The sequence below is a fragment of the Thermobia domestica genome, chromosome 4 (assembly GCF_964235325.1).
Source record: "Thermobia domestica chromosome 4, izTheDome1.hap1.1, whole genome shotgun sequence".
In the NCBI taxonomy this organism is placed as follows: Eukaryota; Metazoa; Arthropoda; class Insecta; order Zygentoma; family Lepismatidae; genus Thermobia; species Thermobia domestica.
Window position 1 is genome coordinate 46,105,759 of NC_137457.1, and position 144,179 is coordinate 46,249,937.

Sequence of the window (144,179 nt, forward strand, 5' to 3'; positions counted from 1 at the left end):
CAGATTTACGTTGTTGGGTATATATTCACACAAAATATATCCGTTTTTAGAAAAGTTTCTTAATTGTTCTCCCGTGTTTCAGTTTGTTTACATTGATATTTTATCTGATCAGTGCGAAGAACGGGCATAACCGCTAGTACGAAATGGTAAAGTGTTTGTTATGGATCAAATTACAATGAATTCAATTATATAGATAATTATTATAACTATAATTAATATTTATTTCCTTGTTGAATTATAGATACTTTTCAGTAGAAAAAGGAATAAAACTTGAAAGTCCCAAATCAACGTAAAGTAGACAAACGTAAAGGAAAAATGTATTAAATTTTCCATATAACTAAGCGTACCATACAAACTTAAAATTTCCATGTAATTAAGCTAAATTTCCATTTTTGTGTCTTTTTGTGCGCCTATTTCCTCGTTTTCAGCGTCACCGGAAGTGGGTTAATTTGACAAATATGACGGAACAAGCTAATGCTGTTCCTTTAGAAACGATTTCGAGGTCGTTACCTTTACATCGTCTTGTGCGTGTTTTCTTCCGTTTTGTAAGCCTATTTCCACGTTTTGTGAATCAATGGTAGTAGATCAAAATGGCATTCAATGTGGGAAGAAAGGTGACCCACTCTCCCACCACTATCGAATTTCGAGGTCGCTTTTTTCGCATTGTTTAATGCATGTTTTTACCGTTTCTGCGCATATTTTTAGCGCATAACAGCTAGTACGAAATGGTAAAGTGTTTGCTATGGACCAAGTAACAATAAATCCAATTATATATATAATTATTATAATTATAATAATATTTATTTCTTTGTTGTATTATAGATACTTTTCAGTAGAAAAAAGTATAAAATTTGAAAGTCCCAAATCAACGTAATGTAGATCAACGTAAAGTAAACTAACGTAAAAGAAAAATGTAGAAACTTTTCCATATAATTAAGCTTACAAACTTAAAATTTCCATTTTTGTGTCGTTTTGTGCGCCAATTTCCTCGTTTTCTGCACCAACGAAAGTGGGTCAAAGACGACCTACAAATATGGCAGAAAAAGACATATGCATTCCACTTTCAAGTTCCATTTTGACCCACTTCCACTGATGCACAAAGCTACACAATTATGCATAAAAATGTGAAGAAAACGACCTCGACATTCGATGGTGACAGAACAGCCTTAAGTTATTTCGCTACTTGTAGGCCATTTTGACCCATTTTCGTTGTCGCACTAAAGTGGAAATATAAGCACAAGACGGTACAAAGCAGGTACTATACCATGCGAAAAAAACGGCCTCCAAATTCGATAGTGGCGGATCAATGGCTCTTTCCTCACACCTTGATGGACCATTTTGACACATTTCTGGTGATGCTAAAAACGTGGAGGTAGGCGAATAAAACGGTACAAAATACACTCTAAACGAGGTGAAGGAAACGTCCTCCAAATTCGTTTGTGGCGGAACAGCATTAACTTGTTGCATTATATTCGTAGATTCATTTTGACCCACTTCCGGTAACGCACAAACCTTTCAAAACAGGGACTAAACGATGCGAAAGAACCAACCCCGAATTTCGATAGTGGCGGAACAGTGAGCCATTTAACTCCCACTTTAAAGGCCCGTTTGACTCACCTCGGGTGATGCACAAGACAAAAAATAGGTGCAGAAAACATTTTTAGAAAGGCAATAAACGATTCGAAAGTAACGATCTAAAAATTCGATAATGGCGGAACAGTGGGTCATTTTCGTCCCATTTTGGAAGCCCATTTTGACCCACTTCCGGTGTCACACAAAACGTGGAAATAAGGGCACGAAACGACACGAAAATTCACTAGTCCATGCAAAAGAAAGGACCTTGAAATTTGGTAGTGGCGGAGCAGTGGGTCATTTTCGTCCCACCTTTGAGGCCCATTTTGACCGTCTTTCAGTGACGCACAAAACGTCGAAATAGACGCACAAATGCATTCGCGATGTGAGATTAACGACCTCAAAATTCGATAGTAGCAGAACTCTTACACATTTCCGTCCCACTTTGGAAGCCCATTTTGACCCACTTCCGGTCATGCACAAAATGTGGGAATAGGCGCATAAAGCGACACAAAACACACACAAAAGATGCAAAACAAAGTATCCCGAAATCCGGTGGTGGCGGAAAAAGATAATGACGTCGTTAGCACCAATATAAGTATATACTATAGTTCTTACCAAGGGGCGCGGTGGCTCAGTGCTAGAGCGTTCACCTCCGGTCCTTGAGGTCTCTGGTTCGATCCCAGCTCGCGCTGTGTGGACTTCGTTGTGGACAAACACCGTGCTTGTGGGTTTTCTCGGGGATCTCCCGTTTCTTCCACTTTCTTCATTCCACCATTTCATTCATTTCCCATCACCACGGTCTCCTTTAGCATAACCGTGGGACGTAAAACTTAAGATTTCATTTCATCTTTTGTAGTTCTTACGATCAACGTTGAGAACTGCACGGTTCCATTTTTTTAGCCAAAGTATGATAGAAGCCCAACCGGGATAGTGATGTCAACCTGCTCGGCTCGGTTCAACTGAGCGTACAGCTTGATCTGGCTTGGTTTGGATGACCCATCGAGTGGGCTCAATTGAGCAAATTGCTTGAACCGGCTCGGTAGAGAGGAGTCATCGACTCGGCTCGATTAAAGCCAATGGCTCGAACCAGTCCATTGGTTCTAGTCAGTTCAACTGAGAAATGGCTCGAACCGGCTCAGTTGGGATGAGGAATCAGCTCGGTTCGCTTTGGCTCGTGTGAGAAATCGGCTCGAGCTGCCTCGGTTGGATGAGCTGTTGCCTCGGCCCACTTCTCGGTTCGGCTTGATAAGTGAATGAGCTTAGAGTGAGCCGCTTAAGTCGTTGATAACCCTAAACTCGGGTAGAGCAGTTTTGAACATGTTTGGCTGGAGTCCTATAACTTTTAACAATTTTTGGCTCGAGCCCGAACACTTGCTCGTCCTGAACCCAAATCTAGAAGCTCGTGACCGATGTCCTTTCCTCCTAAAGATTTCTTGACGGCCGAGATCGACAGTCAACTAATTTCTAGTAGTCAGATACAAACCGCATATATTCAATGTTTATACAGGTACACGGTGTTATAATAATAATTAGTTATAGTAGTAGTAGTATCATTGATAATTATATTGTCTATGTAGGATACTTGAAGATTGTAGTACTTGGAACTACACAAAGGATTTAACTCGAACTGGCTCAACGCGACTGGAAACTCGGTACGATTTCGAGTCGAATTGGGGGAAATTTTTCGAGCCGAGTTCTCGAGTCGAGCTCAAAGATGTCTGCTTCGAGTCGAGTCGAGTTTGAAAGAAAATTTCCTCGTACTCTCTCGTGCTTATTCCTATTGTATGCATGACGGGCATATAGACTTCCCTCGAGGGGATAGAACCATAAGCATAATACATTTTAAAAAAGTACTTAGTTTCACGGCTTTCTTCCCAGGGGGCGAAGGGACGGTAGTTATCTAGGATTTCTTGTAAGTACCTTATTTGAAATATGTAAAGTGGACAACACAATATACACACATCTCCTTACCTTCAGTTCTAATTGATGATTTCAATTGCAATTAACAATTAAATGTTTCAATTTTATCCTTTCCGATTGACAATTAACAATTAAAAGTTTCAATTGCCTGGTGAACAATTAACAATTGACAAAAATTTAATTCCAAATTTTATGATTGAATTCAAAAGCAATTAAAATTAATTGTCAATTAGAAATTGAAATCAATTGCAATGAATTTTCAGAGCAATTACTTTCAATTGATTGATCAATTGCAATTGATTTAAATTGATTTTGCCCAACACTCTCCACATGGAATAGTGAACATGTTTCGTTACGAAGTTTAAATATGTTCATTAACTTTTTTGCCTACACACATATTATTAAAGGTACTCATACTTACTGTTCATATATTACATTTGAGGACAAAAACAAAATAATGTAATTGTTATAAAATGCTTTGTAGAATATCATAGTACCATAAACTGGCTCAATTTTCGTATCTTAATTCCAAACGTTCATATCTTCGCTGCGACTAGAATAACCGGTATGTGTTAAAATGCAACTTTCCGGGAGAAGCAAAAAACATTCCACTCTTAAAATTTTGTAAAATGTACACGGGAACACTTGAAAATATAATAAAATTGATTCTCGGTATATTGCGCACTGGACATCGTTGTAGTTTGCTTCAATAATATTATATAAGTATTTTTCCTATTTACATAGTACATGTCGGTTTAACTTTTGTGTTTTTATAGGGGCACAGAAAACCAATAAGTACCTGGATAAAACTTGAAGCTTTTCTATTATTTTTTTTTCATTGTTGTGAAAAAAGAATGGAATATTCAATTATGACATTATGACACCGCTGCCTGGCTGTCTTGAGGCTTATTTGCACGGCATAACTCATTTTTAACACTAATGTAACATAGCGGTTTTTCGAGAGGCAGAGACGATATGACATACAAGTGTAATGCAAAAGTTTGTTCTGTTACCGTACCCATATTATGATTATCAACATTAAGTGAAACACATGGATTGTAAATATCTTCTAAGATTCCGAAACATATTTTCGCATTCGCTCTCGGAACCGGATTTTGTCTGAAAGCTTAAAATATGTTGACTACTAGCTCAAAACTAAATTTATACTGCTCGGGATGCAAATATTTAAATAGTAATTTGGAACTTGAAATATTGATTCCAGAATATTGGTTTCATTATCAACACTACTCGACCAAGAAATAAGAGAATGGCAAGAAATTTACACACTTTGACCCTGTTTCTTCGACGATTCACATCAAGAAATATGTGATTGTGATAGTATCATTGTTTGTCAATTATATATGTCAACAGTGACATTTATTACAGGAACCTAGTAGGTCTAATTCATAATGTTAAGATTCTATTGTTTGGAAAATGCTACTACCATGTTCTGTTTTGAAGATATAATGGTAGTTTATTAGATTCTACTTTAATATTACTATATGCTCAAAATATAGGAACTCACTTCACGCAAGTTAATAATTCAATTAAATGGATGAAATCAACATTTTTATGGAAAAAACATAGCTTATCTTTTTATCGTAGTTATTTTGTTATCAATGTATTCAAATATTATATATTTGACAACTTTCATGTCAGAAACAGCTGTACTAAGTGTACAATTTTCACAATTTCAGGTCGCAGACCAAGAGGAAAGTCAGGTAAGAATTGTTTAAGTACACTTTCTCTTGCATGAATATCATAACTGCACCATCAGAATATACGACGACAACTAACGCGACATTCCGTTCGACTGATAACCGTGTACTTTCAGGTAATAAAGATAACTAACAAAAAAAAACTTCTTCATGCTTCTGAAGTTCAAATGGTTACACAATTTGTTATTCTAGAAGAATGGTTATACAATTTGTTATTAATTTCAAAGTTCATTCCTTTGAGATATTCTTTTGATACATGTAATTCTTCTTTTATAATTTATTACACTAGTAGGGTATGTATGAAAGTTCTAGGACAGTTTTTCCCTCCCAATATTTTTTGAATAGCACACAGGAAAACACAAATCATTTTACAAAAGGGTCAAACTAACTATACATAGCGCAAATACTTCCATAACAACAATGCTAAAGTGAGATTGAATTGGCTTTTATGACATTTAAAAATCATAAAAACTTACAATCTAAAACTTATAACTTATAGTACTGTTTTTGATTGAAAAATTGTTTTTGTTTTATCCAAATCGATCCAAATCGGCTAAATGATGAGAAGTTAAAGTTAAGTATGCTGACTCGCTGATACATACATATATACACTTTCGCCTCACGCACACACATGCATTCAGTTAAAAGCAAGTTTCAGTTGAGAGAAAAGCAATAACATACATGTACATGAGATTTATGATCATTCTCTTTCTTTCTTTTTTTGAAGCGTGATTAACAATCCATTTTCATTTTTTTCTCCTCACGCCAACATACATATATACATTATCCTCTTCCTCTAACAGACCTTTTAGCTAGAAGCCGTGAGAGGACGCTGTATCAATGACGCAGTCTCCATGGTCAAAAGAACGAAATACAGAGACGTCTTTGAATCCATGACGAAATATCTCTTGGGTCTCTTTCTCTCTTTCCTTCCCATCAACTTTCAGTAATACTAGAATATTAGAATTAAATGCTAAGTTGTAAGACCATTTCTAAAAACATGGTTGGAAAATAATTCTTTTTAACAGGATTTTCCAGAATTGTTAAAATTACGAATTAAGGTTTGAAACTATTACCAATGAATTACCACCGAATAAGGTAAAAATGTTAACTTTTGAACACGAAAACCAGCCCTGTCATCAGTGGCGTATTGCGGGGTGCTATGTTTTAAAATTCTTATATTTCCGTTGTTTATTAACCGATTTTAAAAATTCAGTCAATAGAGAAATAAAATTAATATTTTTTGAATGTATTGCAGGTTCCATAACTCTAAAATGCTATTTTGAATTTTCTATATCTCCGTTGTTTATTAACCGATTTTCAAAATTCAAACGACAATCACTAGAGAAATAAACTTGCTATCTACTGAATGTATTGTAGTTTGCACATCTCTAAGGACGTTATTACTAAAACTCAAATAACACTCTTATTTATATACGGATCTTTAAAATTCAAATGGCACTGCGTTCTGTATATCTAATGGACTTAGTTTTATAGCTTTGTAACCATGAAACTCTTAAAACCAATTAACTATAATTTAAAACACTTACAATTACAAGTTTGGATACTGATAATGGAATCTTCTGCTAACTTCGTTCTCTATGAGAAACAATGATTTCTTAAACTCTGTCCACTGATCATAATTCAAGATGAATAGACAGCCATTAATATCAAAAACTACTTGGACTTCGGTTTGCACATTTTTCACAATTACATTGAAATTATTAGTAAGTATAAACTTATTATGGGAATCCATACTAACCGCTCCATTTTTTACTTTGGAAAAATTTAAATCATTTCTGTTACGTCTTAGATTCATTTTAAAGTAAAACTGATGTATTTTATAACCATTATCTAAATCTTTCAAACATTCATACTTAACAAACAGCTTATATTTTTTCATATCTTTCAATATTGACTCAGTATCATCATTATATCTTTGTGGTAATAACGTCTTACATTTCTCATCAAAATGTACTAAAACTCCTTGACCATAACGTTGTGTTTGAATCCATTTCCATAATGTTATCTCGTTCGGTTTAGCTTTTTCTAACTCATCTATGCGAAGGAATCTCAATGCTTTAACGTATTTTTTCTTATTCAAATAATTAGCAATAGCTTATTTGTTATAAAGAAAATGTTCGTTTTATGAAAATTTCATAAAACCGTTTCCCGTTCGAAATTCACGTACAGAACTCAACAATTGGATAATAATCTTTTAGGTATTTGATTTTTAATCCATCTTTAATGATCAATTTATCATTTTATCTGTTTGTAAGAGTTTTGTAAGGCTAGGTTGAAGAAAGACCTTAAACTCTTCGCATTCAACTAAAATGCTTTTTCCATACTTCCTTTTCCATTAGCTTTTCCATTTTCACAATCTTATATTCTGTATCTAATTCCAATTCTCTCAATCTAATAACTTTTTTGCTCAAGACTTCCAAGTTTATTTAAAGGCTCAATATGACTCGCCATCGTATTTATTATATAGAAAATCAATGACCACTCTTCAATTTTTATCTTTAGCAAAAAACGTTTTAGTCATTTTTGCTAATTTCGTTTACGGAAAACCTCCAAAAACATTACAAAAAATACATTTAGCTATCTAAAATTATTCTTTTACTTTCTCATTTTTAGGGTGATATGTAAAGTTATTTTGTGCAATTAAAATTGCATAACATATAGTATGATTAGCTACAGCTTCTGCAAAGTCTACTACAATCATTATGTTTGTTCTCTCATTTACCGATACATTCTTTCTCTTACTAGAATTAACCACATACATTGGTCTGTTATCTATAAACTCTTTAGGATCATAGTACGTTTCGGTATTGCCACATGTTATTCTCTACAATGCAGTCTAATCTTCATACATCTTAAAGTAATCTCTGTTAGCAATATCTAAGTTTCTTGATTCTTTTGGAAATATCTCATTCCTTCCATTCTTAAGATATACATTCTTTACCTTATAATGATCGAACTTACTTGTATCTGCTGTTTGTTTACCACTTCTATCAGCTTGGAACATTACAACTACGAAATCAGGCATATCAAATTTTTTAGAATTAAATTGAGTAGTAACATCGAACTCCAAGAAAGAACAAACAACAGTCTTCTGAATACACTGATAAGTATGGAATGAAAACATGATTTTAGATTCTCTAAGAATATTCAGCTTTAACTTGTTTTCGTAATTATATTCTCATTCAATAATAGGCATTCTTATCTGCATATTCTTTATTGATATTTCTCCATCATGAGGAGCTGTTGCACCTGCTCCTGTTCCAGCCCATTTGTACAAGACATCGTTATTGTTATTAGCTTTTGTAAATGTTGCTCTCAATCCACCTTTCCACATAACCTCTTTATAATCACTCAAAAAGCCTGGAATTAATAATAATGGGTACAAAACGCTAATGTTCTTCGTAGACCAAGTTTATAATCTGTTTGTAATCCTGCTTGTTTTAGATATTCATCTTCTGGTTTGGTAATCTTTAGTGTTCCGATAGCTGTAGGTGTTATTCCAGGTAGTTCAATCTTACCTATAACAACTCCATCTTTTCTAATCTCAATTTGAGAAAAGAAGAATGGTAAGAAGTTATCTACATGTTTTATAGTATCATTTGCACCAAATGTTCCTCCAGCTGATGCACCAACAACTTCAAAAGACATAAGACAATCTGCTTTGTGTGGATCTATAAACACATCCCCCACATAGAAATCAAACTAAATATCTTTGTTAGCTTCATTCAAATTGTTAAATATTCTTGTGTTAGGTTTAAAACTCTGTAACTCATAACTCTGAATACTATCCATTTATTATAATGAAAATCTTGAAACAACGCTTTTATGGGATGTACTCATAAAAGAATAAAACATAATAGCATTTAAAAACAAATAATCCACATCCTAACTTAACCTTAGCATTCATAGCAGTACCAACTCCAAAAGCAGGTAATCGTTCTCCAATTGATACATCACTTCTAAATGCTGTATTCTATGCTTTAGTTTCTAGTTCCTTATCTGCAATGTCTTAACTCTGTATCTTTATTGTCTTTATAGTATATATCGTGTTCTTTACAAGCCTCATCTAATTGGTGAATACCTTTATCGCCTCTTTCTAATCTATCTTGAAGCTTAGTGCCCGGACCACAGTACGAAAATCCTGGAATATGTGATTCGAATGAAAGTTTAGTAATCAAATCGTTTACTACTCCTTTTCGAAGCTTCTCATCATTCCAAAATCGTGGTGGTAATGTATTTAAGATCTTGATCAAATAACCTATACCTTTCGGATCATTAGGAATAAATTGCGAAAGCTTATTATTAATCATACTCACTATACCTACCTTCTCATTATAAAAATATTATTAGCAGCCTTTTCTTCTCCATCTATAACTATTAACCGATCAATTAACTTTCTCACATCGTCCATCCATATGTATTCTTTAGGTAATTCGTTGTATATTTTTATTCATTCCCCAGGCTTTGATGTTTTCTTTCTTGTTGGTGTTGGAGGTAATGGCTTAATATAATCATTCCAAATAGGTTTGATAATATTATCGTATATAGAACCTCTATTAGATGCTACTTTTTATCTTGATTATATTTTTGAAAGGCAGCATCTGATTCTATTATTATTTCCTTGTACTGTTCAAAATCATCATCATTATAATCTTCAATGGTTTTATTAGTATTCATCGTTAACAATTCCCATAGACCACCTGTTCCTTTTTAAGTTTTACCATTAATTATCAAATCATCACCACTCACTTTAACTTCAGAATTTCCTATCTTATTTATTATTTTTCCATCTTCTTCAACAGCTCTTATTCCAAATACACTATCATTTCTTCTACTATATAATTTTTTTGTTCCAATCTTACCAAATGATTGTGCTGTTGTTAAAGGTTCTACTCCTTCGACATTGTCTTTAATTTGTTTTCTCATTGTTTTATTTCTCCTGTTATAGGTGTATCACTACATCTTGGAGGACTATCATAAGTTATCTTTTTAGGTGTTTCTAGTACACCAGGATCTATTGAAACCGTCTTATGTAGAGCTGGAACAAGTTCAGTTATAAGATTTTTATTTTTTTCTGCTACTTCTTTGATCTCACTTACTAAATTTTGGATAGCATGAATTACATGTTGTTCTTGTGTCTTAAATTTATCGTATATACCTGCTCTTTCTTCCAAGATTTTAAGCCCTTTGTCAAGATCTCCTTTAACTTAATATTCTTATTTATTTCTTTCTCATCCATTTATTATATAGAAAACGAACAAACGTCAATAAACTTCAATAAACGTCAATAAACGTGAATAAAACGTCAAAAAACGAAAACCGTTAGAAGGTAAAAACGTGAAAAAAAGTCAAACGTTTAAGAGCTGTTTTATCTTGTTCCTATACTTACCATTGTTTACCTTCCTTGTCATATCAATTACTATAAAACCATAATCTTCTTGCCAACATTTTGAACATATATCTTTAAATTGATCATAAGACATATCTCCTCCAACAAACTTGTTATACACATGTTTAAGATTAGTATCATCTTGTCTAAATACGCATAGGAAATTAACGTTATCTCTTATAAGCTGTTTAGATACTTTTGAATATGTCTGTGTAAGACAGAAACAGTCTAAATGTCTATGCCTACCTCTCGTAAAGTAATTTCTAACAGTATCTTGGTTCTCCAAAATTTAATCATCAAATACAACAACAGAGTATTTTTGACATTCATCAATTGGTACAATACAGTCATTACTGCTTAAGAACGTTGCTATTTGCTTCTTGAACTTTAGTTCTGCTTTTTCAAATCGATCTTTTAATTGTTTATACTTTGGCTGATTCATGCTTTTAGAATACATGTAGATGTAATTATTGTTTAAGTAACCTGGCTGTAACAAGAAGTGAAATAACAGAAAAGTCTTACGACAACAAGATGGACCCACAATAAGACATCGAATATCACCAGGTATAAGTTTCCATTTCTTTTCTTAGCTGTTGTTTCTTTTATCATCTCTTTTAAATCCCAATTAATAGTTTTCTTACTCATTTATTATAAAGAAAATTTTGATTCAAACCCAATAAATCGCCGGATCCCTGGGTGTCAGCACCTTTTATGATCTTATATCTTTAAGTTGTTCTCTGATCTCTGCAACGTATCTTTTATATATTCTTCATCCATTTTGCCATTGAATGTTATTATCATCTCTAAGTGTTCTTTAAATGAGTTAATACAAGTGACAATGGTCATCTTTTCTTTTGGTTATGTTTAACTTAGAAGACAAACCTGTTATAATAGCACTTCCAGTTGCAGGAGGCGTCGTTAATATTAAGTAAATAGTTACAGGTATAAAAATATTAATAAACTCAGTTTTTGCAGAAAGTATAACCGATAACGTAATCAAAGTGTAGTATGCATATCTAACAATTCGTAGTTTTTTTTATTTCTTCTTTAAGCTGTATTCTAACTTTTGAATGATATCTTCTATTAACTTGATCACTTTCTCTCTTGGAATATCTCTAGGTAAATCAAACTCGTTCATTTATTATATAATAAATGGCTAAGGTATTTAAGTTAACTTCTGTTTTAAGGAAGAAACTCGATTACGAATTAGACAACAGTAACAACTATTTAAGTATAGGAATAGTTGGGTTTTACAGCACATATCTAACACCAAACATCACATAGAAAAATAATAAGTTAACAATTTGTAGTAACACTCCTGACTATCCTTAACTTACAAACCAACTTATAGTTCAAACTGGTCAATATAGTTTAAAAGAATTAGAAGAACATATTATATCAATTCTTCCATACACCGATGATTTTAGTCGCATTTTAAATATTAAATTCACCGAGGAGAAAAAAAAACAGAGTTAAAATATTTAGCAGATTGTATGAGATAACCTTAGATACCATTAACACTATATTAAGTTTTAGCGAAAGAAACTTGACCAAAAACTCAGAACATGTTGGAGATAAGCCGCCTAGGTTCCACCCATTTGATAGTATATATATTCACTGTGATTTAGCAGAAGGTATGTTTGTTAAAGATATGGAGTACACACATAGAGAAACAGGAATTATAGTGTAAAAAATATATAGTGTTAAAAACGACATACTAAAATGTTGAAAATTGAATGGATTTGTTTGATAAGTACCATTGAAAGCAGTATTAGTAAAAAAAACAATAATAATACGTTTAGGCACTAGGCTGAAAACAGATCTGGAAGTGTACTATCCATAATTCCTTGTGGCAGAGTTTCTGTCTTCACCTGCACTTTTGTTATATGATATTTTATTCTAAATTTAGGATTTTGTAATACTTTATTTTGTGCTATTTTAACTGCTGGTAATATATCAACCTTTTTCACAAGCAATGTTGCATCTGTAATTACAACTTTTCCATCAGCATCTGCGTCACTCATTAGACAAAATGTAGGTTTAGCCGGAATTATTTTAATACGCAGTTGTACACCATTCAGTAAAAATTTCTCCTGATTTAAAATATCAGCATGAATATAACCCAATAATTCAAATGACTGACTTAAAGTAGTGAGACGAAAACGTTGTTTAAATCCTACATTGCTATCGGCCACACTGTCCATATGCCCTGCAGTATCTTTAAACCACATTGATGTTTGAAGATGCGTTGATTTAGCATCAGCATTATAATTTAGTAGTTTTTCAATATACGATCGATATGGATAGGTGTCTGAAGAGTAGGAAATAAGTTGATTATTCAAACATAATTGCACTTCACTGAACATTGCATTGAGAAAATCATTTACAGGACCACTTTTCTTATCGGCAGAAGTTAAATTAGAACCATCTGATTTAGTAATTTTACCTTTAATAAATAACATTGTGTGCGGTAAGTCTATATAGTCATCCCCATGACCGGGGACAACAAATTATATTGGTGCATTATCAGATATCGAAGCCACAGGCTTATATGGAACTATTTTATTACCTACAATAGTGGTTTGAGTGGGTAAACCAGCAAATAAATCTAATTCTGATTTCATACACTCACACTGCATTTTTTTCTCTTTTTCTTACTATTAATATTCACACACGGGAAAATTTATAATACCGTATTACATCTACGAAAATGTAATTTTACACATACACTGCCATATTGGAAAGGAAGTGGATTACCTTTACTATCTCTTAAATCAATAATAATTTGATCAAATTGTTTACGTTGCACGGGCACATAATGAGGATTATCAAAAATATGTACATTATTAATACCATGCTCTGTAATATTTGTATTTATAATACGTAACAATGGAGCTATGGTGTCCCCTACCATTTGTGGTTCTATAATATTATTGTAAATATACATAAGTGTAGGTAGCGCTTTTTGTAAATCAGGTGGATAACGAGCATGATGAACAACATCTATATCTTCCTCCTGTATATGATCAAATCCTAGTATTCTGGCTAGTTCAGGAGATAGGCGTACTTCTATATGCTTCTCTTGATCTTTTATTACTCTATTAACCTCAATTCGTTTTACAGATGCTTTGGCTTTTCATTGTAAATTTAATATATCACTTTTATGATTAATTTGAGATAGAATATCATCAACATGTTATTAGTGGCCTGGTTAGATTTGAGTTAAGTTCCAGGTTTTGTATTCATGATACGGTAATAAATATTATTTGTATGTTTGGAAACATTCTGAAATGAACTTGTATAATGTACTTTAACAACAGCTGTTTCTCACACTCCCTTCTCCAGTACAATAGGATGATATAGTTTAGTAGTATAACAAGCAAGAGTATTTTGAGGAAAATATTCCATAGAACTATTGCTAGGAAGTGTGAGATAAAAACTATCACTTTTCTCCATAATCAATCAAAAATATCTTTGGATCATTTTATCCGCTTCACACCACAACCGTTAAAATGAACTTTCTTTCTTTTTCTTCGAGATCCTACCAACACCGGATTTAATTTATTTTGAGCTTTGTTTTTTTAAATTTGTTTTAGCTTCTTGCCACTGATCTTGTAAAGGCTCTTCAATAGGTCTATTATTATCTTGTACATCTCCTGCTATATTAATTCCTGTACGTATCAATTCTTTACCAACAGTTTTTGCACCTTGTTTTAATAAAGGAAATACAGTACTGAATAATCCTCCTAGAAAACTATCAATGCCATAACCTTCTTGATATGCTGCACTTTTATACAGGCTATAACAACCTCCTGCTTGATGCGTGTATTAATTAAAGTACGGATTATTCATCTATCTTTCTATATACTCAAAAATATCAATAAATTACAATAGAATATTAATATTATTGCTTATAAGTAAGCCATTTGAGTTTACGGGGTGGAGGACCATCCTCTTCGTTCTCATCATCATCCTCTTCGTCCTCTATTAGTTTTCTAATATAATCTATTCGTTGAGGATTACAAATGTACTCTAAGGGTATATTGGCTTTTGCTAATAATGTAGCAAAAGGTTTCCAACCGCCAACTGAAATATATTTCTTACGACATGTAACACAATCGGATATCAAATCCACTATGTTTGCACCTGGAATTAATTTATTATTAATATTCACATTTCCATTATCGTCCCATTGAATATTTGGACTTTGTTTCAATTTACGTAATAAAGGTCTTGCTTTACGTTTACAAATTTCAGGGAGAGTAGGTACTATTTTATCATCCTCTTCTTCTTGTTCTTCCTCCTCCTCTTTATCAATAGTAGTAAAGTAGTAGTTTGTGTTGTTGTAACTGCTGCCGGTTTTTAAATTATATTTAAATATTTTTGTAAGATTTCAACACTTGTAAGACTTCAACACAACAAAATTGTATCTTATCCATTTTTCTTCTGCATTTAAACTTTTATTATTTAAAATTTCTTCCATTTCATCATCAAGATTAAATATCGTTTGATAATAATGTAATTTTTCTGGTGAGATTAAAATAGGTTTTTGTGCGTTTTGCATAAATATTTAATTAAACTAGATAATATACCTCCTAAAATAGGTGCAAGCAATGCTGTAAGAAAACCACATTTTTGTATAATTATTCGTTTTTTCTTTTGTTTTAATGACGGACCTTTTTCACCAAATATCTCAGTTCCTTCTTATATTTTTTAAAATTTATTTATCTCTGTTTTATTTAATGGAACATTTTCCTGTAATACGTTATAGGAACATTCACAAATAGAGCGAATTAAATCAGGATCTGAATTTTGTAAACTTGCCTTACGTGCTTTCGGTTTTGAATTTGCTAAAAGTTTTAACAAATGCGCATTTTCCTTACTTATCATTTTTTACGCCTGCTGAAACACAAATAGTCATTAGAATATAAACCATATTGCAATTATTTTTTTACAGGCACATAAACATAATTAAAAGAATCTGTTGGAAAGATATTTGTTCGAACTCGTTGCTCATCAGGAGTATTTAGTTTCAAAACAAAAAGTAAATAACCATGTCCAATTCGTGTTGCATCTGGATATGCTTTTTGAATAAATTTTGTATTACCTGGATACAGTTGTCGTGAGAAATAATTAATTTGTGTTTGGTCTCTAGGATTTTTAAAACAAACAATATAATGGCAATTTAACAAAATATCCCGCAGTCTGAAACAGTATAATACAACGGCTGCCATTCACCATAACACCATACAATATTTTTAAATAACTGACTATAATGCCCAAGAAATGTTTTGACAAAATATGATTTTCCACAGCCTGTAGGACCTGCTACCATACATGTAAAAGGAATTTTCCATTCCATATTTTCTTTCTCGATATCTATTACAGATATATTACATTTATTTTAAATAGCGTTTTTAAATATTTTGCTTTCTTTTCTCCTTTACATAAAAACACAGCGTTTGTTGAAGAAAAAATGATTTAATATACTTTTTACTTGTGATACTGATAGACCTCGTGATGACGATGATGATGACAATTTAACTAAGCAACGAAAATTTACAGTGTTGCTAGAATTTAAAATATAAAATTCATCTTTTGAAATACTTGTGAGGACATGCTTCACCTATAAATTCTTAACTTTTCTTTTTTTACAATATAGTATGCTTTAAATCAATCCAAGAATTTTCACTTTTTGGCAGACCCAACCATTTCATATAGGCCTTATTATTTTTCTTTCGCAAAACTTTTTCAATTAAATAGGTTTTTGGAAATTTCGTTAATTGTAATTCGTGTCCGTAAAATCTACCTTCAATAGGTTTATTATTTGAGTCTGCTAAGTGATATGTTGGAGGATTAATGAAGAAAACTTTAGCAATTCGAAAAATTTCTGTACTCCAATTGCGTGTATAACCTTTATCAAAACTAGAACCTTTAAGTTTACTAATTCTTACATATTCACCTATCTTAAATTTACTTTTTCTTTTTATCACAGAAAACTTTTTGCAATAAATGCTTGTCAATAGATGTTTTTCATTTTCTTTTTTAATAGCGTCGATATGTTTCATTTTAATAGTAGAATGAATAGTATTATTATATTTATGTAGTAATTCCGGCAGAATGCCAATCCATTTATACTTTCCTTGCAGTGTAAATTGTCTCCACATTAAATTACGTAATGTTCTATTACATCTTTCAATAATACTTGCTTTCACATCACTGTACGTGGAATAATGTTTAATGTTATTTTGGTTCATCGCCTTCTGAAACTCTGAATTATAAAATTCTCGATCCTTGTCAGTTGGTAAAAATTTAGGATTTTGTTTGCTTTTCTCAGTACTGTTATAAATGCTTGTGTAATTTCTTTCCCAGTTTTATTTTTCACAGGAATAGCCCAAGCATATTTAGAGAATGTGTCTATCACAGTTAATAAATATTTGAAATTTCGATTAATGTTTGCTAGACCTTTCAATTTTCCATTATTCATTTCAACTAAATCAGCTTGCCATAAATCATAAATACCTTTCGTTATAACGGCGAGGAGAGTTTCGCCTTGCACCTTTATGTATTTCTGCAACTATTTGTTCTCGAACTCATCGTGACATATTTTTTTTTGTTTGTCAATACTATACATATATACAAAAATTAAAATATCATATTTATAATATACAAATCTCACATGTTAAATTTTTATTATGATACCCTCAAGGAACAGTATGTATATTACAATTTAAAATTTTTCTTAGTCATCATACGGATCTAGCGCTAATTTTGTTACCTGATTTTTTGTTAAATTGTGATATTTGCTTTCAAATTGTGTTTTATGAACAGTTTCGTTTTAAAATAGACATGATTTATAATCGTCAAACGTAATTCGTTCTTTAACAACATTTTTCTTGATCCCTTTACATTTTTTCAACTCTTTATTTTCATCAGTTTTTATTGCATAATTTTTTGCTCGTAAACCAACATATTCAACGATAGGAACTCCACTTAATTCATCTTTCATTTTACCCAAAACGTGTTCATTTTTGTGTTATGTAAAACATGATTTTCCGCATAATGAGAAGTATCAAAATACTCGTTCATGTCTTTTATATCTTTATAAATATCGTTGGTCTTAATGTAGTAAATGAAAGAGTCAGTATCCATGTAAGGAATACTAACCTTATCTCCATATCGAGGTTTCATTATATTGTAATGGAATTCATACATTGCTAACTTTGTTAATTCTAAAACTGTAGCTCCTACACAGATCGGTCTATTTAGAGTTACAAATTTTTTTTAACATATGGAATAATGCAAGATTATCTCCTAATTTTACCAAATTTTGAAACTGATCTTACGCTACAATTTTTTTACACATTTTCTATTATTAATTAATTTTATATCAATTCGTTTTCGTACATTCTCCATTGTCTTTCCGTACACAGAATTATTTAATAACTTATAGAAATCTTTTTCAAATTGAATTGTAACATTTGCGGGACGCTGAGTATTTTCTTGTATATAAGATGCAAGCCATTTACATTGACGAAACCATAATATTTTATGTACTTCTACCAATATTAAACCTTGTTTTACATACAATTGTGTTAATAGTTAAGTGTTAATAGTAATTTTGAGTATTTACCATTCGGTGGAACTTCATTTGTGGGAGCACACGGAAAATCAGAATGGTATTCGTGTAAATAATTTGGATACTCTAAGTCCACTTCTAGAAAAAAAACAATCTCTATCAGTGGGCCAATTGATAATTTTATTCTTGTCTTGCCAATTGTCAATTTTGTCTTCTCACCGAAAACCACCCTATTGTAAATTATCAATCATTGATAGTCCGTACAGATCGTTCATACAGTAAATAAGATTTTTCTTTCTCCGCATCAAAATCATGTATGTAGGGATTATTAGCTTTGGTATACCTAAATACAGCTTGTGTGACGCCTCCACGAATCAATTTTTATACAAACATATACATATTGATATCTGATAAAAGTTCAAGTTCAGTTTTTGTTTTATATAACATGGCTTGCCATGCCAAACCAGGTGCTGTGAAACAATTAATTGGATCAATACTAAAAGCATTTAAACACGTCTTTCGAAAATTTTCCAATACATCTGCTGTGAGAAGTACATCACATTTTAAATATAGATCATGGTAGTCCCCTAAATTTTGACACTTAAACACACGCCAAATCAGTTTTGCATATTCATAGTCGGTCTCGGAAATTTGTGTTCCATTCAATTTGCTATCAAATGCCTCTCTTTCAGGAAATTGAGTTTCTTTAAATATATCTAAATTTGTTATGTATTCATAAAAACAAATTCCCTTACGGAGAATAAAAGGAAACTTATCATCGAAAAAATATAGCTTTGTAAATACGAATTGCTCAGGTTTTAATTTTGACACCAAATTGTCGAGACTGTACGGAAAAAATTTATATAAGTCTACAAAACGTAACTCGATAGGTCTACAATTAAAATTAAAATGTTTGAAGAATGTGATGTATTTCTCAGTGCTTTCAGCAATTACAGATATATTGCCAGGTGTGCAACCTAGTTCTTTCACAAATAAATGTGCATCATAGGCAGATAAATTATGGAAGAATACAGGAATAAAATTAATCTGACGTTTAATTTGCAAATTGTAAATATTGCACACCGTGGCAATGTATGTTCCAGTTAAATGGTTATGATGTTTAACTTTTCTATTGTTACTCATATATTTACTATCGCAAACAGAGCATTCAGTGGATAGATTATACTTCTGTAACTAAGAACTATTTAATGGTATTATTGGTTTTTGTTGATCTAATATGTTTATTATTTTTCATAATTCATTCTCCATAGAAGACATAAACTTAATCGATACATTTTCCCCCCGATAAATAACTAGATCTGATTTCATATATTTGTTACTCAAACACACAATATAACCAAAACTGCATGGTATATGTTCATGAACTTGTATCGTATTAGATCCAATTTGTTTATTTATACGTTTTAATAAACTTTCGAAATCTGCAATTATTATGACATCATTCTGTAATAACAATTTCAGATTTCGAAATTTTAATACATCTCCTTGTTTCGGCATGTTAATTTTGGTTGGAGTGTGTTCTTTACATAATTTCTCATCCTCATCTAATTTTGATTTGTTATAAAAAGATACTAAACATCGTCTACAAATAAATATTTGATGAGTAGCTAATAGATGTCTAACTAAACCATTTAAATTTGTAATTAAACAATAGTGAGAGTTTAAATATAATGAATCTATATGGTTACATACAGCTGTGTTTTCGCTTATACGTAATGGAAAAAATATTTCATTATCATAATTAATCCCATATATATTAATAGAAATTTGTTCCTTAGTAAGTACGGAATTATACATATGTTCAAATTTGCTTATGTGTGCTACTTCAACAGGGAATTTTATATTCGTTTTTTCAAATAACGGTAATAAAGTATTAATGTATGTAATTATTAACACGATGTGGATTATCTTTTGCGGGATGCAATGCAGCTATAATGCAATACATAAAACATCTACTATCGTTGTTTTCTATATTTAGAACACATTTCTTTTTAGATAAAATGCATTGAGGTAATTTTACACAAGTTTTCTTTTTTTTTGACTTTTCAATAAGGCATTGAGATTTTTAAAAGACAATAATGACTATTGTAATTTTCTTCACAATACAGTAAATCTATATGTTTAAATACAGATGTGTTTTCGTTTATACGTAACGGAAAAATTGTTTCATTATCATAATCAATGCCGTATATATTAAGGGAAATTTGTTCCTTAGTAAAGACGGAATTATACATATGTTCAAACTTGTTTATGTGTGATACTTCAACAGGGAATTTTATATTCGTTTTTTCAAATAACCTTAATAAAGTATTAATATATTGTATGTAATTATTTACACGCAGTGGATTACCTTTTGCGGGATGTAATGCAGCTATAATGCAATACATAAACATTTATTATTGTTATTTTGAATATTTAAAACACTTTTTTAGATAAAATCCATTGAGGCAATTTTATAAAAGATGATGCGATCAGGAGATCATGTTTACTAATTTTAATTTCTAAGAGATGGTTTGATTCAGAACATCACACCCTGATTTCTTAATTGCTCCCGTTTTCTTGTTCAACTAAAATTTTATTAAAACTTTTTCAATTATAGCATGCACATCTGTACTCGGTAAAATAATTTCGTTACCACTATTTACAAAGAATCTACATGTTTCTAAATATATTGGTTTTCAAAAGTTATAGCCAAAGAAAAATTTACTTTAAAAGATGTATTTTGTTGTTCCTGTTTTACTATATCGAAACAGTCTTTTCTTTTATTATTTAAAAAGCATCCATTATCCTCATTTAAAACAGTATCACATTTTAAAATGATTTTTTTTTTCAAATTTTTATTAAATAGAGTATCAGTTGGTAAATCGATAGTATTTGGTTTAACCTTTTTCCTTGCCGTTTTTTTAAATAACGCAATGTTAGTATAATAATTCAAAAGTGAGTTTTTAAAATATGGTATTATTGTTATAAGATGTCTAACCTATAGACAACTAAAAAACAAAACCACACTAATATAAACACAAAAAACAGAACTTTACACCTGAAACACCAACAAGGAACTGAAAAAAGAAATACTCGATCAGTCTTTAATACCTTTGTAATTTGCATTGCGCAGTATTGCGCAATAGGGATGATGTCACCGAGTCACGGTCAAGTTTTAAATGACAAGACAAATCGCGAGCGATCAACATATACCTGTGTGATTGCATTCCGTAATATTGCGCATTAGAGATGATATCATCAAGTCACGGTCGGGGATTCCCCCTTTCTTTAATCCTATCGTTGAATGACAAGTTCAATTACCTCAATGTTTTTAAAATTCGGATGAATGACGTAATGAGAATTATCCACATATGGCGGAAGTTATTATGTAACTGATAACAAAACACGGAAGTTTGCATTCCTTTGCAATCTTTAAGTAATCTCTGCTATGTTCAAATAGAGGTTAGAACAAGTTCACTCCTAAAATGACTATATTTGCTATAGCGGTTGAAACGAGTACACCCCCTAAAATATGCTCATAAAAGAGAACGAGTTCACCACTAAAAATGTACTATGCTCAAATAGGCTAACTGCTATGTTACATTGGAACGAGTACATCCTTGCTATTTCTGTTATGTTAAAATAGGGGTTGGAAAAGGGAACGAGTCTAAATCTATGCTATGTTCAATTAGGGGTGGAAACGAATACATCCCTGCTATAGTAAACTAAGGGTGATCCGCTCTGCTGTGTGTTCGTAATTAAAAAAGGGGGTGAAAAATATGCTCATAAAAGGGAACGAGTTCACCACTAAAAATGTACTATGCTCAAATAAGCCAACTGCTATGTTACATTGGAACGAGTACACCCATGCTATTTCTGCTATGTTAAAATAAGGGTTGAAAAAGGGAACAAGTCTAAATCTATGTTATGTTCAATTAGGGGTGGAAATGAATACACCCTTTAATCTTCACTATGTTTCGTAGTCTCTTTGAAAAACAAGTCATACAGTCTGATGTTTTGCTATGTGTTCGTAATTAAAATAGGGGTTGGAAAATATGCTCATAAAAAGGAACTAGTACACCCTCATTATTGTCTTAGTAGTCTTTGCTATGTAAGATGTTAAAATAGGGGTGGAACGAATACATCCCTGCTATGTTAAATAGTTGTGTGTTCGTACCCCTTTGCTATGTTCATTGTCTGCTATGTTGAAATAGGGGTTGGAAAATATGCTCATAAAAGGAAACGAGTACACCCCTGTAATGTTTCGTAGTCTTAAGTATTATCTTCTATGTGTTCGTAATTTCTGCTATGTTGAAATAAGGGTTGGAAAATATGCTCATAAAAGGGAACGAGTTCACCCCTAAAATATGCTCATAAAAGAGAACGAGTACACCCCCTAAAAAGTGTTCATAAAAGGGAATAAATTCACCCGTAATATGGAGGTCGTAAAAGACCGTGGGTTCACGGTGTAAGGTGTTGAATTTCCCAGGGGCTTCTGAGTGGGGCGATATTGGCCCAGATCGATCCATTTTCTACTACTGACACATTTTCCGTTTTGAAAGCGGCGTAAGAGGAAAGAACGCAGGTGTAACTTAACATATGTATTGTCGAGTATATTAGTTAAAAATTGAATCGTATAGTTTATTCAATGTACGTGGACCGATGTTTTGTCTTTCAATACTGTTAACGTTCTACTACTAAAGTGAGAAGCATTTTCATCCTTATGCATTTCTCTTAAATATATCCACATGCATTGTTGGGCAAATTTCAATTGAATTAGCAATTAACAATTAATCTGTAAACGTAATTGTTAATTGCAATTAACAATTGAAGTAAGTAATGGTTAATTGTTAATTGCACTTGGCCATTAATGATGGGGAATCAATTGCAATTAATAAATTTATTGAAAGTAATTTCAGTGGAAAGTAATTGCAATTGAATTCAGTCATTCAATTGCAATTGAAATTAATTGACAATTAATTCAATTGCAATTGATTTCCATAGCAATTATTTTCAACTGATTGATCAATTACAATTAATTTTCACTGATTAATTTTCAACACTGTAGTTCAGAGAGGGCGTGGGGCAATGAAAACTTAAACCACGACCAATTGACTCACCACCCGTCGTGATCCACGACCCACCGTGACCCACTATGATCCATCACCCACCATAAACCACTCTCATCCACTTTGACCCACAGACCCACCAAAACCCATTGCCATCAACTCTGACCCATGATTCACGCCCTCTTCTCTACTTAAAAAAGAGTTTAAACTTGTAATAAAAAAAGCCTATGAAATTATCACTCATCGAAGTTTGAATTTCTACAATCCATCGCTCAAGCACCATTCTATTAAAATAACGATGGATCTGACCTTTCTAATATAAATAAAATAAAGAGTTTGTTCGTGTGTCTGTCTGTCTGCCTTTGTGCGGCTTCTGGACCAGACGAGTGGACCGAAACTTTTCAAAATTTGGTCACGAGTAGCTTGGTCTAGGTCCCAGATCAAGACGAAAAGCTTTTTTTTTTAATTTCGAACTAGGGGGTTCATGTGGACGTTTACCGGGACCGGCCTGGGGACCAGACAACTTGACCGAGAGTTACGAAATTTTGGTCAAAGATACCTTGGTCTAGATCCCACATCAAGGCAAAGCGTTTTTGACAAAATTCGAACCAGGGTGTCTCAGGAGGTGTTTTCCGGGACATGTAAAAGTAGTGGAAAATGACCGATATCAGTGTCGATCTTATAGTTTTCGCGGTCGCTCAGATCAATGGTGAAACTCCGATCGCATTAACTTCCAAATACACCCTAATTGGCTGTAGGCCGTGCGTAAACGGGGGGGGGGATACCGAAACGTAAAAGTAATCCAAAATGACCGATCTTAGTGTCAAATCCATAGTTTTCGCGCTTGTTTATATCAATGATGACACTACCATTAGCAATGATTTTCAAGATCATCCATCGTTGTACGCGGGCCTTGGGTCACCAGAGGGGTTAATTCCGAGACATGTAAAAATAATCGAAAATGTCCGACATTAATGTCAAATCCATAGTTTTCGGGGTCGATGAGCTCAATAGTGAAACTCAAGACCGCGTTTACTTTCACATTTAGCCCCATCAGCTAAAGAACGGGAGCATTATAAAGGGGATCACGAAGCATGTAAAAATAAACCAAATGACCGGTGTCATATCCGTAGTTTTCACGGTCGCTGAGATCAATGGTTATATTTTCGTTAACGATAATTTTCGAATTTAGCCACGATTGTATGCGGGCCGGGAATCACCGGGGGTAGGGAATTACGAGACATGTAAAAATATTACAAAATGACCGATATTACTGTCAAATACATAGTTTTCGCTGTCGCTGAGATGAATGGTGATACATCCACAGGCGTTGACTTCCAAATACAGCCCCCATCTGCTGCGGGCCAGAGGCGTTGTTTTTTTCAAAATTGGAACCAGAGGATCATAGGGGCTTTTACCGGGATAGTTAAAAAGTATTACAAAATGGCAGATGTTAGTGTCACATTCATAGTTTTCGCGGTATTGGTTGGGGGTCAGGGGATATTTTCTTCATAATTCGAAACAAGGGGGTCTGAGGGGGCGTTCACCGGAACATGTAAAAGTAGTAGAAAATGACCAATATTTGTGTCGAATCCATATTTATCGGAGTTGCTCAGATGTATAGTGACATTTCCAATAGTATTTACGTTCAAATGAAGCCCTATCGGCCTTCCCAATGAAACAGATTTACGTTGTTGGGTATATATTCACAAAAAATATATCCGTTTTTAGAAAAGTTTCTTAATTGTTCTCCCGTGTTTCAGTTTGTTTACATTGATATTTTAGCTGATCAGTGCGAAGAACGGGCATAACCGCTAGTACGAAATGGTAAAGTGTTTGTTATGGATCAAATTACAATGAATTCAATTATATAGATAATTATTATAACTATAATTAATATTTATTTCCTTGTTGAATTATAGATACTTTTCAGTAGAAAAAGGAATAAAACTTGAAAGTCCCAAATCAACGTAAAGTAAATCAACGTAAAGTAGACAAACGTAAAGGAAAAATGTATAAAATTTTCCTTGTAATTAAGCGTACCGTAGAAACTTAAAATTTCCATGTAACTAAGCTTGATTTCCATTTTTGTGTCGTTTTGTGCGCCTATTTCCTCGTTTTCAGCGTCACCGGAAGTGGGTCAATGAGACAAATATGACGGAACAAGCTAGTGCTGCTCCGTTAGAAACGATTTCGAGGTCGTTTCCTTCACATCGTCTTGTGCGTGTTCTCTTCCGTTTTGTAAGCCTATTTCCACGTTTTGTGAATCAATGGTAGTAGATCAAAATGGGCATTCAATGTGGGAAGAAAGGTGACCCACTCTCCCACCACTGTCGAATTTCGAGGTCGCTTTTTTCGCATTGTTTAATACATGTTTTTACCGTTTCTGCGCATATTTTTAGCGCATAACAGCTAGTACGAAATGGTAAATTGTTTGTTATGGACCAAGTTACAATAAATTCAATTATATATATAATTATTATAATTATAATAATATTTATTTCTTTGTTGTATTATAGATACTTTTCAGTAGAAAAAAGAATAAAATTTGAAAGTCCCAAATCAACGTAAAGTAGATCAACATAAAGTAGACTATCGTAAAAGAAAAATGTAGAAAATTTTCCATATAATTAAGCTTACAAACTTAAAATTTCCATTTTTGTGTCGTTTTGTGCGCCAATTTCCTCGTTTACTGCACCAACGAAAGTGGGTGAAAGACGACCTACAAATATGGCAGAAAAAGACATATGCATTCCACTTTCAAGGTCAATTTTGACCCACTTCCACTAATGCACAAAGCTACACAAATAATGCATAAAAATGTGAAAAAAACGACCTCGACATTCGATGGTGACAGAACAGCCTTAAGTTATTTCGCTACTTGTAGGCCATTTTGACCCATTTTCGTTGCCGCACTAAAGTGGAAATAGGAGCACAAGACGGTACAAAGCAAGTACTTTACGATGCGAAAAAACGGCCTCCAAATTCGATAGTGGCGGATCAATGGCTCTTTCCTCACACCTTGATGGAACATTTTGACGCATTTCTGGTGATGCTCAAAACGTGGAAGTAGGCGAATAAAACGGTACAAAATACACTCTAAACGAGGTGAAGGAAACGTCCTCCAAATTCGTTTGTTGCGGAACAGCATTAACTTGTTTCATTATATTCGTAGGTTCATTTTGACCCACTTCCGGTAACGCACAAACCTTTCAAAACAGGGACTAAACGATGCGAAAGAACCAACCCCGAATTTCGATAGTGGCGGAACAGTGAGCCATTTAACTCCCACTTTAAAGGCCCGTTTGACTCACCTCGCGTGATGCACAAGACAAGAAATAGGTGCAGAAAACATTTTTAGAAAGGCAATAAACGATTCGAAAGTAACGATCTAAAAATTCGATAATGGCGGAACAGTGGGTCATTTTCGTCCCATTTTGGAAGCCCATTTTGACCCACTTCCGGTGTCACACAAAACGTGGAAATAGGGGCACGAAACGACACGAAAATTCACTAGTCGATGCAAAAGGAAGGACCTTGAAATTTGGTAGTGGCGGAGCAGTGGGTCATTTTCGTCCCACTTTTGAGGCCCATTTTGACCGTCTTTCAGTGACGCACAAAACGTCGAAATAGACGCACAAATGCATTCGCGATGTGAGATTAACGACCTCAAAATTCGATAGTAGCAGAACTCTTACACATTTCCGTCCCACTTTGGAAGCCCATTCTGACCCACTTCCGGTCACGCACAAAACGTGAGAAATACGCGCTCCAAACGCCAAGAAACTGGCACTACACGATGCGACCTCGAAATTCATTAGTGGCGGAAAAACAATAACTTGTTCCGCCATATTTATAAGCCCATTTTGACCCACTTCCGGTGATGCACAAAATGTGGGAATAGGCGCATAAAGCGACACAAATCACACACAAAAGATGCAAAACAAAGTATCCCGAAATCCGGTGGTGGCGGAAAAAGATAATGACGTCGTTAGCACCAATATAAGTATATACTGTAGTTCTTACCAAGGGGCGTGGTGGCTCAGTGCTAGAGCGTTCACCTCCGGTCCTTGAGGTCCCTGGTTCGATCCCAGCTCGCGCTGTGTGGACTTCGTTGTGGACAAACGCCGTGCTTGTGGGTTTTCTCGGGGATCTCCCGTTTCTTCCAATTTCTTCATTCCACCATTTCATTCATTTCCCATCACCACGGTCTCCTTTAGCATAACCGTGGGACGTAAAACTTAAGATTTCATTTCATCTTTTGTAGTTCTTACGATCAACGTTGAGAACTGCACGGTTCCATTTTTTAGCCAAAGTATGATAGAAGCCCAACCGGGATAGTGATGTCAACCTGCTCGGCTCGGTTCAACTGAGCGTACAGCTTGATCTGGCTTGGTTTGGATGACCCATCGAGTGGGCTCAATTGAGCAAATTGCTTGAACCGGCTCGGTAGAGAGGAGTCATCTACTCGTCTCGATTGAAGCCAATGGCTCGAACCAGTCCATTGCTTCTAGTCAGCTTAACTGAGAAATGGCTCGAACCGGCTCAGTTGGGATAGGCAATCAGCTCGGTTCGCTTTGGCTCGTGTGAGAAATCGGCTCGAGCTGCCTCGGTTGGATGAGCTGTTGGCTCGGCCCACTTCTCGGTTCGGCTTGATAAGTGAATGATCTTAGAGTGAGCCGCTTAAGTCGTTGATAACTCTAAACTCGGGTAGAGCAGTTTTGAACATGTTTGGCTGGAGTCCTATAACTTTTAACAATTTTTGGCTCGAGCCCGAACACTTGCTCCTCCTGAACCCAAATCTAGAACCTCGTGACCGATGTCCTTTCCTCCTGAAGATTTCTTGACGGCCGAGATCGACAGTCAACTAATTTCTAGTAGTCAGATACAAACCGCATATATTCAATGTTTATACAGGTACACGGTGTTATAATAATAATTAGTTATAGTAGTAGTAGTATCATTGATAATTATATTGTCTATGTAGGATACTTGAAGATAGTAGTACTTGGAACTACACAAAGGATTTAACTCAAACTGGCTCAACGCGACTGGAAACTCGGTACGAATTCGAGTCGAATTGGGGGAAATTTTTCGAGCCGAGTTCTCGAGTCGAGCTCAAAGATGTCTGCTTCGAGTCGAGTCGAGTTTGAAAGAAAATTTCCTCGAACTCACTCGTGCCCATTCCTATTGCATGCATGACGTGCATATAGACTTCCTTCGAGGGGGATAGAACCATAAACATAATATATTTTTAAAAAATACTTAGTTTCACGGCTTTCTTCCCAGGGGGCGAAGGGATGGTAGTTATCTAGGATTTCTTGTAAGTTCCTTATTTGAAATATGTAAAGTGGACAACACAATATACACACATCTCCTTACCTTCAGTTCTAATTGCTGATTTCAATTGCAATTAACAATTACATTTAACAATTACAAGTTTCAATTGTCAATTGCAATTAACAATTAATTATTTCAATTTTATTCTTCCGATTGACAATTAACAATTAAAAGTTTGAATTGCCTGATGAACAATTAACAATTGACAAAAATTTAATTGCAAATTTTATGATTGAATTCAACAGCAATTAAAATTAATTGTCAATTAGAAATTGAAATCAATTGCTATTGAAATCAATTGCAATGAATTTTCAGAGCAATTACTTTCAATTGATTGATCAATTGCAATTGATTTCAATTGATTTTGCCCAACACTCTCCACATGGAATAGTGGAAATGTTTCGTTAAGAAGTTGAAATATGTTCATTAACTTTTTGGCTACACACATATTATTAAAGGTACTCATACTTACTGTTCATATATTACATTTGAGGAGAAAACAAAATAATGTAGTTGTTATAAAATGCTTTGTAGAATATCATAGTACCATAAACTTGCTGAATTTTCGTATCTTAATTCCAAACGTTCATATCTTCGCTGCGACTAGAATAACCGCTATGTGATAAAATGCAACTTTCCAGGAGAAGCAAAAAACATTCCACTCTTAAAATTTTGTCAAATGTACACGGGAACACTTGAAAATATAATAAAATTGATTCTCGGTATATTGCGCACTGGACATCGTTGTAGTTTGCTTCAACAATATTATATAAGTATTTTTCGTATTTACATGTCGGTTTAACTTTTGTGTTTTTATAGGGGCACAGAAAACCAATAAGTACCTGGATAGAACTTGAAGCTTTTCTATTATTTTTTTCATTGTTGTGACAAAAGAATGGAATATTCAATTATGACATTATGAGACCGCTGCCTGGCTGTCTTGAGGCTTATTTGCACGGCATAACTCATTTTTAACACTAATGTAACATAGCGGTTTTTCGAGAGGCAGAGACGATATGACATACAAGTGTAATGCAAAAGTTTGTTCTGTTACCGTACCCATATTATGATTATCAACATTACGTGAAACTCATGGATTGTAAACATCTTCTAAGATTCGGAAACATGTTTTTGCATTCGCTCTCGGAACCGGATATTATCTGAAAGCTTAAAATATGTTGACTACTAGCTCAAAACTAAATTTATACTGCTCAGGATAAAAATATTTAAATAGTAATTTGGAAATTGAAATCTTGATTCCAGTATATTGATTTTATTATCAACACTACTCCACCAAGAAATAAGAGAATTGCAAGAAATTTACACACTTTGACCCTGTTTCTTCGACGATTCACATCAAGAAATATGTGATTGTGATAGTGTCATTGTTTGTCAATTATATGTGTCAACAGTGACATTTATTACAGGAACTTAGTAGGTTTAATTCATAATATTAAGATTTTACTGTTTGGAAAATGCTACTACCATGTTCTGTTTTGAAAATATAATGGTAGTTTATTAGATTCTACTTTAATATTACTATATGCTCAAAATATAGGAACTCATTTGACGCAAGTTAATAATTCAATTAAATGGATGAAATCAACATTTTTATGGAAAAAACATAGCTTATCTTTTTATCGTAGTTATTTTGTTATCAATGTATTCAAATATTATATATTTGACAACTTTCATGTAATAAACAGCTGTATTAAGTGTACAATTTTCACAATTTCAGGTCGCAGACCAAGAGGAAGGTCAGGTAAGAATTGTTTAAGTACACTTTCTCTTGCATGGATATGATAACTGCACCATCAGAATATACGACGACAACTAACGCGATATTCCGTTCGACTGATAACCGTGTACTTACAGGTAATAAAGATAACTAACAAAAAATACTTCTTCATGCTTCCCAAGTTCGAATGGTTACACAATTTGTTATTCTAGAAGAATGGTTACACAATTTGTTATTAAAATTCAAAGTTCATTCCTTTAAGATATTGTTTTGATACATGTAATTCTTCTTTTATAATTTCTTACACCAGTAGGGTATGTATGAAAGTTCTAGGACAGTTTTTCCCTCCCAATATTTTTTGAATAGCACACAGGGAAACACAAAGCATTTTACAAAAGGGTCAAACTAACTATACATAGCGCAAATATTTCCATAACAACAATGCTAAAGTGAGATTGAATAGGCTTTTATGACATTTAAAAATCATAAAAACTTACAACCTAAAACTTATAACTTATAGTGCTGTTTTTGATTCAAAAATTGTTTTTGTTTTATCCAAATCGGTCCAAATCGGCTAAATGATGAGAAGTTAAAGTTAAGTATGCTGACTCGCTGATACATACATATATACACATTCGCCTCACGCACACACATGCATTCAGTTTACAAGCAAGTTTCAGTTGAGAGAAAAGCAATAACATACATGTACATGAGATTCATGATCATTCTCTTTCTTTCTTTTTTTGAAGCGTGATTAACAATCCATTTTCATTTTTTTTCTCCTCACGCCAACTTACATATATACATTATCCTCTTCCACTAACAGACCTTTTAGCTAGAAGCCGTGAGAGGACGCTGTATCAATGACGTAGTCTCCATGGCCGAGAGAACGAAATACACGACGTCATTGAATCCATGACGAAATATCTCTTGGGTCTCTTTCTCTCTTTCCTTCCCATCAACTTTCAGTAATACTAGAATATTAGAATTAAATCCTAAGTTGTAAGACCAATTCTAAGAACATGGTTGGAAACTTATTCTTTTTAACAGTTTTTTTCCAGGATTGTTAAAATTACGAATTAAGGTTTGAAACTATTACCAATGAGTTACCACCAAATAAGGTAAAAATGTTAATTTTTTGAACTCGAAAACCAAACCTGTCATCAGTGGCGTATTGCGGGGTGCTATGTTTTCTAAATTGTTATATTTCCGTTGTTTATTAACCGATTTTAAAAATTCAGTCAATAGAGAAATAAAATTAATATTTTTTGAATGTATTGCAGGTTCCATAACTCTAAAATACTATTTTGAATTTGTTATATCTCCGTTGTTTATTAACCGATTTTCAAAATTCAAACTTCAATCACTAGAGAAATAAACTTGCTATCTACTGAATGTATTGTAGTTTGCACATCTCTAAGGACGTTATTACTAAAACTCAAATAACACTCCTATTTATATACGGATCTTTAAAATTCAAATGGCACTGCGTTCTGTATATCTAATGGACTTAGTTTTATAGCTTTGTAACCATGAAACTCTTAAAACCAATTAACTATAATTTAAAACACTTACAATTACAAGTTTGGATACTGATAATGGAATCTTCTGCTAACTTCGTTCTCTATGAGAAACAATGATTTCTTAAACTCTGTCCACTGATCATAATTCAAGATGAATAGACAGCCATTAATATCAAAAACTACTTGGACTTCGGTTTGCACATTTTTCACAATTACATTGAAATTATTAGTAAGTATAAACTTATAATGGAAATCCATACTAACCGCTCCATTTTTTACTTTGGAAAAAGTTTAAATCATTTCTGTTACGTCTTAGATTCATTTTAAAGTAAAACTGATGTATTTTATAACCATTATCTAAATCTTTCAAACCTTCATACTTAACAAACAGCTTATATTTTTTCATATCTTAAACATTGACTCAGTATCATCATTATATCTTTGTGGTAATAACGTCTTACATTTCTCATCAAAATGTACTAAAACTCTTTGACCATAACGTTGTGTTTGAATCAATTTCCAAAATGTTATCTCGTTCGGTTTAGCTTTTTCTAACTCATCTATGCGAAGGAATCTCAATGCTTTAACGTAATTTTTCTTATTCAAATAATTAGCAATAGCTTATTTGTTATAAAGAAAATGTTCGTTTTATGAAAATTTCATAAAACCGTTTCCCGTTCGAAATTCACGTACAGAACTCAACAATTGGATATAATCTTTAAGACCAGTGTATTTGATTTTTAATCCATCTTTAATGATCATTTTATCTCTTTGTAAGAGTTTTGTAAGTCTAGGTGGAAGAAAGACCTTAAACTGTTCGCATTCAACTAAAATGCTTTTTCCAAACTTAGTTAGCTTTTCCATTTTCACAATCTTATATTCTGTATCTAATTCCAATTCTCTCAATCTAATAACTTTTTTGCTCAAGACTTCCAAGTTTATTTAAAGGCTCAATATGACTCACCATCGTATTTATTATATAGAAAATCAATGGCCACTCTTCAATTTTTATCTTTAGCAAAAAACGTTTGTCATTTTTGCTAATTTCGTTTACGGAAAACCTCCAAAAACATTACAAAAAATACATTTAGCTATCTAAAATTATTCTACTACTTTCTCATTTTTAGGGTGATATGTAAAGTTCTTTTGTCCAATTAAAATTGCATAACATATAGTATGAATAGCTACAGCTTCTGCAAAGTCTACTACAATCTTTATGTTTGTTCTCTCATTTACCGATACATTCTTTCTCTTTCTACAATTAACCACATACATTGGTCTGTTATCTATAAACTCTTTAGGATCATAGTACGTTTCGGTATTGCCACATGTTATTGTCTTAAATGCAGTCTAATCTTCATACATCTTAAAGTAATCTCTGTTAGCAATATCTAAGTTTCTTGATTCTTTTAGAAATACATCATCCCTTCCATTCTTAAGATAGACATTCTTTACCTTATAATGATCGAACTTACTTGTAACTGCTGTTTGTTTACCACTTCTATCAGCTTGGAACATTACAACTACGAAATCAGGCATATCAAATTTTTTAGAATTAAATTGAGTAGTAACATCGAACTCCAAGAAAGAACAAACAACAGTCTTCTGAATACACTGATAAGTATGGAATGAAAACATGATTTTAGGTTCTCTAAGAATATTCAGCTTTAACTTGTTTTCGTAATTATATTCTCATTCAATAATAGGCATTCTTATCTGCATATTCTTTATTTTTATTTTTCCATCATGAGGAGCTGTTGCACCTGCTCCTGTTCCAGCCCATTTGTACAAGACATCGTTATTGTTATTAGCTTTTGTAAATGTTACTCTCAATCCACCTTTCCACATAACCTCTTTATAATCACTCAAAAAGCCTGGAATTAATAATAATGGGTACAAAACGCTAATGTTCTTCGTAAACCAAGTTTATAATCTGTTTGTAATCCTGCTCGTTTTAGATATTCATCTTCTGGTTTGGTAATCTTTAGTGTTCCGATAGCTGTAGGTGTTATTCCAGGTAGTTCAATCTTACCTATAACAACTCCATGTTTTCTAATCTCAATTTGATAAAAGAAGAATGGTAAGAAGTTATCTACAAATTTTATAGTATCATTTGCACCAAATGTTCCTCCAGCTGATGCACCAACAACTTCAAAAGTCATAAGACAATCTACTTTGTGTGGATTTATAAACCCATCCCCCACATCGAAATCAAACTAAATATCTTTTTAGCTTGATTCAAATTGTTAAATGTTCTTGTGTTGTGTTTAAAACTCTGTAACTCATAACTCTGAATACTATTCATTTATTATAATGAAAATCTTGAAACAACGCTTTTATGGGATGTACCCATAAAAGAATAATACATAATAGCATTTAAAAACATATAATCCACATCCTAACTTAACCTTAGCATTCATAGCAGTACCAACTCCAAAAGCAGGAAATCGTTCTCCAATTGATACATCACTTCTAAATGCTGTATTCTATGCTTTAGTTTCTAGTTCCTTATCTGCAATCTCTTCACTCTGTATCTTTATTGTCTCTATAATATATATCGTGTTCTTTACCAGCCTCATCTAATTGGTTAATATCTTTATCGCCTCTTTCTAATCAATCTTGAAGCTTAGTGCCCGGACCACAGTACGAAAATCCTGGAATATGTGATTCGAATGAAAGTTTAGTAATCAAATCGTTTACTACTCCTTTTCGAAGCTTCTCATCATTCCAAAATCGTGGTGGTAATGTATTTAAGATCTTGATCAAATAACCTATACCTTTCGGATCATCAGGAATAAATTGCGAAAGCTTATTATTAATCATACTCACTATACCTACCTTCTCATTATAAAAATATTATTACCAATCTTTGTTTCTCCATCTATAACTATTAACCGATCAATTAACTTTCTCACATCGTCCATCCATATGTATTATTTAGGTAATTCGTTGTATATTTTTATTCCGTCCCCAGGCTTTGGTGTTTTCTTTCTTGTTTGTGTTGGAGGTAATGGCTTAATATAATCATTCCAAATAGGTTTGATAATATTATCGTATATAGAACCTCTATTAGATGCTACTTTTTATCTTGATTATATTTTTGAAAGGCAGCATCTGATTCTATTATTATTTCCTTGTACTGTTCAAAATCATCATCATTATAATCTTCAATGGTTTTATTAGTATTCATCGTTATCAATTCCCATAGACCATCTGTTCCTTTTTAAGTTTTACCATTAATTATCAAATCATCACCACTCACTTTAACTTCAGAATTTTCTATCTTATTTATTATTCTTCCATCTTCTTCAACAGCTTTTGTTCCAAATACACTATCATTTCTTCTACTATATAATTTTTTGTTGCAATCTTACCAAATGATTGTGCTGTTCTTAAAGATTCTACTCCTTCGACATTGTCTTTAATTTGTTTTCTCATTTGTTTTATTTCTCCTGTTATAGGTGTATCACTACATCTATCATAAGTTATCTTTTTAGGTGTTTCTAGTACACTAGGATCTATTGAAACCGTCTTATGTAAAGCTGGAACAAGTTCAGTTAAAAGATTTTTATTTTTTTCTGCTACTTCTTTGATCTCACTTCCTAAATTTTGGATAGCATGAATTACATGTTGTTCTTGTGTCTAAAATTTATCGTATATACCTGCTCTTTCTTCCAAGATTTGAAGCCCTTTGTCAAGATCTCCTTTAACTTAATATTCTTATTAATTTCTTTCTCATCCATTTATTATATAGAAAACGAACAAACGTCAATAAACTTCAATAAACGTCAATAAACGGGAATAAAACGTCAAAAAACGAAAACCGTTAGAAGCTAAAAACGTGAAAAAAACGTCAGTCTTTTAAGAGCTGGTTTGTCTTGTTCCTATACTTACCATTGTTTACCTTCCTTGTCATATCAATTACTATAAAACCATAATCTTCTTGCCAACATTTTGAACATATATCTTTAAATTGATCATAAGACATATCTCCTCCAACAAACTTGTTATACACATGTTTAAGATTAGTATCATCTTGTCTAAATACGCATAGGAAATTAACGTTATCACTTTTAAGATGTTTAGATACTTTTGAATATGTCTGTGTAAGACAGAAACAGTCTAAATGTCTATGCCTACCTCTCCTAAAGTAATTTCTAACAGTATCTTGGTTCTCCAAAATTTAATCATCAAATGCAACAACAGAGTATTTTTGACATTCATCAATAGATACAATACAGTCATTACTGCTTAAGAACGTTGCTATTTGCTTCTTGAACTTTAGTTCTGCTTTTTCAAATCGATCTTTTAATTGTTTATACTTTGGCTGATTCATGCTTTTAGAATACATGTAGATGTAATTATTGTTTAAGCAACCTGGCTGTAGCAAGAAGTGAAATAACAGAAAAGTTTTACGACAACAAGATGGACCCACAATAAGACATCGAATATCACCAGGTATAAGTTTCCATTTCCTTTCTTAGCTGTTGTTTCTTTTATCATCTCTTTTAAATCCCAATTAATAGTTTTCTTACTCATTTATTATAAAGAAAATTTTGATTCAAACCCAATAAATTGCCGGGTCCCTGGGTGTCAGCACCTTTTATGATCTTATATCTTTAATTTGTTCTCTGATCTTATGCAACGTATCTTTTATATATTCTTCATCCATTTTGCCATTGAATGTTATTATCATCTCTAACTGTTCTTTAAATGAGTTAATACAAGTGACAATGGTTTTATATTCATCTTTTCTTTTGCTTATGTTTAACTTAGAAGACAAACCTGTTGCATGAGGCGTCGTTAATATTAAGTAAATAGTTACAGGTATAAAAATATTAATAAACCCAGTTGTTGCAGAAAGTATAACCGATAACGTAATCAAAGTGTAGTATGCATATCTAACAATTCGTAGTTTTTTCTATTTCTTCTTTAAGCTGTATTCTAACTTTTGAATGATATCTTCTATTAACTTGATTACTTTCTCTCTTGGAATATCTCTAGGTAAATCAAACTCGTTCATTTATTATATAATTAATGGCTAAGGTATTTAAGTTAACTTCTGTTTTAAGCAAGAAACTCGATTACGAATTAGACAACAGTAACAACTATTTAAGTGTAGGAATAGTTGGGTTTTACAGCACATATCTAACACCAAACATCACAGAGAAAAATAATAAGTTAACAATTTGTAGTAACACTCCTGACTATCCTTATCTTACAAAACAACTTATAGTTCAACCTGGTCAATATAGTTTAAAAGAATTAGAAGAATATATTATATCAATTCTTCCATACACCGATGATTTTAGTCGCATTTTAAATATTAAATTCACCGAGGACAGAAAGAAAAACAGAGTTAAAATATTTAGCAGATTGTATGAGATATCCTTAGATACCATTAACACTATACTAGGTTTTAGCGAAAGAAACTTGACCAAAAACTCAGAACATGTTGGAGATAAGCCGCCTAGGTTCCACCCATTTGATACTATATATATTCACTGTGATTTAGCAGAAGGTATGTTTGTTAAAGATACGGAGTACACACATAGAGAAAAAGGAATTATAGCATCATTTAAAACAGATGCTGAGTTTAAACATAGTATTTTTTACGAGCCTACTTATCCATTATTTTTCTCTATATCAAAAGACAAGGCTGATAATTTTCAGATAAGGATAACAGATGAGATTGATTCCTTAATTGATTTTCTCTTACAATACATAAATAGGAAGATGTGTGCTTAGTATTCCTATGTGCTGTAGGAAGATTGGATGTTAAAGATTGTATGTTTAGTGTTCCTTACAGTGAACTAAAGGACTTAAATATCGATCATGTATTAACAAAGAATCAACTTAGAGATAAATCCAAGAAAATTAAAGAAGGTAAAAGAATGAATTTAACTCTAACTACTGCTCAAATGAAAAAGATTAAAAAGAGCAAATGGGTGGTTTTATCTTTACTATTCCAGCCATTCTAGCAGCTTTACAAGCAGTTCGTTCATTAGCAGGTGGTGCAGAAGTGATTACTAAAACTGTACTTGATGCTAAGGAAAATAAACAAGAACTTGAAGAACAGAGGGACACAATATGGCTAGAGTAGAAAAACAAGAAGCAGGTAAACCAAAGAAGTCAAAAAACTAAAACCTTGACGAACAAAGAAACTCAATATGGCTACAGAAGAAAAACAAAGAGCAGGTAAACCAAAGAAGTCAAAAAACTAAAACCATTGACCAACTTCGATATAGAGAGGTTGGTTAAAGAATTAAATATAAAACGATTTAGAGGTGTATTTATGAGTGACCAACTTCCACAATAACCCTACGTAAATGAGTGTGGTATAGTTAACTTCGATAAATCAGAAAACATTGGTATTCATTGGATATGCTATTGGAAAAATAACATCAAAAAGTACGTGTTCGATTCTTATGGCGGTGTTCCTTCTAAACAACTAGTACAATATCTTGGTACCAAAAACTTATTTTACAATGACGAACGAATACAAGACTTTAATTCAGTTATATGTGGTCATCTTTGTGTTAAGGTTTTAAATCTTCTAAATCAAAGGTATTCCTTTAGTGACGTTTTGTACATGATTAAAATGATTAAATATTATTAACTTTAACTGCTTGTATGGTTTCCATCCATAAAAGTTATCTTTAAGATAAATATGGAAGCTATACACAATAGTTTTTTAGATTATTTTGAGAAGCATATGGATGAGCTAGATGCTCTAGATAGATATAATTTTTTATCAGTGTTTTGAGTATGTTAGTCAGATAGACTTCAAAGATAGAAACAAGGTATATAATGTTATTGATTTATGGAGAACGTTAATACCTAAATTTGTGTACACGGATGAAGAGTCGGAAAAGTTACGTCCAATAATTAACTTAAATGAGTTGTTGTCAAATTATAGCTCTAGACCATTACAATGGAATAATTTTGCTAGTAAAACATTAGCAAAAGGTATGAATAGCTACATTTGTAATGATTGTTCTGTAGAGAATGATTGGGTTTACAGTACTAAAGAAGAAATGAAAGCTGGTTGTGCAAGAAAACCCTGTTATGATCCTATAAAAAGATTTAAGTTACAGTTATCTCGTTTACAAACTTTACAGGATAGAATTATTCCTGAGGATGTATTCAAGGTGTTAAATGATGCATTTAGAGATATATCAAAACATTTAATATCAACAAAAGATGTTTTAGATGTACTAAAGAAAAACAAATATACAAAATATTATGGTGATGTCTATTTAATACACTATCACGATACCGATCAAAAACCATTAAAATTACAACGTATGGAAGAAACACTTATAAACGAGTTCGAAAACTTACACGTGGTCTTTAAGGAACTGTTTCCGAAAAGAGTATTGTTTATTAACTTAAAAAGTTGATATTGATTTTAAACACTCACCTAAACAAATAGAGATGTTAAAGAAATGATTTGAAAAAGTAGGATGGAGATTTTCTTTATAATAAAATGAGCATGGATATATTTGCTAATGTTGTAGATAGAAAAGATGATGTTGATATTAGTGAATAGCTCAAACATCTTATTGATTTAGATGAAGTGTTAATATCAAATAATATAACATGGGTTGGTTTTAAAAACAAAAGACTTGTCACTGTAGCTGATGCTATTGACAAACAAGATGTAGTAACTTTTCATCAGCTTGGATCAATAAATAGTCAATTAGAAAGTGATAGAAAAAATTTTGATGATGTATTCAAATCATTACAAAACACATACATAAAGATAGATGATATTAACACTTTTCGGAAAGAAAATATGGAAGAAATCCAAAAGATTAATAATAATGTAGTTCTTTTGTTCAGTGCAAAGATTCCAATATCAGAATTCAATAAATACAAAGCAGAAATGTCATCGCAGTTAGAGAATGTTGTTAGAAAGAATGCTATAAATAAATTTGTTACAAAAGAAGATTTCCAAAAATCAAACAAAGAAGCAAATATGTTCATTATGACGAAAGAAATTTTAAATCTATTATGTCGATTAAGAACTAAGAATGTTAAAGACCCAATCTGCGGAATATTTAATCTATCGAATAGTTATAAGTTTCTCTATAATGGGAAAATAAAGCATATGGAATTAATTTTAGAAAAATACTATCTTCATATATTTTTGAACGATACTTGAGTTGAAACTTTTCTTTTAGACGTTAAAAACGGTGATATAATTACGTTCCAAGCAGATACAGCTGGAAGGACAATTACGATTCTGCTTTCGAGGAAGGACAATTATTATCTGTTATTATGTACGTAGAAAGAGAATTTAAATGACTTTCTAAATAATAAACAGGATGTATTGTGTTAACTGTAAGAAATCAATGGATACGAAGAAAGTTACCATTAGAATTGAACAAAGAATGGGATATCTCTAAAAAAGGTATATGTAGTATATGTAAAATTAATAAAACTCAATTCGTTAAAAAGAAAGATTGACTATATGATGATAAAGGTGTTACAGAAGACATTATAGAAGAAATCACAAACCATCTAGAAAAAACTTTGACAGACTATGTGTGGTTATAAAAGGTATCAATGATCTTTGGCAAGCTAATCTTGTAGAAATGGATAGTGGAGTATTAAAAGGTGTTTCCAAATTAAACAAAGGATATAAGTATCTGGTACCGATTATAGATGTGTTTTCGAAATATGAGTTTGCTGTTCCTGTTAAAGATAAGAGCGCTAAGAATGTTACAAAAGCATTTGAATCCATATTAAAAATGAGAAAACCTAGTAACTTACAAAGTGATCAAGGTAAAGAGTTTTACAATAAAGAATTTAAGAAGTTGATGGAGGAAAATAAGATTAATCATTACTCAACCTATAGTGGTAAGAAAGCTTCTGTTATTGAGAGATTTAATAGAACACTTAAACAAAACATATGGAAAAGGTTTACAACACAAGGGAATTAAAATGGATAGAGATATTACCAACATTGGTTAGTGAGTATAATAATAGAGTACATAGAACAATTGGTTTAAAGCCTATAGAAGTTAACAAGAAGAATGAACGAACAGAATTGGATAAAGTGTATAAGAAAGAATATAAACGTCTTAAATCCAAATACAAATTAAGTGATCATGTTCGTATAATTAAATCGAAAGGATTATTTGAGAAAGGGTAGACACCTAATTAGTCAACAGAAGTATTTGTTATCAGCGAAGTTATTTCATCTAGTTCACCTACATATAGAATTAAAGATTTAGAAGAAGAAGATGTACAAGGTAGAGCTTACGAACCAGAACTTTTAAAGACGAAACTTAAAGATGAATACTTGGTGCAAAAGGTTTTGAGAAAGAAATGTTACAAAGTGTATGTTAAATGGTTAGGACTTGATGACTCGCATAATAGCTAGCTAGATAAAATTAATGTAATGCAAATATGAATGTTGTCTTTTATGGAATAATAACCATAAAAGGTTAGTTTGAATGAGATAATGGTAACGAAACGTTACCTTTCAAACAACAAGAATCAAAAGAACTAATACAATGCTATAATGAAAAAATTAACACAACAAAAAAAGAGCAAAAGAGCACTTTTGCTCTGTTGCTCTACATATCTAATAAAAGGAGAAGATAGAGAAACAGCATCGATTATTTCTGGAACATAGGTATATAGAAAAATTTTTCTTGCTATTGCACATTGGTTATCTAAAGAATTTTACGATAATTGTTATGATATCTGTTAGTAAACATATCAATTATTACAACGAAAAACTTAACTCCTATAATTCTAAAGACTTCATTATAGCAACTTACGAAATAAAACTTACGGGTAACGACGAAAAATAAAATTAAAAAAAATATTTTACATAATAAATATGAGCACTATGGATAACTCGTATATTTTAAGTGATATTTGCTACGAACAGATTAAAGATAACTATTGGTATGGTTTTTTAAGTGATTTGAATTGATTATTCAAAAACAGGATACTTCAGTGCAACTAAGGTGTGTTATGATGGAGGAAAGAAATTATATAAATGGTTAGAAAATAAACAATCTAAAGAGTTAATTTCTTATATAAAGTCATTGCACCGAATTCGTGGGGATGACTTTAAGGTTAGCAAAGGCGGTCAATTAGATATAAAACGAGGAACATATGTTCCGAAAGATTTAATAATTGATGTAGCAAAATGGATTTCACCAGATTTTTATATTACATGTAATGAAATAATTATTAATTACTTCACTCAAGAATTTAGACCTTTTCAACAAGACAATGAAGAACTACAAACAAGAAGAGAAGAGACTGAACACTCAATGGAAAGATTAAAGATCCAAAATGAGAATTTAAAACATATAGCAGCACCATATACAGACGATAATTCAAAAGATAATTGCCTAATCATATACAAGAAGAACAAACTTAATGATCCTTTCTCTCATTATGCTATCAAATACCAAAAGCGAAGCATATATAAGCCTCTTAATGAAGCAGAAGAGAAATATCCGAATCATGAGATAATATACGAAAAGTTTAGAGATCCTAACAGTATTAAGTTATTCAACCTAATGCAGCACGAACTAGATATTCGTAAAGGTAAGGGTAATGAGAGGTTTTGATAAATTAAAATGTTATGCCAATGAACACTATCTTTGAACTCTGCAATAAATCCTTGTGTTAAATTATGAAACATTGAAATCATCGCCTAATTTACTTTGTCAGCGTATTCTCTTATAAGGTTTTCTCATAATTCCTGGGTCCCACATAAGCGCCACCAAGAAAGTTTATCTGCATGTTATCGTATAAAAGCTTCAGAGAGTTTGCTTCCGTAACATATAGCATCAAAATCAACTGTCTATAAACTCATTAAAAAATTCTTCAGATAGATTTTGATTTAACGATACTTCTTTCCAATGAACTCTATCTGCAAATTCTCTTATAAAATCTTCTGATAAGTCTTGGCTTTGCGAAATGATCTCTCAATCAACTTTATGAGCCAATTCTCTTATAAACTCTTCTGATAACTTTTCCATGAACATATTTCGCTCAAATTAACTTTCTGCTGATATTTACGTATGAAGTCTTCTGTAATGTGATCATAGTTATATTATTCCTCATAATCATCATAACCTATGGATAACCATTGTTCATCAGCCAGTGAATCTAACATATCATCGGACAAGTTCATAACGTTTGCATAGAGAATGTTTTGTATAAGATACGAGTTCTTTTCTTTAGTAGCTTTCTTGAACAAATTATCTAACATACCTACAGATATGCTAAAATTTATGTTGTGTTCATCAGTATAGTCACCAATATCTAAATGGTTACATACACAATCAAATATAGGTTTGTAAGATAATATTTCCTTAGCACTAGTCATTATCACCTGTTCGTTTTATTCTTAGATTTTATAAAATTTATTTCATTTCTGGTTATCTATATAATAAATATGGAGAAAGATTTTGATTTATTACATGATAGATTTAAACTAATTCACGAAGATTTTAAACTCTTACCAGCACTACTAGAGAAGCGAGCACTGTTAATAGAGAAGCAAATACTATTAAAGGAAAAAGAATTATTAATAACACAACAAAAACACCTGATTTGGGTAGTGATAAATACGAATATGATAGTGATGATTATCACCATGAGTAAGTTTACAAGAAAGATTCAGTATTAAAATGTGTATATGTAACTCTGATGGGTTATTCCCATGAAAGCTCTATAGTAACATATCAGGGAAACATATGTATGCAATGGCAGGCGCGTGCAGATGTTTAAATGACGTGTTAGAAAAAAATGAATTAAAATGATTTAAAAATGAATGAAAATAATTTTAAAAATTTTGGTGAAGATAAAAAATTGAAGAGTGATAATAATGATTTTCTATATAACAAATAAGATGAGTAATTATAATACATTTACTATAATAGGGTTAAGACGACAATGTAAAGAAAAGGGAATCAAACGATGTTCCCGATTAAGAAAAGCAGAACTTATTGACAAACTTATTGAGGTTGACAATCTTACACAATTACCATTCTACAATGTAGAAAACTATAGTGACTTGAATGTAGCACAGCTTAAACAAGAAGCAAAGAAATTAAATATACGAAACTACAGAACATTAAGAAAAGATCAAGTTATAAGACGACTAAACAATAAAAACAACAAAAACATTTTTCAAAATACAAAACTAGAACAACAAGAACCGAAAGTAAAAAGTAAACTTTTAAAAGGGATATTTCCATCTAAAGATGCTGTGATTGAGGAATCAAAACCAACACGTATACTTATAAAAGTAGAATTAGAAGAAACAGCAATTAAAAAAAACGATTACAATCCATTAAAGTTGAAAACGCAGGCGGTTATAATGACCCAATAAAATTTTGAGATACAAGTGGAAGAGTTGCTATTAACAAAATCAAGGTACAATTAAAATTTTACCCTGTTAAAATTAACCTTGTTTTCATTTGTGATTATATTAAAGATAAAGAAATACAAGAACGCAATTTCAAAACATCAAACGAGAGAATATTAGAATCAACTGACTTAAATGAATATATATCTCATGCAAAACAAAAACTTCGTAGAGAAATGGAAGAATTTGAAGGTTGAGGATCAGGATGGACTTTACATCAAATTAAATACTTACAAATCAGTATGTACCATTAAGAGTTTCTTCCTATATTGAACTTCCTTAATCAATTAAAGATAAGAAAGCAGTGATTAATATTAAAAATAAAGACGATAAATGTTTCTTGTATTCTATTGCAAGCTATTTAAATTCAGGTGAATACATCCTGAAAGACCTTCGCATTATAAAAGGATTGTTAAAAATTACAAAAGAAATATTGTAATGATATTGAATTTCCTATACAATTAAAAGATATAGTTAACTTTGAAAGAAGAAGTAATATTTCAATTAACGTGTATAGCTATGATAAAAATTTTAACATCTACCCACTTTAAATAACAAAAAATAAGCAGGAAACTCATATTAATTTATTATATGTAAAAGATGAAAAAACAATCATTTTTGTCAGATAAAAAACTTGTCAAGAATAATAAGAAGTCAGGTAACAAACACGAGGAAAAACTATACTTCTGCGACAGATAATTAACAAGACCCTTTGAAAGGAGAAGCAGTTGCAAAGCCATGAGCTATATTGTAAAAAGCATGAGGCTGGTAGAATAGAACTTCCAAAACCATACGACAATCAAATAGAGTTTCGAAATTATAATCAATCATTAAGTGTTCCATTTATGATAATTGCTGATTTTGAATGTATCTTATGTAAGTTAAAAATAGAGCATAATTGTAGTAAAACAGTAAAATATCAAAGCATGAGCCAATAAGTTTTTGTTACTATGTCAAATATTCAAATGGATACTATAAAGTCCCAGTTAGTTATATAAGTCCAGATGCCGCAAAAGTATTTATTGAAATGTTACAAAAAGAAGCAATAGAAATTATGGAAATATATAAAAGGATAGTTAATATGAATCCGCTTACCGAGGAAGAAATAGAAGCTTATGACAATTCGGATATTTGTCATATATGTGAGAAAAACTTGAATGACTTACCACCAGCTGTTGAGAAAAAATATATTAAGGAAGAAAATACGGTTCTACGAGGATAGAGATGATAAAAGTGGAAAAAAAGAATGGAAATATGAATAAAGTAAATGCTTGTATAAGACAAATAAAAATAAAGTAAAAGATCATGATCATTTAACTGGAAAGTTTAGAGGTGCAGCTCACAGTTATTGCAATTTAAACTATAAAAATCCTAATTTTGTCCCAGTATTTCTTCCCAACTTAACTGGCTATGATACACATTTGTTCATTAAGGAGTTATCTTATGATTCGCAAAAAATTAAACTGATCGCAAATAACGAAGAAAGGTACATGACATATGAAAAATATATAAAAGCAGGACCAAGAGATGGAATAAATTTAAGATTTGTTGATTTAGTTAGATTTATGTCAAAGAGTTTAGCAGAGTTAACTAGTAATTTAAAGCCTTAACAATTTCGGGAAACATTAAAGTTTTTCCCGATTGATAAACTTGATCTAGTTAATACTAAAGGTGATTATCCATTTGATTATGTTGATTCATTTGAAAAATTAGAAGAACCTGTTCCAATATCTATAGACAAATTTACAGATTAACAGGAGAAAAAATGAGTTCTGAACGCCATAAGCTTCATGTACGAGTTTGTAAAGAATTTAATCTGAAGTTCGTGAAAGATTTAACTGAACATTATAACAAAACAAATGTCCTTCATTTAGCAGATATATTTGAAAACTTTATAGATGTGTGTTTAGGGGCATACGGATTAGATCCTGCATGGTATTATACAGCACCTGGTTTATCGTGGGATGCAATTTTAAAGCTGACTGAAATTAACGAAAAAAGTTAACTGATTATGATAAAAAATTAGTGATAGAAAAGGGTACAACAGATGGAACTTCACAATGTATTATACGATATGTAAAAGCAAAAAACAAATACATGGCAAATTATAATAAATATGAGTGTTCAACATAAATAGCATATCTAGACGCAAATAACTTATATGGATGGGCGATGAGTCAGTGCATGCCTTATAAAGATTTTAAGTGCGTTAAACCTTACATAGTTATAATGAACATTCCAGATGACTCAGAAACTTGCTACTAATTAGAAGTAGATATAGAATATCCAAAGTTTTTACACAACAAACATTCTGATTTACCATTAGCTGCAGAAAACATGTTTCCACCAGAATCTAAACAATCAAAACTACTAACAAATCTTTACAATAAAGAAAGGTAAGTAATTCACTATAGGAACTTAAAACTATATATGTCGCTTGGAATGAAATTAAAGAAAGTGCATAGAGTATTATAATTCAAGCAAACAGACTGGTTAAAGAAATACATTGATTTAAATACAAATATGAGAACTCGAGCTAAAAAAATAGTATGAAAAAGACTTTTATAAGCTCATGAATAACTCAGTATTCGGAAAAACAATGGAAAATATTCGAACAGACAGACAATTAGAATGTGATCCTGAAAGATTGGAAAAATTCATTGCAAAACCTCATTTTGATTACAGAACAATATTTACAGAGAATTTGTGTGCTATACATATGAGAAAAGAGCGATTGATATTTAGTAAGCCAATATATGTTCGTATGAGCGTATTAGAACTATCAAAACTTTCAATGTAGGATTTTTACTATAACACTATGAAGCCGAAATATGGAAAAATATAGATTTTTGTTACATGGATACTGATAGCTTTATATATGAGATTGAGACTGATGACTTTTATAAAGATATGGCAGAAATAATTGACCAATTTGAAACGAGGGAATACGAGGAAAATAACATATATGGACTACCACTAATAAACAAGAAAGTAATAGGTAAGATGAATGATGAGAATAAGGGTAAAATAATGACAGAGTGTATTGGATTGCGATCTAAGATGTATGCTTATAAAGTAGAAAATAAAAAAATAAAAAAATAAAGGAATAACTAAAGCTGTAATATCAAAGGAATTGCAGTTTAATGATTATAAAGAAAGCTTATTTAAAAATGTCAAAACATATACGGACATAAACCTCATTAGAAGTTATAAACATGATATATATAGTATAACCGTTCATAAATTAGCATTAGATTCTTCAGACGATAAAAGATATATATTACGAGATGGTGTAAATACATTAGCTTGGGGATCATTATAAGATAAAGTAAAAATTGTAATTATGTATAGTGTATCGTAGTTTTAGATGTATGTTTTTAGATGTATGTTTTTATGATTTTTAAATGTCGTAAAAGCCTATGCGATCTCACTTTAGCATTGTTGTTGTGGAAATACTTACAGCTATGTATAGTTAGTTGGACCCTTTTGTAGAATGTTTTGTGTTTTCTTGTGTGCTGGTCAAAAATATTGGAAAGAGACAAAGTGTCCTAGAACCTACATACATACCCTACTTAAGCCTTATCATACGGATATGGTTACATCTTGAACTTCGTAGAGAAAATCTAAAGGATTCTCATATTTCATTAAATATATATAAGTAAAAATATTCGGTATTGTATATATAATGTTTATATACAGTATATATAAGCACCGCGGACAAAAAATTAGTCACCCCCGCGCGAGAGCAAGGCTGCGTCGGCAAACAGGTACAGATAGGGTATTGCTGGAATCACATGGCCAAACGTGCATACTGCCTCGAGGCGATTAGAGGGCATTACTGTGGAGTGACACAGAACCAATCCAAGCGGTGTGTGTTGAAAGATGGGGAAGAGCGTGGACGTTACGGAGTGACAAAAAAGGGCAATTGTGTTTGGCCGTGCACATGGCCACACACAGGTCGAAGTTGCCCGATTTGTTGGTGTTTCGCGGCAGACTTTCAACGTGTCTACAAGCAGTGGTGGAACACATGTGGGCATAAACCCCGAAGCCAGAACTGCGGTCAGAAAAACATCCTCACAGATCGGGCCCGAAGACGGGTGTCCAATCGAAAACGCTTCCAAACCCGAATGGAATGACTGTAGTCCGTGAATTCAGGCCCAGTCCAACCCTTCAGTGAGAGAACATTGCGACGGGAACTGCATGCAACGAACATATGGAGTCGGGTACCTCGCAAAAGGCCACTGCTGAAACATACACATGAATGCATATGGAATTGAGTTTAGATAAATACTATCTACATACATTTTTGAACGATACTTTTGTTGAAACTTTTCCTTTTGTCGTTAAAAACGGTGGTATAATAACGTTCCAAGCATATACAGCTGGAAAGATAATTACGATTCAGCTTTCGAGGAAGGACAATTATTATCTGTTATTATGCACGCAGAAAGAGAACTTCAAATCACAAAAAATAACCAGGAAACTCATATTAATTTATTATATGTAAAAGATGAAAATAAAAACAATCATTTTTGTCAGATAAAAAACTTGTCAAAACTAATAAGAAGTCAGGTAACAAAACACGAGGAAAAACTATACTTCTGCGACAGATGTTTAACAAGACATTTTCGAAATGAGAAGCAGTTGCAAAACCATGAGCTATATTGTAAATAGCATGAGGCTGGTCGAATAGAACTCCGAAAACCATACGACATTCAAATAGAGTTTCGAAATTATAATCGATCATTACGAGTTCCATTTGTGATAATTGCTGACTTTGAATGTATCTTATGTAAGTTAAAAATAGAGAATAATTGTAGTAAAACAGTAAAATATCAAAAACACGAGCCAATGAGTTTTTGTTACTATGTCAAATATTCAAATGGAAACTATAAAGTCCCAGTTAGTTATATAGGTCCAGATGCCGCAAAAGTATTTATTGAAATGTTACAAAAAGAAGCAATGGAAATTATGGAAAACTATAAAAGGATAGTTAATATGAATCCGCTTACCAAGGAAGAAATAGAAGCTAATGACAATTCGGATACTTGTCATATATGTGAAAAAAACTTGAATGTCTTACCACCAGCCGTTGAGAAAAAAAATATATTAAAGAAGAAAATACGGTTCTACAAGGATAGAGATGATAAAAGTGAAAAAATAATGGAAATATGAATTAAGAAAATATTTGTATAAGATAAATAAAAATAAAGCAAAAAAAAAAAGATCATGATCATTTAACTAGAAAGTTTAGAGGTACAGCTCACAGTTATTGCAATTTAAACTATAAAAATCCTTATTTTCTCCCAATATTTCTTCGCGACTTAACTGGTTTATGGAGGAGTTAGCTTAATATACGCACAAAATTAAACTGATTGCAAATAATGAAGAAAGGTTCATAACATATGAAAAATATATATAAGCAGGACCAAAAGACAGAATAAATTTAAAATTTGTTGATTCATTTAGATTTATGTCAAAGACTTTAGCAGAGTTAACTAGTAATTTAAAGCCTTAACAATTTTGAGAAACATTAAAGTTTTTCCCGATTGATAAACTTGATCTAGTTAATACTAAAGGTGATTATCCATTTGACATGTTTCCACCAGAATCTAAACAATCAACACTACTAACAACACTTTACAATAAGAAAATGTATGTAATTCACTATAGGAACTTAAAACTATATATGTCGCTTGGAATGAAATTAAAGAAAGTGCATAGAGTATTAGAATTCAAACAAACAGACTGGTTAAAGAAATACATTGATTTAAATACAAATATGAGAACGTGAGCTAAAAAATAGTTTGAAAAAGGCTTTTATAAGCTCATGAATAACTCAGTATTCGGAAAAACAATGGAAAATATTCGAAACAGACAGACAATCAGAATGTGATCCTGAAAGATTGGAAAAATTCATTGCAAAACCTAATTTTGATTACAGAACAATATTTACAGAGAATTTGTGTGCTATACATATGAAAAAAGAGCGATTGACTTTTAATAAGCCAATATATGTTCGTATGAGCGTATTAGAACTATCAAAACTTTTAATGTAGGATTTTCACTATAACACTATGAAGCCGAAATATGGAAAGAATATAGATTTACGTCAGATGGATACGTATAGCTTTATATATGGGATTGAGACTGATGACTTTTATAAAGATATGGCAGAAATAATTGACCAATCTCACACGAGTGAATACGAGGAAAATAACATATATGGACTACCACTAATAAACAAGAAAGTAATAGGTAAGATGAAAGTTGAGAATAAGAGTAAAATAATGAAAGAGTTTATTATTGCGATCAAAGATGTATGCTCAAAAAGTAGAAAATAAAGAAAAGAAAGATGATAAAGGAATAACTAAAGCTGTAATATCAAAGGAATTGCAGTTTAATGATTATAAAGAAAGCTTATTTAAAAATGTCAAAACATATACGGACATAAACCTCATTAGAAGTTATAAACATGATATATATAATATAACCGTTCATAAGCTGGCATTAGATTCTTCAGACGATATAAGATATATATTAGGAGATGGTGTAAATACATTAGCTTGGGGCCATTGTATGATAAAGTAAAAAATATAATTATGTTTAGTGTAGTGTAGTTTTAGACATAAGTTTTTATGATTTTTAAATGTCATAAAAGCCTATGCGATCTCACTTTAGCATTGTTGTTGTGGAAATACTTACTACTATGTATAGTTAATTTTACCCATTTGTAAAATGCTTTGTTTTCCTGTGTGCTGGTCAAAAATATTGGGAGAGGGAAAAATATCCTAGAACCCACATACATACCCTACTTACGCCTTATCATTCGGATATGGTTATATCTTGAACTTTGTAGAGAAAATCTAAAGGATTCTCATATTTCAATAAATATATATAAGTAAAAATATTCGGTATTGTATATATAATGTTTATATACAGTATATATAAGCTCCGCGGAAAAAAATTTGTCACCCCCGCGCGAGAGCAAGGCTGCATCCGCAAACAGGTACAGATGGCGTATTGCTGGAATCACATTTCCAAACGTGCATACTGCCTCGAGGCGATTAGAGGGCATTACTGTGGAGTGACACAGAACCAATCCAAGCGGTGTGTGTTGAAAGATGGGGAAGAGCGTGGACGTTACGGAGTGACAAAAAATTGCAATTGCGTTTGGCCGTGCACATGGTCACACATTGATGGAAGTTGCCGATTTGTTGGTGTTTCGCGGCGGACTTTCAACGTGTCTAGAAGCAGTGGTGGAACATATGTGGGCATGAAACACGACGCCAGAACTGTGGTCAGAAGAAGATCCTCACAGATCGGGCCCTAAAACGGGTGTCCAATCGAAAACGATTCCAAACCCGAATGGAATGACTGTAGTCCGTGAATGCAGGTCCAGTTCAACCCTTCAGTGGGAGAACATTGCGACGGGAACTGCATGCAATGAACATATGGAGTCGGGTATCTCGCAAAAGGCCACTGCTGAAACATACACATAAATGCATATGGAATTAAGTTTAGATAAATACTATCTACATATATTTTTGAACGATACTTTATTTGAAACTTTTCCTTTAGACGTTAAAAACGGTGATACAATTACGTTCCAAGCAGATACAGCTGGAAGGACAATTACGATTCAGCTTTCGAGGAAGGACAATTATCTGTTATTATGTACGCAGAAAGAGAACTTAAATGATTTTCTATATACTAAACCGGATGTGTCGTGTTAAATGTAGGAAATCAACAGATAGGAAGAAAGATACCATTAGAATTGTACAAGGAATGGGAGATATCTAAGGAAAAGTATATGTAGTATATATGGAATTAAGAAAACTCAATACGTTAAAAAGAAAGATTGACTATATGATGGTAAAAGTGTTACAGAAAGCATTATAGAAGAAATTCACAAACCATCTAGAAAAAACTTTGACAGACTATGCGTTGTTATAATAGGTATCAATGATCTTTGGCAAGCTGATCTTGTAGAAATGTATAGTGGAGTAATAAAAGGTGTTTAAAAATTAAACAAAGGCTATAATTATCTGCTAACGATTATAGATGTGTTTTCGATATATGCGTTTGCTGTTCCTGTTAAAGATAAAAGCGGTAAGAATATTACAGAAGCATTTGAATCCATATTAAGAATGAGAAAACCTAGTAACTTACAAAGTGATCAAGGTAAAGAGTTTTACAATAAAGAATTTAAGAAGTTGATGGAGAAAAATAAGATTAATCATTACTCAACGTATAGTGGTAAGAAAGCTTCTGTTGTTTAGAGATTTAATAGAACACTTAAACAAAACATATGGAAAGGTTTACAACACAAGGCAATTACAAATGTATAAAGATATTACCAACTTAAATAGTGAGTATAATAATATACGTATATAAACGTGTTAAATCCAAATACAAATTAGGTGATCATGTTCATATAACTAAATTGAAAGAATTATTTGAGAAAGGGTGGACACCTAATTGGTCAACAGAAATATTTGTTATTAGCGAAGTTATTCCATCTAATTCTGCTACGTATAAAATTAAAGATATAGTAGAAGAAGATGTACAAGGTAGATTTTACGAACCACAACTATTAAAGGCGAAACTTAAAGATGAATACTTGGTGGAAAAGATTTTGAGAAAGAAAAGTGACAAAGTATATGCTAAATGGTTAGGATTTGATGATTCGCATAGTAGCTGGATAGATAAAAGTAATGTTGTAATGTAAATATAAATGTTTTCTTTTATGGAATAATAACAACAAAAGGTTAGTTTGAGTGAGATAAGGGTAACGAAACGTTACTCTTCAAACAATAAAGGGTAACGAAACGTTACTCTTCAAACAAAAAGAATCAAAAGAAATAAATACAATACTATAATGAAAAATTTAACAACACAATGGAAAAAGAGCAATTAAGCACTTTTGCTCTGTTGCTCTACATATCTAATAAAAGGAGAATATAAAGAAAGGGCATCGTTTATTTCTGGAACATACGAATATAGAAAAAAATTTCTTGCTATTGCTCATTGGTTGTCTAAAGAATTTTAAGATAAGTGTTATGATATGGTTAGAAAACATGCACAATAAGGATGTATGAGACCTTCACGTACATAAATATCATTTTCAATAGATCTGTTTGGATTTTTTAAATTTTAGATTGCTTTCCAGACCTTTGAATGATTTAGACCAGATGTCCCTTCATTTCTGTCTAACGGTTGTCAAGTATTAATGGTCACAATAATAATAGTAATTATTCAAAGTCTCTGCGCTTGTCGGACCTGAGTCATTTTCCTGAATTACAGGGAATGTATTGGAAATTTCTCCATTCGACTTCTAGCAAAAATTAGTGCAGAATTTTTAATTGTTGAATCTCGCCCCTGAATATCAAGTGTTGGTAGCCATCAGAGCCATGAAAGACTCAGCCATGAAAGATCTCACAGGTCTCAGATCAAATTCATTCATACCAGGATTTCAAGCGTCTTTTCTTGTCTCAGTACGTGAATCCTAAGGTGTGTAGGGCTCAATGGAGCTATCCTTTGTCCACTAAGTATAACCCCAGCATTCACGGAAAAGCTTCTGATTTTGTGTGGAAATTTTCTAAAGGTTTGAGGATGCTCAAGAATAACATGTCTCAAATAGAGTTATAGATTATCTGCTCGATACATTATCCCCAGAGTATCAGTTTAATTTAAGCCAGGTGGAAATTCCCTCAGTATCTGACCTTGCAGAAAGGTTAATGAGGCTTGAGGTGCCTGGCAAAATTAAGTTTTTGAACACCCCTTTAGTTTCTCTAGTGTCTTTTAGTGCTAAGCGAAAAACAGGTAATGACAATGACCATTCTAGTAAAAGTAAGAACCGAAATGTTCATTTTGATGTTAATCATGCTACCACTATGATTAATCAAAATAGCAATGAACAAGGCAGTTCACGTGTAAATTCTGATTCTCAACATAAGATCTCTACTAAAGAGAAATGGGCTCAGCTAGGCTATGTCAACGTCAAGGATTATTTACTTGATAAGCCTCCTGATGCTAACAATAGTAAGACCAATGCTAACTTTAGGCGCAATAATAAAAGAAGGTTTGGATTTGGCAATCGAATAATAACAACAGTAATAATAGGTTTAATAATAGTCAACGTAATAATTGTTGTCAAGCTAGACAGAATAATCGTAATGTCAGAAGAGTTAATGTTAGAAATCGAAACATTAATAATGGTTCTGTTAGAAATAGTAATTAGTCAGCTATGCCGGCTCAAGGAATTTCTTGTGAACTAGCCGAATCTACTTCATTTTCTTGTACTTGTGCTCATTGTCCTAATTTTAGAAATAATTATGAAAATACTGATGTAAATTCACAGACTGATTCTGAGCCTTATTGTCAATGTAACCCAGCTTTAAAATAACAGGGCAGACTCCTGATTGGTGGCCTGGAACCCGCCGATATTTTAGTCAGCGACCAGAAACTACGTTGTCTAATAGAGATAACGGAACATGGTTCACCCAGTCTCCTCTTCAGGTCTTCTTTATTTTAAACGAAAACGCGAATTCTGTTACTAATGAACATAGTGCTTTCATAAACTCACGATACTTGTCATGTCGAAAGCAGGTCTATCCTTATCATGCATAATAGACAGCGGTCGTGAAGCCAATTTGCTAAGTTATGATAAGTGGAAAAGAATAGTACAAGCTTTGCCTAGTGCTAAATTAGTTTCTGCTAAGCATATAACTTCACAAGCCTTTGAGTGATAACAAACACCGAGTCAAGGTCAGAAAACTTTGTACCTAGAAATTTCTTGTCACGTTCTTGAAGTTCCCTTCTTTATAGTGGAAGGCATGAAGTCGGACGTCCTTCTTGGAACGCATTTTCTAAATAAATATAATTGTGTGGTGGACTTTTCTAACCGCATCCTTACCTTCAAGGATCTCGATGGTAAGCCAGAAACGTTAAATTTGAACTCTTTGTGGGTAACCTCAGTTGAACCACAACTTTTTGTACAAGAAGTAAACCAGGGGGAAGATTATCTTGTATCAGTGGATGAAATACGAGATACCATCCCTTCTAGGACCGATTTACCTGAAAATGTTAAATCTAAGTTAGCGGATTTACTTATTTGTTATAGAGATCTATTTTCCGAGCAGCCTAGGCCAGTGAAAATAAAGCCTTTAAAGTTACAGCTCACTGACAACGAACCAATCCTATCTAATAGTCTATTCGATGCCAGAACCGTTCAGGAAACTCCTACAAAAGTGGCTCGAATGGGTAGTGATTGAAGAAATGTTATCTCCTTATTTAAACCCCGTACATTGTGTGTACAAGGCCGATAAACAATCAATCAGGCCCACAGATTTGAGAAATTTGAATAGGAAAATTATTACTGCTAATTTACGCGTGGAGCATTCGTACGTATTACTGCTACAAGACATTCTAGCTCGCCGCAAGGGTTCTGTTGTATTCTCCTCTTTTGACTGCAAGCATGGATTTTACTGTCTACCTCTGGAAGAAGAAATATATGAGAAGACAACCTTCCTATTTGAAGGAAGACAATACTGTTTTCGATACTTGGTAATGGGACTGAAATTCGCAACAAGTTTATTCCAGTTCGTCATGAACAGCATTTTTGATCTATCTACGAAGCATTTTATTTCATGTTTTTTGGATGACCTATGTTTTTCGCCTTCCATAGATCAGCAGTTTGAAAATCTTGAATTTATCTTAAAATGAACTTTTATGTGAATTTCTAAAAGTGCAAATTCTTATTTCCTGAATTACCGTTTCTAGGACATATACTATCTGGTAGAGAAATTAAAGTTAACTCTAAGTTGAACGAAACCATCAGAAATCGTAGGCAACTACTTCAGTTTCTAGGTTAGCTAATTGGCGTTGCAAATCTATAAGGAATTACGCCGAGTTAACTAAAGATTTAGTAACTCTCTTACGTAAAGATATAAGTAGGAAATACATGTAGGTTCTGCAGACAACTTTCCCCCTTTCACCCCCCTAACTGTGAAAAAAATTATGAAGCCACCCCTGACTATTGTATTTTAACACAGAAGGATAACCCAAAGTGAGATCGCATTAGCTTTTATGACATTTAAAATCAAACAAAAATGAGCTAACTATTTTGGATATTTTATATTTAATAAATCATGAAAAAGTGCGTAATTTGTGGAGAATTAAAACAATTCCAAGAGTTTTCTAGAAATGGAAACAAGAGGTCTGATAACTGTAAAAGATGTTATAGAGCAGAGAATCTCAATAAAGAAGATGAACAGGGTTTAACATATTTTGGACCGTTGATAGATTATTCCGTCTGATCAATAGAACGAGTGATGGAAATACATAATAAAATATTAGAGCATGACTTTATAAAAGTAATGTATCTTTTCTTTAAGGACATAGACACACGATTTTAGATTTTAAGACCAGCTACATTATCAGAATGTAAGTTTGTAGATCCAAGATATAACCCCGTAGGTTTTACATTACCGGCACCACAAGTTATTTTATTTAAAGATATAATACGTGTTGGTTTCCCACCATATTTTATTGGAAGGAACGAAACTACATCTTGTTATGACTTAACTAATGAAAGAAATATTAATAATAAATGTGTTGTATGTGGAATTCTTGCATATTATAATGAGAACTTTGGTTCCATACCCCATATAAAACTACATGATTGGATACAAAAAAGATTGTCAGAATTTAAAGAAAAGGGATATATCATCACTAACTACAAATCACCATTAGATGACTAACGTAATTACTAAGCACGTTCTTTCAATATCTTTTTTTTGCTTTAAAATTAGTTGACGCACATAAGGGACGCAAGACACTAATGCAAAGTATTCCCATAACTACAATGTTAAAGTGAGATTGCATAGGCTTTTATGACATTTAAAATCATAAAAACTTACAACTAAAATATTACAATGGAATCCTACACAAAATATATTTACTGCATCTTAATCTCCAGTTTCTAAGCTTTCATTTGACACTTGAATCATTAAAAGCCGTTAAAAATTAACTTTAAAAAGTTGATGAGAAGGAATGTATAATAAAATAGCATTTACAGGAATATGTGATCTCTCACTGATTCATTTGAACGATTCCAGTACCAGCACAGGATGGTCCAACCCGATTCTCTTTCCTTCTCCTCATGCCAACAGAACTTTTTAGCTAGCACTCATGAGATGGAGCCGTATACCGATAACGTCGTATAATACCTGTTAGACAACGTCATTTATACATATTCAAGCACTCTTTTTGTCTTTACCAGAGAGCGCTGTACCGATGACGTAGTATAATAGCTGTTAGATGACGTCACTGAATCCACAATAAAATATCTCTCGAGTCTCTTTCTCTCTTTCCTTCCCATCAACACTCAGTGATAAACTACATGATATGCAACACAATCTATTGAGTAGGTGAGTAACTTCTTAAAATACCCACCTAGCTAGCAAATATAGCAAGAATGAAGTGCCATCTGACAAAGTAGAATAAGGAAAAAATCGGCAAAAATTTCTGATATAAAACAGTTGAATATTTGATTGTAGTTGAAAGATAAACTGTTGAATATTTGTTGATTTCGGCTCCTATAGCCTATTATTTCGTGTGCTTGAGGAAACCGAAACGATGTTTTCGAATATTGTAGCTTTTGATATGTTAATAGTATTCAGTGAAGTCGGCAGAATTATCGCGAGGCTGTGCGGCTATATGGTCAACAGTTTCCCAATCGTGCTGGGCAGTCTAGGATTATATTTCGTCTCTTGCACTTGCTGTCCTTCCTCAACACAAAAGACGTCAGCAGGTCAGGCGCCGGGTTGAGGATAAACGGTCTCCCGGCATCCTTGCTGCAGTCCATGTGGTTCCCCAAATCTCGAAAACTCGATTCGCCAGGGATGCTGCGATAAGCAATATGACGGTTTGGAGGATTCTGCTTAACAACGTGCTCCATCTTGACCATGTTCATCTGAATCAGGAACTCCGAGAACAAGCTTTACATATCCGCCTAGAGTATTGTCAGTGGATGAGTGCCCGGTGGACTGATAGTAGCAATTCAACTTCAAATAACACACGTAGATCCCAAACCGCAGAGTTTAACGAAAAGTGTTTCACGTTAAAGTTGTTTCTATTTCAATAATACTTCCAAAGAAATCGAAATTGATAACAATTTCTATTTGAACTTTTGGAGTTGACCACCGTGGATGTATCCCCGCTACGAAACTTGATATAGAAACATCACCATTGATTCTTCACGTACGATTTTTTTATTCAGCTTTTTGTTGTTGTTTGAAGTGTCTGTGTGCACTACGAACAGAGAAAAATGTCTGAGTTGGGTGGTCTGAAGTGGCAATTCAAAAACAAATAACATAAGTAGAGGCCAAACCGTAGAATATGACGAAAATTCTTTCACGTAAAAGTTGTTTCTTTATCAGTAACACTTCCAAAGAAGTCGAAATTGATACCAGTTTCCATTAAATATTGGAGTTGATCCTTTGATGGATTTCCGCTACGCCACTGGATATGTGAGTATCACCATTTTATTCCTCAGATACGATTTAATCACTCATTTTCTGTTTGAAGTGTCTCCGTGCACTATGAACAGAAAAATGAGTTTACCGGGCGGTCTGATAATAGCAATACAAACAAGTAACAGACGAAGATCCGAAACCGTAGAATATAACGAAAAGTATTTTCCGTAAAAGTTAATCCTTTTTCAATATTACTTGTAAAAAATCGAAATTGATACCATTTTCCATTAAAAATTTTGGAGTTGACCCCCGTTAGTTTATTTCCGCTACACCACTGGATATGAAAGTATCACCCTTTGATTGCTCATGTACCATTTGGTCATTCATTTTTTGTTTCAAGCGTCTACGTCCACTAGAAGCTGAGAAAAATGCCTAAGACTGGTGGTATGATACACCTCTCCTCCACCCTATATTGCACCGTCAAACTAAAATGATAAAAGTCATCCCAGGTCCGAACTTCATCCATGTTGAAAATTTGAATGAGACCGGTTTGGTGGTTCCAAAGTTATGAAGTTTTACTAGTATATACCCGCTCGCTGGGTGAAATGAAAATTTAAATGCAAAATTCCGTATCTCATGTGTTATGTACCCGTGAAATATGCTGTTTTCGTTTTTAATAGTATCGAATTAAACGGCATCGGAAAGATCATTGATCACCTCGGCCACCCCGAATACCATGTATTCGACGCTAATATTAATCATTTTCGATCATTTTATTATCTCCCCATCTACCAAGCTACGGGGCTGAGTCTGGTTTCAAACGGGATCGGAAGTGTCATTCTTCATCTCAGCGACCCTAAAACTACGGATCAGACACTAATGTCGGATAATTTTGAACATTTTGATATATCTCCCTCTCCTATTCTTTCATGTTGTGCGGCACGATATTGGATTTGTCACCGGTCTTCTCAGTGACCCCGTAAACTATGGATTCGACACTAATATGGGTTATTTTTATATTTCCCTCTCCCCCCTCTCGCAAGACGCGCGGCTGAATTTGGAATTAACACCATAAGAAGTGTCATTGTTGATATCGGCGATCCCAAAAACTATAGATTCAACACTAATATCGAATCATTATATCCCCCTCCCCCATGTTGCAGCCCATGTCATCGGAAGTGTCACCGTCCATCTCAGCAACCCCAAAAATTTGTATTTAGCAATAATATCGGTAATTATCGACCATTTTTACATTTTTTACGCCCCCTTTAACCAAGTTACGGTTTGAATTTGAGTTTAAACGGGATCGAAAGTATCACTGTTCATCTAAGCCACCCAGAAAACTATAAATTCTACTGATAGTGGACATTTTCGACCATTTTTATTATATATCTTTCTGCCCCTCCTTCAACTTGTGGAGCTTATCGGAAATGTCACTGTTCATCTGAATGATCCCGAAAACTATGGATTAGACACTAATATTGGTCACTTTCAATCATTATTATATACAGCTCCTCCTCCCCCTCAACCGTGCTGCGGCACACGGCATCAAAATTGTAACTGTTAATCTCAGCAAATCCTAAAACTATGGATTCGATATTACTATTAGCCATTTCCGATCATTTTTAATGTTTATTCCCCTCCCCTACCTACCCAACGTCCCCCTCCCTAACTATCAGGGCTGAACTAGGATTGTTACAGCATCAGAAGTGTCACTGATTCTCTTATCGACACCGAAAACAATGGATTCAACACTGATATTGGTCATTTTGATTATTTTCAAATTTCTCCTTCCCCCTCCCCTGCGTTGCATCATCAAAGTGAGTAGCATAAAGTAATCCCTACCCGAAAACTCATGTATGTTGAAAATTTGATTGAGATCGGTCGGATGGTTCAAAAGTTATTAGTTTTATTAGTTTTTATTCATATCCCCCTCCCCACCCCCTTTCCTAGGATCTACCGTTAAAGTGAAATTACAAAAATATTTCCAGATCCGAACCTCATGAATGTAGAAAACTTGATTGAGATCGGTCGGATAGTTCAAGAGTGATGAAGTCACATAGACAGTCATTTTTATTTTTTTCACATATATCTCACTCTCCCCCTCTCCTATGCTGGCTCGTCATAATGAAAGGATAAAAAGCACCCAAGGCCCGACCCTCATACATGTTGAAAATTTGATCGAGATTGTTTTTGTGGTTCAAAAGTTATTAGTTTTATTAGTTTTTATTCATGTCCCACTCCCCACCCCCTTTCCTAGGATCTACCGTTAAAGTGAAATTACAAAAATATTTCCAGATCCGAACCTCATGCATGTAGAAAACTTGATTGAGATCGGTCGGATAGTTCAAGAGTGATGAAGTCACATACACAGTCATTTTTATTTTTTACATATATCTCCCTCTCCCCCTCACCTATGCTGGCTCGTCGAAGCGAAAGGATAAAAAGCACTCAAGGCCCGACCCTCATACATGTTGAAAATTTGATCGAGATTGTTTGGGTGGTTCAAAAGTTATTAGTTTTATTAGTTTTTATTCATGCCCCCCACCCCCTTTCCTAGGATCTACCGTTAAAGTGAAATTACAAAAATATTTCCAGATCCGAGTCTCATTTATGTTGAAAATTTGAATGAGATCGGTCGGATAGTTCAAGATTTATTAAGTTACCAAAATTGTCACTTTTAGTCTTATATAAATTGATTTTTATATACCTCCCCCTCCTTCTCCTCCCATACGTTGATCAGTCAATTTTAAATCATAGAAACGATCCGAGGCCTAAACCTCATCTATGTTGAAAATTTGATCAATATCGGTTGAGTGGTTTCGGAGATATTAAGTTTTATTTATTTTTATACCCATACCCCCTCCCCCTCACTTTTACCATCCAAGTGAATAGCCTAAAACTAGCCCGGCCTTGAACCTCATCCACAAATTTGATCGAGATCGATCAGGCGGTTCAGCAGATTTAAAGTCACAAACATAGTGATTTTCAATTTTATATATATAAATATATTTTTATATACACACCTGTCCCTCCCCTCTCCCTCTCCTCAGTTCTAATAAAAAACATTTTAGACATAGGGTTATTTTTACGTAATATTCATGTCCGAGTTCTTACTGTGAATAATTCCTTGCTATAGCTGCTAATTTTCTTTAACGTTTCAACAAATACTTGATTGGCAACAATGGTGAACGCAGCTGCAGAGAGTTTGAATTGCTCTAGTTCCTGCTTGGAACACACACGTAGATGGCACTGCGTCGGAATTAACACCGATCGAGAAACAAAATTTTTCAGTCTGAACACACACTTTACACACACAACCGGATGTATCCGTATAAACAAGCGGAGTCAAAAGAACTCGCGGGGGGACCCCTGTAAGGGTCCTGAACGCTTTAAAATTAAAAAACATTTCGAGCAACCACTAAAAAATGCTCGCTTTGCAAAAACTGCTCAGAGTGCTGCTGTGTAGACTGATCGAACTACAAAGATTGGCGGGTTCAGCAACGCATACACACACACACACACACACACACAGACACACACACACACACTTACATACGTTTTTGCCTTAGACAATCATGCCTACCATAATCAAGGTCGCATGGTAGTCATAAAAAACATATCTCACCACGGTTTCAATACAAACATAAGGTAATACCTTTCACATCAAGAATTGTGAAAGTCATGTTTTATTTTGTTTATACAGGGCATCTCTATGTGTATATGACCGATTTTCATCCTACCTTCTGAAAACTTTTTCAAATGATATGGGAAGCTCCCATTATTAGATTATGTTCAATCAATGGAATTCAATGCGTTTTAAAACAATCATATTCATCTTAGCAACCCAGGAAACATTCCCAGGGCGGCAAAAAATTCTCACACGTGTTCCTAACACTTAGCAACATGATTTTGTATGGGCATGTGTTTCGTTATGTGATTCATATATTGCTTCTCATCCCACGTTTTAAAAAAATCATGAAATACAATAATTATCTTAGCAACTAGGACCAATTTCATACAATCTGATGAAAAGCCTCGATCATTAATATCACACCTTCAATTCATAACGTACAGGCATTTCTTGGGAACAGGACCAAGAGGCTAAATTGCTTATGCTCTTCAGCTTCCCAGGAGGCACGAGGTGGGGAAAGACGAAGACCAATCAATTGGGATGCTTCGATCACTGAATATGAAATGATTTGGGGTAAAGATCTAAAATAGCTACTCAATGCTATGAAAAATAGCTATTCAATACAAAACGAAAAGACTAAAACCAATCAATTGGGAAGCTTCGATCTTGATAACTAAAAGGACTGTGATAAATATCCGATAGCCGTCCAAGAGAATGAGCATAGCAACAACAGGTTCCCAGGACCCAAATTTTCCCATGTGCTCTTTGTGGGAGAGGCGGGGCGTTGGGATCCAAATTAGCTATTTAATACAAGCCGACTAGAAAAAGAAGACCAAAGGGCATGTTTTTCCATGAACCTATAGCTGGTGGTAGCCCTAACAGCCTATTTGCATAACAACTAAAGGCCTGTTGGAAGTTGCCTTCGAATTCTAGGAAAAGATATCGAATTCTAGGAAAACAAGATAATTTTTGCTGACTCGATCTTCTATTCAGCCGGCATTCTACTACAGGATGTCCTATATGCTGTTTCAGTGCGAGGTGAAAGGACCTGGGACACTACCACTTTACTCAGCCCCTAGAAAACGACATGGAGAGAGAAATAAGAGAATGTATTATTAGAGAATACAACACTATTGTTTCACAGGCGGTACAGATTATGCATCAAATTTACTAGTCAGCTGAGGAAATACCAATTTATTTAAATCTGAAGATCTGATGTCTACTTGAGTTTTTATAGTGTCAATTATTTGAAAGAAAATTTGCTTGTATTTTTCGCAGGTAGTTCCTGTTTCACGTTCAATGACTTTAGCTCGTTTCAAAATAATACCACCTTTAGTTTCTTCTCCTGTACACCAAATGTACTCACTAACTGTAATATTGTTCTCTAGCACATCAAGAGACTTTATACATTCTTTAAATTCACGAATACATACTTGAATATTTGACCTTTTTTTCTGAATAATGTTAAACAAAAACTAAACAAAAACAGTTTGTGCAAAAATATCTTTAAACACAAGGAGAAAAATGAATTCAAATTCTTTTAGTTTCCTTTTGTATCCTTTCGCATGCCGAATAGTTTTTTCATTCCTTTCTACGGACATAATTTCTGAAAACACCTTCACTAAGTTTGCTCTTTCGTTTGGAACGGTAGATATAATTTTCACGATTGAATTCCATCTTACTTTAGTATGAGTTGGTAGCCGCTTTCCTGCAACTCGTTCTAAAATTGCTGTTTGTTTCGAAGATTTGTGAAAAACGCTTGGAATTCCTTGCAGTGTAGAGAAAAGCAGTTTTGCTGCATACATATTTTTACAGCTCTCTTGAAGAATTAAATTCAAATGATTTGCCAAGCACTGGGTTAAAATAGCCTGAGGAGCAATTTCACGCATTTGACTCTGAAGACCATTTAACTGTCCTTATAGAACACTGGCTCCATCGTAAGTCTGTGCAACCAATTTTTTTTTTGTTTTTGTTTTGAAATCTATATTTATCAAGAACATCCACCAACACACTACTATTGGTGCAGAAGTCTTCTGTTTTCCTAGGTCGCGAAATCATAAAAAATGTTTCTGAATTTCACTTTCAGTAACCACAAATCGAAGGATCAGAGAACATTTAGATCTACAAGCTCTGTCAGTTGTTTCGACGACTTGACATGAAAAAATGTGTTTTTTCAATCCTTTCTTTAATTGCCTCATTCGGCTACGTAATCAATCAATTCATTCTGGGTTTCTATTCACAGATTATTAAAATGACCCAGTTTCTCCCATTGAGTTTTTATTTCTTCGTTACAACTTAGCATTAACTCAAAAATTTCTTTAAAATTTCCCCGCTTCGACGAGCCGATTCAGGATGCCCACGAAACGATAGGTCCTACTTACATAAGACCAGGCCCGTAGCCAGCCCAAAAATGTAGAGGGGCCCGGCTGAAGTTAGGCGGGCCCGATCCAACCATATTATAATTCATCACCATATTATAGTCGTTTTGGAAGCCTGGCGTGAAAATTTTAGAGGTCCACAAAAATTTACGGGGCGGCCCCCTAGATATCCTGGAAACGTGCCTGGATAAGACACACGTCAAATCAATGAATTTCTTAAAAAATTCTCTGTTTTTGTGACATTTTTGTTATATTGTAATTTTCTTTGCTCATCATGCTCTAATATGGCTGCAGCTTGTTTGCTAATTTGTTTTAAACCGATAAAATTCTTGATTGTTCTTGTGATTTAGAATTTTTTTCTAAGCTCCGAGCCAAGTTCTTTAAATCAAAATAGCCTTCAGAACACCATACATTTTTCTTCTCACTTAAAAGCAAGCACGGCTAACAAAACAATCTACCAACTACAATACTACCGCATAGCCATTTATGAATATCATAACAATATTTCGTAAAAGCTCTAGCCTTCTTACCGTCTAGCTAGATCAATGATAAATCATGAGTAGCTGGTCCATTGTTAAGAATAGCTCGTTCAGCCAGTTCACTTCGCCTAGAAAATGGTATGTTTAACAATGAAACGATCACATCACAAGAACCGAGGGGTTCCATCATGTACACGTTATTCAGCACAAGATCAACGTTTTAAACACTGTTCCAGATCCTACACGCACAATGTCACTCGAAAACAACTCACTGTCTTAAACTCACGAAAAACACTACTTGCGTAAATTTGTTACAAACGCACAATACCGCTCGCTTGAATACAAGATAAAACATGCAGAAAAACACGATGTTACACACGGTATCCGTCGATTTTCGCTCTCCTACTACAAAAATGTGTTTCACATTATTCCAATAACTGTTATAGTTTTTTCCGATTTTTTTTTTTTTTTTTTTTTTTGCTTTTGCCATCAACATTTTTAGCATGTTTACTAGAAATTAAGTACAAACTACTATATATTTTGAAACCAGGTATTAAAAATTCCATTTAAAGGAAATATACTTCCTCAGGAAAATGTTCTAAAAGTTTAAATGTTGTTCATATGAAGGAAATCGCAAATGTAATTGATTATTTCTTTATAATCAGGCTTTCGTTTATATTTATTCAATTTGCTACACTCCATGCCCTTATCTTGGGAGCAGCGGAGAGTATGACAAGTTTCCCTCTCTGGTTTAAGCATGCGCAGTGCGTGTTAGCGACACATTTTCATTTTGTCTCCCTTGAAACACAGCATATTGGAGTAATTCCTAATCCAAGATTATTGCCGTTAGGTTGCCCTTCTCTCCTTCCAAACTGCAAGAGGGAAGTTTTCGTTGCAACTGCTTCGCTGCTGAGAAGGCCCAATTTGTTTCAGGCCTCATAGAGGGTTGGAATTATTAGAACTCAAATTATAATGCCAAAGAATATACATTTTCACTTCTGCTTTTAATTTCTTTAAAATTCTGTAATATTTTACAATCATTTCCTACACTTGAGTGATGAATTTCAAGAAGTGTGTTTTGTGTTATAAAAAAAACAATTTGAAATAAGTTTTATTTCAAAAATTACATAGCAATGTTCAGTTAATTTGGAATTCATTGCAAAAAGTTCATTTACTTTTGCTCAAATATATAGGCGAGGCCAGGCGTCATCTGCCTTAACTGACGAACCGATAGTGTTGGGTACAAACAATATATTAAATTTCCTTCTTTCTTTAAATAAATAAAATATTTTTTTCTGCTGTAATTGTTAATGACTCTCTTGCTAAGAATGTCTGTAAAAAGTGTAAACAGCGGCAGTGGTTCTCAACCTAATTCCCATCTTGACCAGCTCGTGTGAGTACAAGTCCGAGCAAGTACGAGTCCAGGCAAGACAGATGACCACGAGCCGCATTGAACGCGAGCACGAGTGATTGTGGAAACAGTCGAGGAAAGTGGTCGGAAGCGCGAGCCCAATTGAGATAAGTGATCTCGAGCCGAAGTCAGTTGAAAGAAGTGAGCTCGAGCGTGAGGGAGCCTAGTACAAAATGTTCATCTGTGTTTTTTGTTCATGGGCTGTTTTCGCTCACGCGGTACTTGCATGTGCTATTTTTGTCCTTGCGTGGTCTTTGTCCATGCACTGTTTTTGTCCTTAACTAGGAAGTGTGCCTGTCCATTATGCCACCTGATTCACATTAAAGACATTTTGGTTGTCAAACTTACGGGACTTATGCTGTAATTCTTTCCGACTGCGCTTTCTAAGGATGTCTATAAAAATTGTAAAGTCTGTGGCAGTGCTTCTAACCCTACTTTTCATCTTGACCCGATCTTGTGAAAGCAACCCCGAGTGAGTACGAGCCCAGGTGAAAGGAGTGAGCTCGAGTGCGAGCCAGATTAGTGCCAAATGTTCATCTATGGGTTTTGTCCATGGCTGTTGTCTGTTTTCGCTCACGCGGTATTTGCATACGCGGCTTTTGTCCGTGTGCGGTTTTTGCTCATGCGTTGTTTAGACCGGAACGATTTCGTATTACATTACCCTGCTGTGTCATTTGCCTAAGTACTATTACACAACTTTCGAAAATTAAACTACTTTCTTATTTCGGTAATTTATTTATTTGTGTTTATCATTTTGATTAAAATAGTTATTTTTCAACCAATGTGTATACATGTTATAACATATGTATTATCTACCAACTAACCTATAATGTATATGCTTCTAATTACTCTTTCATGTTTTACAGGAAATAAGCAGTGTAAGTATATAACTTTTGAACATTAAAATGTTTGTGTTCTAATAATAATAATATTAGTTTGACCACCAAAAAAGCTTTCTACATCCCAATTTCCCTTCGGAGCATCTCAACTCATTGTAGGCATTGTAAATGCTAATGCATAACTAATTCAAACAAGAGTTACTTCTATTCAATATGTGAAAATAAGCGCCCCTCCTCAGAATGGTTTGTGTTTCAACTTCTGTAATCAATGTGAAAAATAATCGAGTAAATGTTAAATTTATTGTTATTGCTTAACCCTTCTCCCAGCAAGACATTTTTGTAACGTAGACGGCAACCGAGACCTCTGAAGCCTACTACATATTTTAGGTGCAGAACACTAAAAATTCAATGTCTATTATAACATACTCGTCCGACTAATCTAGGATATATATATATATATATATATATATATATATATATATATATATATATATATATATATATATATATATATATATATTCTAAAGCAGCAACGTTTTGTAATCCTTTCCTTAGCCAAACAGAATAATAAATCCAGTCCACATATTTTTTGTAACGTCCCGCTCAGCAGCGAGGCTATAAGTGACGTGGAACTACTGATTATTGTGGAATCCGAACTACATGAGTTCAAGCCCGGAATCGAACACGGGTTGCCCACGCCAAAGGCGCGTGTGCTAACCGCTCAGCCACGAAAGAGCTCGATTAATGGCTAAAGGGCGTGTGCTACTGTTTACATAAACTAGTAATTCTAAACATATTGAATAATAATACATTTTTCAAATCTTTATGAACCAATTTCATGTATGCTTCTGTATAGTGTTCACGTGCAATTTGAGAGCCTTGAGTAGATGGTACTTGGTCTTGGAATGGTTATTTTACCTAGCTAAAAAATAAGGAGAGAAGAAAATTAGAAAACAATCGTATGAAAGCTCAATTGTGTGTTTATTAATACAATTCACGTCAGATGCTATGAACCTCGATACCTTTAGAAGTATTCACGTTATATTTCATAGAGCTATGGACACTTAAAGGAAATCATAGTAGCAAAACTAATATAGAAGGAATTACTTAAGCGAAAAATAATATAAAAACGAAAGTATAATAAACAAAAAAAAAAAATACCTTTTAAATTCAATAAAATAAATTCAATAGTGTGCCTGTGGAAAGCGACCACGGAAACCAGAGATGAGTCTCGAAAAAGCCGGTCCTAATGGCGTCCGAGCAACGTAGTAGAGGAATGGGAACAAGGAAAGACGTTCCTCCTGGCCGATTTTTTCCAGCTAGTTCGTGGTATGCAGGTCTCAGGGATTAGTAAGGCATAAGTTAGGTTCAGCGTGCTGCATGAGATTTACAAGGCATGTTACCCTTGTGCAACACGCCGATTGTGATAAGATTGCACACACATAGTGAAAATCAAAAAGAAGCGACGCATATTTTTCATATCGGCTAGCAAGCACATAAAATGGGGAGTCAAAGAATGAAAGAGTCAAATAGGGACATAAAATGGGGTAAAAATGAGAATATGTAGAATATAGTGAGAAGGAGAAGAGATATTGGAAAACATTAAATATTCTTATTACTACCCATAGTCGACGGAAGGCAACGATTTAGACACACCAATGCAAAAAAAAGCATAATATCTGGAAATGGACCAATCGCGTGTACGACATTGTCACAATGTGTTATGGAAATGAGCGAAGAGGGAAATTAATCAGTAAGGAGCAGAAAGAAAGAAGAAACGAAAACAGAAAGTACAAGTTTTTGTTTTGGGTCCATATGTTACCCGTATGCGAAAGAGACGCAGATTCATCTCAATTCACGAAAATGCGAAAACAGACAAGAAGGACGCAAATGCCATTCGTCTAGACAACCAGCGAGACAGTACTTCACAGTGGGTCGCAGTGGGTTGGAAACTAAAATGTGCAGGCAGTAGTAACACAAAACAAAATGTTACCATTACTGTAATGTTTTACGTGTATTTCGTAATGATAATATGTTGATACTCATGCGTGGTACTGATATTATTGTGACTATTTATCTTACGTATGAGGACTTCCTGCTCTACATTGTACTGAGCTATGCATTTTTGTTCTCATTATGCGATATATGCTACAAGCTTCGCACTACTATGTCGCTGGCTGTCTATACGGATTGTGTTTCCATCCTTCTTGCGTGTTCTCTTATCTGCGTGCATTATGATGAATTAACGTTTCTTTCGCATACGGGAGACATTTTGTTAGAATTAGGAATTGTATATTTTATTTTCAAGTTTCAAACACAACTTTTGCTAAAACTTACACTTGATCATTTGTAGGCTAGTATTTAATGTAACTTTATTTTTATATTATGAGAATTCACTCTGTAACTAAATGTCTTTATCACCTCCAGTCAGTACGTAGTCTACGTACTAAGGCCGGAGAGAATATATGAATAAGACGGTATGCGTGTATCGATTTTCGCAAAGCGTACTTCAAACACTAACCTCCTCTATATAAATCTTATTGTGACATTTTTTCAAATGAAATGCTTGCTCTTACGACAGTAGTTATTTCAGCTCAGCGATGTAATAAAGCCATCGGAGGTGTTCGTATCGTCACATATTATGTTAGACCGGTGGCGTGTAATAATCTGTTCCACTCCTGTAACATATCAGACGCCATGTAGTAAACAGTGGACCACCCCTTTATATAAAGAAGGTAACGGTAGTATAAATAACGAATACATTAATCATAATCGTGAAAATCGAATAAAGAAATAACATAATTTAAATTCCTTGCAAAACGTAAACCTTCTTTACATAGTCTGAACTACAATATAAGAGGAAGGCCTTTATTTGTGGCGAGTTATATTTTAAATTCCGTATGGCGGTCTGTCAAACGTAAGATGCAATAGGGTCAATCCATGCGAAGTATTCGAAAAAAAATGAAAATTCCGCTCGACCTTTTCAAAAAATCTTTGTTTTTCAGAAATGTTGAGCCGATATAAGTCCACTTCGAAACCACAATTTATTATTTTTAACAACATGCAATGGCGATACAGCGACTGCTGCAATTTTGATTTTTTCGATTTCCGGAGTTTACGTAGTTTGAAACATCTGAGTATGTATTTGTCGTATTAAAATGAAAATTGCTTTGCATCTCCAAAGTGTGCGGGGCAAAAACTTTAATTTCTTAACATTTTACCCAAAGCAACAAGAAAGGGTTCAAGTCAGGGCCTACAGTAGCAACATTTTTGGACTTTGAAAAGTTGTTTGGTAAGAGGAAACAAATGACGTAAGTGTTTGAATTTGTGTTTGCACATAGTACGGGGACACAAGTTTGTACAAAAAACAATTGGCGATCTGTAGCTTTTTTCAAAAGACTTGGAAAAAAATCATAAAGTTAGGGAATTCTGCGATTTGGCAAAATTTCAGTGTCGAATATCTCCAATGGGCCCTAATAAAGAAAGCCTGAAACTTTTGGAGTAGTTATACCTCAAAACACACAAAAACTTGTTTTGTGTTTCTGACAGAAGGGAGTGAAATTATTAGGGATTCACGTCATACTCTTTAGAGGTTTTGTTCACAAATTAAACTGGAAAGTCATTGTTGAGAAGTAAAATAAAGTAGCATAAATGGTTATTATAAAATACGAACCTCAGCCATCAGTAGGGAATATTATTTACTGCAGTACTTTACTTAAGTTATACTTCACCGATATTGCCCAAAACACCACTATCATCGCTAATGTAAAACACAAACTGCTCCAAACCTTCTATTAAATATACCGGTGTAAAGTATTTTACAGAGAGAATAACATAGAATCTAGTTTATGGTAAAATCGATTTGATTATAGCAGTTCCGGACTACATAAACTCCCACATATATTTGCATTTCATTCAAATCGATTTACAGATTGTTTATTAATCAGAAGATGAAATTTCATAATGTATATATATATGTATATATGAGAGTTGAAATGCATTTTGTATATAGATATGAATTACATGATGTCTGGAAGCTTGCAGAAGCACGTTTTTCCTTTCTTTCTTGCTGCAAACAAGAAATTCTTTAATTTCTGCCAAATGTATCTCATGCCTCTTTAATGTTTTATATCAGATTGAGAAAGACTAATCTAGGCCGAAAAATGTGTCTGTTTATTTTAGATTCAGAATCTTCTATTATGCAATTTTCTGATAAACGAATTTATATATGTGAATGAAAAACGTTTCACGTTATCCAGCTAGCATGAGAGTGAAACTGTTTATAGAAGCTTCCACTACATAACAGCCAACGACAGTTAAATGTAGTTGAGAGGCAGTGTCTAGGATTACTAACAGTTTAGGGTTGCAAATTCATCTTCCATTATTGCAACCAAAAAAAATATTAATATGTTGCATAACAAAATAGGGATATTTGAACTAGTTTTATTGAGTGAATTTATTTGAAGTACATCTGTAGGTAGACTAATAGGTAAATTTTTAGATTATTTTTTTATAATTCGAAAATTATTAATCTGAAACATAACAAAGTATATATGTCTTCACTCCTCACTGATCGCAGTACTTTACTTAGCACAAATTTTTTATAGTTACAATCATAAAGTATACTTACATCTAAAGCTACAACTAATATTTCAACAACTATATCTTCTTCCCTTCTATGTCCCTATGGCAGGATAGTTATCAAATTCCTTTAAAACAACTTTTATATAATCTACACAACTTAATGGTGACGAATTTACTTCTATGCTATATATATCGTGCTCATAACTCCTAACTAAATTCATCTTCTTATATTACTCCCTTTAATTCAACAAACGGTCCTTGTATTCGTAACTGTCTGTTCTTTATATACAACACTTTTTTAAACCTTTCGCTTTCTTAAAACTTTCTTTGTTTTTCGTACTTTCCTTTAGAGTCCTTGTTCGCCAGTTCCATTTCAGTTGCTTTAATAGAGTACATCTTACTTCTTTCACCTAGAACCTCTTCTATATGTGTGTCTTTATCCTCATCTTTCATCATACCAATATTTTCTTATCGATCTGTGGTATCTTGTATTCTTCCTCGTATTCATCCTCTGTTTGAATATGGTAAATATAACTATCTGCGTCTGCATAACATATTTCGAATTAGTCTTGATGCTTTAGCTTCGTCACATTATACCTGACGTTCTACATTAAATACTTTGATATGTCTAAGATACTCATATAACGTATATCGGTTAATTAAAAGTCAATTTGGTTTTCTTCGTAATGATCGCACATAGATTCTCTGTATAAACAATTCTATCTTTGAAATTCGGTTCCTGTACTCCAGCTGAATCTTTATAGGCTTAAATATTTTTAAATATTTTCCATTGTCTTCCTGAATACTGAATTATACATGGATTTTTAATTTTAAAAAAAACATTTGTTGCTTTAGGTTTCATCTGTATGTTCAAATCTGTGTATCTTTTAAGCCAATCTGATTGTTCAAATTGTATTACGCTAAGTATGTTTTCTTAATTTTAATCCAAGTCATGTACATTGTTTTAAGTTTCGATAATGTATCACGATTTTCTCTTTGTCATGTAGGGTAGATAATAACTTTGATTGTTTGAACCAGTTATGCTTATATTTTGAGGAGATAATGTATGATATTTGGGATAGTCATGTGATTGTTTCTGATACTCAAGATGCACTTTCAATATTTCATTTCATTTCATTTCAATATAATCAGTATCATAATTATTAGATATACTTGTGAAATCTTTAACTTTCTTCTTTGCTTTACCATCTTAGTCAATTATACCGCAGATAATCATTCACTATCTATCCATAAAGATTATTGGCGCTAAGTACATAATGTAAGACTCTTCTTTATTCTCAACGTAAGCTTTTTTGTTTCCTTTTACATATCGTTTCTAGCATTGACTAATTCCAACTCTTATTACTTTCTTTATCATTAATACCATATCATAATCAGTTAGTAAGTGTGGTTTTTATTACCATCTAGAACAGTGAATTCCAAATTAAACCTCCATATACAAAGCTGAATATATAAATCATGGTATTGCCCTGGATTATTAACTTTAAATACTTTCAAAATATTATTTGCATGTTCATAGTCCACATCACTAACTACGGATGATTCCTTATCGGGGCAAAGTACCTGGGAAAAAATATATATCGTCTAAAAGCTCCTGCTATGAGAAGTACGAAACCGTTTTCAAATTGTGGAAAAACCCACAACTTGACCCTATAAGGGGCCAGTTTGTAACGCTATTTATGGCATTTTCGACAGAATAAAAATTTAATGTTACGCATAAGTGCCTAAGGCCATCATGTTCCTTTTTGGCTCATAGCTAGAACCTGACTCGAACAATAGTTCGTTGGCAACACTGACAAAATGGGTATGTCTGGGTGCAAAGTAATATTATCAAAGAATTTCCGTTCTCACGTTCCAGCAATAAGCCAAAAAGGAACATGATGGCTTCAGGCACTTACGCGTAAAATTCATTTTTATTGTCAAATATGCCATACATAAGGTCAAAAACACTAACAAACCGCCCCTTATAGGGTCAAGTTGCGGGTTTGCCCGTGATTTGAAAACGATTTCGTACTTCTCATAGCAAGAGCTTTCAGACGATATATATGTTTTCCCTAGGTACTTGGTCTCGATATGGAATCATCCCTAGTAATATGCGTGTTGGTTAGCTTGTTAAAAATAATTCCTTTGCTGGTAATTCTCTATGTCAAAACTTATACCAGTCACTAACATAAGCAAGCATATAGATAAACAGCTTTTCTTATTACAAGTTTGAATTGTTCTTCATCAGGATAGAAGTATTGCGTATGAGTCGTTCGTTCTCTCGTTAGGTTTGATGATAATAGGCTAAACTACATGCCATAAATCTAAATGAATCTATGAATTTTAATCTGACAGTGCCAACCTTCTCAGTTAATCAGTATCGTTGCTCGTTGTTAGGTATTAAATGTAAATGCAATTACATTATTACATTATAGCTCTTTTATAAATAAGTGGGAAACATATCCTGATATGTTGTGTATAATCACTGGCACAAATTTAGGCACTATAACTTAAATTACAATTATTACATAAATCAAGTACAAACTCTCCAATTATATAGTCGTGATGTTTAACTTTATGATTCTCTGGTGTATATGTCCCTTTACAGTAAGAGCAAGATTCAGATATGTTGAATTCTTTCATCTGTTCACGTGTTAAAGGTAATTCGTTCGTTTGTCTATATATGCTTAATATCTGTTTAGCTTCCTCCTTTAACATTCCTATGAACTTGTTAGCTGCATTTTTAAATCTATACACAACCGGATCTGTTTTAATTCCATAACTTTTTACACCAGAATAACATAAAAAGCAAGTTTATGCTGTTTATATTTTCCTTATATCATTCGTTTTCTGGATAGCCTTCTCAACAGTAAACGTTTGAAATCAGCGTAAATCACATCACATTTTCATCGTATATTGGTAAGTTCTCAAATTCAATTCTAGTGGCATTTGAGTTTTAACAACTTCGTGAGAAGAACATACTTTCTTATGTTTATTTAATGCATCTTGTGATTAAACTTGTAACAAAAATCTATCACATAAATATTTTTGAAGTCGACTTTTATTTGTTTGGCTACTAACTAATCTACTCAAGGCTTTAATCAAACAATGATGGTTTTAGTTTCTTCTTTCAAATATAAAAGGTTCACATGAATGGCCTTTTTATTTTGAGTGTAATATAAATTACACCATACATTTTTAATTGTATGTATAAACATTAAACGATACATCAAATCATCTTTCAATTTTTGGGATTCACATAGATTTACAGAACAATCAATACCTTTCTATGTTTCTTCCAAGTCAATAAAAGCATTCTCGTACATTGGGTGGCGTTGTGGAAGTTTTTCAACATGATACAGTACTGAGAGAATTGAATATAAGGAACATTTATCATCTTTGTTTTTTACATTAATAACAGCATTTTTACTTTTTATTTCATTTGGTGGTTCTATGTATAATGATCCTCAATACGGGGCATATTTACTAAGAGCTAACATTAACTAGTTTTCATTCATAAGAGCCCATCCGGAACCTCTAGCTTGGAACTCATCCATTTTTATTCTTTATATTTATTAATTATTTTGGATTGGTTTATAGGAATACCTCATTGTTATTAGTGTTAAGTAAACATCTTGAACATGTCTTCATTTCTTATATTGATAGGCCATCAAAAGATTAGCTTTTAACGAACCATGTTTGTGTAAACTGATCTTCATTCCATTTATTAAAGCTTTTGATATTGGAGTAACATGTAATTCTTTAGGATCATGTTCTTATAATCTGCTTTCAATCTCCATGTTTTTAATACTGAATTAAATTCTGTGTCTTAGAGTTTTACATCAATTGGTAGTGATTCAGGTTTCACTCTTTGTTCTTCATTTATTTTTAATTCAAACTGAAAAAAATTTTAGCGCTATGTTCATACTTAGTCTTTTAGATTTAGGTTCTCCAGATATGTTTTCTTGCAATGGGAATGTGTTCTGTCTTCTAAGCCTATCTTTAAATGTTTTATAATCCTCCTTTCCTAGTAAGTAAATAAGTTTGGCTTTCCGCAGTTACGAGTAACCTTTAATACTCCTTGCTCTGTAGAATTGCTTCAACTCTTTAACAATATATCTATTATACTTCATCTTATTTATTCCAGCACGTAAATATGTCTCAAGTATCATATTTATGAATACCATAATGGTCTATAAAACCCTGATGACCTCATCTACAACTTTGCTACGAGATCAATCTGCACCTAGTTCTTTCATACTGAATACATGAACATAATAGAATTAAAAGGTGTACATAATAAAAAGTTGCATTTTATTTCAATATTTTTGCGAAACTGTAGAAGCTAAGAAATCTAAACTTAACATAAACTGTTTTGAGTGAATTTAATGACATAAGATAGAGTAAAAATATGTATAACCAAGTTATAGTGTTATATAAATTTTGGAGGTTGCCGCAAAGGTCCTTTTAGAGGATTCGTCGAAGTTCGGTAGACAATCTCCTAAGCAATACAATTTAAGTGTACAGATTCACTTTAAGGTCACATAGTTTTGATAAAAACAAATATCAATACGGAGTATACATTATTAAGAAGTGGCACTAAAATTTTTAGAACTATCAAGATGAGTCGTACTTACGCTGAAAATGCAACCGAATCAATGTTAATAGGGAGATGGACCTAACTGACATAATTAAACAACAGATTGGAAAACTGGGACAAGATTTTGGTGTCCGAATGGATCAACAAGTGTAACGAATCGGCCAACTTGAAGGACAATGAAACAAGATTTTGGTGACTTCATTGATCAACAAACGGAACAAATAAAACAACTTCAAAGTAAAATAGATCAACAGATCGGATAATTAGAGCAAGATCTCGGTGAACAGATATCGCAACTCAATAGCAAAATCGATGAGACAACTCTACGAATCGAGCAAAGTAATCTCCAAATGGAACGAATAATACATAGATTTGCTGAAATACAAAATCCCATCGAAGTGGTAGAAATTTTAGTTAACGACCACTCCGCTCGAATAAATGAACACCACAACTAGATTAGAGAATTGGAAGACTTGAATTCTATAAAATAATTATAGTTGCTAATTAGAATCCTTTTGATAATCATACGAATGATGATGAAATTCTTACTGATATTAGGCAGGCATCCCAGTATCATCCCCACCGGATAATCGTGAACGAATGTGATGATTCCGCTGAATACTCCACAAGTATGGATAGTAACATTTTTTAGGGCGGGCGTCGAAGAACCAACCGTTCCTCACATCGTGGCAGAAATCGTTCCGTGAATTCCCGGCAGGTGAAGAATAGAAGGAAAGAAAAATTCTTTAAATAGAAACTAAGGTTAGCACAATTGTAGAAAAAAGATGAGTGTGAACTAATAGGGGTGGGTAAATCTAAATTTTTAAAAGTATTCCGCTTTTTTCTATTGCCTCCGTCCTCCAACTGGTTTAAGGCTATCGAGGATAATCTACGTAGTTACTCTGATTTCAAGAAGGCATTACTAGCCAGCTTTAAAAATGACTTTATGCTAGCAAATAGGGATTCATTAATTCGTAACCGACATTACCACCCTAAAGTGGACAGGAGTATTACTGATTTTGTAATATCAGCTTATAACGAATTAAAATCTATTAATCCTTTTCATCCTGAATCCAGAATTATAGCATCAATACGTATTTTATTACCTTCATATTACAGCAAATATTAATTTCGGCCCAGTGCGTCAATTTCAAACATCTTATCATCATTTTGTGACCGGCCAGTTTCGATTCCTCATGTTCGGGCTATTAATTTTTATATCCAAAGTGGACTTAGTAGTCAATAAGAACAAATACTTAACCCTGCAGGCAGCAGTGTATAGAACAAAAGATAAATGTGGCTCTTAATCAAGTCATAAACCAAAATAAACTCATGCGGAGGTTGCCTTCGTATCTACGCACCATCCTGAACGCGTCAATTGTCGAGGCGAATTGAGTATGTATGTATACCAACACAAAATGCTAAGAATTCCTGTAATGATTTATGTAAGAAACGTGGAAAACATAACTGAAAACAAAATAAATGCGTAGGATAAATTTTACTTGATCAGTAGGTAATTTACATTTCACACTTACTTGCGTGTATCTTTTACTAGTATGTTTTTATTGATACATATATATTTCAATATATTTTCAGAACCTTCTAGCCCATTTAGTCATAAGATGGATTTTTATTTTCATTGCCGGCCAATATTATGATTAGTGGTACAGCACCACTTAGCACACGTTAGTTCAGTGAACACTTCACCACTTTTCACATTGGTCACACGGGGTTTGGGTCATTTTGTGAAATTTCATAGAGAAGAATTCCTTCTTATTCCAACGATGATTTTAAGGCTCCAACTTGCATCTTTCCATTATGAGTTTACGGTAAAATCACTTAATATACGATAAATTGATAGTACAACGAATGGATTTGTCTTTCACATAACTTTTACTATTTTACTATAAATATTGACGTAATTAACTGCGTATATTAAATTTTCTTATTGACCAAACAAGCACGCAATAGATTTTCACAATGTGCGCTCACTTGATTTTTGGTAAGTTTTATTATTTTTACAAATACTCACTAACTTTCACCTTAACATTCATGTCTTGGGACTGCGTTAACCATCAAAAATATTTATATAGTTAATATTACAACACTGTGGACGATTGCTTGTGTAATCACAGATTTTCTTGACATTCGATTTACATATTTGTTCCTGTATCTTACGATAGCGTCCCTATGCCAACCCTTTCCGCCTTCGACACAATGTGTTCGTCTTCGTACGCGTATTAATGGCAGTGAGTAATATTAAAATATTATTAGAAAACGTTCATTTGTAGGTATTATGTTTACATCATAGCCTCTTCACGTCCCTTTGTTTGCTGAGCACGTAAGACGAGTCATCACGGTAAAGTGTTGCCAAAACGTTAAAGAACAGCACCATTATATAAGGTTTGCGTCAACGTATAGTGCATAGAGCTTTATTCCAATTCAGATGGGACTGACGGGGAGAAATGGAAAGGGAGTGAGGGAGGACACACGCTCACAAATGGCGAGCAGGGAGGACGATGATCTTCATCGAAGATTATCAGAATCCTGGAATATTCGGTTATTCCTCTTCTTAAAATATATTTTTCTGATTATTATTTCTCTTCTTTCTTGATATATTATGGTTCACTAACACTTTACACAAACGTAAATGGGCTCTTTTTCTACATTGTACAAGATAATATCTTTGTTTATAACACAATAGGTTAACACAAATTGAATAACGTATTATTAAATATTTTTATATTAAATAATCTATATATAATTGTCATATATTTATTGATACTTAATGACCTATATAGCTTGTGACAATAATATAAATCATAAAATTTCAATAAATTTAATTGAATTTAATTCAATAAATTCAATAATTTCTGACTAGTGTTATTATATCTTAAACTGAACATTTTCATTATATTACTCTAAGTATATTTAATTTGGAACATTATAAAGAAAATGAAATGAAAAATGCAAAACTAAATATTTTCTTGCGCATATGTTCTTACTTATAGCTAACTTCCAAAATAACTTTTAATAAAATATTATTTTTTTATTCAAACATTCAAAATACTTCATTTAATCAACATAATATCAACTTATTGGTTAACTCCAAAAATTAGGCAATAATACAGTAACAGGAAAGTACGAAATAAATTTTCTTATTAGTAAATAAATTTTCAAAACACATTACATATGAAAGATTTTATTTTCAACATTGCATTGAATAAATATACTTTTGTCGAGATTTAATAAAAAATTATCGGCCCATTCAAGATCCGCAGCTAAATTTTTACAATGTAATAGTTCAGTTGTGCTTCTCTCTGACTACTTGACCGGGTTTGCCTCGCTAAGTTTTCAAGATACCTACCCGCAATAAATCATGTTTTCCCTTCCCGAGATGAGGGCAGAAGATAGAACATAAGGTTAAAATCTAAAATAATAAAGAATGGGACTTACCAAAATTGCTTACTAAGAGCTTTAAATAAATATTGTACTACCCAAAATACATGGAGGAAACCTTATCTCTATGACTACGTATACACTTTAACTGGCTTTTCCATTACTTTGAAAAAAAATTCAACGGGCATCTGGAACTCGCATAGCTGGTCACAGAAGCCTGCTCTCATGATATCAAAAATTAATCATTATTATTATTATTATTATTATTATTATTATTATTATATGTTACTTGAACTTGTTTATTCAATGACACGGAAGGATTTTGTAAATTTACCAACGTAAATTCCAATACATCGGATGAACATAGATTTTTACAGTACAAAAAATTCAAATATTTGTCGATATCTAACAATTGTTCTAGAATTTCGTTTATCCGTTTAGTATTACTTCTTGACTTAACCTTTTGAGACAAACATACAAGTACTGCGGTTAGGGCATTGTAAAGAACAGTTCTAACATTACTTTCTAAATCTGAATTTTGAAACACACTTGAAATTACATCGTTATACTTTTCAGAACTGTGTTTCAAAGCTAAATCTAACCAAATCTTTCGAGTTGATTTCGTAGGTTTCCACACCTTAAGTCGATCTAGAGAATACGAGCCAATCCATTTACCAGTTAAAGGATCTATCAATTCGAACACCTTTTCTGAATTTGATGGTTTCTTGACACAGAGATAGTGTCCCTTAAATACATTAAAAAAACTTCGAAATTTTCTTATCTGTGGGAGAACTTAAATTTGTTTAAAGAAAACAAATCATTTACCTTTATTTTGTGTTTACTCTCCTGTTATACCTCTGTGAGTTATATCTCTAATTTTGATTTCGGTTCATTTTTTTCTTCTATAATTTACCATTACCAGTTTATTGTCCCAACTTTTACTACTATTTTCGCTTGCATCATTCGTGAAAATACCAAAATCTTCGAAGATTCATTTTTTCAGCCTGAATGTTGAAATATAAACTGGCTGGACTCGCGCCTAGACTTGAGATTGAATAATATAATAACACAACAACTTGCGTGTAACTTTCTATTAAATCAATATTTGTTACATACTTTGCACCCTGTAATTTCAACAACAACTTATCTATTTTGTTTACTTTCAATTGTTTTATTTTTACATGGAAATTCAAAACCGTTAAATCCACTACTACACGCATCTTACTAGTATTTTTCTTCGGGACACAGAAAATTCTATGAGATTGAATTGATACACAAGGTTCTATTACTCCACATCGTAACCACTCATCAATTTGTGAATCAGTATGTTCTTTGGATTTGTATGATAATGTATATTGCCTTTTGACTAAAGGTTGATCAGTATCTACCTCAATAGCATACTAAAATTTAGTACAGCGTCCGGGAATATTTTTAAAATTTTTTCTATGTTTCAACTACAGCTTGAACATTTTTCCTTCTCTAAATCAGACAGTTTTGCTTCCTTAACGTTTTCCCGTATTTCTGAAATTGAAACAAATTCACTTTCTGTTTTACTGTCATTCGTATTACAAACTGCAACTATATCTAACGATTTACAATGCGATTTTTCAATCTCACTATCAATCCTTTAAATCTACTGTAAATAATAATCGAACAAAAATTCATCTTCATTGGCAATTTCTAAATTTAAAACTTTCATTTTTTATCACTCGAATTTTATCGTAAGTTTCGTTAGAAAGAACAACATGATTAACCCATTCGTTATCTAATTTATGCTTTTCACATTCCAAATTATTTACTATGAGACATTCTACATTTACTTTTCCAATCTCATATAAAATTTCTGATTCATCACCACTATCGCTAACAACATTTGCATTAGTTTCATTATCACCTTGAGACACAAAGTTTACCTTTTGGTGTACATCACCTTTAGTTAAAATTTTAGTAACTTTGACATTGTCAACTTAATCACTTAGCATAATTACGTTTACGACTTCCCCTTCTTTCCCATTCGTATCAGAATTGCTACCAAAATCTATTTTCGCCTTGGATTGAATAAGGAAATTTGTACCCAATAAGCAGTCATCGTTTAAATCGGAAACAACTAGCACACGTACGTCAAAACAAACTTTCCCTATTTCAATACACAATATCGTTTCATCTTGCACCTGTTTCTTCTTACCTGAAAAATCCAAGATCAAAATATGTGGGGCTGGTCGCAAGTGAGCATGGGAAATTATTGATACTACCCGTTTCCATGCCTCTAAGGACCAAAAACTAACTGATGCCCCAGAGTCACACAAGGCTACTATTGGTTGATTTAAAATCTGTACCTTTATCTCAGCTGAACTACACTGACTATTGAACTTTTGGTCTTCATCGCTACTTTCACATGAATCGATGTTCCAGCTTACTACATTAACTACATTTTTCCAATCACAATAAACTCGCATCGAGAATCATTTTTGAGTGCATTTCCACTTTGAGTACCTTGTTTACCATTTGCATTACCAACTCTGCCTACCGCACTCGCGTTGCAGAGTGACGTTAGTTTAAATTTTGATCTTTATTTTGTGGGAACATAACTTTTAGGTTAAAGTATGGAAATTGTGGTGCCGATTGACCTTATGTAGGCATTGACTGTGCTCGGTTCATACCTTCAACATAATTACTATTTACAAAACTAACTCTTTCATTATGATTCGAAGTTTCATAGTCATAAACACCTTCATCATTATTGTGATTCTTACCTTGACCCTGATTACGATCATTACTCCCAGCATGACTATTCTTACCTTTCTTCCAATGAAACCTTTTCTTGTTTGAATTTCCTTTCTTATTCGGTCCTTTAAACTTTCCTTTATTTATATTTGCACGGTTTTCATTACTATAATTCCCCTTTTTACTGTACTTCTCATGGTTGTCTTGCACTTCTTCTACCTGAATAACACATACAGTCCTGCCGTGGGAATTGCTCCTATCATTAATGTTTCTACTATCATAATACAACGCTTCAAGATTTTGTATGACAGTTAAAAATGAATTAAAATCTAAACTTGGGAACAATGCCAACTGTCGTCGGTAAGAAATGGGTATCAGCTGTTTAATCGTTTTCACGATAAATGTTTCCGTTATACCAGACGACAAACCACGCACCTTATTGAATGTTTTATAAACAAAATCTGTAATTGGACCGTCGGTTTTTGGGTTAAACGCTGGAGATTCCAACTCCGACAATTTACTCGCAATAACTTGTCCGGAGGCAAATTGAGCTTTGAGTTATTCAGTAAAGTCCCGGAATGAATGAAATGTACATAATTTTGAATTATACCACTCACGAGCATTACCAGTAAAAATAAATCCTAGTACATCTAAGTATTGGGATTCAGGTACATCTCCAGCATGCGCCGCGTGCTCAAACTGCTTTCAAAATGATGGTGACTCATCATCTTCTAAACCTGAAAACTTTGGAAACAACTCAATGTTACCGTGACGTAATATTATCCGTTTAGCATTTTTCACATCGCCCCTATCTGATTTTCTTACTTTGATTCGTTCTTTTTTCAACCTTGTTATCTCGCTTGATGTCGAGGAACTAGAATCCGTTTGGTTATAACTATTACTTTTTTCCTTACTGCACCTTAACTTATAGCTACTCGTATTATCATCCGATATACTTGATCTACGCGAATTACGTTCACTACCCTCTTTGTTAGCGCTCTCAGCTAAGGAAGTCAAATTCGTTCGAGTTTCATCCACTTTTATTTCCAACCCTGACAATCTATCCCTTATAAAGCAATATCTTGATTCATATTTATTACATCAACACCTTGAGGAATAGTGTTGTATGACAAATTATAAAAACCTACAGTGCAATATATAACACTTCTTTCCAACTTATGAGTCGTGTCACTCAATGCTACTAACATCTTTTCTTTATTGTCTAAATTACTTTCAATATTATTTACAGACTCCTCAATCGATCCAATTTTTTCGAATGCTCGGTCCGCCTTTTCCTCACATTTACCCAAATCAACCGTAATAATCTTAAGTTCTTTACCTTTTTGAACAGTTTTTCTCCATATTTTCTCACATTTCTCGTCTATATCCTTAGATATTTGTTTATATCTACCCACACATTCATTCCTTACTAATTCTAGTTATAAGTTGAGTTTATCGTCAATTTGTTTTTTTGTTGCTTCACTGATTTCTAACATTTTACTTTCCAAAGATTCGTTAACCCTTTCTATTTTGCTTTTTAAGATTCGCGTACCTTATTAATTTCTTCACTAAGTTCAACTATTTTATTTTCCAAAGATTCGCGTAAAATTGTATTTCATCTTTATTTGCTTTAATTGCGTCCAACAATAACTTGACATTACTTTCATTCACTTTGCACGACTAAAAAAATCCTAACCACGAGTCAGACTTATATTTTACCTTTACATTTCTGAACATAAATCACTACTTCAATTTAACGGTGGCAGAATTCTGTCGTTGTTCGTAGCGCCATCCTTATGAGCGGCCAGGTTCGATTCCTCATGTTAGGGCTATTAATTTTTATATCCAAAGTGGACTTAGTAGTCAATAAGAACAAATACTTAACTCTGCAGACAGCAGTGGTTAGAACAAAAGACAAATGTGGCTCTTAATCAAGTCATAAACCAAAATAAACTCATGCGGAGGTTGCCTTCGTATCTACCCACCATCCTGGACACGTCAATTGTCGAGGCGAATTGAGTATGTATGTATACCAACACAAAATGCTAAGAATTCCTGTAATGATTTATGTAAGAAACGTGGAAAACATAACTGAAAACAAAATAAATGCGTAGGATAAATTTTACTTGATCAGTAGGTAATTTACATTTCACACTTACTTGCGTGTATCTTTTACTAGTATGTTTCTATTGATACATATATATATATATATATATATATATATATATATATATATATATATATATATATATATATATTCAGAACCTTCTAGCCCATTTAGTCTTAAGATGGATTTTTATAGCCCATTTATATAGAATAAGGAAATAAAAAGAATATGAAGAATTAATTTATGATGAAATTATATTTTCATTTCCGGCCAATATTAAGATTAGTGGTACAGCACCACTTAGGACACGTTGGTTCACTGAACACTTCACCACTTTTCACAATGATCACACGGGGTTTGGGGGGTTTAATGAAATTCCATAGAGAAGTATTCCTTCTTATTCCGACGATGATTTTAAAACTGTTTCCGGGTTACTTTAACTTGCATCTTTCCATTATGATGTTTACGGTAAAATCACTTAATATACGATAAATTGATAGCACAAAAAACGGATTTGTCTTTCACATAACTTTTACTATTTTACCATAACTATTGACGTAATTAACTGCAAAGATTAAGTTTTCTTATTGATCAAATAAGCACGCAATAGATATTCACAATGTGAGCTCACTTGATTTTAGGTAAGTTGTATTATTTTGACATATACTCACTAACTTTCACCTTAGCATTCATGTCGTGAGACTGCGTTAACCATCAAAAATATTTATATAGTTAATTTTACAACACTGTGGGCGATTGATTGTATAATCACAGATTTTCTTGACATTCGATTTACATATTTGTTCCTGTATCTCACAATAGCGTCCTTATGCCAACCTTTTGCGCCTTCGACACAAAGTGTTCGTGTTCCTACGCCTATTAATGGCAGTGTATGTTTACTAGTAAGTTTTATACTTATATACCATTTAAATAAAGTAATCAAAATACCAAAGACAATAGAAATAAATGTCGATTACAACAAGTTTTACGAAACTTTTTTTTAAAACATCATAGCCATTTCACGTCCCTTTGTTTGCTGAGCACGCAAGGCCAATTCATCACGGTAATGTGTTGCCAACACGTTAAAGAACAGCACCATTATACAATGTTTGCGTCAACGTATAGTGCATAGAGCCTTATTCCACTTCAAACGGAACTGACTGGGGAATTTTAACAAATGGAATGGGAGTGAGGGAGGTCACACGCTCACAATCTTTCAAACTTTTTAAAGCCAAACTATGATGCAAAACGACAATATACGGCAGGCTACTCTTACTCGTAATCATGTTAGTTATAACTGTGTTCGAGATATTAATGTCGAAGGAGGGAATATTTCAAGCGTACGAAGCAACGATTGCTTTCATTCTAATAGAAGAACAAATGCATTAAATGCTACCGGTACTCGAACTGAATCTAATCGCAGGAACTATAATAGAAATAGTAAACGTGGCACTTTTTCACGAAACAGGTTAATAGCTGGCAGGAATTACCAATATAGAAATCGGAATACTGTAACAGTATAAAGCTGGCAAGAAAATAACAGAACTGTGGAACACAGTGGAATATAAAAGAATTATCAGATTGTCGTAATTTAAACTAGATCCAGCTGTCATAGAGGGGATCAAAACCACGTCAGCGTCTGAAGCAATTGAACCTTTTTCTTCAGAAAATGAAACTATTCTTAAAATTTTAGATACTAATGATAAATATCAATATATTCCTATGGCAAATTGTCATAGGATGTTTGATGGTGAAATAAAAGAGGTAGGCACCTCTGAATATGTTATTGTTTTTCTAAAATCATTTAGTAGTGCTAAAATACATGTCAAAGTTAATGGAATTCCTCTTCGAACTTTAATTGATACCGCAGCTAGAGTATCACTTCTGTCGCATTCATTTTGGCGTGAACTTGCAAAAGATTTTTCTAATCCCAAATTGCAAAAGATAGAATCGATATTAATCTATTATACAGGCAAACATAAGAAAAGGGTTATGAGGAAAAGACAAATAGTAGACAATAAGCAATCTTCTATTTCATCATTACACACCCAATGATAATTTGCCATAGGAAGATATTGATATTTATCATTAGTATCTAAAATTTTAAGATTAGTATCATTTTCAGAAGAAGAAGGTTCGATCGCTTCAGACGCTGACGTGGTTTTGATCCCCTCCATGCCAGCTGGATCTAGTTTAAATTAGGACAATCTGATAATTCTTTTATATTCCACTGTATTCCACAGTTCTGTTTATTTTCTTACCGGCTATATACTGTTACAATATTCCGATTTCTATTTTGGTAATTCCTGCCAGTTGTGAACGTGTTTCGTGAAAAAGTGCCAAGTTTACTATTTCTATTATAGTTCCTAGGTTCAGTTTGAACACACGTAACATTTAATGCATTTGTTCTCCTATCAGAACGAAAGCTATTGCTACTTCGTGCGTTTGAAATTTCCTCTTGTTCGACATTCATATTTTGGACAAATTCATAATTAACATGATTACGATTAATATTAGCCTGCCCTCTATTGTTGTTTTGCATCATAGTTTGGCTTGAAATTTTTTGGAAAATGATGATAAGGTGGTTGAAATTGACGCACTGGGCCGAACTTAACTTTTGCTGTAATTTGAAAGGTAATAAGATGCGTACGGATGCTATAATTCTGGATTCAGGATGAGAAGGATTAATAGATTTCAATTCGTTAAAAGCTGATACTACAAAATCCTTGATATTCCTATCCACGTTTGGGTGATAATGTCGGCTACGAATTAATGCATTTCTATTTGCTAATATAAAGTCATTTTCAAAGTTGGTTAGTAATGCCTTCTTGAAATCAGAGTAACTACGTAGATTTACTTTGATAGCCTTAAACCAGGTAGAGCAGGGAGGCAATATAACATGCGGAATGATTTTTAGAAATTTAGGTTTATCTACCCCTATTAGATCACACGCATCTTATACTTTTTCTATAAATGTGCTAACCAGGATATCATCAAACCTGCCACTATACTTTGTGGGATATTTAACTTCGCTGACGCGAAAGGATTTGCCTTTGTTTCCATTCTTCACCTGCCGGAATTCACGGAACGATTTCTGCCACGATGCGAGGAACGATTGGTTCTTCGACGCCGGCCCACACAAATGTCACTATCCGTATCTGTCGCATATTCAGCGGAATCATCAATTCCTTTCACTATTATCCGGTGAGGATCATACTGGGATCAGTAAGAATTTCATCACCATTCATTTGAGCATCAACAGGATTCTAATTAGCAATCATAAGATTTTCTTTGGTAGAATTTATTTCTTCTTGCAATTCTCTAATCTGGTTATTGTATTCATTTATTCAAGCGGAGTGGTCGTTAACTAAAATTTCTACCACTTCAATGGAATTTTGCATTTTAAGAATCTACGTATAATTCGTTCCATTTGATGATTACTTTGCTCAATTGTTAGAGTTGTCTCATCGATTTTACTATTGAGTTGGGTTATCTGTTCACGAGGTCTTGCTTTAATTATCCGGTCTGTTGATCGATTTTGCTGTGGAGTTATTTCATTTGTTCTGTTTGTTTACCAATGCTGTCGTCAAAACTTTGCTTTCATTGTCCATCAAGTTGGTTGATTCGTTCCGCTTGTTGATACATTCGGCGATCAAAAACTTGCCACAGTTTTCCAATCTGTTGTTTAATTATGTCAGTTAGGTCCATCTCTCTATTAACATTGATTCGGTTGCATTTTCAGCGTAAGTACAACTCTTTTGGTAGTTCTGAAAAGTTTAGTGCCACTCCTTAATAATGTATATCCGTATTGATATGTGTTTTTTTTTTATCAAAACTATGTGACCTTAAAGCCTATCTGTACACTTAAATTTTATTGCTTAGAAGATTGTCTACCAAACTTCGACAAATCCTCTAAAAGGTCCTTTGAGGCAACCATCAAAATTTATGTAACACTATAACTTGGTTATATATAGGGGCTCAGTCATATTTTTCTCTATCTTATATCAATAAATTCACTCAAAAAAGTTTATGTTGTGTTGTCATTTCCTAGCTTTTATAGTGGTGCACAAATATTGAAATAAAGTACACCTTTTAATAAGATACACCTTTTCATTATGTACACCTTTTAATTCTAGTAGGTTCATGTATTCAGGATGAAAGACCTAGGTGCACATTGATCTCGTAGCTAAATATAGAGGAGGTTATCGGGATCTCATAGACCATTATGTTATTAATAAATATGATATTTGAGAAATATTTACTTGCTGTGATAAATAAGAGAATTATAATAGATATATCGTTAAAGAGTTGTTACAATTCTTCAGAGAAATTAGTATTAAAGCTTAATCCTGACTGCGGAATTTAAATCAATTTTAGAAACATGGAGATTGAAAACCAATTACAACAACATGATCCTCTAGAATAACATGTCACTTCAACATCAAAGGCTTTAATAAATAGACTGAAGATCAATTTACAGAAACACGGTTCGTTAAAAACTGATCTTTTGATGGCCTATCAATATAAGAAATAAAGACATGTTCAAAATTTTTACTTAACACTAATAACAACGAGGTATTCCAATATACCAATCTAAAATAATTAATAAATATAAAGAATAAAAATGGATGAGTTCCAAGCTAGAGGTTCCGGATGGGCTCTTATGAATGTAAACTAGTTAATGTTAGCTCTTAGTAAATATGCCTCGTATTGAGGATCATTATACATAGAACTACCAAATGAAATAAAAAGTAAAAAGTCTGTTATTAATGTAAAGAGCAAAGATGATAAATGTTCCTTATATTCAATTCTCTCAGTACTGTATCATGTTGAAAAAGTTCCACAACGCTACCCAATGTACGAGCGTGCTTTTATAGACTAGGAAGAAACATAGAAAGGTATTGATTGTTCTGTAAATCTATGTGAATCCCAAAAATTGAAAGATGACTTGATATATCGTTATCGTTTATACGTATAATAAAAAAAGTATGGTGTAATTTATATTAAATTCGAAATAAAAAAGACACTCATGTGAGCCTTTTATATGTGAAGGAAGAAACTGAAACACAACATTGTTGGATTAAAGCCTTGAGTAGATTAGTTGGTAATCAAACAACTAAACACTGACCTAAAATATTTATGTTATAAATTTTAGGTATACGTTTAATCTAAAGATGCATTAAATAAACTTAAGAAAGACTGTTCTTCTCACGAAGTTGTTAAAACAGGTATGCCATTAGAATTTACATATGTTGAATTTGAGAACTTACCAATACACGATGAAAATGTGATGTGATTTACGCTGATTTCAAACCTTTACTGTTTAAGTTATGGCATGCGAAGAAGGCTATTCAGAAAACGAATGATATAAGGAAAATACCAACAGCATATACCTTTTTTCTGTTGTTATATTGTAAAAAGTTATGGAATTAAAACATATCCGGTTGTGTATAGATTTAAAGATGCGCCTAAGAAGTTCATAAGAATGCTAAGTGAAGAAGCTAAACAGATATTAAACATTTAGGGGAAGGTCGTCTGGTATCGGACCCCTTAGCTTTTTTTAGTTTCTCAGGTTACAAATTAGCTATATCAAATTATTTCATGCACAAATTGATACCTTGGTATCTTACACACAACGTGCTAAAAGTGATTTGACAGGTAAAAACTAATAATATATATTTTTTGTAAAAATCAAAGGAACATAAATTAGCGTTCTTAAAAGTGGAGTGTGGTATCGGACAAACATAAAATTTAAGTGAATTGGTCTTTTGAAGTAATTTAATAACAGAAAAAATTAATAACAGTTGTTTACTTACAGGACTGTGAGTTAATCGTATGCATTTATATACCTGTTTACTTACTTGTTGACTGTGTCGTATACATTATTAAATTTCATCTTCTGATCAATCAACAATCTGTGAACCGATTTGGATGAAACGCAAATGCATGTGTGAGCGTATGTAGCAAATGGAACTGCTATAGTCTAATCGATTTTTTCATAAGCTATATACTATGTTATTATCTCTATAAAATAATTTGAACTGTTACACTTTATAGAAGATATGGATCAGTTGATGTTTTACATTAGCGATGATAGTGGCGTGTTGGATAATATCGTAGGTGTATAATTTAAGTCAACTACTGCGGTAAATAATACTCCCTATTGAAGGATGTGCTAGACAATATAGATACGGTATGGTAAGTGAGGGGAGGGGAGGTGTCCGCTAAAACTGGCGTTCGTATTCTACACTAATCCTTCATCCTACTTTATTTTACTTCACAACAATGACTTTCCAGTTGAATTTGTGAACTGCTATAATGACAGAGTATGATGTCAATCCCTAATAATTTCACTCACTTCTGCTCAGAAACAAAAATCGAGCTGTTGTGTTTGTTGAGATATAACTATTCCAAAACTTTCAGGTTTTCTTTTTCAAGGCCCATTGGAGATATTCGACAGTGAAATATTGCAAACTCGCATAATTCCCAACAACAATTTTTTCCACGTCTTTTGAAGAAGCTACAGGTCTGCAAACTTTTGTGTATAAACCTGTGTCCCCGTGCTATATGCAAACACAAACTCAGACACATACGTAAGTTGTTTCCTCTTACCAAACATGTCTTCAAAGTCCAAAAATGTTTTTACTGTAGGCCCTGATTTCACCCCTTTGTTGTTGGTTTAGGTAAAATGTTAAGAAATAAAACTTTTAGATTTGCACACTTTGGAGATGCAAAGCAATTTTCAATTTGATAGGACAAATACATGCTGTGAGACTTAAAACAACGTAAACGCCTGAAATCGAAAAAACGTAAAATTGCGGTAGTCGCTGTATCGCCATTGCATGTTGTTAAAAAGAATAAATTGTGGTTTTGAAGTTGTCTTTAGCGGCTCAACATTTCTGAAAAAGCAAAGATTTTTTGAAAAGGTCGAGCGGAATTTTCAGTTTCTCTCGATTACTTCGCATGGATTGACCCTATTGCATCTTACGTTTGAGAGTCCGCCATACGGAATTTAAAATGTAACTCGCCACAAAGTTAGGTCTTTCTCTTATATTATAGTTTAGACTATGTACGTAAGGTTTACGTTTACAAAGAGTTTGAATTATTTCAATTCTATATTTGATTTTCACGATTATGATTAATATATTAGTTATTCATACTACCGTTACCATGTGTATATAAAGAGGTGGTCCACTGTTTACTACATGGCGTCTGATATGTTACAGGAGTGGAACAGATTATTAAACGCTACCGGTCAAACATAATATGTGACGTTACGAACTCCTCCGATGGCTTTATTACATCGCTGAGCAGAAATAACAAGTGTCGTAATAGCAAGAACTTCATTTGAAAAAGTGTCACAATAAGATTTATATAGAGAAGGTTAGTGTTTGAAATGCGCTTTACGAAAATCGATACATGCCTTAGTCTTATATTTTTTTCCGGCCTTACGTTTAGTACATTTAGTGCTGGTATATTATGTTGTCTCGCTTTAAGTATGTCACCTGCCTTTCTTGAACACTTTTCAGTGGAATTCGTGGTATCAAGTATACTGCGTCTTCCTCTTTATGCACAACAATACACGGATGTGTACATATACAATATTGTATAAAAATATTATTCGTATGAACTTGGTTTACAAAGATATTTTTGATGAAATTTTGTGTATGTTAGAACATACTGAATTATATATGTATATGCTCAATCAATATTGTGCAAGGAATGGGTTTCGTATTTCAAAATATTTAATTAAAATCAGTATAGCATCAGCGTGTACTAAAATTTATCACTATAATAGTGTTAACGCTGATTTAAGAATAAAAAAATATCTCACGGGAAAAGTGTGTTATGAGTTTCGTTTTACCATTTACGAAATATATAATAGTTATACTATAATGTGCTCGGTTCTTTCTCTTTCGCAGGGGATTGCGACGGTAAGATTTTTTTATGAGTTAGTATAATAATTGTAACAAGTTTAAAGAAAAAATATTTTTAATGATATACAGAGCATTTAAAACATATCTTTGAAATTGTGTTATTTTTCAAATTGCAGGTTTCATTTATAATATTGTGTAATACCTTATAGACATATACGAGATAAATTCGAGTTACTGATAAGTTTATGTCTGTTAAATGTACTTTACAAATAATGAGTTTTCAATACACACTGAATATTTTGGTTTATTTCAGACACTGTAAATTTATTATAAATATCTTACGTAAATACGCAAAACTATACAATACTTAGAGATCATCAAAATCTTATATTTGACAGCGTTCACAGTTTCACGAATTTTGTGGGTTAGTGGGTGGCATGTCATTTTATTACCTTCGTCGTTTAAAATAAAAAAATGTAATTTCATTACACCATATAATTTGATGCGGACACAAAGACATAACCGAAGCATTAAATAAGATAAGCATTCCAAACGTAACATCAACATTATTTGAATAAAATAAATATTTAGCACTAGGCCATGCGCGTAAATTTTCTACAATAATCCTATCCGAATTTATTATTTTGGTCTTAAGCATTTACCTCGTATTACACATTGTGTGCCTTGATCTACACCTTTAGCCCCTTAATCTTAATGAAACTAAACAGCATTTGATACCTGAAATAAAGGTTCTTTTGTGTTTTATTAATAAGAAAAGAGATTACTACTATAAGAGACAATGCCATAATTTAACTTTAAATAAACTTTAGAAAATGCTGAGAGGGGTCACGTAAGCAATGCAAGTACTTTATAAGAAAATATATTAAAGATAGAAAGTATTTTCTATTGCTTCCTTTTTTAAGTAAACAGCTTTGTGTTTATTTCTAAAGTGGTTGCCATTATTGAGTACATAAACAAGACGAAAAAAATACAAAGAAATCTTCTTTGCCTTTGAAGTACGTAGATAAGTATATGCCTGAGAAATGCTCTTTGCATTTATATGTTATCATCAAAATTGGAAATATTCGGATTTGTTAGTTGCTTCTATTATTGTTACTATTTGATTTATGTGTTTATACTCCTTATAACATTACAACATATATTACCTACAACTTATTACATTCATAAGCACTTCCGTTTTCTTAGTCACTCGTTGTGTCGTTTTCTAAACATAACTTGAATTTAAAATAGAGCATTGCATTTTATACTATTGAGGTATTTCCTCATTCATTTGACAAAACAACAACTTATTCTACTTTCATTACTTACTCCAAGAGTATGATCAAGAAGACAAAATATGGAGTAAGATTGAAACATAAGATAAAACTCATAGATACTGATGGAAAAGTAGAAAATTTACATGCATAGGCGCAAAAGTAGCAATTGTTCACATAAAACAATTTACGTATTTCTAACTAGAAAAAATGTTAAATCTTAAGTAAGTGGTTACATATTACAGTTATAAAATTGAAAAGACAAATTGAATGGAACTTTTTGATTATTCGGCAATTACGTGGGGAATATACTATTCTGCTATTTATAATACCCACTTAGAGTAGATGATTACATAATATAATTTATAATTGTACAACGATATAAGAATTGATATATCGTGTTTGGTTAATTGTCGTTTTGTTGACACTGTAAGTTGTCACTATGCATTTTTCTTCTCCAAGAGATGGCAGTTTCAGTTATTAAGAACAGTACTGCCAACTTTTGCAAGGAATGTGTTTTATAGAGGTTGTTTAGTTTTCATTTGACTGCTTCTCATTTGTTAAAATGACATAAATAGAAGTCATCTTGCCAGTGCACTTTCTATGTCTACCCTGATGTGTCATTTTGACTTACGATAAGTCATAATACGGACAAAATATTTTCCATACTTTGGTTTGTCAAAATGATATATTAAGCGTCCAGGTGACACGCCAATGCCATCAGAAAGGCATTCTCGTTATATCATTACGACATGTATGTGTATCAGGTTTGTGTATTACGGACAGGTTTGACATATTTTTATGCCAAATAAACATATATCGGACTCTGTGTGTATGACACGTTTACACCGTAATAAGAAATGGGACTTAAGACTCACATCGCAAACAAAAATTTCAAATTTAAACGTAGTTTATTCTAAGGTAAAATGGAAAATTAATCCTTGTACACTTTAGGGTGTTTCATTTTCTAAGGGGAAAAAATTAAAAAGTTAAATAAATGATTGCACATTTGGCAGATTTTGTCTTATATACTGATATATATCACATTTGAAGAAGAGTGTATAATAATTAGAGGTTTCAGACTTTAATTGGTTTTGTAGATGTATAAATTGTAAACTTAAAATAATACCAAAAAAGGCACAAAAGTTCATAGGTAAAGAACTTTAATAATTACTATTAATTAAAAATTATTTCTATTTTTAATTGGCCTAGAAGTCGCAATACAACTCTACTTTCACTTATAATCAGAATTCTACTGACATATTTTTGACACATATATTTATGTGTATTAGCCTTTGTTTAGGCATGTTTTATTTACTTTGACATCCATTAACCAAAAGTATTTTATATCTTAAGACATATTTTGTGAATGATATTCAAAAATTGCATTATTCTAGAAATTGTAAGGCTTAAAATTACATCAAATTAACCAAGCAAAAGTTAATAACAATAACATAGAACATAAAGTATCTAACGATTTAACAACAAGAATCGTCTTTAATTTTTAAGGAAATCAAATCAATAATGCCCTCTCGTGATATTTCGTTCAAAATTTCAGTTTAGGTACTAAAAATTAATAAGTTATTTAACTAAGTGTCCACCATGCTAGCCTTGAGGCAATTCTTACCATTTTTGATACGGCTTCTTGATTCTTACCATGATTCTGTCAACTTAACAACTTATTACAGAGACTGAAAGCAGAATTCTCCTGATGAAATTTAAGTTTGGAAATCCCGAGAGCTGCTCTAAACACCTGCATGGTTTAATAAAATCTCCGTTAGTCCAGAGCATTGGAGTTGTTTCATCAACTTCTCGCACATGTAAATCTTTTTCTTGAGTATCTTCTGACTGGGAAAGATATCCAACTCCTCAACGAGTATCGCATTGAAACTTGCACAAGTGGAAAGACATGATGAAAGATGGAAATATGCTTAGTTCGAAAATGCAAAAGTCGTTGAACAACACATATCATGATCATTCCAAATTGTCCCATTGACTGCTCGTACATCCCTTGGACAAGGTATAAATCTGATACATTGGAACTTACTTCCGCAAGAAGACAAATGTTGGCAACTCAAGATAGTAACATTTGATTATGATTTTGACCTCTGGTATGTCATTTATGCGGATCGATGTCAAGTGGAACACGATACACGAAGGTTAGTTCCAAACGATAACGTTTAACCGGTAGAGAAAAGGCACAATCTGAAACCACAAAAACAGCTTTCTATTATTTTTACGATTATGATCGTTATTATTATTATCATTTGTGGTAATAAAATGATTAGTGTTATGAATATTAGTAGTATGACGGGTAATAATACTAACAATAATAATGAGAAGAAGAAAACCACGGTATTGTAGGGGCCCGTTCAGTAACGAACATCGTGGGTATTCTCTAGCATTGCTATGAATGTTTCAAACTCCTCAAATAACCGTACCCAAGCCGGTATAAGAAGTCCGGACTATTGAATTATTGTGGTTTGCATATTGATACAAAACAACATTATTCATCGAAAAGTCCTTGTTCGAGAGCTTCTCTTATACCACAATATAATTATCGTTTCCGTACCTGCCCTACCTGCCTTATTCTTCTCATTAAGAATTCATACTTTCCCATGAAGATGAAGCTAAAGATAAAATGTCGCTACTTTCACAATGTTACCAAGATACAACGCGAATCGCCAACAGTTTCGGCTTTGCTCACACAGCACCACTTCGAGGCCACATTGAGCAGTAGCATGAGCACCGGTACCCCTTCATTGCTGTCTTACTGCACGAGACATTTCGTCGCGATAATGTTCAACATTACGTAAATTACAATATTTTCTATCCACAGAGATATCCGGTAATTTAGTTTTCAGTTCTCTCCAACACAATTTCGTACTATTACCCGTGCATTGTGTACCGACCATTAGTAGCAAACGTAACAATGTCCTGCTTATATATTCTTATAAGCTAACCCGATGAACGTAAGTAAGTAAGTGTCCATATTGTATTCACTTGGTGCTTAACATCTACCCTCCATTCATATCCGGAACTGGACTTGCGATCGCAAAATGGATTGCATGTTTGGAAGCATGATGGAATGGTTTGATTCGAGAAGTCACGTCCGGACGGAAGTAGCCAAATTGGGATCAAAATATATATTGGATGTCGTCTCAATCCGGTCAGGATTCAACATAAGCAATCCAATTTCCGATTCTCTTCAAGTTCCGGAGACCAACAAGAGGTGAATTTGACCATTCCTGGTTGGAAGTGACCACACGGATATTGGGTTAATATATACTCTTATTCCTTGCACCCTATGGACCTAAAATATGTGAATCCCGCTGCACTGCAATCACTCCTTTGTAGTGAGTTCTAACCGGAAATGAGATCAACCTGCTCAAAAAGGATTGCAAATTGTTTGGCCAGCAATGCCACCTTATTTTGCTGCTTAGAGATCATTTCCGGTTAATTTGACGAAGATGTAGATAGCTCTACAGGCCCTTTTATTTGCCGTAAATTCCAGTGTCACGTACAAGGTTATTATTATTATTATTATTATTATTATTATTATTATTATTATTATTATTTCTTCCAATTCTTACCAAACTGGTGATTGTGCGGGTTGAAGTATTAAGCCAGGGATTACAAGGTCCCGCCTTGGAATTCAGGCTGGGATATGGTTGTTTATAGATGTTAAAACTTTCATATCAGTGTTAGAGAGTAATCAAGATGGTCCAAAGTTCTTCATTACTGGGCTGGACTAACAGTACTACAACTACTACTACTGCTACTACTACAAGTACTATTACTACTACTACTACTACTACTACTACTTATAATAATAATAATAATAATAATAATAATAATAATAATAATAATAATAATAATTGAAAGCTATTTCCTGGTTTTAGCTTGTCACTTTTCTTGCATAAAATGACGCACCAGAGATGACAATCACCATCAACTGTTGTCATCTTCAGTTTGCAGCATTTGTCTTCTTGCGGTAATAATTCCAGTGATTCAGATTCATACCCTGTCCAAAGCTTATATTATGACCAGAGTACATACCTTTTAGGGATTATGGGGAAAAGACATGAATCACGTTTCACCATGTCCTTCCATTTGTGCAAATTTCAATGTCATATTCTTCGAGGAGTTGAACAGCTTCCCTTGTGAGTCTAATTTACTATTATTGTTCTGGTTTTGATTGGCAATCTTGGCCTTTTTAATTTGGGCAATAAATCAGTATGTTTCTGTTGTGTGCATAGGAATGAAAAGTTTTCTATCTCAGCTACTGTTTCTTCACTATTAATATGATCCACAACTTTTGTATCATCTTCGACGGGATACTTTCAAAAAATCTCCTCAGTTCATCATGAAAAAAGAAAGCCTTTAGCGAATTTAAGGCCACGGATTAGTTTCAAAGACATTAATTTCTCAATAATGTATCTATCCCTGAACATATTATTGCACAACTCATTATTTCTTAGTGAGTCCAGAAAGTCCACCTGTTAAATATTGAACGTGATAATATTCCAACATATTTTTCCTTAGAATTTAGGATTAGCAATTTTCAATTCATTTACTCTTGCCTTACTTCTTTTTAACAAAAATAGCTTTTTATTTCAAAATTCAAAATTTCTAATCCTGCTTCAGTTTGATATATTATATTCTTAAGTTCAGGATCTTTTATTTGGAATTTTATATATGGTTCACTAACAATAGGCAAATTCCATTGATTCACCATAAGAAATTTTCCATATTTTCCCTATCACTGTGATCTAATTTAATCTCATAATTCATTACATCATAGGTCCTAGAAAGAAAACCAGTTATTTGCTTATTCGAAGTTCTAATATGTTGGATTTTAAAGCTGTACTGAGGTAACTGCTCTATCTATTTGCCGTACTTAAAGAGCCTTTGTGAATTGTAATCTGTTATGTGTGTGTGCACACTATTATCTGTGTATATATAAAATTCCTTAAAAAATGAGATTTATACCTGACAATTGCTTAAACTAAGCTCAAAAAGTATATTGCATTAATAGATCCGTGACGATGTCGTACGCTTAGTTTCCGGGAATAATTCTCAACAGGTCTGATTTCCCTAGTCTTATCAACTTGCAAACTACCCCAGCCAAACCTAAACTAGAAACATCTAAACGCACATCAAAACACTTATTTAGGTCTGGAGTTTTTAACACCACGTGTTCACTAAAAATTTTCTTAATTTCTTCAAAGGCCTTATTGTGCTCCTTACCCAATTCAATTTTTTTGTTGTACATCTCAGTTTATAAATCGGAGAAATTAACTCCTTAAAAAGCGGCATAAAACGAGTATTAAAAAATTACATTCCAGTATATGTTGAACAGCCTTTCTGGTTTTGGGAGCCGGAAGCTTTTTAATACCTTCTATTTGTTTAATATATATAGAGACATGTTCCTTGTCAACTACTTAACACTCCAGATACTTAACACTCTTTTTAAAGAAGAAAAACATACCTAGAAAAATAGCGGAAACTTCATAACGAGGAACTACATAATTTATATGGTTTACCCAACATTGTTAGAGTTGTCAAGTCTAAGAGGCTTAGGCAGGCGGGTCATGTAGGTAGAATGGAAGAAAGTAGAAACGTTTTCAAAGTTTTGACTGGAAGACCAATCGGAAGACGACCATTAGGAAGACCTAGGCGCAGATGGGAGGACAATATTAAGATGGATCTCGCAGAGATTGGAATAGAAAGTAAAAACTGAATGCAGTTAGCTAAGGATTGAAGTCAGTGGAGAGCTTTTGCGAATGCGGCATTGAACCTCTAGGTTCCATAGGCCATAGTTAGTTAGTTAGTTTTATCTGAAAAAATTGTGTGACCGTTGTCCCTAATTCGTTCTAAGACTACTCCTATAGCCTTCTTACACTCGGCACGCGGTTCGCTCGCAATTAGTATGTCGTCGATGTGATGAATATACTATAATGTTCCGGATCTCCTAGGACCTCCTTCATGCATTTAGCTTAGTATTGCCTGCTGGTAATTTTTATATTGATAAATACCTTTACGAGTAATCATTATGGTTAATTCCCTACTTTTTTCCTTCCAATTGCAACTGAAAATTGACCTTCTTTAATTCACAAGAACTGACAAAGAAACTGCCTGATAAATTATCTATGCACCTTTCCATATGGGGAATCGGAAAATACGGGCAGCGAACAAATTGTTTAACTTTACATAATTCGTAACAAGTCTATATATACCATCTTCGTTCTTAACAATAAAACAAGAACTACAATAACTAGAATAATCACATTCGGCAAACCAAACCCTTATCTCATACAACCAAAACTAGAATAAAAGCATTCTTATTCAATTAAATCCTTAATAACTTCTTCAAATACTACCTCTCTTGTCTCAAAATTGGGAACGTATTAAAGTATTTTTTCTCTAATATACAATTGGCATTTACAATTCTTCAAGCATCCTACTCGACTGATAATTCTATCATTACGCTCCTTTTATATCGATCTAGCAAAGGACTCCTAATGTATCCAACTAATAATCATCATTTTCTGTTACTTCGAAATTATCTTCACTTATCATTTCATTACTTTCAAAACCTTCAGGTTGCTTTTCCCCACTTTGAATAACCACATAACTTTTACTCCACACCCAACTGTCGTTTTAAGTTATGAAACCTCTGGCAAAATTCTTCTTCAAATGATTGTCCAATTATTGTTGATTTCATTGCCCGGATGCACAATATTCTCATATTGGCAATTACAGCCCAGATTCATAACACAATCTTCCGGATTATGATTGTAAATCAAATAAGTAAAACACACTAATTAATGGAATTAAATGATTGACAGGTTAGGTTGTTTTAATTTATTATTGATGTGTGTTGTTCTTCTTCTTCCCAAAAATATCGCACTGCTAACCAGCTTCCCTTGTTTCTGCAAGTAAATTATACTCTACTTCCGATAGATAAGTTCAAGACTGCGATGAACATAGGCTACCTGTTTAGCTGTTAATTTCAAAATTTGTCACTATGTGCGACGTCTCACAAATTTTTTAACGGCCAGAAATACTATTTGACCACGATTTATCCTGAATATCAATCAAATAAATCCAGACCGAATTTACAACCCATTCATTAACTGATAGCAATTCAATCTTAGATTTATTATTAAAATTTCTGAGATCACATCGTTAATCCGCATGGGGACAGATCTTTTCAATTTAAGAAATCCCAACATATGATTACAAATGTCCAAAATGTCCTTATAACGTTGTAAAATGGAGTACCCATAACAAGGTCACATGGTAAAACACTAACCACCATCAAATCAATTTCGAATTAAGACCCCCCATTCGTAACGGTGGAGTAACTTTCAAAGATTTGGATTACGTTGTCATCATAAAATTAAATTTGACTGGTTCAATGTCCTTTCGCTTAATTATATACTTTGCTAATTTATTAACCAATTCGAATGACACCAAACACAAACTACCTCCAATGACAACACAAGCAGCTACTATATCATCTCCAATATCACCCAATATAAAAGCTGCCGAGGCATTCAAATCACTTGAAGGAATTTTCAAAGTCCGGCCACTTCGTGCTTCTCAGGAAATCGATAAAATTTTTCACTGTTACAAACACGCCTTTCATCCCTTTATTATATGTATCAAATTTATTATTCATTTGCTTCGATTCTTTATTTCCTGCATTGGACGGAAATTCATTTTTTTGCAACTGTTGGCTTATTTCGAAATTCTTACTATCATTCTTAAAACCAGAACTATTTCTTCCACCATATGGTGCATATTTGGTATTCGATTCCCAAATTCGCTCTGACTATTATATTGTTTCAGGTTTACAGCTTCAGTTGTCTCATATTTTACTTTATCACACACAAAAGAATCTGGCTTCCTACTTCCTGACTTACGAGCACTTACGTGTCTTCTAGAATCACTCAAGTCTATTCTAGATCTTAATTGCGTATCATTAATTTTGGCATAAGACAAGGCAACAGTTATTTCTTAAATATCTATAAGTACAATTTAGTTTTGTTTTTGTTCAAGTTTTTTCTACAAAGTTAGGATAAAGAGAACATTTTTTATTCTCAAGCATACCGTGACGAAATGTATTTCCAAAATAGCGTCATAATTACCTTTATGAATCCTTAAATCCGAATATTTGAACCTTCTTAACTTATTTATATCATTAACCCTGTTAATATTTAAAAATAATTTCAATTAGCATAACAAATTAGTTGAAAACCTCACCAAATTATTCGGGTATAAATAAAAATTCGTTTCCAATTCAAGCCTTTTAATAATTATTTTGACTGCTAAATTCAAAACATCCAAATTAAATGTCTTTCAGAATTTACTAAACTTATAGGTAGAATTGAGCAATTTAAATACAGTGCACATATTATCAAAATTTGTAAAAATGTCTCAACTCTGAATTGAAGCAAATTTCTTCTCAAAGATTTTACGTTTAAGAAGCACCTTGAGATACAATGCAAACTAATCTAGGAGGAATCACTTAGAGTAAATTATAAGTTTTAATTTATTCTTCAGGCACAAATAACTCAAATCAATACGAAAGTTGAAAATGTTTAACGACTTTGCAGATTAAAGTAATTTTACACCATACTGCGCCCTATCGTTTTACATTTACTAATGTTTTAATGCAATATGTTACAAAACGTGCGACGATTGGGGTGAAATTCTACAACTTCTTATTCTACTGATACTCCATCAACCATAAGTTATTAATTTAGAATTTTCAACAGATTCAAACAATTATAACGACAGATAATCGTTACTCTTTTATCCTAAGGCAGCACTTCACAATCCTGCATTACTTATATTGTAATTATGTGTTTGTCTGTCTGTCTGTCTGTGTGTGGAATGGGGACCAGACGAGTAGACCGTGAGTTACAAATTTTGGTCAGGGTTACCTTGGCCCAGACCCTAGCTGGAGACGATGCATTTTTTTAAATTTCGAAACTGTTGGGTCTCAGGGGGCGTTTACCGGAACCGGCTTGGGAACCAGACAAATTGACGGAGAGTTACTAAATTTTAGTCACGAATACCCTGATCCAGGCTCAAGACCAGAGTTAATCGTTTTTGTCGAAATTCGAACCAGAGTGGTCTCAGGGGACGTATACCGGGACATGTAAAAGTAGTAGAAAATGACCGATATTTATTTAGTTATTAAACGATCATCGCATACAGCTCAGAGGCCATTTTACATTTGACATCCAAAAACATTAACAATGGAAAGGATTCTGGAAGGTATCGGCCATGGCCTGTTTAGTACGTGCCATCCCAGCATTTGCCTGGTAGGACTGAGGGAAACCCAGGAAAACCTTGGTCAGGATGGTGGTCAGTGGGATTGGAAGCCACGAACTCCCTACTGCGAAGCGAACGCTCTACCATTTGAGCTATTAGTGTCGAATTCATATTTTCGCGGTCGTTGAAATAAATGGTGAAACTCGAGTCGCATTAACATCCAAATTCACGCTATTCGGCTCCGGGCTAGGGGTCACCGGAGATACCAAGACATATAAAAGTAAACCAAAATGACCAATATTAATGTCAAATCCATAGTTTACGCGGTCGCTGAAATCAATGGTGACGTTTCCATTAGCGATGACTTGCAAGTATGCGGGCCGGGAATCTGCGGGGGTGGATACCGAGACATGAAAAATAAATAGCCCAAAATGACAGATATTAGTATCAAATCCATGGTTTTCGCGATCGCTGAGATCAATGGTGATGCCCCCATAGGCGTTGACTTCCAAATACAGCCCCTGTGCGAAGCATGTGTATATTCAACTAGTTTTACAATATATGCGTTTCTTTCTATGTGGCATCAACTTCTAACAGAACTTTCTTTCAATTTTTTTTTTATTCCGTCAACTACTGTCGCTTTCGAATGACAGGTTAAAGGTGCAACAGAAAATTGTCCTTGAAATAACATGTTTGATACTGCAAGGATTCGAGGACGAAAAGTTATGATTAAAAATGTCCACAGTGTTACACAACGGCACTTACGTTTTCCAAAGCTTGAAATCTCTCTGACTAGTACCAGGAATTCTGAGAATTCCATAAGTTTTCTTGATTTTTCAAATTCTCTGACTCTTCCAGAATACCTCGCTTACCTCGCCACCATATTGCAAGTAATACAAATCTCCTCATAAGAAACAGTAAACAAAAGCTTCGTGTAGTTTCCTTTTTAATTTTTAAAGCTGATTCTTCTTTTTGTGATTTCATTTTGTTTTATCCTTCCTTATTTTTTTCATTTCTTGACTCGAAGGGGGTTCCGTACCCCCAGACGCCTGGTTGGCTACGTGCCTGAGAGTTGATTACAGATTTTCTCGTGGAAGAATTTAATTACACTATAGGTGAAAAGTAGTAGTGCAAAAATTCAAGTAATTCATATTGAGCGCGATAGGAGACAATGTTCATTTCAGATTTTCCAGTGCGGGGGGATTGAATAAACGATGGGTGAATTAAGTACTATGAAAATTCTGGTAACTCAGATTGAGCACGCTCGGGAAATGCCCTAGAGGGAATTTCGAAACTCTAGGCCCAAGAGCCACCTCTATAATCATCACTGACTGCCATTTCAATAATGTGTTTTATGGTCTTATGTCCGTGTTCCCGTCCTTTCCCTCCGTCTCCAACTGGATACTTGATACTTTTTCGATTCCATATTTTTGTGCTAGTTTTCTGCCGAAACCTTGAGTTTTGTACTCTCATCGTTTTCGAGTTGGTTAATTACTTAAGTTTAGGATTCCCTTTCTGGATCGAGGTTATATGAGACGTAGACTCAAAGATTAAAATGAAATTCAAACGCAGTAATCGTTTAAATTTTGTAAAATACTCCCAATCGGAATCGAACGTGTGACTACGTGCACGAAAGGCGCGCGTGCTAGCTACTAGAACAGCGGAAAGGGAGAGACCCGGGTTCAATTTCCGGTGGGAGCTCATGTGGTTCGGATCCCACGTTAATCAGTAGGTCCACGTCTCATATAGCGTCGCTGCTGAACGGGACGTAAAACTCAAAATCAACTCTACTCAACAACGGAAAGGGCGTCACCATTTTCGAGTCTCTTAAAAATTAAGTTTTATTTACATCTTACAAGTTGTGAGTATTTGCAATATAAGAAACTAACATAAATTAAAATTATAAAAACATCTTTATAAACGTTTAGGAATATGTTGAAAACGCCAGAAATCTCTCAATCTCTCTCCCTCCCATTTCGTGGTGCTATTTAAAAAGTATACTTTAAAATAATAATTAAAAAACTCTACACTCACACCTACAAATTTGGATGGCAAATAGTCTACTTTTTTAATGCATAAGTTTACATTAATTAATTTCAATAGTTGCATTCTAACTTCTTTTTAAATTGTATACAAAGTACCACTGTTCGTCTTAGCACTAGGAGGGCGTGGTGGCTCAGTGGTACAGCGTTCACCTCTGGTGCTTGGGGTCCCGGGTTCGATCCCAGCCTCCGCCAAGTGAACTTTCTGGTGGACAAACACCGTGCTCGTGTGTTTTCTCGGGGTTCTCCCGTTTCCTCCCACTTTCTTCATTCCACCATTTCAATCATCTCTCATCATCACCGTCTCCTTTAGCCTAACCGGCATAACTGTGTGTCGTAAAACTTAAAGATTTCAATTTATTTCATTTCCTCTTAGCACTAATGAGAACTATGGGTTCGCCTTAATATCCGTCATTTTCGATTACTTTTAAGATGTCACTCTTACCGATTCTTCAGTGATGAACTTGAACGGCATCGAAACAGTCATTATCCATATCAGGGACTGAACAAGAACTATGGATTCAACATGAATATCGATCATTACAATTACTTTTAAATTTGTCGGCTTTCCCATCCCCACTACTTAGGATGCTCTGGGTTCCTTACACTCCCGAGTATTTCCTTCCAGATTGTAAGACATATATGTATCAAGGTCAGTATGAATTAAATCAAGTGTTACATAATTATGTAGGAAAAATGTTTTAAAATTAGTGGAGCCGACTCTTGACCTGGGATTGGCAGAAATCAACGACTTCCGGTATAAGATTGATCACTGTAAAACAAAAAACGTTAGTAGAAAGCGAGAATCTGTTTCTGAAGATCGATTAAGCGTCCTAAGATTGCATATTATCTCTGTTCTTAACCTACAAGTAAAACAGGAAGTGGTAGCTGTTAACTATCTCCTGTTTTTAACGTTGATTGCTATGGAAGAAAAACTCTAATAGATAAAACACTGTTTTCCATAATCGATTAACCGTCCGTTCACATCTCCATCCTTAACCCTATACTAAAACCTGAAGTGGTAGACATAAACATTTTCCGGTTTTAACGTTGATGACTGCAGAACAGAAACCGTAACCCGGTTTTCTACAATCGACTAAGAATACAATTCATCTTCATCCTTTACCCTCTACTAAAACTGGAACTGGTAGATATCAACCTCTATACGGAAGTAGATAGAAAGACGCAGTTTTCTGCAATCAATTAAGCATCCCAAGAATATAATTGTGTCACCAAACCAATCCGTCTACTAACACCGGAAGCGGTAAAAATCTACTATCAGTTCCTCTTTCATTATTAATTAAGAAAATATTGTATAAGCCTCTTTAGTGCCTTCATCAGGGTTTATTCACTACAAGCCTTCGTCTCGCTGAAGGCTTTGCCCTCAGACCCGCAAATTTGCTTGGTCTATCGGTATGCATCTCAAACGTGCAATCATCAGTGTTTGTTCGGCTTAGGGCCTCGCACCACACATACCTGCAAGTATACTGAATTTCAGTTGAAATACCTGGGGCCTTTGCTCCCAGCCCACCGTGTTTGTTTGGCCTATGGCCTTGCACTTTATATATCTGGAAGCATACCAATTTCAGTTCAAATACAACGTTTCATGTCTTCAACTTTACGGGATCCCGAGATATAAACATCTTAGTATAATAATAATTGTAATATCCACCTCTATTCTCTTCCAAACCCTTTTCTTCCCTTCTAAATCACAATCAAAAACGCTGAAATATGTTTCTAATTATTGGGATTACAGAACAGTTAGTACTTTGAAAAATGAAATGAAATGAAATTTTTGAGTTTTATTTCCTACGGTTTTGCCGGTTATGTTAAAGGGGACGGTGATGAAAAGAGGTGAATGTAATGGTGGAATGAATAATGTGGGAGGAAACGGAAGAACTCCGAGAAAACCCACGTGGACGGTGTTTGTCCAAAAAGTTAGTACTTTGGTCCATCCCGTTCGTTACTCCCCACGAAACTCTTGAACGAAAGTGAATTTGACATCTGTTATTTTTTTTGCAATTGATAGCTAGAGTAATTATCTCGAAAGAGTTCGTTAGTAGAGGATCATAAACCAGGAGGTTGTGGATCAGAAACGAGGAGTGGTAGAAATCAGACATTTTTGCCTTTAACGTTGCCTCTGTAAACCAAAAAGGGTAATAGTTAGCAAGAAACGGTTTCCGGCAGTCGATTTAGCATCCCAAGAATACCTTTCAACTCCATCCTTAATACTGTATTGAAACAGAAATTGGCAGAAATAAACTAGTTCCCGCCTTAACATTGAACGGGGGAAAACGGTAATATATAGCGATAAGCAGTTTTGGGAAATCGACTAAAACATTCCAAGAACACCTTTCATTTCTATCCTTAATATTTTGATAAAACTAGAAGCGGTAGAAATCAACAATTTTCGGTTTACTTCTCATTACTGTGGAGCAAAAGCTGTAATAGATAGCGAGAAGCTGTTTTCGACAATCGATTCAGTATCTCAAGAATACATTTTGTCTATCAATAACACTCTAATAAAATCAGAAATGACAGGGTGTCTACTAAAATTCCAAAATTACAATTCATGACCTTTCCTTTAACAAACCATTAAATTTAGTAACATTCTCAAAAGCGAATTTGAGTGCGACTTGGGCAAATTTCCATGCACGTGATAGAAGCGTGCTTTACTTGTGATTTGGTAGTGTCTAAAACCAAAGTCGTTTTTGGTGGTGAATTTTGACATTTTATAGAACAATATTTTCCAGGATGTACTTATATTTGTACAGATAAAATGAATCGTGACCCAAAAGAAAAATTTCGTGACTTTTTCTTGACTTTCATGACCATTTTCTGATTTCGTGACTTTCTTTAATCCTTTTCGTAACCGATAGACACCCTGGTAATTCAGTATGACTTCCACTTTCAATGTAATATACACAGAACATGACCTATAAGAGACAGTGAGAAGAGTTTTTTTTTGTTTTTTTTTAAAAAAGAGGTTAGCGTTATTAAAATAGGTACAATATCTTCTTTTACAATAAATGACGTAATTATTAGAAATCAACCACTTCCCGTTTTAACGTTCAGTCTTGCTCAAGAAATCTTGATCATTCACCCTGCTATGAAAGATGATATTCTTGCAACCGCAAAAGGAAGTTATAATGTTGTGGCTCTAAATAAACTTCTTAATCGACTAAACAAAATTCACATCTATTTGATTTAATTCTAACTGTAGGTAAGACTACAGCCCTTTTCAAAGAGAGGTGAGTGGCAAAGTTTTCTTGAACAAGACTGTATATGACAAACGGCAATAGATAGGCACGGTGTTTCTATTCGATTAAGCGTTCCTAGAATATATTCCATCTTCACTCTAATCACTAGTCTATAACACAAAATGGTAGATATCTACTACATTTTCTGGTTTCAATTTTAATTGAAAAAACATTGGGTGGTTCTGTTTACTGTCTTTAAGAGATTTTGTTTTAAATGAGAAGTCCTAAATCCAAATTTCATGTAAGTTTCAAAGATTCTGAGATACCGATATGCTATTATATGAGTAATAATTCCTATTCTCACATTTCCTTCCCCTTTATTACGAAGATATAAAAGAAATGCTGAAACTCGTATTAAATTATTTTAAATTGGAAATGCAAATACCAAATTTTAAGTTCCCAGTCCTATACGTTTCAGAGGTAAATGCATCTTTTTAAAATAACTCTCACGCCAATTTCTTCTCTTTTCGTGAATTTTCAAAAAATTTTCTTAGTGGTACTCCACGTCAAAAATCCTATGTAGGTGTAAATTCAAAGTTTCAAGGTAGTCCCTAGAGCAGTGGCTCTAAATCTAGGGGAGCGATTCTCTGACAGAACTAAATTTAAAATTACAAATTTTACGAATGTTGTAACAAACATTAAATTAAATATCATTTAAACACGATTAAACTATTGTGTAGGAACTATGGTTCCATTAAGGATAAAACTAGTAAAAATATAATATTCCACTGCACTACAACGCTATGCAGGAGTCTGGCTGGAAATAAATATAAATTTGTGAGAATATGACTATCACTATTTACTATTATTATATGCAAGCCAGTTCTTCGTACGGGTAGAATAGGTTTATGGGAAATATTATGAAAGAGGCTTAATGGATGTTTCAAACATGCTCTGTATATTGGAATAATCCTAAATAATATAAAAACAAACGTTATATCTATATTACTGTTGGATTTCTGGAGAGAGGGGGTCTGTTTATTAGACACGATTATGTGATAAGAAGGTGTATATTGGGTGGCCTAGCTGCACGGCTTTACCTTTCGCATTTTTTTATGCGGAGTGTACAATCGGATGTAGTGCAGTGGCGGTCCTAGGGTGACTGGCAAAGAAACTGCAGTACTAGTTCGGGTATTTCATCAAACATTGAATGAGAAAAATAAAAACAATCAAGTACAAGATTTTCAACATTCAAAAGCAATATTACATAGTAGAAATTAGAACACCAAGACATTGAAAGAAATAAAGATATAATTTTAATCATTTGCTTTTTCTTAGGACAAAATAAACTCTCGGAAGGAGAATTTAAATGAAAAGAGATCTCTAACGTACCGCAGTTACATCTTCAACGCTAGTGGTAACGGATGATAAATGAACGAATTCCTGTCCAAGGTACGAGTGTCTGAAAATGACAAAAATAATTTTGATCCAGATTAGGTTTGAAACGACTGTGCATAAGACAGTCAGGCGGCAAATGTCATGTATGATGATCTGAAGTACAAGGGATTCTTCAAATGACAACAGAGATTCCCACTAGGTATGTGAATTCAATTTGGGCGAAAATAAGCTGCATTGAAAGATTTTCTTCTGGTAATACAAAGTTCCGCGGAAGGTAATAATTCCGAGCACAGAAGCAATGAAACTCGACGAAACACAAGCTATTGCGCATATTGTACAATGATACAAAGACATACAGTTTCAAACTATCGATTTATTCTGTTTCGTACAAAGTAAGATAACTATGAAATACTCAGAGGTACCTTGGACAGTATTTGTGTAATGCAGTATGCGTACACGAAACAACTGTGAAGAATAAAAATTCACAGACTCATATTGTCGACCGTTGATCGCATTCAATATGTGTCATCGGCGAAGCAAACTTCTCCCCGTACGGCCAAACGCACTGAAATTTTGGAGATGACTGCCACAGCTATATTAACTCGAGGAACAAGTTTTCGGCTTTCGTTGCTGAGAAAGCGTTTCATACCCGTACACAAATCAAATCAAGGGGCGTGAGATAGGGTGAAGTAGGTGGTTACAACTGAGGTCCCTTTTCTCCCAATCCAACGATGTTTCATATAGATAGGTCTGCACATTCCTATCCAACTGTGCAGGTGCACTCTCATGCTGGGATTACATCTGCTGTGTTATGTTCAAGGTTACGAACATGTTCGAAAAATTTTCGCTGAACGTTACGTAAAAATTAAAGACATGTACTCACACACAAGTTATAAATCAGGTCCTACACAAAATTATCAACCAAATCGAAAACTTACACTAAAGCTCTGTTGCTGATCGTTTACTAGAGTTTCATGTGGAATTTTATGACCTACACATCACTACTAAACTCTCTCCAACAATGGCCCCTCTCTCTCGAACCGGCTGCTGAGCAAAGACTGAGCGGCGCAGCGAAAGATGATAAATCGGAATCAAGAGGAGGAGAACAGCTGCACGCAGCGATTTTGCCGATTTTCGAGTAGAACCTTCACGTGCGGCCGGAGTTCTTTGGGAACCTTATTTCTGGATCAACCCTGGTGCATAGTATTTGAAAAGTGATTGTATTGTACTCTTTAACTCTTCTCTCTCAATAGCACATTTATGAATAAATAATACAAAACTGGTACACAGGACAATTTTAAAAATTATTTATGTGATATTTCTCACACCTCCTTTTATAAGCGCGTACTGTATCCTTCATAGCTTCTGTACCAACAACCACTATATGATTTTACTACAAAGAAATGATATACAGAATAAAAAATTAAACCTCTTATCTATAATGTAATGTTTCGCATGGCGCTTTGTACCTTTCACGGTTTCTTATCAACAGGGTTCTTTAGCAACAATAATAGTATGTATTCACTGTACAAAACTGTCCCTTACGTAAGAATAAATAGCCCGTTTGATGTGTTTTCGCAAGGGCGCACTATGTTCCTCACAGGTTCTTCACCAACAGTAATAGTGTGTATTCATTATACAGAATTGTGCCTTACGGAAGAATAAATAAAACCGTTTATCTTTGATGTGGTTTCGGAAGGGTGAAATGGGTAACGAGAACACTGTACTTATCACGGGTTCTTTACCAATAAGAACTGTAAGAATTTGTACCTTTATTTATAATAAGATATTTCCTAGAGCGCACCGGGACATGTCCAGGTATCCCGGTGGGTCAGCACGGGCCTGCACAGTAGGTTCCCCATTTTAATCCTCTACACAATAATCATGTTGTTTCGCAGTTTGATTGAGAGACTCGATTGTCAGAGTTTGCTTTTGGAAATGTTTCTGGTATCAGATACCGCATATTGAAGTATACGTTACTTTCACAGAAGCCTTTTGTATCGCATATTACATTGTACGCCATATACAGTATTTGGACTAGTTTTATAATAGTAATGTAAGTTTGTTATTATTTTAGTTGCATATTTTTTTCTGGATACACCTGGAACAGCTAAGTACAGATAAAAAGGTTTCAGTTAGAGATAATTGATTTGTGCATATAGAGGGTATAATGTTGATGTTATACGAAGCAGGGCTTAGTGGCAATTGCAGTGAAAGAAGTGGTCCTATGGATGATTCCGATGCTCATTCGGAGTATGTACATTCACAAGGAGAAACACGGAAAACCACAAGTTACGTTTGCGATAGTATAGATGAAAATGAAAAAGATTAAATGGAATGTTAGATACCATTCAAAAGTAGGCTGCATCTTAAGAGCACAAGAGAAACAAGAATGGTCCACCATATCCATGGTGCACATGTACCTTTTCGTGATGGTTTTGTTATTAACAAAAGTTCTTAAGGCATATACTTATTTTTTTTCTGTTCCATTTGTATATAGGTTCGTCTAATACTTACAAGTCATAATACTTCATGCATACGTGCTAGTAAAAAACGACATATACTAAAGAATTTCATTCACTAAATATGTTAAACCTTTTATATAACTGTAGAAAGAATAAGATAAAGATGGTTTTTAAATAAAAATATATGTAGCAGTCTCACAGACCGTGTATTGCAGTTAACTTTTCGGATGTTATGTTACGGTTACAGTTGTAAGAGAATTGTTTTCCTCTCTCTCCTAGATTTCCAGACGTTTTGGACTTTGGGACCGCTCATCGACGAAAAGTCTACACAAGATCAGTATATGGAAACACGCCCTTAGGCTGTCAGAAATTTTGAAAAGGAAACCATTTTTAATTACAATACTTCTTATAATAATAATAATAATAATAATAATAATAATAATAATAATAATAATAATAATAATAATTACTATGATTATTATTACGATTCGATTAATAACTAGCTCCCCTCAATGAGTCTTGCATGCGAGTGGGGTAAAACTGTCACGCTACTAGTGTCCCTCATCCCGTGTTTGGCATTCTTTCCGTTTAGTGAGGATGTTTATCTTTGTGCTGTTATGTTTTAATATTGTAGTGACTTGATAGAAACAATAATGGTCCGAGTTTATCCAATTCACCAATGTTTATAAAAATTGTTAAATAGAATACGTCTTTGATTACAAAGAGTAAATAGTGTCTATCTCGTTATTTTCCAAGTAAGATGAGAATAGGTGATTTTTGCACGGGGCCATTTCTCTCAACGCAGTCTCCAAGCCACCTGCCGGTTTCGGTGAGTCTGGAAGATAGCCCTCTCAGCTCAAGGCAGCTTCGCGAGGCTTGGTTGTAGAAAGGACCCTTAGTTTAGTGCGACCTCGGAAGAGGATAGGTGTACCCTAGTCCAGTGCGACCTCCGGGAGGTGTAAGTCATTCGATCAGTTGGACAACTGATGCTGGTTCCCTCGGTGGTCCTCCTTTTATTTGTCCACTTCGGGTCTTTCCGTGAGGTCCGTTTACTTTCAGCGTTCCTCGTTCTGTTTCGTGTAGGCTTCTTATCTACTATGTTGTTTATAATCAATAGCACGTGCGTCTGTCGTGATGTGGGGATTCTTACAATATTAATCCTTTACATTACGTAACCTTTTTCATTTTCTTACGAAATTTTTCTTTTTCGAAAAAAAGGAACTGCTTTCCTCTGATATCTATTTCTTATCACTCGAATTGTTTAAACTTCTTAAGAATATTTTCGAACCTTTTATGTCATCCATTGCCTTCACGATAAAAGGACCTCAATCTTAACAATTTATTTTATTCCCTTATTTTCAGTTTATCACACTACTATATTTAAAACAAAATTGACATTTGGTCCAACGCCTCTCTAATTCTCAACCACCCTAACGCCAAAGTTTTTGGGTTGTCTGCTTATGTAGGATAGAGAGAATTTCAGGTGGCAATCTACTTTTGGATTTGCCCATACATTTCGTTTTCCTTCGTGGCTAATAAATTTTCCAGATATTCAAATTGTAAAGGTCTTTCAACAATTTTGTTCTCTTTTATGATGCTTTTCAAAAATGATAATCATGCCTGTTGTTCTGAATGGTTGCGAAAGATCGTTGCATCCTCTGAGGAAAGAACATAGGCTAATAGTGTTTGTAAACAAGAACCTGAGATGAATATCCGGCCCAAGAGAAACGGGAATGAGAAAAATGGTGGAAACTTAATAACGAGGAATCACATAATATATACGGTTCAGTTAACATTGCTTGGGTCATCAAATGTAGGATGCTAAAGTGGGCAGGGCATGCATGGAAGAAAGTAGAAACGGATTCAAAGTCTTAATTGCAAGATGAATCGGAAAACGACCCTTAAGCAAACCTATGAAAATTTAGGTTTCAATGTTTTAAGTTGGAAAATTTGGTATTGAAAATTTTGAGTTTGAAAACTCTTACACTTCTTTACGAAAGAATACGAACTGTTTAAAAGAAAAAGATCTGGCCACATTGTTTCATATAACGTATTGTTACATTGGTATTTCAGATACTCATTATCTGTAATGGACGGGACCAATAGGGGGTCTAGTTATGTGTTTGGCTGTCAAATATAAAGAAAATACCTGGGTTGTACGTTTGTTAATTGTTCATAATTGTAGAAACTTTATTTGTTAACTCCATGATCACTTTCTAAGAAAAAAGTCAGAAAGAACAAGAAAAATAAGTTAGAGCTGGCAATCTTCAAGAAAAGAAAATAAAAGATTTGTCATTTGTAGGCAGAAACTTCCAGGTGATAATTTATCAACGTTAGTGAGGGAAGCATGTCTTTGTCTCAAATTTCTTTCCTGTTGGTCTTGTCTGCCTCTTTGGAGTGGTAAGTTCAGTGGTTTAATATTGGTGATTAACACCCACACAGCAATGAAATATTTTCAAAACGTTTCTAAAAATTGCCATCATTTTCCTTCAGAAAATGTATCCTACTTCCCTTAAGGAAATATATTCCATATGTTGTTGAAAACATTTTCCACATAATACTGAAAATATTCTTTAAATACACTCAACAACGTTGTAGAAATATTTTATACGCCGTTAGAAAAGTTTTCCTAAAAATGTTTCCTGTACGATTTCCAAACATTACTGAAAAAGTACTTGAAACGTTTTATACAATGTTAACGGAATGGTTTTTAAAATGTTTCTCAGAATATTTTAAAATTATTTACCAATAACGCAGACAATATTTTCCTACATATGCCAAAATATTTTCTTTACATGACAAAATATATTTAGTGAATATTTTTTGTACATCACAGAAAATATTTAAAGAATAGTTTCTGTGCATGACAAAATACTTAGGGAATATTTTCTGTACATGACAAAATATTTACAGAATATTTTCTGTACATGATAGAAACCAAAGCCCATAGGCCAATTCGGTTACTACTGCAGATACGAAAACAAGGTAAGATACAGAAGGAAATTTTGAAAATGCAGCAAATTTTGTTTTTATATTAGTATACCGCCCAATAGTAACAAAAAGTACAACGCTGCCACTGTTGGACAACACCGAATGAAAGAAAGTGTGGTTTGAAATTATTTGGACCAAAGGGAACGGAAAGACACAATGAAAAATATAGTGCAAGACCCAATTTCGCGTCCTTCGTATCTGCTCCCCCCCCCCAACACCGTGGTTGCTACGCCTCTGGCGTGGATGTTGCATTTGCATGTTTATCCTTCACTGTGTCACCTTTCAATTCTTCTCGGTGTAGCTAATTTCAAACCACACATTCTTTCATTCGTTTAGCCCGACATGATGTATGGTAACGCATTTTCTTTATTGAGCGGTACACTAGTACAAAAACAAAAGTGTTGCTGAAATTTAAAAGAGTCCTTACATATCTTACCGTGTTTCCATACCTGCAATAGTAACCGAGTTGGCCTATGGGCTCCGGACTTTTGCGTCACTCTGCATATACGGTATAACGGCTTCTTGCTGGGAACAAATAGTGGGTTGAAAACAAGGCGGCCAGGCTGTGACATAGCAGCTGGAAGAAAACATAAGATTCTTCTGTACAATTTTACCTGCTTAGACGTCTTTGCCTCACTCTGTCTTCATGACGAGGAACCATTGCGGCCCACAGACTCAGACCAAAACAATAAGTAAATAGATAAATAACTAAAAACAAAATAAAATACTACTAATACTAATAATAATAATAATAATAATAATTATTATTATTATTATTATTATTATAAACAGTGTAAATTATAACTACATAATGTTAACTTGCTCTCATAATTTTAAGCATTTTTTTTTAAACTCAAAATCTTATTTACACACAAAATATTTCTGGGTGTTTCACTGATACTACAGGTATGTGGACACGCCGTGCATATATGTTGGGATGTTTTATGTGATTTATGACATTCAAACTGCACATCAGTGTGTTCACACTCGTCGCCTGCCAGTTTTGAAAGCGGCTGTATTAGATTTTTTTTAATGCGAAAAGGATTGAAGTTTAGACATCCATTTCAAGAAAGAATGGTTGGCAATCCTTTTCCTATCTTAAAAATAATAAATCCAATATAGCCGCTTTGTAAACTGGCACGCGATTATTGTGAAGGCTCTAATTTGCAGTCTGAACCTCGCAACATCACATAAGACACCCCAACATACATAGACGGCGTGGCCACATACCAGTAGTAGCAGTGGAACACCCAGAAGCATTCTGTGTGTAAATAAGATTTTGAGTTAATAATAATAATAATAATAATAATAATAATAATAATAAAACAACTTAAAATTATGAGAGCAAGCTAACATTATGTAGTTATAATTTACACTGTACACTATAATAAATATACATCTATATAAGTTTATATCGGTTAGTAGTTAAATAAAAATATAAATGTACACTATTCTGGCATTATTTATTTAAATACTCTTCAGCAGCATCTTCATGCTGCTCGTATTATTTGTTTCTATACATTAAGAACAATCTTCTCAAATATCAGAAATTCACATTTTAACTTGTAAACACTTGTTCTAGAAAATTATGTCACTGACACTAATTAAAAAAAAATCAACAACAATATTTATGTATGTTGCTGAAAATATGTTCTACAAATCTACGGCGCATGGGGAATAGATCTTTTCACGAACTGTCACTTTTTGCAACTTTCAAGAAATATCACATTTTTGAATAACCAGAAAACGTATTTGCTTCTTTATAATGTCACTTTTGATTACCGCAACTAACTATAAATTCGACGCTGCGAATTGTCAGTTAAAGTTCTGTGGAACTGCAGCTGAATTCTTAACTGATCTTCTTGTTCGTCTCTGTATGACATGTTGAAGCCAAATCCCAAAAATCTACGCGATCTCATCGTTAGATTACGTTTCTACGTTTCTCTTGTGTTACACAGTTTCTGAAAATAAAAATAATAGGCAGCGTTTAATAACATAATAACAGCAGGGAATGATTAAAGATCAATTATTACATCTTAAACTTACAAAAATATTTAAAATGTTTGTGTAGGACCTACAGCAGCTTGTGAGGACAATATTGTGTTACAAAAGTAACATCCTGAAGAAAATGTAAATGGCAAGGAAGACAACAGCTACAGCTGAAAGTGACATACCTTAGACTGTAGCTTAATTACGGACGTTGTAACATGTTGAAGCGATCACACATTTATTTTTAAAAAGTATAGAATCTTATAAATATTAAACCTAATATTAAAATAATAATAAAAATAATAATTTGAAAACATGTGGCAGCATTTGAGTTGATGAAGAACTAGCGTCTCATTCCGAATGCTCTGATCTCAAATCTGGACCCGATCATCCTTTTTCCCTCAGTCGTACCAGGTGAATGCCGAGGTGGTTACTAAGGCCTTGATGACCGCTACCTTGCTTGATTTCTTTCCCCACGGAGCAGGCCATACATATTATTTTGCCTTATACAAATGAGTAATTTTGATAACGTTGCATTGCAAAGAATACAAAAAATCGCGAATATAGGAATGAATCATGAAATGCTCAAGAAAACTACCAACGTGACAGAACAATTCAGTAAAAGGATGAAATGAAAGGTAAGGGGAAAAAACAAGGAATGTCCATGTGTGTGCTTTATTGGGTACTTTGTCCTATGTGATGGTGACTTTTGGTACTATTTGCTTGTATATATATATGCATCCGTAGATGTAAAAATATCTATGTAAAAACAGGCAAAAGATTTGATTAAGCCTATGCCTTTTTACGAGGTTTTCAATATTAAAACACCGTTTTCTCAAAAATACAATTTTGTGACATTCCTTCTATTTTCCTCTTACCCTTCAAATATACTCTATACATGTTCAACTCTCTCTTCCACGGACACTTAAATGGAACGTGTCACTTGAAGATGGGAAAATTGTGCATTTTGCTAAAATAAGGATTTTCAGTGTTTTAAATGTTATAACAGCGCTTGTAGTACATGCTTTTGGGAAATAAAGTTTACAGGAAGATGATTCTGAGAAATATTCATGGCACAATAGTATGTATTTAAAGCGAAGAAAAAATAAAAAGGGCGCCAGAAAGTTTTTTTTTTACAAGAATTTAAACATAGTGTATCCCTCTTCAAATGACAACTTCTATGATTCTTTCCACTCTGAATCTAAGGTACGGGTTTTTTAATGCATTCAGAACTTTATAAAGGTCTTATGTTGAAAAAAATGGAATCTTTAAGTTTAACGTCCCACGGTTATGCTGTTAGGCTAAAGGATATGGTGATAATGAGAAATGAGTGAAATGGTAGAATGAAGAAAGTGGGAGGAAACGGGAGAACCCCGAGAAAACCCACGAGCACGGTATTTGCCACCACAAAGTCCACACGGCGCGAGCTGGTATCGAACCAGGGACCCCAAGCACTGGAGGTGAACGCTTTACCACTCAGCCACCGCGCCCCCGGGTCTTACGTTAAATGTTGTATATCTAAGCGCGAAAGCAACTAATTCGCCCAAGGAAAGACCAAAATCTAATAAGAAACACTTCCAATCACTTGATCACCTGAATTTCACCAATAATATACCAACGAAAAGCTCAAAAACCCAGGTGGGATTTTCCGAGCTGGGCCCAATTGGGCAAACCCTGAACACAATACAATACACACACACACATATATGTATAAATATATATATATATATATATATATATATATATATATATATATATATATATATATATATATATATATATATATACACGCAAATCGCAAAAGAATAATTGTAATCTTTCGGCAATTCTAGTCTGATGGCCCCCTTTAATTTTATATATGCCAGGTGAAATATTTACATGTCGCCTGCCGCAAACCATTTAAGAGAAAATAAGAAAATTAGCGAAGGAATTATAATTTTTCAAAATTATTTCGAGCGGCACGCCAATAGTAAACCTGCAGGCAGAATTAGGTAATACTCAAGCAGACTGTTTTACCAAATTTTGACGCATTTCTTGCATCTTTCGGTTTCTTTTTGCAGAACATGCACTAAACGAAAAGAAATCCTTAAGTTTAATATCCCACGGTCATGCCGGTTAGGCTAAAGGAGACGATGATAATGAGAAATGAAGAAAGTGGGAGGAAAGGGGAGAACCTCGAGAAAACCCACGAGAAAGTCCAGGGCCCCCAAGCACCGGAGGTGAACGATCTATCACTGAGCAACCGCGCCCCCCTATGTACTAAATGAGGAGCTCTAAAAGAAAAAGCGATACAATTTCTGTTAGGTGGCCAGTAAAAAAGGACGCAAGATATCTGAGTCAGGGCAGAAGCACAGCAGGGGGGCCCGAGCGACAGCGTAGCGAGCAGGCACGTCAGCGACAAGGCAGGGGGTACGCATAAACGAGGATGGTGCAAAAACATTTACAATATTTGTAATTATTCTTATCTTCAAAAACACTTAATTTCGATCCTAAAAAAAAGAAAAACCTTTCACACCTAATACACGAGTGTTACACCGCCTTTCTTTCTTACCTTTACGACAGAAAATAGTGTATGTAGGGCTATTGCCTCTGTTCTGAATTTTTCTTCTTGAATAAATCTTTTCCACACTTTGCGTAGTTGATTTTACGCGCTTCACCATACCATGACTCTGTAGAAACTTTATAATCCTTCTCTCTTTATTACACAATTCTTAAAAAAAAGTTTACATTACGGCCATCGCAGATGTTCACAACTGACGGATGAACCGGAAATTCCCGCCGCTTACTTCTACCCTATTTGCATTCAAAATCCATTTCAATAAGCTGTGCAATGATAGAAATAACTTACATTAACACTCTCATTCCTTCACGAAAAATATTTCACATCATATTTTATCTATAGATTTTGTTCTCGGCGTAAACGTCTGCTGGAGAGAACCCAAGAATTATTATAACCTAGTGGTGTATTTAAGTGGGGCTTCTGGGCTTAAGCCCCTTGAAATTGTACTTACTATATTAAAGTAAATGAATTATCTTGGAGAACAAAGTTAGCCAAGCCCTTCTCCCCTGAAAAAATCGTAAATACGTCATTAAAATGGTAATATACGCGCAATTCACCAAAATAGAAATGTACGTGTCCCTTCGGAAGCATCCCCTCGGCCCCCCCGCCTTCACCCTCCCTGACTCGGTTAGATTGCCTTCGTGCTTTTTAGTAGCCCCGTAACACAGATTGGTTTGTATTTTTTGGGCTTCTTATCCACACATTAGGAATCAGTCTAAATACGCAAATCGTAAAAGAATTGTAATTTTTCGACAATTAATTCTGACGGTGCCCTTGAATTTATAAGTGAAAAATTTATACGTCGCTTGGCGAAAATCATTAAATAGACAACAAGAAGGAAAGTAGCGAAAGAATTATAATTCACTAAGTATTTCGAGCAGTGCTTCTTCCAGACTTGTCTTTGGGAGGGCAGTGGCTCCCCGGAGCAGACCAAAATAATACGTTTATAATAATAACTAGAATATCACGAGCAATGCCCCCGGAACATTACTTTTGAAAGAAACACTGCTTTCGAGTGGCACACCAGAAGTAAAACTGCACGCAGAATTATTATAACCGGTCATAAAAATGGTAATGTACGCTTCTTTTTAAACTCTTTACTTTGAGCAAGGCAGTGATATTATGTCAGTACATAGTATTGCCGAGTGAGCATTAGCGAGTGAAGGCGGGTTAGAGCCTCGCAGGGCACGTTGTTTTCTCTTTCCTTCTTGGGAACTGTAACTGCAGAAACCGGTTCAGATCAATTGGTCATTGTCACTGCCTTGACTAAAGTAAAGACTTGCCCTTTGGAAGCATCCCCTCGCTCCTGCTGACCTCCAACTTCGCAATGCTCTGACTCAGACAGTATTGGTGCGGGAAGCTTCTAGAACACAGGTCCCCCATATAGGTTAATAGATGTTCCTTTTCTGTACCAAAGTAAAATATTTAATTCACATAGTATTGCCGAGCGAGCGTTAGCAAGTGAAGGCGGGTTAGAGCCCCGCAGGGCACGTTCATTTCTGTCTTTATTACAGATAAATGGGAAGAGGAACCTGTGTTCTACAACCCTGCCTATTGGTGCTTTTTAGTAGTGGCCACGTAGTACAGGCTGATTTATATTTTTTGCACTGTAGTTTTTACGTCATACATCCGCAAACGTATATATATACGCAAATCATAAAAGAATAACTATACTTTTTCGACAATTACTTCTGATGCTCCTTTTGAGTTTTATCTATTCCATGTGATGTATTTCACATCGCCTAGCGCAAATCTTTAGGAGACAATAAGGCTTGTGTATAGCCCGCTTCCCCCAGTTCCTTGTCACCGGAACTGGAAGAGTCAGTACTACTACTACTTAAATCTGTTCCATTTTATATAGGTTCGTCTAATACTTACAAGTCATAATACTTCATGTATACGTGCTAGTAAAAAACGACTTACACTAAAGAATTTCATTCACTAAATATGTTAAACCTTTTATATAACTGTAGAAAGAATAAGATAAAGATGGTTTTTAAATAAAAATATATGTAGCAGTCTCACAGACCGTGTATTGCAGTTAAGTTTTCGGATGTTATGTTACGGTTACAGTTGTAAGAGAATTGTTTTCCTCTCTCTCCTAGATTTCCAGACGTTTTGGACTTTGGGACCGCTCATCGACGAAAAGTCTACACAAGATCAGTATATGGAAACACGCCCTTAGGCTGTCAGAAATTTTGAAAAGGAAACCATTTTTAATTACAATACTTCTAATAATAATAATAATAATAATAATAATAATAATAATAATAATAATAATAATAATAATTACTATGATTATTATTACGATTCGATTAATAACTAGCTCCCCTCAATGAGTCTTGCATGCGAGTGGGGCAAAACTGTCACGCTACTAGTGTCCCTCATCCCGTGTTTGGCATTCTTTCCGTTTAGTGAGGATGTTTATCTTTGTGCTGTTATGTTTTAATATTGTAGTGACTTGATAGAAACAATAATGGTCCGAGTTTATCCAATTCACCAATGTTTATAAAAATTGTTAAATAGAATACGTCTTTGATTACAAAGAGTAAATAGTGTCTATCTCGTTATTTTCCAAGTAAGATGAGAATAGGTGATTTTTGCACGGGGCCATTTCTCTCAACGCAGTCTCCAAGCCACCTGCCGGTTTCGGTGAGTCTGGAAGATAGCCCTCTCAGCTCAAGGCAGCTTCGCGAGGCTTGGTTGTAGAAAGGACCCCTAGTTTAGTGCGACCTCGGAAGAGGATAGGTGTACCCTAGTCCAGTGCGACCTCCGGGAGGTGTAAGTCATTCGATCAGTTGGACAACTGATGCTGGTTCCCTCGGTGGTCCTCCTTTTATTTGTCCACTTCGGGTCTTTCCGTGAGGTCCGTTTACTTTCAGCGTTCCTCGTTCTGTTTCGTGTAGGCTTCTTATCTACTATGTTGTTTATAATCAATAGCACGTGCGTCTGTCGTGATGTGGGGATTCTTACAATATTAATCCTTTACATTACGTAACCTTTTTCATTTTCTTACGAAATTTTTCTTTTTCGAAAAAAAGGAACTGCTTTCCTCTGATATCTATTTCTTATCACTCGAATTGTTTAAACTTCTTAAGAATATTTTCGAACCTTTTATGTCATCCATTGCCTTCACGATAAAAGGACCTCAATCTTAACAATTTATTTTATTCCCTTATTTTCAGTTTATCACACTACTATATTTAAAACAAAATTGACATTTGGTCCAACGCCTCTCTAATTCTGAACCACCCTAACGCCAAAGTTTTTGGGAATAGAGAGAATTTCAGGTGGCAATCTACTTTTGGATTTGCCCATACATTTCGTTTTCCTTCGTGGCTAATAAATTTTCCAGATATTCAAATTGTAAAGGTCTTTCAACAATTTTGTTCTCTTTTATGATGCTTTTCAAAAATGATAATCATGCCTGTTGTTCTGAATGGTTCCGAAAGATCGTTGCATCCTCTGAGGAAAGAACATAGGCTAATAGTGTTTGTAAACAAGAACCTGAGATGAATATCCGGCCCAAGAGAAACGGGAATGAGAAAAATGGTGGAAACTTAATAACGAGGAATCACATAATATATACGGTTCAGTTAACATTGCTTGTGTTATCAAATGTAGGATGCTAAAGTGGGCAGGGCATGCATGGAAGAAAGTAGAAACGAATTCAAAGTCTTAATTGCAAGATGAATCGGAAAACGACCCTTAAGCAAACCTATGAAAATTTAGGTTTCAATGTTTTAAGTTGGAAAATTTGGTATTGAAAATTTTGAGTTTGAAAACTCTTACACCTCTTTACGAAAGAATACGAACTGTTTAAAAGAAAAAGATCTGGCCAAATTGTTTCATATAACGTATTGTTACATTGGTATTTCAGATACCCATTATCTGTAATGGACGGGACCAATGGGGGGTCTAGTTGTGTGTTTGGCTGTCAAATATAAAGAAAATACCTGGGTTGTACGTTTGTTAATTGTTCATAATTGTAGAAACTTTATTTGTTAACTCCATGATCACTTTCTAAGAAAAAAGTCAGAAAGAACAAGAAAAATAAGTTAGAGCTGGCAATCTTCAAGAAAAGAAAATAAAAGATTTGTCATTTGTAGGCAGAAACTTCCAGGTGATAATTTATCAACGTTAGTGAGGGAAGCATGTCTTTGTCTCAAATTTCTTTCCTGTTGGTCTTGTCTGCCTCTTTGGAGTGGTAAGTTCAGTGGTTTAATATTGGTGATTAACACCCACACAGCAATGAAATATTTTCAAAACGTTTCTAAAAATTGCCATCATTTTCCTTCAGAAAATGTATCCTACTTCCCTTAAGGAAATATATTCCATATGTTGTTGAAAACATTTTCCACATAATACTGAAAATGTTCTTTAAATACACTCAAAAACGTTGTAGAAATATTTTATACGCCGTTAGAAAAGTTTTCCTAAAAATGTTTCCTGTACGATTTCCAAACATTACTGAAAAAGTACTTGAAACGTTTTATACAATGTTAACGGAATGGTTTTTAAAATGTTAGTAGTAGGCCCCGGCGTTGGCACGAATGACTCATCCTCACTCTCTTTTATGACCGGGGTGAAAGGTCAATGACCTGGCCCGGGGTCAATGACCTAGGGGTACCTAGGACCACCCCCTCTAAATTTTGGAAATTGCCAAATCTAAAAATTGAGTGTGGTAGCCTAGGACCATAGTATGTACCTCTATCAGTATTGGGGGTCTATGTCGTTCCCTTTCATGTGTAAAAAAATTGCCAAAAATTCTAATTTCGGGGGTTTTTGACCTAATTTATCCCCTTTGATGAGGTGTTATTACCTTATATGGTTATATGGGCGTATACAGGGGTCCATTCCCTTTCATAACATATGGGTATATTAATGCACCCCTTGAAAAATTTGGGAGGGGTACCTTGGCCCACCCCTTAAATTTTGGAAATTGCCCATTTTCAACATTGGGTATTATAGTACAGGACTCTAATATGTATCATGATAAATTTGGGTGCTCCACCTCGTTCCCTTTTAGGGGTACAAAATTGCCAAAATATAAACGTAAGCAATACGTTATACCACGTGTTTGGTTTTTGGTCGATTTTATCCCCTTTGATGAGGTGTTATTATTCTATATAGTTATATGGTCATGTATAGGGGTCCATTACCTTTCATAAGATATGGGTATATTTGTGCACTCCTTTAAAAATTTGGGAGGGGTACCTTGGCCCACCCCTTAAATTTTGGAAATTGCCCAATTTAAAACATTTGGTATTATAGTACCGGACCCTAACATGTATTATGATAAATTTGGGTGGTCCACCTCGTTCCCTTTTAGGGGTACAAAATTGTCAAAATATAAACGTAAGCAACACGTTGTACCACGTGTTTGGTCTTTTGGCCCAATTTATCCTCTTGGATGAGGTTCTATTACCTTATATGGTTATATGGTTATGTATAGGGGTCTATTCCCTATTATAAGACATAGGTACATTTGTGCACTCCTTTAAAAATTTGAGAGGGGTACTTTGGCCCACCCCTTAAATTTTAGAAATTGCTCATTTTATATATTTGGTATTATAGTACTGGACCCTAACATGTATTATTATGATAAATTTGAGTGGTTCACCTCGTTCCCTTTTAGGGGTACGAAATTGCCAAATTTTACTACAACCACGTGTTTGGTATTTTGGTTCAATTTATCCCCTTGGATGAGGTCCTATTACCTTATATGATTATATGGTTATGTATATTGGACCATTCCCTATTATAATACATGGGTATATTGATGCACCCCGGGAGGGGTACCTTGGCCCACCTCTTTATTTTGGAAATTGCCCAATTTAAACATTTGGTATAATAGTATAAGACCCTAATATATATTACTATAAATTTGGGTGGTCCATCTTGTTCCCTTTCATGGGTACGAAATTGCCAAATTTTAGTACAACCACATGTTTCGTTTTTGACCTAATTTATTCCCTTGGATGATGTCCTATTACCTAATATGATTATATGGTCTTGTATAGGGTCCATTTTCTATCATAAGACATAGGTACATTGATGCACCCCGGGAGGTGTACCACAGCCAATCCCTTAAATTTTGGAAATTTTTCAATTTAAGCATTCGCTATCATAGTGCATGACCTTAATATGTATCATGATAAATTTGGGTGGTCCACCTTGTTCCCTTTTCATGAGTAAAAAAAAAATTGCCAAAATATAAAGATAAGCAATATGTTGTATCACGTGTTTGGTTTTTTGGCCCAATTTATCCCGTTTGATGCGGTCTTATTACCGTATATGTTTATATGGTCATGTATATAGGTTCATTTCATAAGACATGAGTACATTGATGCACCCTTTAAAAATTTGGGAGGGGTATCTTGACTCATCCACTCAGTTTTAGAAATTGTTTAATATAAGCATTTGGTATCTTCGTACAGGTCTTCAATATGTACCACTATAAATTTGGATGGTCCACATCGTTCCCTTTCATGGGTAAAGAACTACCAAAAATCAAATTTCGGAGGTTATTGACCCCTATTTAATACGTTATATGGTTTATTACCTCTATATGTTTATGTTCTCTTTTAAATTTGGGAATTATCAAATAACAAAATTCGGTAAACGTTTTCTAGGACCCATTGGTATTCCTCTTATGACCAAATATTCAAAATTTAAAGGTTATTCACCGGCTTTATTATTGAATAAGTACAGGATTTATTACTTTTTCATAAGACACAGGTGTATTTGTGTACCAATCTTAAATTTTGGGAGGGGTACATTTCTTATTGTCATATCAATAATTGGTAATTGTTCTTTGGGTAAATCATTATGATCACGTGATCAGTTATTGACCTATGATGGGATTAGGAGTCCAGGACATTGGTACATTTAAACTTTGTAGGATAATTTGAGAATGCGTCATTGGTATTGATTATTACACCCAAATATAAACGTAAGCAATACGATGTACCACGTGATTGACCTTGATGAGGTAGTGTACAGGGATACATAGCTAACCTTATTGAATCTTATGACTCATAGTCTTAAGGGAATATATGCTACAACACTGGCAAAGTTATTGTTGATGCAATTTGATTGGTTGATCACTATCTTTCGTGCAATCTGATTGGCTGATCACTATCTTTCGTGCGATCTGATTGGTTGGTGATTTTCAAATCTTTGCTGCATTCAGTTTTAAGTTTTGTTTAACATTTAAAAATCTTGGTTTCGTTCAACATTTTGCACTCACTGATAAATATGATCAAAACCGTTTATTTGTTAATCGAATAGTTAAAAACCGGATAAAGTTTGACGGTTAACCGTGAAACGTAAAATTTTGTTTGAAATTTTTTTGTTTGAAACTTTTTGTTTGAAAATTCTTGCTTTCAAATGTTTGTTTGAATTTTTTGTTTCAAAATTTTTTGTTTGAAAATTTTTTTGTTTGAAATTTTTTAAAATTTTTTCGTTTCAAAATTTTGTTTAAATTTTTTCGTTTGAAATTTTTTGTTTTAATTTTTTTTTCGCTTCAAAATTTTGTTTCAAAGATTTTTTGTTCTAAATTTTTGTTTCAAAGTTTGGTTTGACATTTTTAAAAGTTTGTGCACTCATTAGTAAAGAACCTGAACTGTTTAGAGCAAAAAACCTCTGGCAACATTGTGGTGCAATAGTACACGTCAGAACATGATAATGCAACGTCATCAGTTTTTCATCATATATAAGTATCGTTCGAGTTAGTATTCATGATAACATCATCATGGCTACTTGTCTGCAGTTTCTAAACACGCGTGATGTGATGAAATCATTTACCAAGATTACTGATTTACAACAGAATGTACCTTATAGAATCTTAGCTAGCCAAATGATCCCTACAATGTTTGGATTAAGAATCGTAGTGAAGCTTGAAAATGATAAGAATATAATTTTACCAGCAAGATATTTACCCATGGAAGCATCAAAACAAGAAGAAGTGCTGCGTTTCTTAAATACTGGATCTGTATCTTTATGTTACAAAAGACTCTTGGGTCGAAGTCATCAATTTGAATTTAGTACACAGCCAGATTCGTCAGCAATTGTGATGAAATCATGAATTCAAACGTCAGCACATTCCTTTGACGTGAGACATAGTTGTATGAATTTGGTTGGTCAGCATGACGTCAGCAACTGTGATGAAATCATGAATTCAAACGTCAGCACATTCCTTACCAATGACGTCAACAATAACTATAAACCAGCAAATACAGTGTCATCCCACGAAATCATTTGAGCAAGTGCTTTTCAGGAGGAAAGATGTGTACTTCTAACGATAAAGAGTTCATCTTCGCACGCTATTATCCAATAAATATATTTCAAACAAAACATGTGATGATTGGTATCAGTGCTAGAACATTTGAACCTGTGATTCGATTGGGCAAAGCAGAACAATTTGGTGTACAACTGACCTGTGAAGAATGGCAAATATTATGTTCACGAATCGACCAAATGAATGATTATTTTCATGATGAGCTAAATGTGACCATAGTCAAATCATTAGGCTCAAATCATGAAGTGGTGCTGCGTACAGTCCTCGAAGAGAAGATGGTGCTGTTACGTAAAAAGAGTACATTCCATGTCCCTCGCAACATGGTGTATCTAACGCAAACGGAATGGAACAAATTTATAAATGTATTTCAGTGCGCGAAACATGCAGTGGAAGTGTGCAACAAAACAAGTATATTCCTGAAAAAGTACTATTTTGAAAAATGTGTTATGCATATTGTACAACATGTATCTAGATATTGTGATGGTTGTCAACATCGTTCGTGGGTGCATACCTCTATTGATAAACAGTTTATTTGTGATCAAATGGACATTGAGTTTCCACCAATTGATATTGCAATAGACCTTAAAAGACTTCAATTGGAATTAAAATTATATGCTAAAGACAAACTAGTGCAAGAAGTTCAAAATACATTGTATCGACAATATCCAGATCATATATCTGGTATGGATGTATGTGGAGTGTAATAAAATGATCCATTTGAATGAATTGTGTTTTTTCATTTCAAGTACAACGCCAGGTTCTGACGTGTACTATTGCACCACAATGTTGCCAGAGGTTTATTGCTCTAAACAGTTCAGGTTCTTTACTAATGAGTGCACAAACTTTTAAAAATGTCAAACCAAACTTTGAAACAAAATTTTTGAAACGAAAAAATTTGGAAACGAAAAATTCAAACAAAATTTTGAAACGAAAAAAATTCAAAACAAAAAAATTTTAAACAAAAAATTTTGGAAACGAAAAATTTCAAAACAAAAATTTCGAACAAAAAATTTTAAACAAAAAAATTTCAAACAAAATTTTGCAACAAAAAATTTCAAACAAAAAAAATTTCAAACAAAAAAATTTGAAAAAAAATTCTGAAACAAAAAATTCAAACAAAAAATGTCAAACTAAAAAAATTTTACGTTTCACGGTTAACCGTCAAACTTTATCCGGTTTTTAACTATTCGATTAACAAATAAACGGTTTTGATCATATTTATCAGTGAGTGCAAAATGTTGAACGAAACCAAGATTTTTAAATGTTAAACAAAACTTAAAACTAAATGCAGCAAAGATTTGAAAATCACCAACCAATCAGATTGCACGAAAGATAGTGATCAGCCAATCAGATTGCACGAAAGATAGTGATCAACCAATCAAATTGCATCAACAATAACTTTGCCAGTGTTGTAGCATATATTCCCTTAAGACTATGAGTCATAAGATTCAATAAGGTTAGCTATGTATCCCTGTACACTACCTCATCAAGGTCAATCACGTGGTACATCGTATTGCTTACGTTTATATTTGGGTGTAATAATCAATACCAATGACGCATTCTCAAATTATCCTACAAAGTTTAAATGTACCAATGTCCTGGACTCCTAATCCCATCATAGGTCAATAACTGATCACGTGATCATAATGATTTACCCAAAGAACATTACCAATTATTGATATGACAATAAGAAATGTACCCCTCCCAAAATTTAAGATTGGTACACAAATACACCTGTGTCTTATGAAAAAGTAATAAATCCTGTACTTATTCAATAATAAAGCCGGTGAATAACCTTTAAATTTTGAATATTTGGTCATAAGAGGAATACCAATGGGTCCTAGAAAACGTTTACCGAATTTTGTTATTTGATAATTCCCAAATTTAAAAGAGAACATAAACATATAGAGGTAATAAACCATATAACGTATTAAATAGGGGTCAATAACCTCCGAAATTTGATTTTTGGTAGTTCTTTACCCATGAAAGGGAACGATGTGGACCATCCAAATTTATAGTGGTACATATTGAAGACCTGTACGAAGATACCAAATGCTTATATTAAACAATTTCTAAAACTGAGTGGATGAGTCAAGATACCCCTCCCAAATTTTTAAAGGGTGCATCAATGTACTCATGTCTTATGAAATGAACCTATATACATGACCATATAAACATATACGGTAATAAGACCGCATCAAACGGGATAAATTGGGCCAAAAAACCAAACACGTGATACAACATATTGCTTATCTTTATATTTTGGCAATTTTTTTTTTACTCATGAAAAGGGAACAAGGTGGACCACCCAAATTTATCATGATACATATTAAGGTCATGCACTATGATAGCGAATGCTTAAATTGAAAAATTTCCAAAATTTAAGGGATTGGCTGTGGTACACCTCCCGGGGTGCATCAATGTACCTATGTCTTATGATAGAAAATGGACCCTATACAAGACCATATAATCATATTAGGTAATAGGACATCATCCAAGGGAATAAATTAGGTCAAAAACGAAACATGTGGTTGTACTAAAATTTGGCAATTTCGTACCCATGAAAGGGAACAAGATGGACCACCCAAATTTATAGTAATATATATTAGGGTCTTATACTATTATACCAAATGTTTAAATTGGGCAATTTCCAAAATAAAGAGGTGGGCCAAGGTACCCCTCCCGGGGTGCATCAATATACCCATGTCTTATAATAGGGAATGGTCCAATATACATAACCATATAATCATATAAGGTAATAGGACCTCATCCAAGGGGATAAATTGAACCAAAATACCAAACACGTGGTTGTAGTAAAATTTGGCAATTTCGTACCCCTAAAAGGGAACGAGGTGAACCACTCAAATTTATCATAATAATACATGTTAGGGTCCAGTACTATAATACCAAATATATAAAATGAGCAATTTCTAAAATTTAAGGGGTGGGCCAAAGTACCCCTCTCAAATTTTTAAAGGAGTGCACAAATGTACCTATGTCTTATAATAGGGAATAGACCCCTATACATAACCATATAACCATATAAGGTAATAGAACCTCATCCAAGAGGATAAATTGGGCCAAAAGACCAAACACGTGGTACAACGTGTTGCTTACGTTTATATTTTGACAATTTTGTACCCCTAAAAGGGAACGAGGTGGACCACCCAAATTTATCATAATACATGTTAGGGTCCGGTACTATAATACCAAATGTTTTAAATTGGACAATTTCCAAAATTTAAGGGGTGGGCCAAGGTACCCCTCCCAAATTTTCAAAGGAGTGCACAAATATACCCATATCTTATGAAAGGTAATGGACCCCTATACATGACCATATAACTATATAGAATAATAACACCTCATCAAAGGGGATAAAATCGACCAAAAACCAAACACGTGGTATAACGTATTGCTTACGTTTATATTTTGGCAATTTTGTACCCCTAAAAGGGAACGAGGTGGAGCACCCAAATTTATCATGATACATATTAGAGTCCTGTACTATAACACCCAATGTTGAAAATGGGCAATTTCCAAAATTTAAGGGGTGGGCCAAGGTACCCCTCCCAAATTTTTCAAGGGGTGCATTAATATACCCATATGTTATGAAAGGGAATGGACCCCTGTATACGCCCATATAACCATATAAGGTAATAACACCTCATCAAAGGGGATAAATTAGGTCAAAAACCCCCGAAATTTGAATTTTTGGCAATTTTTTTACACATGAAAGGGAACGACATAGACCCCCAATACTGATAGAGGTACATACTATGGTCCTAGGCTACCACACTCAATTTTTAGATTTGGCAATTTCCAAAATTTAAGGGGTGGGCCAAGGTACCCCTCCCAAATTTTTCAAGGGGTGCATTAATATACCTATGTCTTATGAAAGGGAATGGACCCCTGTATACGCCCATATAACTATATAAGGTAATAGGATCTCATCCAAGGAGATAAATTAGGCCGAAAACCAAACACGTGGTATAACGTATTGCTTACGTATATATTTTTGGCAATTTTGTACCCCTAAAAGGGGACGAGGTGGACCACCCAAATTTATCATGATACATATTAGGGTCCTGTACTATAATACCCAATGTTTAAATTGGGCAATTTCCAAAATTTAAGGGGTGGGCCAAGGTATCCCTGCCAAATTTTTCAAGGGGTGCATTAATATACTCATATGTTATGAAAACTAATGGACCCCTGTATCCGTCCATATAACCATATAGGGTAAAAAACACCTCATCGAAGGGGATAAATTAGGTCAAAAACCCCCGAAATTTGAATTTTTGGCAATTTTTTACCCATAAAAGGGAACGACATAGACCCCCAATACTGATAGAGGTACATACTGTGGTCCTGGGCTACCACACCAAATTTTTAGATTTGGCAATTCCCAAAATTTAAGGGAGGTGGTCCTAGGTACCCCTGCCAAAATTTAGGGGGTGGGCCAAGGTACCCCTGCCAAAATTTAGAGGGGGTGGTCCTAGGTACCCCTAGGTCATTGAACTTTCACCCCGGTTATAAAAGAGAGTGAGGATGAGTCATTCGCGCCAACGCCGGGGCCTACTACTATGTTTCTCAGAATATTTTAAAATTATTTACCAATAACGCAGACAATATTTTCCTACATATACCAAAATATTTTCTTTATATGACAAAATATATTTAGTGAATATTTTTTGTACATCACAGAAAATATTTAAAGAATAGTTTCTGTGCATGACAAAATATTTAGGGAATATTTTCTGTACATGACAAAATATTTACAGAATATTTTCTGTACATGATAGAAACCAAAGCCCATAGGCCAATTCGGTTACTACTGCAGATACGAAAACAAGGTAAGATACAGAAGGAAATTTTTAAAATGCAGCTAATTTTGTTTTTATATTAGTATACCGCCCAATAGTAACAAAAAGTACAACGCTGCCACTGTTGGACAACACCGAATGAAAGAAAGTGTGGTTTGAAATTATTTGGACCAAAGGGAACGGAAAGACACAATGAAAAATATAGTGCAAGACCCAATTTCGCGTCCTTCGTATCTGCTCCCCCCCCCCCACAACGTGGTTGCTACGCCTCTGGCGTGGATGTTGCATTTGCATGTTTATCCTTCACTGTGTCTCCTTTCAATTCTTCTCGGTGTAGCTAATTTCAAACCACACATTCTTTCATTCGTTTAGCCCGACATGATGTATGGTAACGCATTTTCTTTATTGAGCGGTACACTAGTACAAAAACAAAAGTGTTGCTGGAATTTAAAAGAGACCTTACATATCTTACCGTGTTTCCATACCTGCAATAGTAACCGACTTGGCCTATGGGCTCCGGACTTTTGCGTCACTCTGCATATTCGGTATAACGGCTTCTTGCTGGGAACAAATAGTGGGTTGAAAACAAGGCGGCCAGGCTGTGACATAGCAGCTGGAAGAAAACATAAGATTCTTCTGTACAATTTTAACTGCTTAGACGTCTTTGCCTCACTCTGTCTTCATGACGAGGAACCATTCCGGCCCACAGACTCAGACCAAAAAAATAAGCAAATAGATAAATAACTAAAAGCAAAATAAAATACTACTACTACTACTACGAATAATAATAATAATAATAATAATTATTATTATTATAAACAGTGTAAATTATAACTGCATAATGTTAACTCACTCTCATAATTTTAAGCATTTTTTTTTAAAACTCAAAATCTTATTTACACACAAAACATTTCTGGGTGTTTCACTGGTACTACTGGTATGTGGACACGCCGTGCATATATGTTGGGATGTTTTATGTGATTTATGACATTCAAACTGCACATCAGTGTGTTCACAATCGTCGGCTGCCAGTTTTGAAAGCGGCTGTATTAGATTATTTTTAATGCGAAAAGGATTGAAGTTTAGACATCCATTTCAAGAAAGAATGGTTGGCAATCCTTTTCCTATCTTAAAAATAATAAATCCAATATAGCCGCTTTGTAAACTGGCACGCGATTATTGTGAAGGCTCTAATTTGCAGTCTGAACCTCGCAACATCACATAAGACACCCCAACATACATGGACGGCGTGGCCACATACCAGTAGTAGCAGTGGAACACCCAGAAGCATTCTGTGTGTAAATAAGATTTTGAGTTAATAATAATAATAATAATAATAATAATAATAATAATAATAATAATAATAATAATAATAATAATAATAATAATAATAATAATAATAATAAAACAACTTAAAATTATGAGAGCAAGCTAACATTATGTAGTTATAATTTACACTGTACACTATAATAAATATACATCTATATAAGTTTATATCGGTTAGTACTTAAATAAAAATATAAATGTACACTATTCTGGCATTATTTATTTAAATACTCTTCAGCTGCATCTTCATGCTGCTCGTATTATTTGTTTCTATACATTAAGAACAATCTTCTCAAATATCAGAAATTCACATTTTAACTTGTAAACAGTTGTTCTAGAAAATTATGTCACTGACACTAATTAAAAAAAAATCAACAACAATATTTATGTATGTTGCTGAAAATATGTTCTACAAATCTACGGCGCATGGGGAATAGATCTTTTCACGAACTGTCACTTTTTGCAACTTTCAAGAAATATCACATTTTTGAATAACCAGAAAACGTATTTGCTTCTTTATAATGTCACTTTTGATTACCGCAACTAACTATAAATTCGACGCTGCGAATTGTCAGTTAAAGTTCTGTGGAACTGCAGCTGAATTCTTAACTGATCTTCTTGTTCGTCTCTGTATGACATGTTGAAGCCAAATCCCAAAAATCTACGCGATCTCATCGTTAGATTACGTTTCTACGTTTCTCTTGTGTTACACAGTTTCTGAAAATAAAAATAATAGGCAGCGTTTAATAACATAATAACAGCAGGGAATGATTAAAGATCAATTATTACATCTTAAACTTACAAAAATATTTAAAATGTTTGTGTAGGACCTACAGCAGCTTGTGAAGACAATATTGTGTTACAAAAGTAACATCCTGAAGAAAATGTAAATGGCAAGGAAGACAACAGCTACAGCTGAAAGTGACATACCTTAGACTGTAGCTTAATTACGGACGTTGTAACATGTTGAAGCGGTCACACATTTATTTTTAAAAAGTATAGAATCTTATAAATATTAAACCTAATATTAAAATAATAATAATAATAATAATAATTTGAAAACATGTGGCAGCATTTGAGTTGATGAAGAACTAGCGTCTCATTCCGAATGCTCTGATCTCAAATCTGGACCCGATCATCCTTTTTCCCTCAGTCGTACCAGGTGAATGCCGAGGTGATTACTAAGGCCTTGATGACCGCTACCTTGCTTGATTTCTTTCCCCACGGAGCAGGCCATACATATTATTTTGCCTTATACAAATGAATAATTTTGATAACGTTGCATTGCAAAGAATACAAAAAATCGCGAATATAGGAATGAATCATGAAATGCTCAAGAAAACTACCAACGTGACAGAACAATTCAGTAAAAGGATGAAATGAAAGGTAAGGGGAAAGAACAAGGAATGTCCATGTGTGTGCTTTATTGGGTACTTTGTCCTATGTGATGGTGACTTTTGGTACTATTTGCTTGTATATATATATGCATCCGTAGATGTAAAAATATCTATGTAAAAACAGGCAAAAGATTTGATTAAGCCTATGCCTTTTTACGAGGTTTTCAATATTAAAACACCGTTTTCTCAAAAATACAATTTTGTGACATTCCTTCTATTTTCCTCTTACCCTTCAAATATACTCTATACATGTTCAACTCTCTCTTCCACGGACACTTAAATGGAACGTGTCACTTGAAGATGGGAAAATTGTGCATTTTGCTAAAATAAGGATTTTCAGTGTTTTAAATGTTATAACAGCGCTTGTAGTACATGCTTTTGGGAAATAAAGTTTACAGGAAGATGATTCTGAGAAATATTCATGGCACAATAGTATGTATTTAAAGCGAAGAAAAAATAAAAAGGGCGCCAGAAAGGTTTTTTTACAAGAATCTAAACATAGTGTATCCCTCTTCAAATGACAACTTCTATGATTCTTTCCACTCTGAATCTAAGGTACGGCTTTTTTAATGCATTCAGAACTTTATAAAGGTCTTATGTTGAAAAAAAATGGAATCTTTAAGTTTAACGTCCCACGGTTATGCGGTTAGGCTAAAGGATATGGTGATAATGAGAAATGAGTGAAATGGTAGAATGAAGAAAGTGGGAGGAAACGGGAGAACCCCGAGAAAACCCACGAGCACGGTATTTGCCACCACAAAATCCACACGGCGCGAGCTGGTATCGAACCAGGGACCCCAAGCACTGGAGGTGAACGCTCTACCACTCAGCCACCGCGCCCCCGGGTCTTACGTTGATTGTTGTATATCTTAGCGCGAAAGCAACTAATTCGCCCAAGGAAAGACCAAAATCTAATAAGAAACACTTCCAATCACTTGATCACCTGAATTTCACCAATAATATACCAACGAAAAGCTCAAAACCCCAGGTGGGATTTTCCGAGCTGGGCCCAATTGTTCAAACCCTGAACACAATACAATACACACACACACATATATGTATATATATATATATATATATATATATATATATATATACACGCAATTCGCAAAAGCCTAATGGTAATCTTTCGGCAATTCTAGTCTGATGGCCCCCTTTAATTTTATATATGCCAGGTGAAATATTTACATGTCGCCTGCCGCAAACCATTTAAGAGAAAATAAGAAAATTAACGAAGGAATTATAATTTTTCAAAATTATTTCGAGCGGCACGGCAATAGTAAACCTGCAGGCAGAATTAGGTAATACTCAAGCAGACTGTTTTACCAAATTTTGACGCATTTCTTGCATCTTTCGGTTTCTTTTTGCAGAACATGCACTAAACGAAAAGAAATCCTTAAGTTTAATACCCCACGGTCATGCCGGTTAGGCTAAAGGAGAGGATGATAATGAGAAATGAAGAAAGTGGGAGGAAAGGGGAGAACCCCGAGAAAACCCACGAGAAAGTCCAGGGACCCCAAGCGCCGGAGGTGAACGATCTATCACTGAGCAACCGCGCCCCCCTATGTACTAAATGAGGAGCTCTAAAAGAAAAAGCGATACAATTTCTGTTAGGTGGCCAGTAAAAAAGGACGCAAGATATCTGAGTCAGGGCAGAAGCACAGCAGGGGGACCCGAGCGACAGCGTAGCGAGCAGGCACGTCAGCGACAAGGCAGGGGGTACGCATAAACGAGGATGGTGCAAAAACATTTACAATATTTGTAATTATTCTTATCTTCAAAAACACTTAATTTCGATCCTAAAAAAAAGAAAAACCTTTCACACCTAATACACGAGTGTTACACCGCCTTTCTTTCTTACCTTTACGACAGAAAATAGTGTATGTAGGGCTATTGCCTCTGTTCTGAATTTTTCTTCTTGAATAAATCTTTTCCACACTTTGCGTAGTTGATTTTACGCGCTTCACCATACCATGACTCTGTAGAAACTTTATAATCCTTCTCTCTTTATTACACAATTCTTAAAAAAAAGTTTACATTACGGCCATCGCAGATGTTCACAACTGACGGATGAACCGGAAATTCCCGCCGCTTACTTCTACCCTATTTGCATTCAAAATCCATTTCAATAAGCTGTGCAATGATAGAAATAACTTACATTAACACTCTCATTCCTTCACGAAAAATATTTCACATCATATTTTATCTATAGATTTTGTTCTCGGCGTAAACGTCTGCTGGAGAGAACCCAAGAATTATTATAACCTAGTGGTGTATTTAAGGGATGCTTCTGGGCTTAAGCCCCTTGAAATTGTACTTACTATATTAAAGTAAATGAATTATCTTGGAGAACAAAGTAGCCAAGCCCTTCTCCCCTGAAAAAATCGTAAATACGTCATTGAAATGGTAATATACGCGCAATTCACCAAAATAGAAATGTACGTGCCTACTCCCTTCGGAAGCATCCCCTCGGCCCCCCCGCCTTCACCCTCCCTGACTCGGTTAGATTGCCTTCGTGCTTTTTTTTAGCCCCGTAACACAGATTGGTTTGTATTTTTTGGGCTTCTTATCCACACATTAGGAATCAGTCTAAATACGCAAATCGTAAAAGAATTGTAATTTTTCGACAATTAATTCTGACGGTGCCCTTGAATTTATAAGTGAAAAATTTATACGTCGCTTGGCGAAAATCATTAAATAGACAACAAGAAGGAAAGTAGCGAAAGAATTATAATTCACTAAGTATTTCGAGCAGTGCTTCTTCCAGACTTGTCTTTGGGAGGGCAGTGGCTCCCCGGAGCAGACCAAAATAATACGTTTATAATAATAACTAGAATATCACGAGCAAAGCCCCCGGAACATTACTTTTGAAAGAAACACTGCTTTCGAGTGGCACACCAGAAGTAAAATTGCACGCAGAATTATTATAACCGGTCATAAAAATGGTAATGTACGCTTCTTTTTAAACTCTTTACTTTGAGCAAGGCAGTGATATTATGTCAGTACATAGTATTGCCGAGTGAGCATTAGCAAGTGAAGGCGGGTTAGAGCCCCGCAGGGCACGTTGATTTCTGTCTTTATTACAGATAAATGGGAAGAGGAACCTGTGTTCTACAACCCTGCCTATTGGTGCTTTTTAGTAGTGGCCACGTAGTACAGGCTGATTTATATTATTTGCACTGTAGTTTTTACGTCATACATCCGCAAACGTATATATATACGCAAATCATAAAAGAATAACTATACTTTTTCGACAATTACTTCTGATGCTCCTTTTGAGTTTTATCTATTCCATGTGACGTATTTCAAATCGCCTAGCGCAAATCTTTAGGAGACAATAAGGCTTGTGTATAGCCCGCTCCCCCCAGTTCCTTGTCACCGGAACTGGAAGAGTCAGTACTACTACTACTTAAATCGAGAACCGAACCCAACCAACCCCTGCGGGGCTTCTAACCCGTTCCTACAACTATTGTTACTAACTACCACTACTACTACTATAATTGCTACTAACTACTACTACTACTGCTACTATTACTACTACCGCTACTAAAGCTACTACTACTACTTATACTAAAGCTTCCTTACCGCAAGATTTACATCTTAAATCTTTATAACATGCGATTCCGATTCATTATGAACTAGAATGAATCGTTAGAATCACTATGAGCGGGCTATACCCAATCCGACAATAAAAAGAAAATTATTAAAAGAATCTATTTTTCAGCAATTATTTCGACTGGTGAGCCAAAAGTAAACCTTCACGGTAATTTATGTATAGAGATGAAAAATAGAAATCTAGCATCCCATACCTTTATTAATTTGTAAACATAAATTTCTCGATAATGCATATTATACATGAGAACCCCCTGATCTGCGTTTCTTCTGTGTTCTATTACCATTTCTACATGAAATACCATAAATGTTCTACGTAGTGCAATATAAGAAGTACCCATGTGCACAAGACATGCGATATGCGCTAAATCCCCCCTCCACACCCACATAGTCATAGATAAAGTACAAGGGCACTACACATGCAGATATAAAGTAGAGGTACGTTCTTTTTTTATATTCGTATCAGTCGATAAGTAAATAAAAGTCGCTTTGTTACCCCCTTTGTAAGTTCGTACATACTCAATGAGCGTCCTGCTTATTCGGGAACTCATGCAGCTTCATGTATACTATACAGACACTCAATCACTTATACAGAAAATAAAACTAAATTATTTTATGTAATCGTTATACTTACCGACTTTTCTTGTCTTTCTTTCTTTCTTCTTTACTATTAACAGTGTTGAGGTGTGCCTCCGACTTCGGAAAAGTCTTCTTTTAGGCTATAAGTGTTGTGTTTGGTAGTTAAACTCAGCTGATGATTTCCGTAAGTTCCCATATATCTTCTTCAGTTAAAGGAATATTACGAGCAATATACATAATCATCGTCTTCAATATTACTTTTTCTATATAAAGATATCTTCTTCAACATGACTCAATATACTGAGATTTATTTTATTTTATTTATTTATTTTTTAAATATTCCTTCTTCTCTTGACTTGTGAATTTAACATAACGCGCAAGGAATGCTGGTACCTTTGATAAACAAATGACGGTTGATGTAGCGATGCTAATTAGCAATCTCACACACTGGATATCATAAATTTCAAATTTTTAACAAATATATTTCTTTGGTGCTGCTATAATTAGTATAATGATTGGTAATAATGCTACTACGATACTCTCGTAAGAGAATTTATTCAACATTCGATAAAATATTCTGGAAATAATTCTAAAATATTGCATGAAAATATTTCATTTAAGTTACAGGACAAGATAACAAACACATTTCCATACAAAATTAATTGGAGTTTTAAAAATATTTCTTATATTACGAACGAATTTATTTTTAAAATATTCGAAATATTTAAAAAATTATATTTCATATATTTTCTTGTAACAATAGAAAAGAATGTAAATGACATGTTGGAAAACATTTTATTCTGTTTATAGGCCTATTCTGTTTCCTTTATCAAGTATGTAAAACATTTTCTGTGTTACTTAGAAAACATTTTCTCTCTCAACTAGGGGTAAAAGTACGGGGGGACGCCGCCCCCACCTCGAGAAAATATATACGGCGTCTACCCAGTTCCTAAAAAAATTACAATGGGCAAAGATAGGCAGGGTGAACGGCGTGACGTCATCCGCTACCTACACCCAAACCTTTTCAGATCCACTTTTACCCCTGCTCTCAACATTGAAAACATATTACATTACATTCAACACAATATTTCTATTACAATTTGTGAAATTTTTCCATACATTATTTTCCTACTAACGTCCTAAAAATGCACATCCTGTTCAGTGGCATATTTACGATTTTGTTTCGTGGAGGGAATATTTGCTAACTTTATTCCTGAAAATGTGAAAATTGTGCAGGATATTTCATTTACTTTATTATAGTAAAACAATTTCGGGGGAGGATTAAGCCTGGATAGCTTATTTAACGCCACTGCTTCCCGTAGTTAATTAAATTTTCTCCAAACACATTTTAAAAATTAGTTCCGGCATATATTTGGGATACTTCTCAGATATAACAAGGAATATGTTTTCTCCAGTAACGGAAGAGTATATTCTGAAAACATGTAAAAATGTTTCTATAATAGACCTATACCAGAAAATGTTGTTCACTAAAGACACAAAATATCTTCCAAAACACAATGCAAAACATTTTCTATTCATTTTTAATGTTTTCTTTTACCTGTTTTAAAGTTTTATATTCAAAATTCCATAAAATATTCTGGAAATAATACTAAAATATCATACGAAAATATTTAATTTAAGTTATAGGAGAAGATTACCAAAATACTTTTGTAAAAATTAAGTAAACCTTTTTAAAACATTTCTAAAAAATATTTCTTATATTACGAAATAATTTATTTTTAAAATATTCTAAATGTTTTAAAAAATATATATTTAATACGTTTTCTCGTAAAAATAGAAACTATTACAAATAACGTATTAGAAAACATTTTTTAAATATGTGGAATATATTTCGTTTGATTGCTTTCCGTATCATATATAGAAAACATTTTTAATATCATTTCGAAAATATTTCCATTCTCAACAGTGAAAACATATTAAATTAGATCCAAAACAATAATTCTAATATATTTTGTGAATATTTTCCTGGTTTTACTTTCCGGCAAGCATTCTCAAAATGTACTCCAGGTAAGTTCTAAAATGTTTTACAACATTTTTGGGAAAATATTTCCGGGAAATATTCGGAATACATTGGGGAAACCAGCATGGAAATCTTCAGGGAAGGAAAACCTTTTGGAAACCAAGGAAAATATTTTCTTTTGATTGAGGAAATATTCCTTGCTGTGTGGGCAAGGAGTATAACCTGGTTTGAAAACTGATTGCATATATAAAACACCCAAATGATGAAATTTTGTGCTTTTAATAGTTTCATCAATGCGCCTGAAAGATTATTCAATTTTGTTTTGATCTTTATTCTTTTTTCAATTTTCGAAATATTTTGCATGTGTGATCCTAGTGGGAATTCTTGTCACAAGCTGTGTCACAACCTGTGCGCAATATCAGTGAGTTTGTGCCTTCCTTCAGTGCCATCTAGCGAAAAATTATTTACAATTCCTGTTATTAATTTATCTATCGATTTCCTCGGTCTGACCTAAGTTTTGTTTTCTTCCGAACGACTCACTTTGAATAAACTACGTTACACTGCCACACTGTTCAATTGGTTAATAGTTCAGAAAGAAAAGGTGAGAAGAAGAATCAACAAGGTGCAGATATGTTGTTTTAGGCAGTTAAAATGACACGAGGTGTATAAAATTCAGATTAAAATACAATGGTAAATGACAAACTTAAACTGAATGCGCAGTGGTGCATATGTGCTTTCTCTAGACGATTTCGGTTGTCCAGTAGTTGATCCAATCATTTATTCTGCTTATTTCTGACATTTGATGTCTAAATGTTTTGCTAGTTTTTATTTTCTAGTGTTGTATTTTCCCCCACTTATTAAGATTTTTCTCACAATTTGTGAACGCGGAGTATGAATCTGTATTCTGATGTTAATATTTTCCTTTAGATTTTCAAAGTTTTGATTCTGAAAATAATTTTTAAAATAAAAGTTTCAAACCAAAATTTTTAAAAATAAAATTCAACAACATTTTTTTTTTCAAATTTAGTAATTTCAAACCAAAATTTGATAACAAAATTTTGAAATAAAATGTTTAAACTTTAATGCACAAATAATGTCTTTATGCTTCACGGTTAACTGTCAAAGACTATCATGATTTTAACTATTCCGTTAACAAATGAACTCTTTTAATACTTTGAAAATTATTATCAATGATGCAAAAACAAAACTTTGGGTGTAAATGTTCGAATCAAAACTTGTAAAACCAAAACTTTTAAACATAATTTCTGACCAAAAATCTTTGAAACTCAAAAATGTCAAACACTTATTCGTTCAAGTAAAACCTGCGTATTTTACTTTTAAATTACGTATTTTTAAATAAAAAGTAAACATTAATTGGAAAATGTTAAGCAAATCTTTAAAATGTATTATAAATTCCTTAATAATCGAATTGAAAATTTCTGTAGTGCTTTGTACAATCCAAGACCCGTCTTTTGGCTGATCCCTTGTTTGTTCGATTGTACATAATAGGAGGGAAATTATAGAGTATCACTCTTTTGTTTTCAATTTTTACCTAGGATCGAGAATTAAATCGGATCGGCATACTTTTGCCTTTAAATCATACTACTAGCAGATGTCTAAATGGTAGTTTATACAGAACTAATGTATATTAGAAGCTTCAATAGAATATAAGAGTGCAATTAAAATATATCTCATTAAACAAAAAAGTAACTATTCTCCATGTTCTGTTTCGTACCCTGTGCTTCCTATTTGCTACCTTATCTCAAGAGTATTTGCAATTCCTCCAAGCAATACAAAGTCAAGCCGAATCCGGCATTGAATCTATGAAAAAAAGGCTTGCTTCCTCTTTACTCTTATATCGGAATATGATCAATGTGTCATTCATTTTCATTCTTTCTCATTCTTTGTCAGTTTCACTTTGAGTTTCTATCTGCTTCAGAGGACTGACTGACAGTATTTCCAGCTGAATCTTCCCAAACTTTATATTTTTATATAGATTTTTGACGTTATCTTTTCATGTAAAAGTAAAATTCAGATATTAATCATTAAATGAAGTTCAGCAAAACAGAGTTACGAAAGAAGCGAACAACAAAGCAGTTACGCTTGACATTGCATTTAGTTTATAAAATGATTATGTAACATTGGCATTA

The 144,179-nt window shown here is 33.7% G+C and overlaps 1 long non-coding RNA gene across 1 annotated transcript; it reads left to right on the forward strand.

Moving 5' to 3' along the window:
• The first annotated feature begins 5,192 nt into the window (after nt 1–5,192).
• On the forward strand, nt 5,193–67,548 carry LOC145683306 (uncharacterized). Its single transcript, XR_014131007.1, has 3 exons — nt 5,193–5,216; nt 30,356–30,379; nt 67,536–67,548. It is a non-coding gene; the product is annotated as an uncharacterized LOC145683306 (long non-coding RNA).
• Nucleotides 67,549–144,179: the final 76,631 nt, after the last annotated feature.